At 39.6% G+C, this 141,752-nt stretch overlaps 1 protein-coding gene and 3 pseudogenes across 1 annotated transcript; all 4 read right to left on the bottom strand.

Annotated features, from left to right (window-relative positions):
• Positions 1 to 2,371: 2,371 nt before the first annotated feature.
• LOC107531333 (small ubiquitin-related modifier 2 pseudogene) lies at positions 2,372 to 2,965 on the bottom strand (annotated as a pseudogene).
• A 15,086-nt stretch (positions 2,966 to 18,051) lies between these two features.
• On the bottom strand, positions 18,052 to 98,074 carry EPSTI1 (epithelial stromal interaction 1). The gene is made up of 12 exons (XM_087813732.1): positions 97,988 to 98,074; positions 93,464 to 93,572; positions 90,989 to 91,072; positions 83,241 to 83,314; positions 82,502 to 82,585; positions 72,652 to 72,725; positions 54,538 to 54,631; positions 46,081 to 46,113; positions 43,684 to 43,767; positions 30,474 to 30,547; positions 25,259 to 25,358; positions 18,052 to 18,623 (listed from the first exon to the last, which is right to left on the bottom strand). Exons 1-12 carry the CDS (start codon positions 98,072 to 98,074, stop codon positions 18,615 to 18,617), a joined length of 906 nt encoding a protein of 301 aa, XP_087669858.1. The 3' UTR covers positions 18,052 to 18,614.
• Positions 98,075 to 98,689: 615 nt separating this feature from the next.
• Positions 98,690 to 98,942, bottom strand: LOC148093702 (COX assembly mitochondrial protein homolog pseudogene; annotated as a pseudogene).
• Positions 98,943 to 131,660: 32,718 nt separating this feature from the next.
• On the bottom strand, positions 131,661 to 132,298 carry LOC107531335 (large ribosomal subunit protein eL21 pseudogene; annotated as a pseudogene).
• Between the last annotated feature and the right edge of the window lie 9,454 nt (positions 132,299 to 141,752).

Here is a 141,752-nt window from a genome sequence, read left to right on the forward strand (position 1 = left end):
TAATCGTTTTAAACTTTTAGAGTATTACTAGGAGCTTTCTTTTTTATGCAGATACTGAGAAATTGATAGAGTTCATATAGTGTTTTGAATTTACAATGAACTAGAAAGTCCAGGTTATATATAGCATGGTGCATCTGGGGAACTTTGTAACCAGTCAGAAATGGTTATTGCTAGTCACAGAGCTGAAAGCTCTCCATAAATTTTGTTTCCTCTATTGCACACCATCTGATGATTGGCAAAGAAATAAAATATAGAATCAAGAAAGCTAGAATGCCCTCTGTGAGAATAAAATGTCCTGCCAATGTGGCACACAGCAGCAGCTGCACCTACATCCAGAGTTGTATGGAGCTGATGAGAGGTCCAAGCTGCTGCACGACTTGGAGAGCTTGTGTGCATCCATTTGCCAGAAGCACCATTAGAAAAAGCAAACAGAAAATATGTTTCCACTATGATCCCCAAGGGAGAGAAGAAAAATTGTTCTCCAACCAAGAGATGAAAGGAAGGAAGAATATCAGCTTTTTATTTGTTAGAAATCATCTCCAGGGAGCAGAGGAGAAATTGTCTCTCCATCTGAAGGAGTAGTAGTCTCCTTTCGTCCTCACATAATGCCCAAGAAGTGTTGGCTTATCAAAATTTATTTTAAGAATTCCAACTATCCTGGTTTTTAATCTTACAGTTTCTGCTAATGATACAAGGGCAACTTGGTGAACAATTTTCTCATATCTTCTATTATGGCTTTGCAAGTGAAAGGCAGAGTCTGCCAAAATTGGGAGCAAAGTGAATGCCAGCAATGGAGAATAGCTAAATATATCATGGAATTTCATAGAGTACCATACAGTCATAAAAAGATAATAAATTAACTTGCAGAATCAAGATTATGCTCTCCAAATATCAGTTCCCAATAAAAGGGACCATTCCTCCTTGGAGAAATGATTCAGCCTAGGTCTGGTGTAAAAAATGTACTGGATAAGTCTAGAATATCTTATTGTGCCAGAAAGCAGGTAAAACAGCATGAACTATTGCGGTTTTGTCAAAAGACGACAAAAGTCTAAGAGGTTTCCACTGGCCAAGGATGGGATAATTTGGGCATCAAATCAAATTATAACTTCAATAAACTAAAAACAGATAATAAAAATCTATGAGTCCAAAAATGTAATTGATCAGCTCTGGGTGCTGTTATAGCACCAATTCATTATTCAGAAAGTTGACAAATAAAAGAATTGAGCCTTTATTCTGCCTTTCCTATACAAACTGCTTTTCAGGGTTGCCAATGATGGGCAAGCGAGAGTTCTCCACAGAAGAATTCCAGCTAATAAATGCAGAACGATTAATAGATTGATAAATTTATCATTTTTCAACTCTGAGTGAAATAATCGATATAGATCATGTTGAATACTGAATGCTAAAACCATTAGGTGAGGGTTGATGGGGAAGTTTATATAGGGGAAGTGAAGGCGACCACACCTGAACCCACTGATCAATCTGAGCGTCACTAAAACGGGGCAAGCCAGCATCCTCTTTTCCCCAACATGATGCAAAATGAAATACACAGCAGCAGCTAGTAAGTATTCTTGCTAAAAGAATTGAACCTGAATCTAGTCAATCTTCTATATTCAACTAAGTATGTAAAGGAAACACAGAGTAGAAAATGTGTTAAATGACACTGTAAGGATACAATGAACCAAATCTAGAAGGTGGGAAATTCTGCAAGGAAAATAACCTGGTTTCTTCAATAAATAGAGGCATTAAAAAGGCATTAAAGTCTGTAAATTTAAAAGGGACTTTTAAGACTTATCAGGAAAATGCAATGTTTGGCATTTGAATCCTCATAAAACAAACCAACCATAAAAAAAGACATTTTGAGGCAATCAACAGGATGTGAATATGAACAAGATATTACATGATTTTAAAGAACTATTATAAATTTTGTTTGAACTGATAATGGTATTGTGGTTATGTTTTTAAAAATCTCTGTTACATACATACTGAAGTGTTTACTGGATAAAAATAACATGAAGTCTGGGATTTGCTTTAAAATATTCCAGCAAAATAACTTACTGGAAAATAAAGGTAAGAGCTGAATGAACGTGCCTCCAATGGAGAAAGCAGGTATTTTCACAGAACCAGTGTTTTTCCCCATCTCATCTCCATTCGATGTCCATCAAAACATACCACCGGCCATTTAGTTTAAAAAATTCAAATGCTTGTGCACATACATTACTTAATGTTCAATAAAGGAAAGGGGAAGGAGGAAATGAAAGAATAGAGAAAACTATGCTGTCAGGACGTGACGGAACCTAATGGCAGTTTTCTAACTGAGAATGTCGTCTTGGTCTGGAGGAACCGAGTTCTGGAGTAAGCAGGTTCCCTTTTAGTAGTCCCCTCCTGTTTGCTGCTGGAACTCATCAACTGTATCTCTTTTTTAAAAATGTTTTTATTGATTTCAGAGAGTTCAGGAAGGGAGAGGGAGAGAGAGATAGAAACATCAATGATGAGAAATATTGATCAGCTGCTTCTTGCAGGCCCCCTACTGGGGATCAAGCCTGAAACCCAGGCATGTGCCCTGACCAGGCATCTAAAGGTGACATCCTGGGTCATGCTCAACCACTGAGCCACACCGGCCATGCCATCACTGTATCTTCACCCTCCATTCCAACTGTGCAGGGGTGTCAGTTTCACTGGTTGGCTGCCCGTCAAACCAGAATCTGATCTGCCTCATCGACAAACCCTGCCGCTCACAAAAGGCTTTCATCAGTTTCCTAAGCGGTGTGCGCCTCTTAACCTCAAACTGCACCATGAAACCATCCTGCCCCACCTTCGAATTGATATGATTGCGGTTCTCAGTCTTGATTCTTTCCTTTGACTTTTCGAAGGCCACCGTGAGCACCGGAGTCTCCTCGGCTGTGGCTTCACAAGGGAAGTACCAGGTTCTCACCTTCCGATGGAGAATTTTAATGTTTTTCATCTATCATTGTAAAACCAAGGACAATTTTATAATTTTTTTGAACATAGCTGTTGCATGCAGGCAATCTGTCTTTAAGTAGAGATAAGTTACTCTAAAAGAAATGAATTCTAGGTAGTTTTTTCTTCAAGTCAAGTGTTCTGTTGTTTAAATAAACTTCTTAAAAAAAAAAAAATACTCCAGCCCTAGCTGGTTTTGCTCAGTGGTTAGAGCATCCCCCTGCAGACTGAAGGGTCCCGGGTTCGATTCCAGCCAAGGGCATGTACCTCGGTTGCAGGCTTGATCCCCAGCCCCGGCTGGGGCTCAGGCAGGACGAAACCAATCAATGTGTCTCTCCCACATCAATGTTCCTCTCTCTGTCTCTCTCTCTCCCACTCTCTCTGAAAAGCAATGGAAAAAATATCCTCCAGTGAGGATTGAAAAAAAAAAATTAAAAAAATACTCCAGCAAAAAATAGATGAAAATTTTTTAAAATCAGGTGTAATAGATGAAAGAAGATTGACAGAATGTCAACAGTTGTTAAAGCCATGTGATGGGTAATAGGGATTCATCGTATTATTTTCTTCATCTTTGTGTATGTTTTAAATTTTCCACTTTTAATTTGAAAATAATAAAAAATTAGAGTTCTGCCAGTTGACCTAGAGCAATTCCATTATTTCTTGTTGAGTGAAAAAAGCAAGATGAAGTAAAGTATATGCTGAATAATAATAATAACACGAACACATGAATCCAGGTCTGTAAAACAATTATCTGTTTTTGTAAAATACACACACACACACACACACACACACACACCCCTATACACATATAATATATACATATATAGCACAGATACACATATATGTATGTTTACATATGACTTTATGTGCACCGAGGATTACTTGGAAGGGCACATCCTAGGCTATAAACATGGACTAGCTTGGAGAGGAGAGTGATATGGTTGGAGAAAGAGTGGATAATTAAATAAAGAAAAAATATTTTATTTAAAAAAGACATTATGATATGACCCAATGTGTGGATTTACACGAAATAATATAAATACATATATTTCTACATGTATAAAGCAGATTGTTTTTAACTAAAAAACAAAAGCAAAATCTGCTCACATTTCTGAAACCCAGCTGTTTTCCTAGCAGTAGCCTTGGTAGCTGCAGTAAAACAATGCAAATCCTACATTAGCTGAGCCAGAACGAACAGGAGCATCGTGGGGTGAGCTGAAGTGAGGCAAATAGAAATAAGCCAGTCAGAGAAAGACAAGTACCACGTGATTTCACTCATATGTGAAATATAATAAACAAAATAAACTGTTGAACAAAATAGATCCAGAGACATAGAAGCATGGAACAGACTGAGGGATCTCAGAGTGGAGATGGGGAGGGGGAGAGAGTGGGGAGAGATTAACCAAAGAACTTATATGTTTATAAGCATAACCTGTGGTCATAGACATTGGGAAGGGGAAGGCCTGAGGGTGGGGTGGATACGGGGTGGAGGGGATCAATGGGGAAAAGGTGGGACATCTGTAATACTTTCAACAATAAAGATAAATTAAAAAAAGAAAGAAATGGATGTGTGGTTGCATTTGGAAGGAGGCTGGCTGGAGAAGAATGCTTCAGATGTGCACTGAAACACCACTGTGCTGTACTCACGGGTGGCAAGGAAACAAAATGAAATGTCAGCAGAGCATGCAACAGGGAGAGAGTATCTTTTTCAGAGACCAAGTGTCAGGCTGAATGTGCATTATTAGCATCAGGCAGTTGAAAAGCGCTAACCCAGGAAGCCTTACCTTCGCTTGGCCACATACCAATTGCCTGACCCTGGAGAAGAAACTTGACCTCTTGGCCTCAGTTTCTGCACATGTAAAAGTGAGAATAAAAATAGCACCTCATTTCTGATGATCAGGTAAGATAATATACATCTATTCTACCGAGTGCTTTTAAAAGTACTTTATGTTCAAAAGCGCTGCATATATAATGTCAAAAACGATTGCTGATCCATCCCCCAAACACACATGTGCACACCTCACCATTCACATATGCATTCATTGAGAGAAATATACACCATTCTCATCTAGCAATGCTGTATATATGTAAATATAACAGCAACACAACTCTCCTCCCAACTTATTGATGAGAAAAAAAAAAACTTAAAGGCCTTAAAAAGCTCATGGGCACATAAAAATCTGTTGGGATATAACAGAAGTATATATATATTTTTAAGTCTCATTCATAGTGATTAGATATTATTTCTGATCTAGCAGGGGTCTGTGATCCGTCACCTAGAAACTTCTAAAACCAGATGCTATAGACTGAACTATACCCACGCCCTCAGATTCATATGTTGAAGCCAAAACCTCCAATGTGATGTCATTTGGAGATGGGGCCTGTGGGAAGTAACTTGGTTTAAATGCGGTCATGAGGAGGGGCCCTTGTGATGAGGTTAGTGCCCTCGTTCAAAGAGACGCCAGGGGTCTTTCTCTCTCCCCACAGGAGAACACAGTGATAAGTCTATTGTTTGGGCCGCTCTATCTCTAGTATTTTGTTGTAGCAGCCCCAGCTGACTCGGACAGCAGATCAGGAGCCCCTGCTTCTTGTTTTCACAATATCCCGCATCATAACACTCACCGCCTGGAATTGCTGTACCACTACCTGGCTGTGTAATGCTGGGCAAGCTACTTCAAACTTCCCTGTGCCTCAGTTCCCTTTTCCATACAATGGGAACAATAACGTAATGGAGCCTATTTCATAAACCTCACATCTTATTGTAATGATTAAGTGATTTAATACATGACTTCACCTGGCAAATAGTAAACATTTAATAATAAGTATGAGAAGCTATTATTGTTGCTATTGTTTTTGTTGTTATCTGTCGATATGGCTAAATTATAAACTCCGTAAGGGCCTAGAGTATCTTGTTCATAGTAGTCAGTCTAAGGATGGACACAGAGACACAGCACATAAATATCTGCTGAATGAACAGCTAGATAAGAAAGGAGAGGATGATTCAGCGAGAGGGAAAATATTTTCAGGACATATAGACTGCACTATAAATAGGAACAAAAGTTATTTTCTCAGCTATTTTAAGCAGAAATTTGTAAGTTGCAATTTAATTGATTCAACACACAGCCAAAAAGATGAGGAAAAATAGTATAATATTCCTTGAACAACTGTCCTGTGCATAATAAAATATCCACGGAAGAATTGTCAGAGGTGTGCTCTATACTAAAGTCCATTAAAGCTGCTTGAACAACCATTGTGCCGGTTTTGGTTTTTCATTTAATTTTAATAAAATATTTTACTAGAGGAAAGTTTGGGGTGTAATAGCAATGAAGTGTGTCCACTGCTTTAGGTGACATTTCATTTCATTTCTGGATACCCATGGAGCGAATATACTAATCTCAATGCCTGGGAATTTGGGTTACTGCTTATCCAAAAATGAAATGTCATGTACAAAAACTTATTTTTTATTGTTTAATTTCCAACAACCTTCCCAGAAAATCATAACGACAGAGACAATAGCTATTTCAGGATGGGCACTACATGCATTATAGGAAATGCATCTCATTTGGAACTTCAGTCCTATTCTTGACAAAAGATCAATTAAAATGTGAAATTTAAAATATTCATCATTGCTTCCTGAACAAGGGTGATTATGAACCTTTAATTTCGTTTAGACTGAACTCACAAAGCAAAGGCATGGCTATATTGTACAGTCGCGGTCACGCCATCTGCACAAACAATTCATATCCTAGGCAAAACTTTTATAGCTTAAATAAGTGTAGAAGACAATAAGAACAGTGCACAAGTTAGATTTAAAAGTGAGATGGTGACCTGTAGCTCAAGGAAGCTGCAGAAGACAGAGAGCCTGTTCATTCTATCACCAGAACCACAGCTGATTATTTCTCAACCTCATCGCATCTCTCAATTATGCTCAAAACATCTGAGCATAATTCCCTCCTTGAACTAAATCATCTGAAGAAATTCAACAATATTGTCCTGCTCCTCCAAAGTAAAAATAAGTTGCTCAATTTTATAACTTCGTCTCCCCAAACTAAAGAGGGAAGAAAATCCTCTCCTGGACCTCCCCAGTAGCCTTCAGGGAGACTGCCGAGATAAAGCTTCCCGGAGATTTCCAACATAACTGTTTGTATTGGACAATACCCACGTGTCATCTCTGTCAGAATCCCTACACCCCTCCCTATGGAAAAGGAGGAAAGAATCAATATTCATGAAATCCGTGTGTACATTTGCTGGGGGAGATCAAGTCTTGTTGAAAAGTCAGGAAAGTTTGTTTCTCCTCCTCTGAAAATTCATCCCTGGGGATTCCAAGCAGCAAACCTCTGCCTGACAGGGGCAAGAGTTAAGCCAATTAAGTAAAGTATTGATCACGATGCTTAATTTCCTCAATGAAGAGGCCCTCCCTCATTTTGTATGTACTTATTCAATGGCATTACCTAGTAGCGCTGACAACACCACACTGGCAATTGCTTCAAAATATGTATTACCTTCTTTTTTCTAGCAACACTCACTATTCCCCTGGGTACTAGTAGCCACTCATATGGCTTTAAATATTACCTATACGCTAATGATGCTCAAACTTATATCTCCATCCCTAACTTGTGCTTGAGTTCCAGACTTTTATACCAACTTCTTGCTTGATTTAGCGATTAGAATGAAGACTAGGAATCTCAAACATAAGCATTTTCAACACAGAACTCTTGATTTTCTTCCCACACCTATTTCTCTCACAGGCATCTACTCACTTGCTAAAGCCCCAGATCTAGAATTCATCCTTAATTATTTCTCTCCTTCTCCATGGGCAATCTCTGTTAGACTGGCTTTCAAAATAAACAATAAAGAAATAAAAATGTAAATTAAAAATAGTAATTAACATACTGATAATTATCATGAAGACTATGAAACAAGGTGATAGGAGAGGGAAGGAGCAGTCAGGAAACCCGTTTTTTAAGGAAGGTGATAATTCTGCCATCTGGACAGAGATGTCTATGCAGAGTTCTAGGGACCAGCCATTCCAGGCAGAAGAAAGAGTTAGGACAATAACTGTAAGGCAAGAAAAAGACTGGTTTGAATGAAAGGGAATGTACCATGAGCTCTGGTTACAAAGGGAGATAGGAGTCAACTCATAGAGACTATTTTAAACCAAAACAAGTAGCTTGGAGTTTATTTATCTAAGTGCATTAGCAAATCATTGGCAGACTTTAACTTGAAGAGTGACAAGGTCTATTTCATTTTTAAAAGATCACTCAAGATCATTGGGCAATATGAACTGAATTCATTAGAATCCTTCTGCCACCATCACCACCTATTGAAAACACACATGAATACTGAGCAGAAGCATACAGCAATAATACAGACTACATAGTCAACTAGGAAGAAGGAAGGAGGAGAGGGAGGGAGGGAGGGAGGGAGGGAGGGAGGGAGGGAGGGAGGGAGGGAGGGAGGGAGGGAGGGAGGGAGGGAGGGAGGGAGGGAGAGAAAGAAGCAGAGAACAAAGAAGGGAGAAAAGCCATATGAAACCCAGATAAAGGAAAGAACTCAGAGAGTGGTAATTTTGAAAACTGATAAGAGAAGAGCCCAAAGGGTCATGAGTTTGGATATCAACCCTGAATGCTAAGGGCAGGGGCTTTAACTTGTAAGTAGGAAAAGGAGATAAGGCCCTGGGGCAGTGTGAGGCAGAAAGCTGAAAATATGAATCCTGCAAAGAGCCAAGTTCCTGAAAGGACTGCCCTGTCTGAATAGAGGACAAAAAAAACTCCACCCACAACTCAGAGGATGGAATAAATAGAATGTTTGCAGATTGCTGGGAATCCATGTGGAAAACAGCAAAATTTTTCATGAAATTGAAACCACACACAGATATGGTATCATAAGTTACAATGCCCAGTGAGTATAATGAATGCAAATTAAGAGATTACAAAAAATACTTTAGTACTAGTGAATCTCTGAAGCCCAAACAAATACATACAACACTGAGCTACAAAGGAATGCATGGCTTACATAGAAAAACCAAACCCAGTTAAACAGGAGCTTACAGTAAAAAATTACAAACCACACAAAAAATGAAACCATTTGAAGGAGAATCTGTAGAAACAATCATCAATAGGTTCAACACCACAAGTTCTAGAGTAGTTAATAGAAAAATCTGAAAGAGATATAAAATAAGAATAAAAACTAAAAGAGCTGTGCACTTAGAAAAAAAAGAGAAGAAAAATTGAAAACAAAAACAAAACATTTAAAAGTTAATTATTTCAAAACAGTCTTGAGAAAGAACAACACAGGAGGCTTCATACTCTCTTACTTTAAAACATATTACCAAAAAAACAAACCAAACATATTACAAAGCTCCAGTAATCAAAACAGTATGGCACTGATATAAAGACACATATATAGACCGAAGAAACAGAATAGAAAGCTCAGAAATAAACACATGCATATATGGCCATATGATCTTTGACAAAGGTTTCAAGATTACAATAAGGAAAGGAAAGTCTCCAACAAATGGTGCTGGGAAAATAGGGTATCTGCATGCAAAATAATTAAATTGGGTTCTTATCTTACACCACACACAAAAAAACCCAACTCAAAATGGATTACAGACTTGAAATGATAAAACTCCTAGAAGTAAACATAAAGAAAATCTTCATAACATTTGTGTTGGCAATGATTTCTTGGATTTGGCAACAAAAGGAAAAATAGACATGGGATTACATGAAACTAAAAATATGCACAGCAAAGGAAACAATCAACAGAGTAAAAAGGCAACCCACAGAATGGGAGAAACTATTTGTAAACCATGTATCTGAAGAGGATTTAATATCCAAAATATTAAGAAACACAACTCAATAGCAAAAAAACCAAATAATTTGATTTAAAGGTGGGCACAGGACTTAAATAGACATTTCTTCAAAGATAACATATAAATGCCAACAGGCATATGGAGAGATACTCAATATCATTAATCACTGAAAAAAAATGCAAATCAAAGCCACAACGAGGTATCACCTCACACCTGTAAGAATGGACATTCTCAAAAAAAACAAAACAACAGAAAATAAGAAGCATTGACTAGGATGTGGAGAAATTGAAACCTGTGCGCTATTGGAAGGAATGCAAATTGGTGCAGTTATTATGGAAAGCAGTATAGGGTCTCACCAAAACATTAAAAATAAAACTACCATATGAACCAGGTATCCAGAAATACCACTTCAGGGTATTTATTTTTAAAAGAAAAGAAATCAGGATCTCAAGATATTTGCACTCTCATGTTCATAGCAGTATTATTCACAATGACCAAGAGGTAGAAACACCCTAAGTGTCCTGACAACAGATGAATGGGTAGAAAATGTGGTATATATCTACAATGATATTTAAAGGGAAAGAAATCTTTCCATATACTACAAGATGGATGAACCTGGAGGTCATAATGCTAAGTGAAATAAGCCATCACAGAAGGAAAAATACTTCATGATTCCACTTACATGAGATATATAAAGCTGTCAAACTCAGAGAAGCGGAAAGTAGAATGGTGGTTGCTTCTCTGTGGAGAGGGAGAAATGAGGAGTTACTGTTCACAGGGAATAGATTTTCAGTTATGCAAGATGAAAAAGTTCTAGAGATCCGCTGTACAACACTGTGCCTGCAGTTAATACCGTACACTTAAACATTTGCCAATGTTTCATGTTATTTTTTTTAACAAAATTTAAAGTATTAGGGAAAAGTTTATATTTTAGTAAACTATTTCAAACAATTATTCATTAACATTTTTAAAAACTCAATGAGTAGGTTATAGCAGATGAGACCAGCTCGAGAGAAAAATAGTAAACTTCAAATATATTTGAGAAAATTACACAAAATGTGGCACAATCAACTACAAAGATATATAAATTATGCATGAGGAATGAAAAATAGAAGAATAGATTTGACATACATTAATAGGATTATAAGTAGAGGGTGGTGAAAAGGCAATAATTAGGTCTGTCTTACCACAGGACTCTATTTTTTTGGACATAAAATTTGGTCCAAGTATGAGCACTTGTCCAAACAAGTTTAGACAGAATATTCCCCTAGGGTAGATATATGATGTTGGGAGACATAAGATCTTGCCACTGGGTTGCAAGATACAATGTTAGAAAAAGGGTGTTTTGCTTTGGATGATGGGAATAGAGGAATGTGCGATGTGGGATGAAAAACATTTGTAACTCCTTAGCCTTTTTTCACACCTATTCTATTCTTTTACTATAGAAGCTGCAGCTGTTACCAGAAAGCTACACGAGTTGAAGGGGGCTCTCCCCTCCTCAGCTCTTGTCACACTCATGAGAAAGAATTCAGATGAGTGACAGAAAGCAGTGTTGAAGCAAAGTAAGCATATTTATTAAGAATACAGTTGGCATAAAGCACAAGTGGGCAACACAGCTAGTCTGTGTGTCCCGCCTGGTGGGGGGGGGGGTGGCCAAGGATTTTGTACTTTTCCCCTCTATAGGTTTCAAAGTTCCCCTGCCAGATAGACTAGATTTCAAGGTCCCCCTTTTACACTGTTGTGGCTTTTCCCAGAATTTATGAGAACATCTGGCGGTTTTGTCTTGGCACATCCCAAGACTGCTGACTTCTTTGTTCAGTGGGTGAAATAAACTCCCCCTTTTTACCCCTTTCCCCTCCTCCTTCCCTAGCAGCTATCTTTCCTGCCTAACATTCCCTCCCTCAAGTGATACCATCCAAATGCTTTTGGGGTTTTTGTTATTTGTCCTCCAAACTTGATCTGCCTTTGGGGTCAGCTGGCACAAATGGCACTGAGTTTTGTTCTCTGTTTTCCCAGGCCAGGGTCATTTACGCTGTGTATTCTCTAGTTAGGGAGGAGGGATGGAGTTATAAACTATGCTCTCAAGTGTCCTTGGTTGGGGAAGATAAGGTCTTGTGATTCATAAGCAGGCTGCAAGCTGCCCAAACTGTTCGGCCTTGTTTAATGTTCTTGTCTCAGTCTCCCCATCCCACTTGCCCAGGAATTTTCCTAGCTTCTTACTATCCTGCCACATAACCAGCAGGGGGAAATATCCCTAAAACAAAAGCACACACTTCTGAGCACCCACTATGAACCAGCCACTCTCCTGGGCAGAGGGGTGGTAAAACAAGTGAGCCCTGCTCCATGGAGAATCGGTGACGGGGGCTGAAAGGGGCAGTTGCCTGGTGCCAAGTGCCTTCTGCTATGACCTCCTGCTTCCCAATTCCAAAGCACTGTGAGCCAGCCCTGACAATGATTGAAAGCCAAATAAAGGTATTTTAACTTCCTCTCAACCCTGGTTGGAGTTCCCAATGAAACAAGGCACTGGCCGCCCTCTCGTAGCTACAGTAGCTTTCGCCGTGCTTTTTGGGCAGAAGCACCTTATTTGGAAGAGCTTGGGCTCCCTGGGCTCTGTGTAAGGATCGGTGCAGGTGAGTCTCTGTTTTATAATTGTTGTGAAAAATCCTCTGCTCACAGCTCAAGGGAGAGCACCGTTGTGTGCAGAGTGGGGACCAAATACTCAGGCATGGAGCATGCCAGAACCTGCAACCAGAGAGCCCTGGATGGCAGTGGGGTCTACTGAGGGATCAGGACAGGGCAGCAGGTGCCATGGTTAAATGGAGACTGCTGAAAATGAAAAAAGACCCTGCAAAATGAAACAGCACTGCCATACTATGCTCTAGGGAAAAAAATGGGTTAAAAAATCTGCTTAAATCCTTTGGCATTTGAGTGAAGCACAAGTGAAAATTCAAGGAAGTCAGCTTAAAAGATTAGTGAATCAGTGTCTTACCTTCAAGGCCATCAAATGTTAAGTTCTTTTTTCCTAGAAATCTTGCCTTGAATGCCACTATAGAGGGTGTGACTTTTTTCTTATTTGTTTAGACACAGTCTTAGTTTATACCTATTGTCTCAGCTCTTAATTCTTTTAGTATTTGTTCAGAATTTTTAATTACTATTATTGTTATTGGCATTAAAGTTAGTCAGGATGGACTCAGTAGACTTCTGCAGGAAGTAGAAATGTGATGCTGTGCTGTGCCCCCATCAGGACTGAAAAACTCAGAGCCCCCATCAGGACTGAAAAACTTTTCTCCCAGCTGCCAGAAGGGTTTCTGGCAGGAAGCCCCAGCTACCAGCCCTCATCAGAATTGCTTCAGATGAAGTGTCCTCTCAGCCATGGCCACACCCTCTTCCCAAGGTACCCATGTCCAGTGACGGGTTTATGTGGAGGTACAAAGGTCTGGCCCCCTTGCCCAGCATGAGAGTTCCCTGTGGAGTTGGCCTATGTTGAGGCTGCCTCACAGGCCAGCTTCTCCTGCACAATCCTCCTCTTTCTCCTTCCAGTACTGGTGATCCCAAGAGTACTTCCTAACAAGCTCCTGCAAACTAATCTTCATCTCAGCAGGCTATGGCCTCTGACACTCGCCACTTTCTACACTGGACTTGTCCAGTAGATATGAGACACGAATACTGCATTCTCACTCTGGTTAGGTCAGAGGATGCCCAGGGGTAACCTATCTCACTTTTTCCGATCTTATCTAAGACACATGTCATAGACAAGGTGATGCCCAGATACCTCCTCAAAGAAGGACTTGCTGCCCAGCCGTGGGCAAGACAGCCTTTGTCAGCTTCTTCAGGGTCTGCCTCAGCTACAGAGAGTGGCCCTACCAAATATCATGACCAAATGCCTGGTGACTGGGTGAGGTGTGGGTGTAAAGGTGCAGCCACTTGGGCCCAATGCCCTAAATGTTCCTGCTCCCAATCCCCCACCCACCATCACCATAGTTATATCTCTTTATCTATGAAAATTTTACTCCATAAAATCCATTCATTTATCAAATATTTATGGCATCACTGTTAGGCTCCATTCAAGGCACTGGGAATACAACATTGAACAAGATGAAGTCCCTGAACTCACTGAATTTATATCAATAGTCTTTGAAACTCTTTATTGACCACACCAGGGCTCCCCTTTCTTTGAAATACCACAAACTTCGGCTTCGTGGTCACATCACCATCAATACTCTCAGCCAGGCTAGAAATACGAAACTCATATCTCACTTGTCATTCTCCATCTCCATTCCATTGCTTATAAAAGTCCTGCTTCGTTATATCCTTAGAACTGCACACGCTCATGGTTCTCTCCATCTCTACTCAACACTCTATCTTAGAACTCTCATCCCAGGTCACTAGGACTGATGAATGACCTCTAACTAGTTCTTCCTCTGGTCCTGCTTCCACAGATTCATCTTCCATGAATCACTCATTATTTATTTAAAATAAAACTCTAATCAGGTCCATTCCCTGCTCATAACCCTCCAAAAGCCAAAGCTACCTGATAATGTCCCAAAACCCTCTACATGTAAGCCCTCTATCTTACATCTTTTGCCTTATTGCTGCTTTGTATAATTCCTATCTCATATTTTTCCTAGGTTATCTCCGTGTATGTCCCTAACTCAATGTAGAGTTCTTTCATGGCTGGTTTTTGCATTTTTGTAGTCTCCATGCATAGCACAGTCCCCTTAATAACTTTTGAACTGAACTAGCCTTCTACTATTGTTTGCATTTATATGTGTATCTTTAATCATAAGCTTTTATGTGGCTGTGTCTTTTTTTTTTAATATATCTTTATTGACCCCAGAGAGGGGAAGGGAGAGGAAGAAAGATAGAAACATCAATGATGAGAGAGTGGTCATTGATTGGCTGCCTCCTGCACACCCACAGCTGGGGTTAGAGCCCATAACCCAGGCATGTTCCCTGACCGGGAATTGAACTGGGATCTCCTGGATCCCAGGTGGATGCCCAACCACTGAGCCACGGTCGGCTGGGCATGTGCCTGTGTCTCGATTCTTCAACCTGTTAGTACATTCTTGAGGGCAGTCTTTAGGGCTATTTACAAATATTCCAGTTCTCTTCTGGGAACATTGTAGAATTCTATTTCCCATTTTCTTTAAAGTTAGGAATAGCTATGTGACTTGTTCTGGTCAATAAAATATAAACAGAAATAGCATGTGGCACTTCCTGAGTGAAAGTATTTAATTACCCAGTGCAAGATACTGCCACCATCTTCTCCCCTTGCTACAGGGGAAATACAAGAAGCAAGGGAGCCTCCATTGGCCCGGGTCCTTGAGGAAGTCCTGCTGACCTGTGCTGACATGTAGCATATGAAAGATACAAACATCACCATCCACTGAGATGTGGGGATTGCCTGTTGTGGCCACAGAACTTGGTGCTCTGTTTCCTGAGGACAGAAACTGTGCCACTTATCTTTGAGTCTCCATAGTGCATATTCAAAACAGACCAGAATACAAAAATTGTTTAAATTTTTTTGATTTTTTTCTAATTCATAATGTCCAATTTCAAATATTCCTCTCTTATCTGTTCTATCTCATTACTAAAGCACAATTTCTGCTCCATTTTGGCACTATTATGGTTTCTACAATATACAAATTAAAAATTCTAATCAGTTCATAATCCAGTGATGATCACTCATGTAGCATTTCGTGTAGAATGAAATGTCTGCCCTCTGATGACTGAACAAATCCTACAGCACAGCGACAGGCAGTGAGTGCTCTTCAGGGAAGGAGAGAGGAGGGGGGCGGTAGGCACTTGCATACAGCTCTGAGCAGCAAAGGGGTTGCAATAATCAGCTTCCTAGGGGATGTGAGTGTCACAGCACAGATCTCCGTGTGTCCTCTGCCCCAGCAGGTGGCACAATGGTATGGCAATAAATGTGATAAAATTTTCCTACATTTGCCTATAAAAACCCTCATTTGGGGGCATATAATTCTGTGAGAGAGAAAAAAAAATCCTCTATGATCCTTTTTAAACTCCATTGTTAAAAAATGAAATATTTAAAAAGGAAGGAGTTTTAACACAGAGCCTCTTCCTGAAAGAAATGCCTAACATACTTTTCCTCTCTGTAATCTTTACAGTAACTTGAAACGTGTATTTTTTCATCATTTAAACGTACTACAGATTACTCCAATCTTATTCATGCACATTGGCAAAGAGCTAGCTACTGTGTGTACTAGTTCATAGAGTTAAAAACAAACAAAAAACCCTCACAGCCCTAGTATTTTCTTATTCCTATTAACAGTTCTGACACAGTCCCTGCTACCTCCTCCAGCAGCCACACTTCCAAACACACTTTCACAGGAAAAGGTCCAGCTAATCATGACCTATCTGCTTTATATTATGGAAATTAAAATTACACTCATAGTCACTATCTCTATGGTTATGTATTTTCTACTTTCTCCAAATGACATTTTTCACTCAGCATATAAGCAAAGACTTAAAAGCCACTAATAGTATTGGGGAGAGTCTAGGGTATACTTCTGGTGGTAATAAATATTGGTGCCCACCTTTTGGGAAGTAATCTGACTACATATATCAAAACCCCTATAAATAGGTTTTCAATTAGAGCCACCCACTCTAATTCTAGGTCACTGTCCTCACCCAATTAGTAGGCAGTGTCTATAAGGATTTTTATTGCAGGGATTTTGACACACAGATAGAAAAATATCTGGAAAGATACACACCAAAATATTAACTATGATTATCGACAGAACGTGAAAAATCACTAGTTTTTTCCTTTTAATTAGTCATCATTATGTCTAAAGTTTCTATAACAAAACACCTATTGCTTTTGTGACAATATGCCTTGCTTACATTTTCTTTTTCAGAAAAAGAATGAACTTTGAAAGCATAGAGATAGATGGTGATTGGAATTTAGGATTCCTATCTAGTTGCTTACAAGTAAAATTTTATTTTAACTGATTCAACAGGGCAGATTAAATGTGGAAAAACAAAATGGCCCTCTCCCTTAACAAAACTCTCAGTTCTTCTCTGGTTACTTCCACCTACACAGAGAATTGTTCAAGGAAGATGTTTACAACCCATTCATATTCTAGAAAATTTTGGCCATGAAGTCATAATTCTCCATAGCAGCACAATGATTTTTTTTTTTAAACTTGAAAACAGACACCTGAACAAATATCTTTGTTTGAGAATGCAGGACACAGCAGGTAGTGGAAGAGAAATTGACTCCAACTTTCCAGAGAGCCACCAAAGTAAGAAAGCATCCCTTTCCCTTACATCAGTTCCCAGGGACACACTGGAAAACAACAGCAAGTGAGGGACTCTGAGGCCAAACACAGAAACCTGAACACTGCTGTGGACTGTGAGGTAGCCAGGCTGGCAGGTGGAGGGCTGGAGTGGCCGCATGCCACAGCAGTAAAATGCCCTCAGCAGTCACATATTTACAATCAGTTAGGCGGTGCTTCCAACCCAGGCGGAGGCAATGGCAAGGCTTTCAAATGGACCAAACATTTCCTATTAGTGTCCACAGCACTAATGCAGTTTCAGCTGGCAGAAGAGAGGGAAACCAAGGGTATCTGCATTATTTACTCCAGAGAAACTATCTGTGAACCATCTGTCCTCAGCCACCACCACTCCCACCAAATTCAATCCTTTCTATACTACACCCTCGCCCTGTTCCTGTGAGTCCCCCACCCCTTAGTCTTGGCCCAAGAACCTGAAGTCCAACGTTTCCCTGAATACAGAGATTTGGAAAGTTAATTTTAACAGAACAATTGGAAACACAAAAGATCTCTTAATGCTGCAAAGTATTATTAGTTGTCCAGCTGCAAAAATTATTCATTCCTCCAACCTTCATTCTAAGCCTGAATGCAATGTTTCCTCTATATAATATGTCAGGGGCCTGGAGCATACAGCATGGAAAACCAATATTCTTGCACTCTAGGATCTAAAAACTGGTTCAAGGTTGTAAAAGTAGAATGGAAAAGCTGACTGAATCAGCAATAGGAAATAGGTTGCATACAGCAAAAACGTATTTCCAAATCACCTCCAAACCGTATGTGGTGTCTACAGTTGTGTCTAGCTGATTTTTAGGGAAACACTGGCCTTTCAGGAAATTAATTGTCCCACTCTGAAAAACTAGAGGAACAGTATTAGCAAGTAAATCAAGACCAAAGCAGATCCCCTGGTGGTTACAGTACTACATTTGATCTATATGGATTGTAAAGGAGAATATAAAAATAAAAGCCCTCAAAAGAGAGAAAAATTCAAGATCTTTTTATTAAAAATAAAAGCAAACAATCTATGCAAAGGTAATTCAAAATTTATTTATAAATTTGCTTAAAAGAGATTAAAATTTTATTTTTTCTTTTGCTCATGTTTATATGCTGAATTGAGAAAGTAGGGACTAAAATCTAAAAAAGATGTCAAAGCTTCCCTAAACCTGGTCTGAGAATTAGCTGCTTAAAGAGACAAGCATGCAGCACCCATAACTCCCACTAACCTGAAAGCATCAAATGATTCTCTCATTTCTCTCTTATTAACATTTCTGTAATTATACTTCCAATAAGAGACAAAACCAATTAGAAAAATACTATAACATTTCACTGGCAGTAGAGATTAAATATGAGTTCAGTAACTGGCTCCTGCAAACACGCATAAACAATGACAGGGGGAACCCCTTCATCTCGGCTGCTCAGCTGTGTGGGTGGGCAATTGAAGTCAAGGTAAAAGCGCTGAAGGTAAACAAAATTGCATTTTCAAAAAGCATCTCATTGGGGTTTTCAAGGTCAGTTGATGAAGGCCAGATGTAAGTAAATATTTCTCATATATCCTGGGGAAAAAAGAAAACAAAATTACTACAAGCAGCAAAACAAAATCCAAAGCCTTTGTGAACCACAACAAAGTTCCTACAAAGAACACTCTTACTACATCAGGCTTAAGTGACTATTTGTTAATGATTTAAAGTCCCAATGAAATGATTTAATTTTTGAGTCCCATTGTATTCGATTCACAAAATAATCTCTGTCAGCAATGCAATGGCACGTTGAGTGATGGCTCATCAGCTGTGTTCTTAGAGATAGGCTAACCGAGGTCACAAACAGTAATATTCATAAATATTGCCACCCACCTCCATAATTACAGCAAGGACAGGACTAACACAGCGTGGAGCAGAGCAGTTTAAATGGAAATATATGGAGTAGAGTTGCATTGCATTAGGCAGTAGGAAGGTAACTTCTAAGGAGACTTTGAGAAAGGGAGATTGATTAAATGAGTCCCCTCCCCACCAACTATGTGCAAGTCAAGACACCCAGAAAGCTGGATTCAGACTAGTGCTGTTCTAACACTCCAGGAAACTAAAAGCTCAGTTGTCTCACAGGTCATGGCAAATACTTAACTGCCCTTGAAGACAAAGGGTTTACAGTTGCCATAGTATCCCAAAGGTTCTCACCGACTGGTATCAGAGAAAAGATCATTTGAAGTGATTCTTTAAATGTCATACTCTAGGTGCATCATGAAAACTAATAGAGGATTTCAGAAAACCAAAATTCACTTTTTAAATACAAAAGGAATTTTTAATTATCAAATAATGAATACAGGGTGTCCCCCCAAAAATGTATATATATTTTAACAGCTGATAGCTCAATTGATGTTTCTTTCTTTTCAGATTTAACCCACTGGAATTAATAATGGCAGCCAAAGTGTGTATACATTTTTGGGGGGACATCCTATATATTAAGTAATATTAAGTAATATGAGAAAACTGTGATTTAAATTTTAAAAGGTTTAAAAATAAAGATCAATCTAATTTGTCTACCAGCATACATTTATCAGAGGCCTACTGCTTAAGTATCTATATGATGTTTCCAGAAACTACTTTTTCTTTCCTTTTTCCTACTTTTTCATAGTTTTATCATATTTTCTGTCTTCTTCCTTTCCTTTTGTCTTTGGCTTTTTATTACTTCCATCATTTCCTTCTCTCATTCCTCAGGGGAGCTCAGTCATCAGCTATAAACTTCTAAGTAAATCTCCCATTTTTATATATTCTATATACTAACCTTTTATCAACTTTTTATTTATAAAACATATTCATTGCTGGGCCCTTATTTATTCTAAAAATTTGAATATGAGTTCTTTTGTACTTTAGGTAGATAACTTTATCATCTGCAGTTTGTTTATTTATTTATTTTAGTTTCCATGATTATTCACAGCAGCTTTATTTGCAATAGTCAACAACTGAGCCCAGCCAGGCGTGGCTCAGTGGTTGAGCATCGACCTGGAATCCAGGTGATCGGGGTTCAATTCCTGGTCAGGGCACATGCCCAGGTTGTGGGCTCGATCAATGACTCTCTCATCATTGATGTTCCTATCTCTCTGTCTCCCTCTCCTTTCTTCTCTCTCTGAAATCAATAAAGATATATTAAACAAACAAACAAAAAAGTAAAAAAAAAACAAAAACAAAAGAAAAACAACTGAAAAAACCTCAAATGGGTGAATTGTTAAACAAACTGTAGTATATCCATATTATGAAATACTACACAACAATAAAAAGCAATAAACTCTTTTATATATTTATTTACATATATATTTTTTAATTGATTTCAGAGAGAGGATGGGAGAGAGAGAGAGAGAGAAACATCAATAATGAGAGAATCATTGATCAGCCACCTCCAGCACACCCCCTACTGGGGATCAAACCCCAAACCCAGGCATGTGCCCTGACCAGGAACTGAATCGTGACCTCCTGGTTCATGGGTTGACACTCTACCACTGAGCTACACAGGCTGGGCAAAAGTAATAAACTCTTAACATATGCAAAAACTTTGATAGGTTTCCAAGAAATTATTTTTAAAAAGCCATTCCCCAAATTTGCATACTATATGATGCCATTTATATTAATACTTTTGAAATTATAAGTTTTAGAAATGGAGACAGTCTTGTAGTTAGTTCCCAGTAGTTATGTATGGGGACTCATTCTAAAAAGGGGATAAGTGTGGTTATAAAATGGTAACATTAGATTGTTGTATTGATGGAATTGTTTAGAATCTTCTCTGGTGGATACATGAACCTACGTATGTGATAAAACTGTATAGAACTCAGTACACACACAGACAAACACAGTGAAGTAAAACTGGGAAAATCTAAATAAGATCCATGCATATTATCAGTGTCAATATTCTGTATTATCTGTGATTTATAAACTTTTTTTCAATCCTTGTATCTGATGTAAAAAATGTTTTTGATATATTTTTATTATAGATTTTTGATGACTTTTTGGTTAAAAAAATTCCTTTCTATTCCTAGTTTGCTAGAAGTTTCTACCACAAATGAGTACTGAAATCTATCAAATGCTTTCTCTGTAACTATTGAAATGATCATATGGTGTTTGTCCTATAATTTATAAGGTAAATTTTTGTTGTTTGTTTCATTTTGTAGTTTTTTAAAATTTGTTTATATATTCATTTATGATAAGCTAAGCCTGCATTTTGGAATAAATTCAATTTGATAAGAACATAATATGCCTTTTTAAGAATTCATTATTGAGTCCATCAAAATTTTGTGAAAATTTCTGAATCCATGTTTATAAATGAGACTGGTCTATCATTTTTTTTCTGTATAGTCTTTGTGAAATTTTGATTGAAAGTTACATTTACCTGCTTAATCCTCTTTGGGAATAGTTCCTCCTTTTCATTTATCTGAAAAAATCTTTCCAGGCATTTAGAATCATCTGTTCCTAGAACACTTAGTATAACTTTTCTGGACCATGTCTAGTTTTTATTTTATGGGAAGACAGTAACAATTAACCTACATACTGTTGGCATCATTTTGAATTTGCACCAACAATGTGTGCAAGAACCTGTTCCTCCATAGTGTTGCCAACAGAGTATTTTGTCAATCTTTCCTTTTGGGGAGGAGGGAGTTGCCAAATAATAGATGAGAAATAGTATTTTGGTTTAGTTCTTAATTTGCATTCCCTTTATTATGATAAGTTCATTAAGTGCTTTAATTTCAAAGATTATGTTTTTTATTCCTAAAAGCTGTGCTGTTTTGTGTGTGTTTTTTCCAAATCTTCTTGGTTGGCATTGTCTCTCGTTTTTGCTCATTGTTTTAAATACAATATTTATTTCATCAAATGTTTTATGCATAGCTTTTTAAAATTCAATATCTAGTCATTTTAGTATATTACATAATTTCATTCTAAATCTTTGTTGTTTTGTTGACCCTCAATCACAGCCACCTGTTTCCTTGTGCATGTGGTGAGTTCTAGTCACTGTTTTATGCTTGGAATACAACCAAAGGGCCCAGCTCTGATGGCATATGGAACATAAATTACCACAGGGAGAGACCAAGAGTAAATAGTCAACAAAACATGTAAATTAATAAAGTTGGGAAATTATGTTAGAAGTTGCAGTGCTACAGGGGGAAAAAGTGGAGCCTGGAAAGAGGATGGCAAGAGCCAGGGGTAAAGACACAGGTGGCAGCAGTAAATAAATGGTCAAGGAGCCCTCATTGAGGTGGAATTCAAGAAAAATCTTGAAGGAGAACAGATAATATGGATATTTTAGAGAACAGTGGAGAGGTAGGAGCCAGTGCAAAGGCCATAAGGTGAGAGCAGTTAATTCCTCAAGTTTTCAAAGAACAGCAAGAAGCAAGAGTGGCTAGGACTGAGGAAGAGCGGCATGGGGGGGTACCAGAGGGGTACAGTGGAGCCCAGGCCGTGGGGCACCTGGTAGGTTACTGTAAGGACTTTGGTTTTTACTCCAAGTGACTTGGAGAGTCATGGGAGCCACTGGAGGGTTTTGAACAGAAGAGCGATGGGATCTGATCTGTTTCAAAGGGATCGTTCTCATCAGAGAACAGACTCTAGGTGGGGAAGTGTGGAGGCAATGAAACCACCTGAGAGGCTATTTCAAGAATCTAGATGAGCACTGATAGAGGCTGGAAGCAGGATGATAGTGGGGAAGGTGGTGAGAAGCTGTTGGGCTGGACAGATTTTGAAGGAAGAGTCAAGAATATTTTGTGGAGTTTCATCTGCGGAGGGATGTGAGAGATGGGTTGCACCATTACGCAAACAGGAAAAAAGTGCAGGTAGAGCATTAAGGTAAATGGATTAAAGGATACCCTTTAGATATGTTAAGGTTGAAATGTATTTTAGGTACGCAAGTAGAGATGAGTAGACAAATGGATATGGAAGCCTAGGGTATAGAGGAAGAAATCTAGGCTGGAAATTAAAATTTGGGAGTAATAAGCATGTGCTTTTTAATTTTATGAGAATAAATGAGGCCACCAAGATACTAAGTGAACATAAAGTTCAGAAGGTTGTCTAAGGTGGGTCCCTGGGGCACTCCGATGTCGAGAGGACAAAAAGATGCAGGGAATTCAGCAAAGGAAAATGAAAGGCTTGGCCAATGAAATGGGTAGAAACCCAGGAGAGTACAGTGTCCAAGAATCCAAGGAAAGAAAGTTTCAAAGAGGAGGAAGTGTTTCCCCATGATGAATGATGCTGATAGGTCAAAACTGAAGACTGAGAAATAACCATTGGATTTTGCAATGTGGATGTTGTTAGTGACCATGACAAGAGTATTTTTGTTACACTGGTAAAGTCTAAAACCTGATTAGAGTGACTTTAAGAGAAATGGGAGGAAGGAAGTTAGAGACAGCAAGAATAGACGCTTCTTGGTTTTGCTCTAAAGGGAACAAAGAAACAGCAAAAGGAAAGGTGGTAACAATATAATTTATAGTTATTAATATTTTATGCTGATGGGAATTTTCTAGTTGAGAAGGGACATCTGATGACTCAGGAGAAGGGAGAAGTATTAGTAGAACAAAGTCCCCAGTCAGTGGAGAAGACAGAAACTGGTCCACAAGGAAGGGCAGGCGTGCAGGTAGAGATGTCTGTAGGTAAGTAGATGTGGAGGCGAAGCCGGAGCCTGAGGAAGTTCTCACCTTTCTATCACATTTCTTTCAAGTAAGGGAAGAGTTAATAACCACTTTGGACTTCGATATGCCTGCCCCACTAAGAAAACTTCAATCACCCCCCACTCACAACACAACATGAGAAAACAATGTTCCTCTCTTTTTAATCGGTGAGGAACCTAAGCAAAGGTTTATAGCTCCTTTACATAAGGTGAGCCCAATCCTTAGTCTCTTAGCAGCAGCCCATTCAGTATTCATTTACTCTCTCATCATCTTCTCCTCAATCCCAGGTATTTTTCTAGGTTCTTTCTAAATGTGAAGAGTGGTTGAGTAGAAGAGAAAATGTGCAGCAAGTTTCCAAGCCCTGTCCAAAATCTGAGTTTCAATCATGTTTCATAACTCGGATAATGTCTTAAACTCACAGTGCCCCATTTTCCACATGACTCCTACTCACATATTTGCATGAATAAGTCAGTAATTTGTAACTTGTAACATATGATGCAAAAACAGTGTGCTTAGATTCTTTTCTCTCTTCCATGTTGTCTCTTCTGAATGCCACAGTGATACACAGGAGCATACACTATAGATAAACAGATACATGCACTATGCATTCTCTGCAAACTTGCTTAATTTCAATTCTCTTCACTTTTACACTTAACATTTGTGAAATCTATCAATTTTAACTACTTGATGCCTTTTAAGAAAACATGCATGTAAGATTCCTAACAGCTTATCTTCTCAAAAATGATCTTTTGTCCATCAAGTATTTATTAGAGAGTGATCTTCTCTAGACTTCCCAGGTCAGCAAGCACTTGATTATTTTGTTGTAGTTTAAAGATTTCTATGTGTTCCTTTTTTTAAGTAGATACATATATACCTGGGCTTCAATTAAATTGTAAAGCCTACTGCAGTTAGTTTGTGTATAGCCTACTATACACATTGCAAACCCCACAATCATATGCATTCCAAAATCCTGGTGCTGGTTCAATAATACATGGTGCATGCAAAACACATTAAACACATATTACAAGTTGCAAGGTTTTCTTCACAGAAATCTGTAAAGACATTTCATTTTCAAAAAGTGCTTTTTGCTGTAGGGTTTTTTACAAAAATAATTTTGCAGTGAAAAATTACATACTGGTTACTTTGATATGCTAGTTTCACACAAAAAAAGTATTACTAGAGAATGCTTACTATTTTTATAATCATATTTCACTTAAAATCTCCCTGAAGAAGAAAAAAAAGTTCATTTGTTTTAGCTGTGGGCCTGGGCCAAGGGTGATAAAAAGCCTCACAGTCCAGGCAATCACATTCAGAACAAAGGCAGGTGTCATTTTTTATTGTGATCGGCCAGAGCTGAAAGCAGGACTTTCTCCCTCTCAGAAGCTATTGAGGAATTTACAGTAATCTCCCTGGCTGACTGCCCATCACACAGCTGAACAGCACACCAAAAAATATCTGGGGAGAAGGCCACAGCATATTTTTTAAATTCTCATTGTTTTTATTCTTCAAATTTGAAAGATATTTTTTAAGAGAAAACGAAAAACTCACCCAGCTGTTACCACTATTCATATTCCAATAGCCGCCAGAGTGCTCCAGGCCACCTGGTTGACTTTTGCCTTGGAGTCGGTCCAGAAAAACATTATTTACCCTTTAAAACAATGAAAAATGTTTGTAAGTGAAAAGCTTGCTGCAGGGCTGAGAGATTTTTGAGAGCCTAATGTACTGTATGACTGCCTATGGGGATTGCTTCCTCCCTTCAGCTTAGAAGAAATCTACAGAAACTTCTTTTCACATTAACCACGACATGCTGTTAACAGCCCTTTGCTGGAGCTGGTGCCAGTTGTGACTCAGGCCAGAGGGACACAGTTCTTAACTTCAGCTTCACTGGCCCATCTTCTACCAGTTCAGCAAGAATTTTCTTCACCCAAGCAACCATATCCCTGATGGCTACAGCAGGCATGAACCCCAGAGGCTGAGGAAAGATAGAACTTCATAAGAACTAAAACATGAAGGGAAACCAGAAATAGCTCTGTGGCACTGCTGTTGGTAGATGTCCCTCCCATCTGCCCTGGACCCCACTGTCAGTCTTGCTAAAGTAAATCCCACAAGTGAAAAACAGAAGGAAAATGGGACAAGTGTGTGGGGAAAGGGGACAATCAACAGGGAAGCCTGAACTTTCAAAAAAGGGAACGGGTACATCTTTCACTGATGTTCATTCATACCTGCATCAACCAATTTCAGAAGTTAAATTTAACACATAAGAGGTAAAACCACGAAGAAAGGCAAGAAAGTGATTTTATCATAAAGGTCAGAATGTGGGTTACCTCTCGGGTGATAGTTATATTCTATTTCTGGAGCTGGCTACCTACTTGTTCACTTTATAATTAATCATTCTAAATATCTGTTTCATGGATTTGGATATGCCTGTCCTACTAAAAAAATTAAAATTTTAAATTAAAATTTTTAAGTTTAAAAAAGTAAATTAAAGGCAACAGCATGCTCTGAGTTGCCTTGGTATAAGTGAGCTGAGACAGGGAGGTGAAGTCTGAAGAAATAAATTGTGGTAGGTACCCTATGATGTTAACAAATTACTGAGGAATAGTGTCATTAAGACTATAAGCTTCTGTGGGAAACAGTGCCTGGTGCACAGCAGCAACTCAATACACGTTCATGGGAGGAAGGGTAGATTGGCCCCAGTTACATTAGCCTCCTTTTCGGTCTTGAAGATTAGGCGAGTGTGGACACGGTGGGTGGCTGTAAGTCCTTGATAAGCCAGTCAGAGAAAGACAAGTACCATATGATTTCATTCACATGTGGAATTTAATGAACAAACTGAACTACCAAGCAAAATAGAGACAGACTCATAGATAGAGGGCAGGGAGACAGCTGGGGGAATAGAGGTGAGGGAGGGGTTGGGGGGAAGAATTGAGCAAAAAAGAAATAAAAGAGAGAACCCATGGATGTGGACAACGGTGTGGTGATTGCAGGGGTGGAGGTTGATGAGGGCATAGAGGAGATGAATGGTGATGGAAAAAATTAAATTAAATTATATTAAATTTAAAAAAGAAAAGTCTATGACTATGGGAGGTTTGGGAACCTAGAGGATAACGAGTGCTGGGTGGTAAAGTCAGACACTGGGTTTGTTTTTGTTTTGCCTGTCTGTGCTTGCTCAGGGCTAGCTAAAATGCCAGCTGCGTGTTGACCCAGTTGGATCTCTGGCTTATTGGGTTGCTCTTTTCTCAACAACTTCAAGTCCCATCAAGCACTGGTTACATCTTAGTTATTAGAAAGCTTTTTTCCTCTCACCAAAACATCTACCCAAGAGCCATATTTGGGGCAGCCTGGCTGACTGCAGAGCTCAATGTTTAAGTCACCTTTTCAGAACCTCTCAGCACGCAGACTGAGCAGTAGCTTACTGAGCTGGAGACTCGCGTACTAAGGAAATGAAAGCTGACCCTGCTCCCCTTTAAGCAACATAACCAATGATATTCTGGAACTGCTCATACACCTAGGGCTGTTTTTATCCAGTGTGTCTGTCACTAACAAAGATGGGCTTTCCCTCAACACCCCCATCCCACCTCATATCCAAACCACTAGAAGTCCTGTTGGCTCTACCCACTAAACGCATCCCGAATTCACCTATGTCTTTCCATGGCCACCATTCTAGTCCAAATAGCTACCCTCTCTCACCTTGCTTCTGCTTCCACTCCTGCCCTCTGTGATCCATTCTCCACATAACCAGCTTACCAAACCATAAAAGGGATCATGTCTTCCTTTTGCTTAAAAACCCTCCCATGCCTTTCCATTAGTCTTAGAATAAAACCACTGGCTTACAAAATCTTGTATTTTCTAGTTCCCACCTACATTTTCTACCCTATTTCATATTATTCCCTTCCTTACCATCAATAATCCAGTCACTTGGGACTCAAGAAGTCCAAGCTCATTTCACCTTTAGGGCCCTTGCATTTGTTCCTATACCTGAAGAGGGGACATCTATATGTTTTGTCCCCCAATCTCCATGTGACTAGCTCTTGGTCCTGTGATGTCACTTCTCTTTTGAGGAATTATCACCTCCAGTCTCTCTGTCAACATTACACTGTGGTGTGATCCCCATGGGATTTCTAATTGTCTAAAACAATCTTGCTGTTAAATTGTTGGCTTCTATTTCCCCCCCCCCCCCCCCCCGATTGTAATTTCCATGCAGTCAGGGACTTCTCCGCCTTGCTTAGTCTATTCCCAGTGCTGAGAACAAAGACTTCACATGCCCTGATATGTAAAAGGTAAATGAATGAATTATCCAGTTGGATCTCTGGCTTATTGGGTTGCTATCTGCTCAACAACAGGTGGGGACCAAGCAGGCATGGTCTCTACCTATTCCTGCTCCTGTGACTGCAGCTGCATCGTGAAACCACCAATGGTGGTGAGGGCAGGCTACAAAACTGCTCACTGCTCTCCATTCACTCAAACACTGTGCAGACTGATGACTTGTCACACATGCAGAGTGATGCAATTCACTTTTGAGCATCAGCTACTAGGAGGACAGCAGAGTGGGTCAACCAGAGATCATGGGTGGTAAAGAGATTTTTTTCTCAATTCCTATTGAAAATTCAAATAGGAAAAAAAAGTACCAGTTTATATTTTTGTTTACTAGTGTTAGAAAGTACATACATTTTATTGCTGTCAAATTCAGGCTCTGGATTTTCTTCTCAGGGTTAATTTTGACAAAAAACTGTTATTCAAGGGTGGTTCAAGTTTCAGTAAATCAACTCAGTTCATACCAGCTTTCAGCTCACGGTCCAATTCCTTTCAAGTCCTTGACCTCCATGGTCTGTCTTTTCTCTCTTGAGTCTAAACTTTCCTCTCTTGCTCCAGAAGTTACACCGAGTCAGGTGCAGGTGCACTCGAGTTCAGTCATGACAGGACTCATTGAAAGCCCTGTGAGGAATCTCACAAGCTTTCTATTATAAAGCTCAGCATTGAGTTTTCAGCTGTGTGAACTTCTAAACAGCAGAAAGCACATTGTCTTTTTTACTGTAATAGAATTAAGGTCCCTAGAGAAAAGCTAAATTATGTCCCCTACATATAGAGCTTGTGTCGTTGCCCTCAGCAGGAATGAGCACAGCTATTTTATTCACTAAGTGGTTACTAAATGAGTATTTCCCTATAGCAGGGAAAAGCTCACTGTAAACCCTAAAAGACAAAATAAATATAAACCCTTTTCAAAAACTGACTCAGAATATAAAATACATGTTTAAAGACTTGATCAGTTATTTCAAAACTGATTATTAAGTTTATTATCCAGAGAGATTTCCTCATGGATTAAATTTGGATCTACATTTAACTAGAATCAATAGAAAGAGAAAATAAGGTATAGAAAATAAATACCCCACCAATATTTAAGTCTTCAGCAGTATTGAAATAAACCTAAAGAATGGGGGTCAAGGTTCCTAACAACAACAAAACAGTAATCCTTTCCACCTCTATCAAATAACTTTAATTTTTATTGGATGCCCATTGAAGATTAATTTCTTGGCAACAGTGCTCATTGATGTGATGTATCGCTATCTTTAAGATGCTTAAAGCTTTACAATCCAATTAATCCTCAAAAGTCCAGAGAAATAACTGGCCAGTACTAACAACTTGTTTTATAGAATATCAGGGGTTTTTAATAGAAAGATATTTAAAGAGAAATGAGCTAAACCTATAAAAGACTAAACTAATTTATGGCCTATTTTATAAAAATAGGTAGCAGTAATGGTGTCCCCTTACCCAGCAAAATAGCCTAATCATTGTGTCAGAATTTTGATGTTTTCTTATAATCACAGGAGAACACATAAATTCACATTCGACATTTTTAAATTATTTTGACTGTACCATAGTAGTGGAATAATCTAGTCAAAAGAGTATGAGCGCCACCCACATTTAGTGGCTGCAAGGGTATTGAGAGCTTCCATTAACAACGTCTAAAGTCACATTTACAAGATGAAACTGCCACAATTTAAAAATACACGTTAGTGACAGTGGGAATTTAAACATATAAAAGAAGCCAGAAAGTTTCCAAAGAAGAATTTGTTCCTTTAAATCATGAGCGCCTTTGCATTAAATTATTCTCCTTAGACACTCAAGCTCACCGCAATAAACTCAAATAACCCAGGTGTCTCTCAGGAAAATCCTAACATAATAATGACAGATATGGTGGCCGTTAGCGCTATCCCAACATATTTCACTGGGCCCTGAATGTCTGCTATTAGGAATAGGATACAGAGTACTTACACTATTAAAAAGTCCTTACTGGTTCTGTTTTAAGATTTTTTTCCTAATATGTTAGTCAATATAAAACAACTTTACGGTATTTTTTGTACGAACTTTTGAATTCAAGGATGGGTATCTCACCGTCTACACTAGTCCAATTATTCGAAAGTTGTCTCAAATGGCCATGCATCATCTCCAAAGATGAAGACGCTTTCTCCCATGGCAATCAAAGGAAATATAATCTAAACAAACATACAGCTTAGAGCACAATTCAGCTTTCGAGTGGAAATGTCGCCTATCCAGAAAAAATGGGTATTGTATGTCTACGTACACGTGTGTGTAGCAATTGTCATCCTCACACACATACCACACCCCAATAATATAAAGATTAAAAAGATAATCTGGATTTTAAAACTGTATTCAACGTTACTATAGTGTTTTCCTAAAGCATTGCAAGCAATTTATAGGCAGTCATTTTAACCAAGGGCGCTGTTTCATTAGCCATTCATACCTCCTGTGCTCATCGTGGTGGGTTCTGGCTCTTTCTTCCTCCTCCTGCTGTCGCTTAAATTCCAGTAATTCACTCTAGTAACAATAAAAGTTTTAAAATATGGTTTTCAATTCACTTGGTTATACAGAAGACACCCAAATCAATTACATATTTAACCTTAGCAGGTGCAATATTTCATTTTTGAAGCTTTTCCTTAAGTACCATTTCCAAATTATTTTCTTCTATAAGTGGGTAGCAAAAAATAATTATGCTTTAGTTAAATAATAGCTCTGTGAGTATAAAATTGTGAGATTAAAAACCCAATGTGAGTGTTCAAGATATTAGGCCAATTGGTATAACACACACAGAGGGAAGGGCGAGGTGAGTCGAACTTAACTGTGTCTCACAAAGTAAAAGAAATCAAATTTGTTCCGTAAGTGACCTCACACAGCAGTATTTCTGGGTCACTTAGCTAGCATTTCTTTCCCAACAGATTCATAGCCACTTACAAATAAATATTGGACTCGATTCTGTAGTGCAAGTCCATCAGTAAAACATTCTCCATTCTGGAAAATGATCACTCGACCTATGATTGACTAGTGACTCCTTATATTAGGAGAACTTTGAACTTTCTGGAGGGGATACTTTGCTTCAAATAAGAAATCACGTTACCACAACTACATTTCTAGCCTCTGACATTCTGATTATCCTCTTGGAAGAGGTAACAACTTCCAGCCTCAGTTACTATGTTTACAGTGTTAAGCCAGAGAACGAGGTGCCAGGATTTCTCTAATACTCAGCTCCCTCCCTTGAGGCCGACTGAGTTTTAACCTCATTTCAAAGACAGAAAAGGGCAAAGGGAGGAGTCATCAAGCTCCTGTCCTAAATGAGTGCCCAAGTCAGAGAGACTGTCTGGTACAGGAAATACTGTCACAGCTTAATAAACACATGTTTTTAACCCCCCAAATTCCTTGATAAAAAGAATGAAATAAATTAAAAGTTCAAATTGACGTTTTGTTTTTTAACTTTATTCAAAGGTCTTCTGACATTCTATAGTTCCCAAAACAAAAGGCTGGTCTCGTATATGGTGATATTCCAAATACATTACTCATCAATACTTAAAGTACATTATTTAATTCTAATTCCTATATAGCACCAACAAGGGGAAAAGTAGAGTTTTGTAAATAATTGAGTGATATTCATTCAACCATTCTACATGCATTTATTAAACACCAAATACCGAGTCTTGTGCTATACTCACTAAGAACTTTTTTCATTTAAATTTTTGTCACTATAATATATGTACATAGTTTAAAAAGTCTACCAAGTTACAGTACTACTTATTAGTACTACCAAGGCTTACACTAAAATCAAAGAAGCCCCAGGCCTCCCTGTGACTCCCACAATCACTTCCAATACTGTGTGTGGTTTCATCTTCAATCATCTCCTTAATAGCATGCATATTCTTCTATTTCTTAATTTTTTTAAAAAAGTTGTATTGTGTTTCTACTTCCTACTATGGAGGAAGACTTATGACTCTATTACTACCTCCACCCTAACCCCACTGTCCCTCGCAGTACACCACCATCCCCATTCCTCATCTTTACAACTCTCTTTTTTTTTTAACTTTCATTGTGGTAGCGGAGGGGCTCCTCTTGTAAATTTTCAATTCACCCTCCCCTTTTCATTGCTAGCCTTCGGAGGTACCAGGTGCCTCTAATTCCTGACTTGCCTCAGGGATTCTTGCAAATGAGTTCTGGCTTTTCTTTCTCTTCTTTCCAGCTTCCAAAATTTGCTGATATCTTTTCTTTATGTCAGTCTCCTAGACTGTCAGTCTCCTGGACTGTTTGTTCTTTCTGGCTTATGCTTTTTCTTTTATCCTCACTGGAGGATGTTTATTGATTTGAGAGATGGGGGAGAGGGGAGAAAGAGGGGGAGAGAGAGAGAAACATGGATCATTTGCCTCCTGTACACACCCCAAGCAGGTATCAAACCCACCACTTAGGTATGTGCCCTGACCAGGAATTGAACCCATGACCTTTCGCTATATGGGAAGACACTCCAAACAACTGAGCCATGTGAGGCTCAGTGGCTCAGTTACTTTTTTTTTTTTTTTTAATATATCTTTATTGATTTCAGAGAGAGGAAGGGAGAGGGAGAGAGACAGAAACATCAATGATGAGAGAGAGTCATTGATCGGCTGCCTCCTGCACACCCCCTGCTGGGGATCGAGCCTGCAACTTGGGTATGTGCCCTGACCGGGAATCAAATGGCGATCTCCTGGATCCTAGGTCGATGCTCAACTGCTGAGCCACGCCAGGCCATGCTCAGTTACTATTTTAGATAGAGGCTCAAGGAAGGTCTGAGGAGGTGGCTAAAGACCCCATATAAACCAATAAGGGAAAAGCCACCACCAGACAGAAAAAGGGCCAAAGGGTAGGAAGAAGCAGTTCACAGCCCTGGCTGGTGTGGCTCAGTTGGTTGGAGTGTGGACCTGGGCACCAGAAGGTTGTGGGTTTGATTCCTGGTCAGGGTACATACCTAGGTTATAGGTTTGATCTCCAGTTGGGGGATGTGAGGGAGGCAACAAATTGATGTATCTCCTCATGTCAATCTTTCTCTCTCTCTCCCCCCACCCCACTTCCTCCCTCTCTAAAATCAATTTTTTTAAAAAGAAGTAGTTCACAGATAAACTACAGATTGCCTATAAATTTAAATTGGTCACCATCTTTACACACAAAGAAATATAAACTGAAATAATGAGATAATTTTTTTCTCCTATCATGTTGACAAAAGTCAAAAAGTACATTCAAGGACTTTGGGGGAGTGTCTAAGTCAGTGAAAACTAATTTAGTTTTCGGAGGAATACCATCAACATGTAAAATGTGCACATGCCTTGAAGAAGTGTTCGAAGATGTCCATTCAAGGACCATCGCAGTTGTATTGCTGAAACAGTGAAAATCCAAGAGAAAGTCATAATGCCCATTAATAAGGAACTGGCACAATAACTTAGACCATCTGCACAATGGGATAACGTGCAACAGTTACAAAGAACAAGGTAGGTGGGGGAGGGGAGGCAGCAATGGAGACATATTTTAATATATATTAAATGATAACAGGTTCAGAGCAGCTTTCTTGGAACTGCACCATGTAAATAGAAAAGATACACGTAAACCCATTTCAATTTTTATATGTTGGTGTACATAGTATTTAAAACATTTTTATGGAAAAACACACACTAAAATGCTAACTGGAATTACCACCGGGGAGAGAACCATGGAGGATGGATGGGCAGGGCAGGAAGTTTAAACACCTTTGCTTTAGCTTTTTAACTTCTGCAACCATGTGAATGCAGTCCTTTCTCATGCCATCAACAGAGATTTATCTGTGTGGGACACCATTTCTGTTTCTTCATGCTTTCCTTTGTTTAAAAATCCCAATAAGAACTGTGTTTAATACTTGAAGATGTAAAAGAGCAAAACACATTATGATGCCAAGAACAGTCAGGCAGGAAAATAAGAGGACGGGAGAGAGAAACAAGCAGCCTCCCATGACCCAGGCAAAGGGCAGTGGGGAAGAGAAACCCAGAGGAGCAGAGAAACGGGGATGGGGCGCTGATGAGTCCCCATCACGCACGAACGTTGCTCCAGAAGCAGGAGAAGCTCGGGGTTCCTGAACTCAGGGTTATTTGTCTACAAGTAGCAAAGCATATTTACTAGGGAAAGGCTGGCTTTCATTTGGTACCATGAAGGATAATTTCAACTAATTAATGTGTTCATTCATTCACATGCCTTAGGAGCATATTTCTGGTTCATTTACTGGGTTCTCACATGGAAGTGCGCTCCCTGGTCGGACAGATACAAAATAAGTTGTTTCTGTTCCAAGGACTGAGCTTTGGACATTAGGAAAATCAAAACCCTTGAAGCAGGAGGGACATGACGCAGAGCATCTGAGACGCTGTCAAGTCCTTTTCCACTCAACACACATTTGTTAAGTCCTTTTTCAGACACCTGGATTCACGCTAAAGGGACGGATGCGAACAGATGCAGCTCCGTGCTGAAGGAAGTCACAATTTAGTGAGGGAGACAGACCCAGGAACCACCACGATACAAGGCAGAAAGAAATGCACTGCTCAACCCAATTTCAAGCCACATGACACGGGAATGTGAAGGAAGGACGGCAAACAAGAGACACAAGGAGCAGATGTTTCTGGGTGTTGCTTGATATTTTAAGTGTGCCCATGAAGGCTCCCCGAAGAAAGAGAGAGTGTCTTCTCACTGCTCTACACAGCTCCCTACATTCAGACAGAGTTCCACTCAAAGGGAGCACTTAATATGATAAACAGAATAACATCTTGAAGATGCCAAAAGCAGACCTTCCCGTCATCGTGGCCAGTGGTTTGTGGTAAATGAGGACGGCACTGCTGGGGCTGCTCCTGCCAGAGGAAAGGCTGCTGTGCCGGGAGCCGCAGGCGAGAGCCGGCAGTCAGGCTGGGGAAGAAGTGACTCTTTCCCGCTTACTCTAGCAGGTCACCATTTCCTGCTGGAAGTTGTGGATATTGCTTCTGTGTTACCATTGACCCAAATTAAATATACAACAGACGGGTGTATGCAAGGCTGGCCACTTGAGAAGCCCGGTGAGGCTGGAGTGAAAGGCATGCCCCAGGGCAAGGCTGTGGTGCAGTAACTGAGGGCTGGGATCGGGCCTTTTACAGTCGTGTCTGAATCCCAGCGAGGCATGTTCTGACGTGGTTCCGCTTGGCTCTCTATGGAGCACTAAAGGGCCATCTCTGGGAAGGACAAACTTCTCCCAGGAGAGGATGGCCTCTCAACTCAACAAGGGGAAAAGGGCAGTGAGGCAGGGAGTTAAAGAACCCCTTCCTTGAATGTTATTTTTTAATACAGGACAGCCTTGAGGGGAGAGGAGGCAGTTTAGAGGAATCCAGGTCCTGCTGCTCCCCACAGCAAGGCCTTCTTCCAGAAGGACAAAAATGGCCTTGGCTATGAGAAAAATTAGAAACTACCCCCCAAAATTGAGAAGATCAACCAAATCAAAAGAAGTATATACTAATGGGGAAAGTAAGGGAGTCAAAAATAGTGTTAATAATATATATTTCCCTCTTATTATTGTTAGTTCTGTCATTATAATATAAAGGGAAGTGGAGTTCCAGCTACAATTATCATTGAATCACACAGCTCTATAAATACCACTCCAAAATATTCCCTATCAACTTTCTTCTCTTAAACATTTTTTTTTTTTTCATAAAAATTATTCATCCTATTCCTTCATGGGCACACTTAAAATATCGTGGAAAATGTAATAAAGTACAGGAACTATAAAAGAAAACATAATAATCATTCCTTAAAAACTCTCTACCTAGATATAAGCTCTTGAACATGTCCGTATAATTCCTTCATTTCTTAATTTATACACATAGATTATAACTTATCATCATGTCGGGTCACATTTACAGACCTACCACTTGCCAGGTGTTAGGAGAAACTCCATACGTGCTTTCTCACATAATCCTAGGAGTGAGGTCATGAGGTAAATAACATCACTATCATACATAACAAGAGGAGGCTTGGAAAGATGAAGTAATTTGCACAAAGTATAGCAAGAAGAGGTAGATTTCCAGACTCCCCCAGACTATTTTATAATCTTTACTTTTTCATTTTCATAGAGGTGAGCATGTTCCCATGTTGTTAAAACATGGCAGTAATTGCTGCACAATATTCCAAACATCGAAATCTTCAAATCCTCTATTGCTGACCAAATGGCTTCAAACTTTCCATTTCATGTCATTTTAAAAATAAACCACCTTGTACATACATCTTGTGTGCATCCCTGATTATTTCTCAGAATAAACATACATCTTTAAGATATTAACACTGTTAGGAAACTCTTCAGAATTTGATGTTGTCGAAATGCCCTGTGGTTTACCTCTCGCCAGCAGCAGCACCAGGAGTTTAAAGTACGTTTTAATAGCTAATCGTGTAAGGTCTCCTCGCCCCAGCAAGCACACAAATTATTATCCATATTTTTCAAAAGCCTCTTGTTTAATCTCATGATTCTTCTCCCAGCTGAAATGTAGGAAGAGTTTTTCAAACTGCCTCAAATTTCATTGAAATTTTTATTGGATTTGCATTCAACTCACAAATTAATTTGGATAGAACTATAGTTATTACAATATTGAATTTTACCACTCAGGTGCATCATCCATCTCTGCTCTTATTCAAATTGACAGTCATGGATCACAGGAGGCTTCAGAGGTTTTTTGTTTGTTTTTTTAGGAACTGAGAAATTTTTACATAGTTGCTTTTTCATGAGATCTTTTTATCCCATTATATTTTCTAATTAATTTTTGCTGATATGAGAGAAAGTTGTTGATTCTTGTATATATGTTTTATAACCAGCTCTTGCTTACTTAACTCCATTTGTACTAATCATTTTTCAGTTGATCCTCTTGGATTGTACAGGCAAATTGCTCTCATCCATAGATAACTTTACTTATTTCCAGTAACTAGAAAAGCTCCTTTTTAATTTTTCTCTTATCAAGCTGGCTAAAACAATTCCCAAACCTTGTTCCATTTTATATTAAGAGATTTTTTTTTTTTTAACTGAAAAGAGGTTTTCATCCAATAAGTTTGAGAGGCACTAGGTTAGAGTTTCCAGAATAGTACTTGCTGGTGGGTAGGGTTTGCAGATTGCCTCGTATTGTCCACTGGGCTAGTATTTCACCACTGAGTACAATGTTGGTTATTGGTTTCGAAGGCTATATGTATACTAAGAAAAGTTTTTTATTTCTAATTCACTAGTTTTTCTAATTGATAGTAGAGGTTAAAATTTATCAAAACCTTTTTTTTTACAGCTTTTTTTTCTCATGACCTATCTTATTGCAGTGATAAGACATAAAAAATTATAGTTAGCAATCTTTGCATTACTAGAATAAACCTTACTTTGCCATAGTAAATTATTTAAGAGAAAAATAACCATTAATTAGAATTTTCTATTAGATGTTAATCTCTATATGTTTCTGTGTGCATGTGTGTGCTCCTTTTATCAGGTTGCAACATCATTGGGATGATAGTTAAATAGTATTAATTCAAAATTATTACATCTTTTCCTCACCATAAAACAATTTGTAAAGCATAGGGAAAAAATCTGTTCTTCTTAAATTCCAATGAACTTGACTATAAAATGACCCAAGTTTAGCTTATGAGGGAAAAATAATTCTCAGAAAATTTTAGAAATCACTTGCGTTATGTATTTATATTTTTTTATTATTTGAATTATTTTAGAGATTTATATTTTCCTCTAAAATCATTCAGTTAATCTACATATTCAATTTATTAGCACAGTATTATCTATAGTAATATAAACTTAAATTTTTTCTAAATCTTTAGTTTCAGTCCATTTATAATATTGTGCATTTGCATTTTTACTAATCTCTTATTAATTAGAATTGCCAGTGACTTGTTCATTTTGTTGACCTTATCAAAAAACAAGCTGTTGGATTTTTATAACAGCTGTATCTTGAAGTTTTGTTATTAATTTCTGTCCTTATCTTAATTACTTCCTTCAGTAACTCTTTATTATTTCTGTTCTAAATTCTTGGACTGGATATTTAATTCATTTCTTTTTTTAGTACTGATTGGATTTAAAATTATGATCTTTCTGAGCATAGCGTCTCAGAATACAGCTTTGCATGCATTCTTCATAAAGTGCTCTCACAATAAATTTTAAGTATTCTATAATAATTTTCTCTCACCCAATAATTTAAGGATTTTTTAAAAAAATTTTTGTTTGTTTTTACTTTCCAAATGACTATATAAAATCAATAACCATGCAAAAATCAGTAAGTGCAATCAGCCTATCAGAAGTTGTTGTTTTTTAATTCCGGAAAGGTACAAAGGAGACAGGGTAAGTTATACAGACAAACAAATATGTGGGCTAAGCTGGTGCTGTGTTAGCAGCGCTTCCCAATGAGCTCCAGGAGGCAATACTAACATGGTCTTTAAGATGATCGATAGCTGGAGAACTGCATTGAAAGCAGTTTGGCAGTGGGCTCTCTTCCCCCCACACTGCACACTGGATAGCATGGCATGGCCCCACAGGGTGAACAGTGAATGGAGAAGGGGTGTCTGGGCTCAGAAAAACAGGACAATGTCCCAGGAACCTAGTGACTATGGGAAAACGAGAGGCTACCACATACAGAAGACAAGCTCTTGCACACCTCAGCAGAATGCCCAAAGAAATATGACAATAGCCAAGAATCATCAAACATTTGAGAAAGAAAACAATGGGAGATAAAACTTACAATGGAAAGGGTAAAAGATACTGTTAAAATAGTAAATGGAAAATTTAATGTCTGTATAATTACCATGAATAAAGAAATCAGGAAGAATATTGCACTTATAAAGCGGAACATTGCTATGAAAACGTAAATCAGCAATCGTGGTAAATAAACAAATTCAATACATGTGCCAGATAAGAGGAATGAAAACTTATGAAATAACTCAGTAAGCAGGATGATCTAGCTGCAGGTTTCTCCCAGAATGCAATGAAAAAAGGCCAAGGAGACAAAAAGTATAAGAAAAACAATTAAGAGATACAGAGAACAGATCTATAATTTCCAAAATCTATTTGATACCTATCCCAGAAATGGAGATCAGAGACAATACAGAGGAAGGAATGTAAAAATAAAATAGAAATTTTCTGGAGCTAGAAACATATATTTTAAGATTAAATGGGCCAAGTAAAGGTCATACAAGATTAAAAACAAAAACACTGAAATTTCTTATCATGGGGAGGAGAGGAGAGAGAAAATAGCAAAAGAAACTAAATGGAACAGAGGAAATTCAAGGAGTCGAGAAAATAAAAAACAAAATATATAATTAAAAAGTAAATTATGTAGCAAGGATATGTGCAAATTCATTGATAATCACAATAAATGAGACTACATTAAATTTACCTATTAAAAGAAATTGTAATATGAGGTTAAAAAAAAAAAATCAGTCCTTTTTGGCACCAGAAATCTAATTTAAACCAAGTGACACAGAGAGGTTAAAATTAAGTGATAGAAAAAGAAATTATCACATACATTCTAACAAAAAAGTTGGTAGAGAAAAACCTGGAATCAGACAAAGGAGAAAGATAAAAAAAAATCCAGCTCAAAATTTTTAAATGGGAAGAGTAGCCTAGTTCATGTTGATGAAAATTTGTACTGAAAGGGCAGGCTTCCCATGACTCTCATTGGTTGGAACTACTTCTCATATCATGGCTAAACCAATCACAGTCAAGGATGGGAATTCCCATGGAAGGTTAAACCACTTGGGATTGGATCCCTGAGACTTGGGTGGTTTCTATCTTCTCTGAAACACAAGCCATGCTAAGTAGAATAGATATCTGAAGAAAAAATGAGGGTTTTAGGAGAGAGGTAAGGAACCAACAATATTTTATACACTATTCTGAAGCTATCACAACATACGATTTGTTTCTTTTGCAGATTACTACAAAGTGATTCACTGTTATAAAATAAAAAATGCAATGTTTTATTTCATCTCCTTTTAATCGTCTATCTCTTCCATTAAAAAGTAAACTTCAGGAGGGCAGGAACCTTTCTATGCTGTTTTTTATTTTTTATAATTAAATTCATTGGAGTGACATTGGTTAATAAGATCATATGGGTTTCAAGTGTACATTTCTATGATACAGGATCTGTATATTGCATTGTGTGCCGGCCACCCAAAGTCAAATCATCTTCACCATATATTTGACCCCCTTTACTCTTTAATACCCCCCACATCCCTCTGGTAACCACCATGCTGTTGTCTGTGTCTATGAGTTTTGTTTTCCTTGTTTGTTCATTTGTTGCTTTCAGTTTTATATCCCACATGAGTGAAATCTATCGTTTTTAACTTTTTCTGTCTGACTTCTTTCGCTTAGCATGGTATTCTCAAGGTCCATCCCTGTTGTCACAAATGGCAGTAGCTCATCTTTTCTTATGGCTGAGTAGTATTTCATTGTGTGGATGTACCACATCTTCTTTATCCAATCATCTAGTGAAGGACACTTTGGTTGTTTCCATGTGTTGCCCACCATGACTAATGCTGCAAAGAACATAGTGGTGCATATATCTTTGCTAACAAATGTTTTCAAATTTTTCGGGTAGATGCCCGGAAAAGGGGTTGCTAAGGTATCTTAAATTTTTAAGGAACCTCCATACTGTTTTCCACTGTAGCTGTACCAGTTTACATTCCCACCAGCAGTGAATGAGGGTTGTCTTTTCTCCACAACTTCTCTAACACTTGTTATTTCTTGTCTTGTTGATAACAGCCATTCTAACAGGTGTGAGGTGGTATCTCACTGTAGTTTTGATTTGCATTTCCCTAATAGCTAGTGAAATTGAGCATGTTTTCATGTGCCTGTTGGCCATTTGTATGTCTTCTTGGGAGAAGTGTCTGTTCAGGTCCTCTGCCCATCTGTTTGTTTGGTGTTGAATTGTATGAGTTCTTTATATACAGGGTGTAGGTTTACAATTTTGAGTTCTTCTGGAAAAGAAGAACTTTTCATGGTTTTCACGTTCCAAAAATATACACTAAACTTTATAAAAGTAGGTTTACAATTTTGAGTTCTTGAAACAGAGTTTATTCTTGTATTATTTGTTATTGTATTAATTTTCATACAGTTATAAATCTGCTTTTGCCCCACTCTATATTTTGAATATTAACCCCTTGTCAGAGCTGTTGTTTGCAAATATCTCCTCCCATTCAGTTGGTTGCCTTTTTGTTTTGTTGTTTGTTTCTTTTGCTCTGCAGAAGCTTTTTAGTTTGATATATTCCCATTCACTTATTTTTGCCTTTATTTCCCTTGCCTTTGGGGTCAAATTCATAAAATCTTCTCTAAGACCAAGGTTTATTAGTTTAGTAACTATCATTTCCTTTATGTAATTTATTGTTTCATGTCTTCCATTTAGGTCTTTGATCCATTTTGAGTTAATTTTTGTATATGGGGACTATCCTGCTCTTAATTGAAGCTCTAGCATCTTGCTCAAGGCTGAACACGTAATAGGAGCTCAATACATATTTGTTGGTAGAATGAATGAATGGAGAGGTAAATGAATACAGTAATAGATTATTCTGAGACAATTCAACCGAAATAATGCAGTAAAAAGGCCAGAAAAGGAAAACTTTAAAGTGGTGTTAAATACTGTTAAAGAGTTACAGGGAGATAGGAATTCCAAAAAGCCCACTGAATTGAATGTTCAGAAGGGATTTTACCTTCCCTGGTTGGGCATGGCTCAGTGGTTGAGCACCAATCTAAGATCCAGGAGGTCACAGTTCGATTCCCGGTCAGGGCACATGCCTGTGTTGCTGGCTCGATCCCCAGTCAGGGGCGCACAGGAGGCAGCCGATCAATGACTCTCTCATCATTGATGTTTCTGTCTCTCTCTCTCTCCCTCTCCCTTCCTCTCTCTGAAATCAATAAAGATAGATTTTTTTTTAAAGGGGAGGGGATTTTACCTTTAAAGAGTTGTTTCAGTAAGAGCATTTGTGAATATAAACCAGAACATAAAGAATTATGGATGAAGTAGGTAATGAAAATGTGATTACAGTAAGGTTATATTTGTCCTTCTTTTTATTAATTTGGTGGAAGCAGAAAAGGTGATATATCTGAGGACAGCACAATCAAGGAAGGGGTTAGTCAGTGTGTTCATTTTAGAATGGCAAGAGTGAGCATATTAGTTGACAAAATACAAGTATCCGTCAATGGTGGAAAATATATTGAAGGTATAGAGGGGAAAAGGGAATTATAAATAAATTTCTAGAAGAGGGAACTTAATCACATGTAAACTTAAGGAAGGACCTACTGTCCCCAGAGGCCAGAGTAATGGAAGAATATGAAAGTCAGAGGCACAGAGAAACAAATAAATGTGCTGTCACCTCAACCTGCCCTAGATGATCTACTTACAAGTTACTCCAGAGCAGGTACTCAGGAAATACTTGTTAAATGAATGGAATGAACAGGCACATGAATAGATGCAGTGATATAAATGTGTAGTTTTCTGTATCTTCTTACCATAGACATTATCTTTCTTATTTACTTAAGTCTAAATCATTGATGTGATAAGGAATGACTGATTTTACCAATCAGAGAATACCTTCAGTGGACATTTTCTAACAACAGATTAAACAAAAATATGATAAATACTTTTATGTATTCCACCTCTATTGAAATCCCTAATGATGGACTTATCTGTGTGCTTAGTCATTTTACAGAAAGCTACAGCAAGTAAAGGGAAGCAGTTCATGTAAAAGAAAAATACGTTCAGTCAATAACCAGAAAATATGTATGTATCAATATTTGTCTAACTCCAGAAGAAAAACAAGATTAAGAAATAAAAAGCTTAATTTTCACTGTTTAAAATAACTGTTCAACCCGAAAATTAAATCCCAGATCTAATTTTCTAATCTGTCAAGCATTCTCTTTGTAAAATCTTCTACTTTTCATGGTTTTCATGTTCCAAAAATATACACCAAACTTTATAAAACACTATTTAAAATTCACTAGAAGTTACTTTAAAATAAATCACAAGTACACTGACTTCATAAAACTCTCCTCTGTACCCACCTCAGGACTTGATGCTAAGTTAAAAGATCACAGAAACAGATTAACACTGTCATATCATTTGACAGACATTAAAACTAATAGTTAGCTTCTACTTGCCAACTACTGGAATATTACTATAATGTTGCTTACTTAATTGTGGCTTTCAATATGGCCTTTGTCAAAAGAAAAATATGAGTGTGTGTGTGTGTGTGTGTGTGTGTGTATGAGAATGTTTAATGGTTTCTTCATAGCTTATATAGTAGCTTAATAACTATATTTACAAGTTACATTATTCTTATCCTTTCAATGACTTGAATACTACCTACCATGCACAAAACAGGAAAAATTCCATATTCTCATCTCTATGAGCTGCAGGTGCCTATTTCAGCAGACACACTATGGCCCTCTGAGATAAAGTACCATAATAGTTTTGACTAGAATTAGCCACCTCACCACCATGCGTTAAAACATATCCACATCTCACCTTTTAGTGTTAACGCTTGTGGGGTTTTTTTAGGATTTGTATGTATATAAATGTTTCTGTTCAGAAGCCCCTTGAAATGATCTATTGTCAGAAGTAAATAATAATTAGCAGTGACTAACAGGGTCTTGTGAGTACCTTCTGTCGTTGTTCTTCCTTTATCTTCTGTAACTTTCGATTTTCTTCCTCCTTTAGAGAATCCTTATAAGCCTGGCTTCTGGCCTGTCAAGATATAGGGGGGAAATCATAGAAAAAAGCATCACCACAATATACTAGGCTGTTTACCATGGATCTGGTTTTAACAACTCAACCTCCGTACTAAGCATACAGCAAGCTCTCCATACATACTTGCCTATTGAATGATTTATGCATGTGTCTGAAGATGTCCCTTGGTATATATGAGAAAGAAGTCTAGTATAAGCATATTTTAAAAGATGATCTAAATACTTGTTTAATTAAGCTTTAAAAATATCCGCTCAAATCTGACTTTGGGTGGTGGGCACACAATGCAATATACAGATCATGTATCATAGAAATGTACACTCAAAACCTACGTAACCTTTTTAAACAGTGTCACCCCAATAAGTTTAATAAAAAAAAGAAAAAGAAAAAAGAAAGTTGCAAGGGTGAAAGGGAGATAGAAAAAGAATGTGAAAAAAGTAATTTATTTAACTGAAGTTTCAAAATGAACAGCTGGGAAACTCAGCTAAGGAGTCATTGAGAACACTTTTGTGACAGTGAAGGATGCTAACACTTTCCTGGTAGGAAGCTGGGGGAGAAGCTGTTGCAGAAACAAGAACTCTGTATTGCTTCTTTAGAACTGCCTGCCAAGAACTGTGTTGAGCCACTTTTCCTGAACAATGCTACTAATAAGGGAATAAAAGAGAGAGAAATTGTCCTCCATAAAACTAGATGCAAACATAAGGGACCATTTTTCTTTTTGAACAACAGAGGTTAAGGGCATAGCCTTCTTGTTGAACTCATAGTCATGGCCAAAAGTAAATACTGTTCCTTTAAGAGACTCATAACTCAACAGTGTCTAACTTCTTTGACCTGACATTCATGTTACGATTAGATGGTTCCAAATTATCCTCTTTTATTCCCTGTAACTTTCCTCAGCTCAAACTAAACTGCTATTTCTCAAAATTATCCCATGCAAAACAAACAAATAATAAATAAATAAATCCCCTCAGAGATAGTCAACATAGTGTATTCTTTCTAATGGGAAGGCTCTGAAATAGGGAAAAGTTAAATATTTTTCAAGAATATTCCAACCAGCTGATATTAGTCAATATCAGAGACAAGCAATAGTGACACTGACTTTAGAAGCACTGACATGTCTACTGCTCATTAATGGGTCCTATTAAACAGCTTGTCAACTGGTGATTGATACCACATGATTCCAGATATGCATTTCTTTCTAAGTCTTTGCATCCCCAGTCTGTACCTGAAGCTTATTTCTATTTCTGGGCAGAAAAACAAGGCCTGTTAAGAAGCACAGGAATCATCATTCTGGCTGAATTATGACCCCAGGGGGAGCCTTAGGAGAGCCAGCACACACAACAGGACGGCTTTAGTCCCACTGACCCACTACCTCAGGGTTTCATACCCTGTCATAGTGACCATATATTCTGGAATTTATGAGATATCAAATATGCTGTCTGTTCATTTGTCATATACATTCTCTCTCTCTCACTGATTTGTAGCCCAGCCTCTGTAAGGAAGAGGCCAGCCTGGTAAGCTAACGTGCCGGAAATTCCATTTTTCTCATAAAACTACCAGCAGCAGCATGCCAGTAGGCTGCATATTTCAGGCCTAGTTCTTTGGACTAACAATCCACAAAGCTTATGTAGGTTAGTCCCCCTTTTTCTCTTACTATAATTTTTCTCAAGCACTTCTTAATTCATTCCCCCATTTCTGTCACTATAAAACCCATATTCCATCAAATAATAAAAAGCACTTCCCAGAAAGGGGTTGTATCATCTATAACATTAATAATTAGAATAGAAGAGCTCTGAGTGTGTTCAGAAAGCCCTTGTATATCCAAACCCTGCTACATTAAGCAAACATCCTATGACTTTCTCTTGTCTATATCCTAAACACAGGGGACTGTGATAAGACAGAAGGTGGGAACGGTTCTCCAATGACCCCTTATTTTTAGAGGAAGCTAGTCTTCATCTCAAATATTCCATATAAAACCTAAAAGGGGGAAAAGGGATAAGGGAGCACATCTTCTAGTCAAGAAATTAAAAGGAGTAAAATATTTAGTTAAATCAGATATGATGATTTGAGTGGGGAACCTAAATTCTGTTTGTATACCTTCCTTTTAAACTTAACCACTTGTTCATTTGTCACAATATGGGTGCTAGCTTTTAAGTCAGGAAAAAGAAAATGATTAGACACTCCTGAATCAAAAACTAGGACCCAAAACTAGACACATAAAGTGTCATTTAAAAGGCCACAGAAATTGGGAAGTCACATGGCACCTTAACTATGAAGACTTCACAGCTACTTGCAATCCTAACGCGTGCTTACCCAGCTGTGATCCATAGGCAGAGCAGGAAGTTTCTGTTCAAAAATAAGGGAGAAAAAAACTTTTTGATCACTATTTTTCTTGGTTTTAAACCCCAGAAATTTCTATATCATTGTATTCACATATTTTTCTATCATTAAATATGAATTTAACATATAATTAAAACTTAAATTTTTGCTATTCAACTAAAATACAGAGTATTACTCATCCTCTCCCAAAGCTATGCTTATAACATAAGTATTCAATAAGTAATACTTAACCCTCCTATGTGCAAGCACTGTGGTAAGACTTGATCCCAGACCTCAAGTGCCCTGGCCGGTATGGCTCAGTTGGTAGGACCATCATCCCTACACCAAAACGATCTATGTTCAATTCCCAGTCAAGGCACATACCCAGTCTGTGTGTTTGATCCTCAGTCAGGGAGCATGCAGATAAATGTTTCTCACATCAATGTTTCTCTCTCTCTCCCCCTTCCTCTCTCTTTAAATCAATTTTTAAAATCAAAATGGGAATTCAAGTTAATTGTATGATTGAAGAAATAGATTTGAGAGATATCCTGGAAGACATGACAGGACATACCAATCACCAATATGGTAAGAAAAAAAGTTGGAAAATAAGAATTATAGGGAAGATAATGGTCTCCAACCAGTTGAATTATCTATTTTGCTTTTTTTTTTTAAAGGATCTGGAATGCAGTGGCACCTTGGAGGTAACCATTGGCAGCCTAATGTGGAAGTCAGATATGATTAATCATTACAGTACATCATGACAGGTATTAGGAAAGAGGAAGTCACAAAGAAGGGCATTTAACTAAACTGGATCAAGGACACCTCAAAGCGGGTGACATTAAGCTGTGTTTTAAAGAGTGAGTATGAATCAGACTACGTAGGGGGAAGTGCATTTGAACAAATGAAAAATAGCATTGTGTTGGTTTTCTAGGGCTGCCACAACAAAGTATCACAGTATGGGTGGCTTAAACCACAGAAATTTGCTGTCTCACAGCTTTGGAAGCTGGAAGTCCAAAATCAAGGCATCTGCAAGGTTGGTTCCTTCTGAGGACCATGAGGTAAGGATCTCCCCTTGGCTTGTAGATGGACATCTTCTCCCTGTGTCTCTTCACATCGCCTTCCCTCTGTAAGTGTCTGTCTCTGTGTCCAAATTTCCCCCTTCTATAAGGACACCTCTCCTATTGAATTAGAACCCACCCTCATGACCTCACTTTTACTTGATTACTGCTGTAAGGTCCAATATCCAAATGAGGTCACATTCTGAGGTACCGGAGGTTAGGACTTCAACATATAAACTTGGGGGGTGGAGGGGACATAATTCAACCATGACAAGCATTAAGTTCCTATTGCAAGATGGTGGAATAAAAATGTTCCTGTTCCATTCTTCTCTCAAAAATTATCCTAAACAGAAGAGGAAATGAAACAAACTCTGTCTTCAAAAACCAAGAGATAGCTGTTTTCCCAGACAAAAATCTATAAATACTGAGTAGATGAAGAATGACAAGCAACTAAGAGAGGAAGAGCAAACCTGAAGACTTGCTGGCAAGGGGATGGAGGACACCCATAAGAAGCCAATCTTCTCCAGATCCATGTGAGGGCCCAAAATTTGTACCAGTTAGTAGGGAAGGCTGATAGATGACGGGCAGAGGCCTATGCCTGCTCCCACCCTGAAAATTCAGCTGCTAATTCTCCCAATCCTGACAGGAAATCAAAAGTGTATTCTCCAGCCTGGCCAGTGTGGCTCAGTGGTTGAATGGTGGCCTATCAAGTGGGAAGTCAGTTTGATATTTGGTCAGGGCACATGCCTGGGTTGCGAGAGTGAGCCTCAGTGGGGGTGCGCAGGAGGTAGCCGATCAATGACTCTCATCATTGACGCTTCTATCTCTCTCTCCCTCTCCCTTCCTCTCTCTGAAATCAGTAAAAACATATTTTTTAAAATGCTGCAATGAACATAGGGGTGCATATAAATATGTATATGTGTGTGTGTGTATATATATACATATATATATCCATATATATACATGTGTGTATATATCCATATATATACACACACATATGTATTATATGTACATATACACACACACACACACACACACATATATATATATTTAAAGTGTGTTCTCTGCATAAACTAAATAAGGCATGCCTGGTACAGAGGGAGCAGTGGTCAGATATCCTGTTGAGAATGAAAGGATTCTGTAAAATCCTGCATATTGAGCAGTGAACCTCTGGGCCCCCTTCCTTAAAGTTTTCTTATGCTCTCTGCACTTTGCTCTGAGAGGCAGAAGGTGATATTTTATCCATGAAACAAGAAAAGATTGTTACGCTCTGGCCAGTGTGGCTCAGTTGGTTGAGCAGCACCTCATGCACCAAAAGGCTGCTGATTCCATTGCCAGTCAGGGCATGTGCCTGGGTTGTGGGCACAATCCCCAGTGGGGGGCATGCAGGGGGCAGCAGCTGATCGATTTTTCTGCCACATAGATGTTTCTCTCTCACTTTAATGTTTTTCTCTCTTTCTCTCCCTCTCCCTTCCTCTCTCTAAAATCAATCAAAACATATTTTTAAAAAGTTATTTTTTAAAAAGAAAATATTGTTATTTTTAAATAGCAACCAAGTAAAAAGAAGCTCTAGGCAATTAAAAATATCACTTCTCCCTCCACAAAAGACAAACGAGTAAAATATTTAGAAGATAATACATATAAGTGTTTTTCCTATCATATATATATTTTCTTGACATTATGTATCTGCTCCCAGTTTCTTGAACAGAGCTCCTAAAATCATTATAATTTTCTAAGTGATATGAGTACTAGGAGCATCTTTTGTTCTAATGAGGCAACTCTGGGTGGGCTCCTGGATGGAGGCTGGTCACCAGAAAGACCAAACCATCATTAGAAACTTGGGATTTTCTGTTCCACTCCACCCTGTCTTCCAGAGAGGGCAGAGGATCTGGAGATGGAATTACTAATTGGGCATGCCTATGTGGGGAAGCATCGAGAAAAATCTCAAAAGCACAGGGATTCAGGGAACTTCTAGGTAGGTGAACACACCCATATTCCAAGAGGGTGGCCACACCCCTATTCCATGGGGACAGAGCTCCTGTGCTTAGGACCCTCCCAGACCTTCCCTATGTATCTCTTCATCTGGATGTTTATCTTCATCTTTTATTACATCCTTAATAAACCGGTAAACATGTTACCCTGTGTTCTGCACACTGCAGTAGCAAATTAATTAAGCCCAAGGAACCTCCACTTTGTAGTCACGTTGGACCAAGGTTGTGAGTAACCTGTGGACCTACTAGTTTTACAACTGGCACTTGAAGTGGAGGCAGTCTTGTGGGACTGAGCCCTTCACCTGTAGGAACTGACACTATCTCCAGGTAGGTAGTGACACAGTTGAGTTTAACTGTAGGGCACCTAGCTGGGGTCTCAGAATTTCTTGGGGTGAGAAAAAAACACACATCTGGTGTCAGAAGTGTCGAGAGTGTGGTGGTTGTGTGAGAGTAAATGAGAGGCTCGGGAGGGAAAGCACTGGGTTTCTTTTCTAACTCAATATGTCAGGAAAGGGGGTGGGGAGTAGTCAAAGATAAATTAGGGAGAAAGATAATTTTTACAAAAAAGTTAGAAGATAAATCCAAGAGGCCTAGGATTTGAGTAACAAGAATTCCATTAAGAGAAAATGAAGATAAATAAATCAAAGAAATAATACAAGAAAATCATCTAGAACTAGAGATGAGTTTCCTTTACTCTGGAAAAGGAATAAAAATGATCCCACACTAAAGCATAGCACTCTAAAATTGCAGAATACCAGAAAGAAAAAAAAGAAGTTATTAAAGTATTTCCAGGAAAAGCAGAGGAAAGCCCTCACGTAAGGACTGATATTCAGATGGTCTTAAATTTCCCAGGAACTAATTCTCAAGTTTAGAAGAGCAATGCCTTCAAAATTCTGAAGGAAAATTATTTCCAATCTGGAATACTTAGCAGAAAATTACAAGCTAAGAATGAGGGATGAATAGAGATCATTTAAGACATGCAAGGACCTGAACATGCGTCTTCTCTTGAGAAGTTATTAAATAACATGCTCCACCAAAACAAAAAAATAAAGCAAGAATCTAGATGAGACCCAGAAATCAGGGGACCCAACATAGGAAAGCAATAGCAGCAATTCCCCAGATGACTAAAGCAGCGATGCTTGTCATTGGCTGCACATTAGAATCACCTGGGGAGCTCTAAAAGCCCTGAAGCCCAGGCCACAAAACAGTCTCGGAGGGTCTGACCCACCCATCAGTGGATTTTAAAGCCCCCCAGGGGATTCCAATGAGCAGACAAGGCTGAGAGCAGTCTGTGAAAGAAAAGTTTCAGGACAAGAACTGTGTAGGAGGCCTAAAGAACAACCAGCCCAAGTTAAGGTGGGAGGTGAGAGGGATGCAGAAGGGGCATTTCCAAGAGGGAAAGAAACCTGGCACTGACAAGCTAACAGGCACAGAATAGAAAACCGTATGGAAATTTATATGAAGAGTCTTCGTAAATGGTCACAAACACTGAAAAAAAGCAGTCAAATGTTCAAAGAAAACTAAAAAAAATGCAAAAATAAAATGACATTTTAAAAAAGTTGTGAACAAAAGAAAATGTAACTGGTTTGGAAGAAAATATTTACATTGTCATAATAAAGAAACACATGAAATACTAATAGTTATAATAGGAGAACAGGGGAAAGAAATTATTAAGAGCTAAAATTGATGAATCACGAGATAAACAATATAAATGTTAACAGATATGTGGAGTCAAATAACAAAAGAAACAGCTAGGGGGGTCTGGTGGGATAAATAAGCCCCCTAAAGATGTCCATGTCCCAAACCCTGGAAGCTGTGAATGCCACCCTATATGGCAAAAGGGAATTTGCAGAAATTAAGAATCTCGAGATGAAGAGATGAGCTGGATGACCCATGTGGGCCCAATATAATCACAAGGGTCCTTTAGGAGGAAGGCAGAGTCCGAGTGCAGAGAGGTGATGTGAGAATCAAGCAGGAATCAGAGTGATGTAGCCACATGCCAGGGAGCCAAGGATGATGGTGGCCAAGAGGCACGGGACAGATTCCCCGCTGCAGCCTCCAGAAGGAACCCGCCCTGCTGACGCCGAATTTTAGCCCCTTCATTCTCATTTCTGACTTCTGATTCCAGAATTGTCACGAGAACACATTTGTGTTATTTTCAGCCACTGAGTTTACAGTAATTTGTTACAGCAGCAATGGGAAATTTTTTTATCGAGGTATAATTGACATATATCATCATATCAGTTTCAGGTCTACAACATAATTCAATATTTGTATATATTGTGAAATGATCACCACAGTAATTAACATCCATCCATCACCTTATGTTGTTATAAAGCCTCTATTTGTGATGTGAACTTTTAATATCTATTCTTTAGTAACTTTCAAATATATAATTTTATAATATATATATAAATATATAATACAGAATTCAAATATATAATACAGAATTAACTATAGCCACCATGCTGTACATTAAATCCCCATGACTTATTTTATAAGCAATTGGAAATTAATGCAAGGAGTTTAAAGTGTTGGGGTGAAAGTGGGATTGAAGGGACATATGGCCTAAGTGTTGACTTTTTAAAGAACATGTGACACATAGATAAAAATTGAAGTAATCAAGCTTCAATTTTAAATTTAAATTTTAAACACCAGTGTTTAGAGTAGTGGAAGTTTGAAAGGATATGGCCATAAAGGTGTGATTGAGAAGTGCTCCTCAAACATTAATGTGCACACAGCTCCCCCATAGACAGTGTTAAAACGTAGGTTCTGATTTAGGTCTGTAGTGGGGCTTGAGATTTGTCTGCACTTCTCTAAGCTCCAGGTGTGGCCATGCCTTTGGTCCATGGACCATACCAGGAATGGCAATGACCTAGACTATAGGATTACACAGAGAGGGGAGTTGAGGGGAGGGAGCAGAAAGCAGACAGGGCTTTTTGCTTAAGCTAAGGCATTTTGACTTTATCCTATAGGGCCCACTGGGCAGTAGAACAACAGGATGAGAATTTTAACACTTAGTATTGTCTTTAGACGAGAAGGAAGCAGGGGTAGTAAACCAGAGACTGGAAACCATTTAGTGTGCAATCTTTTGTCTGAAGTTCTCTTGTCTAATTTCTAAAGGAATTTTCTTGTAGTCTTTTTCACTGACATAATTATATAATATTTATTAAATTCCTATCTGCCTGTGCCAGATCCACATATAAATAGCATAAGAAAAACAATTTTCTCAGGAAAGTTGCATTATGTAGTAAAATTAAAATTGTTTGTTAAAAAAACTCAAAACCCTGCAGCTCATCACACCCCATATCACACAGTATTCATATCCTGTACACTGGCCACAGTTAGGGCAAACCACAGGCATCATAACTGCACAGAAGTGCAAGGTACGTCTTGACTTTCCTAAAGCATTCTCAGGGGGATTCTATGCACATGGATTAGACAGAATGAGAAGAATATAATTTGGGCAAAAAGTCAGTTAAATATATTGAACAGCAACAAATTGTTAATAGTTTGGTGTCAAAATCAGAGTAGCTATTAAATGCAGTTCATAAGGAACCATCCTGGGTCCAATCTGCTCCATACTTTCTGTTAATAACAGGACTGTGTGACTAATGCACTCATCAACCCACAAAACATGCAGCTCTGGGAGACATTACTACTGCTTTCGACGATAGTATTAAAATTCAGGATGATCTTGTTAAATTGAAGAATCGAGCCAAAATCAACAGAACAAGCGCGCAGTTCTGCCAGGTGTTTCAAACCATAGGCGTCAGGAAGCTCTGAAATCAAGACCATCCTGGCAGCCAAACACCCAGTTGGTAAGGCTATCCAACTCCTGTTTTCCCTCCCCTCCCTCACTGCCACAGCATGTCTGGACAGATATCAAAGACTGTCCCAACACCTGATTTAACTCTACTACCTACAGCTTCTTAACCCTTTCCTCCAGAGCCCTGCAATGAGGGGAGAAAGATGACAGATTTGACATCACTTGAGGAACCCACACGAGCAGATCTGGACTTTGGAACATCACATTAGCAGCAGGAAAAAAATAAACAAACACTTAAAGGCTTGTAAGTAAGAGTAAAAGGACCTTTTCCCAAGGAGTGTCATAATGTCTTCCTGACATTTTTAACATGTGGTCACTAAGGAGAAGGGGGTGGGGGAAGAAGATGAAGATCAGGTTTCTCTACCAATTTATTGTTTACCTGCTCAAATCTTGGAACACTGACTTTTTAAAACTCAAACCCATCTTTTCTTTGAACTACAACCCCTTCCCAGGCTCATCCTTAATTACACTTACTTTATTGTCCCCAATTAGCCAGTCAATAAGCAAGCCCTGCCAATTTCACCTGCTAAGCAATTGTCTGACCTGTCCTCTCACCCACCACCCGATTTCGAGTCCTCATCACCCCTCACCTGGACTAACAGAAAAGGGCCTCAGAGGCCTATCTGCCTCGCTATTCCCTCAGATCCACCTTCACATGGTTCAGTGGGATCCAGCTAAAGTACAAATCTGACCTTGAACCTTCCCTGTTTAAAGCTTTTCATGACCTTCAGTCCTCACAGAATGAGGTCCAAGTTCTCCAATGTGACATACAGATTTCTGCAGTGGTGGTCCACCAGGAATGCCACCAGCTTCCTGTGTGGGGCATTTCTGGGTGTCTCAATGTCTGGGGGATGCTACTAGCATGTTGTTCCTTGGGATCAGGAATGCTGAACATTCTGCAGTATCCAAGACAGCCCACGCAATGACCTATCCCACCCAGGTTGACCCTGCTGAGAAACTCTCCTCAGGGCTCCTGCCTACCTCTCCAGCTTCCTAGACTGCACTCTTGGGAACGTGCACTCTTGGAGAATGCAGCCACACACAACACTTCTTCCCTAGCATAGCCTTGCTTTTTCTTGACACTATACCTTAATTCTTGCTTCTGTGTTTTGATTCATTTCATTTGACACCTAAAGTGACTCCCTTCACTGTATTGACTCATCTTTTAAACTGCAGCTTTCCAATTGCTATATTTTCTGCACTAACTACTTTGCCTTATAACTATGGTTTCGTCCTTTACTTGACTAAGGTCCTTCTAGGCAGAAACCGTATGCCCTCAGTAGACCTATAAATAAAAAATAAATTGAGGGATGGGCAGATGGTTGGATGACTGGCTGAGATCAAAGGCTTTTCTGAGGCTGATGTGTATTTAGTCCAGGTGTCCATTATATAGGTAATAAGCGCAAGTATTGTTTCACAGCTAAGGCAACAACTGAAGTTTCAGGTTAGGCCATCTGCCTTTGGTTCTGATTTTCTATGTTGTGCAGGTCACTCTATGTCCTTAATCTTCACTCAATAAGCACCTCTTTTTAAAATGCCACACAGCACTCTGCCTGGTATTCCACTTACTTACCCAAGTTGAAGACTGTGGGTCATGGCAAGCAATTTGACGGGTACTTCTATGTGGCAGATTTGTCTCCAGTCTGCTCAAGAACTCGGCAGTTTTGCTAGCAGGAACACAAATTGGTGTTAGTGCCTTCATAAAAACAGAAATGTCATTATTTATTGTGCCTGTGGAAACTAGCCCAGGCTTGTATTGGGTGATGCCTAAAAGTGTCACAGGTAGAACAAAAGGTTAGTTTGAGTGGAGTAGAAAATCAAAACAAAATGCTGTTATAAAACTGCATTCCTGAAGAATATCAGTTTGAAAAGTATGTCTAGGTTTGTGGAATGTGAACCTATGATTTTATTTTTCTACTTCATGTACTTTGACATGGAAATAAGTGCTCTCTCAGCTTCTACAATATGGGGCCCTAATTTCATATTTGAACATTTTAAGCTTGACACTCAGACTTCACTATAGAATGAAACAGTAGTCCCCCACAACATCTCATTCCACACTGGTTTTGCATTAGGCCCTTCACCTTCTTTCTCCTGGTCATCTCATTTCCTTCATGGTTTTGACTACTTTCAGGATACACTGACCCTCTAATCCAGTAACTCTTGGCCATTTATGGATCATGGACCTCTTTGGGATTCTGAAAGCAGAAAGGATGCTCTGCTTCCAGACACAGGCACACATACACACACTTGCATTTGATTGTAAGAAGTACTGTGGTTCAGGTCTGCATTTCTGACATGAAAGACTGGCCTAGACATGTCCTCAGAGTTAGTAAGAGGTCTTTTGACAGCATGGATGGACCTGGAGCACACTACAGGAAGTGAATATAGCCAGTCAGAGAAAGACAAGTACCATATGTGGAATTTAATAAACAAACTTAACTACCAAGAAAATAGAGACAGACTCAGAGATAGAGAGCAGGGAGACAACTTGGGGGGGTGCAGATTGAGCAAAAAAGAAAAGAAAACTCATAGACATGGACAACGGAGTGGTGATTACAGGGGTGGCGGGGGATGGGTGGAGGTAGAAGAGGGCGTAGAGAGGATAAATGGTGATGGAAAAAAGAAACATCACTCTGATTTCGCCTCTCGTGTGTCAAGCCTGGAACGCTGGAATTGTTTCCTGGCCCTTACTTCTATAACTGCCCCATTCTGCCTACCATCGATTTACTTATATTCCTTTGTCCTTTCCCCACGTTTTCTGTGGGATTGGTTACCCTTCTGTTCCCCATTAACAACCAAATGCCTCCTTGAGGCTCGATTTATGTTGCACTGGGCCCTTGCAGCCTGCTCCCCATCGGCTTCCTTCCTCCTGGCATCCCTCTGCCTTCCCCTAATATTTTAGGTCTAACGCTAAGATCCAATTCATCAAGCACTTAGGGCATGGGCATCAAGGGAAACACAAGTGGCCTGGTAAAAATAAATGATATCCAGTGGGGTGAAAATCAAAACAAGGAATTAGAAATTAAACAGAGATGCCAACATCACTTCAAATAATTACTTAAGGAGAACATGGCATTTGAACAAGGTCAGAAGCTTGAGCTGGGAAAGGAAGAGCTAAAAGTTCAATGATGTACATAACCCAGAGAAACATAAGGCTTCAGCAGTTGAGACAAGCAGCCTTTCCATTTGTCTAGGATTGCTTATCTTGCCAAGAATAGACAAGGAGACTAATGAAGTCTCAGAGTCTGGAGGCTGCCCCAGTGTCTCGGGCTTTATGAAGTCATCAGTCAAAAGTATAAAGAGAAGAGAGTTGCCAGAAGTTTGGGTGAGCTTCCTGAATATCCTTAGCTGAGTGCAAACCATAAGACAAAGCAGCGGAAAAGAAATACCATGACAAGCAAGGGTGAAACATCAAGTCAAGTTGACTGGCAGTCCTGCACTGTGTTCTGATGGTTCCTTCTTACCTGCCAATTCCAGCACAAAGCTGGCTGAGTAGCTAACCGCCAGCATGGCCCCTGTGCCAATGTCACTGCTCCACTTGTGCCACAAGATTAAATTATAATGACAGGGCCACAGGACTGTCACAGCAATGCGAGTGGCAGCCTATGGAGAATGTGGATTACTCCCAAGTTATTAACTATACAAACAAGACAAGTTCCAAGTTACCAAGCGAACTGATATTTTTCTACTATTAGTACAATGTTGTCAGGTGGTGGAGTCTTGACCAATGGAATGTAAAGGAAGTGATGTACGCCACCACTTCCAGGATCAGCTAATTATAAACTTCCCATTCATGCAGCTCCATACATTTTTCTCCTTCTGGCTGCCTGGCAAAGGGACAATCCCCAGCACAAACTTTAAAGTCATATATTGAAGATGGGAGAGCCTATATTGGTTTTGCTGCCTGAATATCTGAGCAGTGGGGCCTCCTCTCAAACCTGTTCACCCATGTCTTAAATGAGCAAGAAAAAAGTATAGTACCCAAGCTATTCTATATTTTGAGGTCTGTTTATTACAGCTACTACCCTACTTGAATAATTCAACATAAAATAATCTACACAAGAGAATCATTTCTTAATTTAGGTGATTACAAAAGTATACAAGAAGAGGCTAAGGTTTGTTGAGGACAAATAGAAAAAAAAATTCTCAAGAATTTATCTGGGCATCTTTGCTGTTTCAGAACCTCAGTGGGGAGGGGGGGAAGTAGGAAAGAGCCTAGTCATCCTTGCACTGTCCTCTTGTCAGATCTAGGACTAGGTTCAAAGCATAAAATGTATCCCAAAACCACTAACTGTATTACTCTCAATTAATAATAATATTAATCTTGTCTAATTTGAGAACAGGTGGGGGTTTGGGAAGAAAAGCTGCATTGTGAGAAAGTCAAGGGAGAAAAGGAACATGGCTTGTTATAATCGACATGATGGCATATTTAAAATCTCTTAATGAAGATTTGTCAATAAAAATCAAAAACTGACCTCTTTGAAAAGGCAAAAAATACAGAAAAGGGCACAGAGAGTGAAATGTGTGCTTGTTGGCTCATTTGAATAGCACAGAATTACAAAAGACATTTCCTATAAGGCTATCTTTTTTATAGTTAGAAAAGAACACTAGGGTTTTAGTATTCAAGAAAGGACCAAAACATTAACTTAGACCTTTAGGAGCTTATGAGTCAGGCACCTGCCACTCATCACACTTAGGGCTAAACACGCTTCTCTACCTAGTCTGTTTATCTACCAACTTTGCATCATGACTGGGCACATAAAAACATTCTAATAAAAATGTTAAGCTACATATTTTAAAGTTAAACAGTCATAATTAGGAAAAAATACCAGTTACAAACCCTGGTACTTTTTGTCTTGCTGGGAGTACATGGGGTAGTTTTACCTTCTCTGGTCTCAAATGAGTCAGATGTCTGCAGGGTGCAGCCGGGTAATATGAATGAGTGAAGTGGGCCTGGACTGAGGGCACAGGAGCTCAGACTCAAGGATAAATGACAACTGCCACTCAGGTTAGTGTTGAAGAGATCAGACAGAGTAGAGAGGATTCTGACAAACAAACATCTGATCTTCCCTACAAAGGGGTCATCTGCTACTCAGCTCCAGGCCGTCACTGCCCCATGGGGACACAGGCCAGCATTGACAGATGTACTAGTTTGTGTAGGTATAATAAAAATGCTAACAACCTTTAATGTGAAATAGGTTGCCAACTAATTCAAAAATTTTTGAAACACTGGGCCAACACTGTGCTGGCAAACAACAACAACAACAAACCTCTGTAGGTCAAATGTGGCCCCAAAGGCCACCTGTTTGTGACCAGATGATTTTATTTCTGCCTTTCCAGGCTTGTGTATTTCTTAATTACATATTCTTTATAGTCATTTTAAAAAAGGAAAAGAGAAGCAAGGTTGGTTTCTAGTATTGAAGAGGGGCCTCAGAAACAGCTGCTATACTGGTTGATGTATATCAGCTAATAGTAAGAGATAGAAGGTATATCATATTTCATATTTATTTCAAACACTAAAGAATATCATTTCATTTATAGTTTATAACTGTGTGTGTGTGTATATATATACACACATAATATATGTGTGTGTGTTAATACACAAAAAAATGGTGAGACACTATAAGATGAAAAGATAACCCAAAAATATATTTATAACCAAAGAAAAATAAAATGATTAATGTGAAAAATATATTAAGTTCTAATAAATCAATTAGAAAAAGACAATCCAGCAGAAAAGTGGGCAAAAGGTAGAAACACACTTCACAGAGGAAGAAGCCCAATTACTACTAATAACAAAAACAACAACAATAATAGCTTAGGACTTACATAGTGCTTATTATGTGTCAAGCCCTGTTGTAATCACATTATATATATTAACTTCATGACAACCTTGTGAGGGTACTATTATTATGCTCAAAATCATACAATACAGCTAGTAAATTAAATGTCAAGGCCAGGCCCTGGCCAGTGTGGCTCAGTTGGTTGAGCATCATCCCATGTACTGAAAGGTCGCTGGTGTGATCCCTGGTCAGGGCACATAACCAGGTTGTGGGTTCAATTCCTGGTTGGGGTGCATAGAGGAGGCAACTGTTCGATGTTTCTCTCTCACATCGATGTTTCTCCCTCTGTCTCCCTCTCCCTTCCTCTCTCTCTAAAATCAGGATGCACCACCCTCTTCCCCTCTCTGTCACTGTCATCTCCCAGCCTTCTGGAAGATGACAGCCCCCTTTCATTGGTTGAAGACCCTCCTCCCCATCTTGACCACAGCCCTCAAGAGGGATGCGCTCCGTCTCCTCCCGCCTTCCAGCCCCAGGCTATTTCCTCACCTCCAAAGCTCTTCACTTTGCCTGGGCCACACGCCTAGGGTCATAACATAGTTTTTACAAACGTCCTCCCTGCAAACTATGAAATGACAAATCCTTCTCTTGGACAGAACTTTCTATCATTCCATGTTCTTTGCACAAACACCTCACTACCACAATTTTCCAAACCATTATTTCCTCCTCTTTTTTGCCATTAGCTCCCACCTTTTTTGACTCATTGTACAGCTTAGATACTGTGGTCCATTCTCACCATCTTTCCTTTACCAATGCCTTCAGTTCTCTCCCTCAATCATATTTGCCTGGAAAAACCCAAACCAGATAAAGTCAGCCATCTGCCTTCTCTGGGTCTGCACCAGAGCAAATAAATCAGACTTAGGGGAAATAACATAACAGATGTTTGGCATGGTAGGTATGAAGGTGGGTGGAGGAGTACTGGGGTAGATTGTTATCACATAAAATTCATGAACTCCAGCTTCACCCGGTAATTCTATTCCATTTCACTTATGAATTCTACTCAATATCTTATCTGTTCCATCTGACAGCTTACTCTCAGCTGACAATCTCCTCATACTTCAGTGAGAACAGAGAAAGCGTAAGTCTTTTATCTTCCCCCAAACCAAGTCTTCAAGTCTCCCTATACCTGCATCCATTCTCTTTTAAAAACACAAATAAAAAGTAGTACTTCCTCACTTATAACAGGGGAAGTAAACTCTTTTTAATCATTAGCTAATCCATTGATTGTATATACTCAGTAACCTATCCACATACAGGGGGTCCCAAAAAAAGTATACACACTTTAACAGCTGATAGCTCGATTTTGAAAATGAAATATAATTTAGTGAACACTGCCTTTATAATTATTCAAAGTGTATGTACACATCTGGGGGGGACACCCTATATATATTTTCAAGGACTTTATTTTTTCTGTCATTCCCATTCTGTTCAGCCACCTCCTTTACTGAATTATTTCTATCAGCATCAGGCATGCCCAGTTTAAGAAAACTCTCCCTTCTTGACTTTGGGTGGTGGACACACAATACAATATACAGATAATGTATTATAGAATTATAAACCTGAGATCTATGTAATTTTATTAACCAGTTTCACCCCAATCGAGTCAATAAAAAAGAAAAGGAAAAGAAAACTCTCCCTTGATCCCACAGCCCCACCCAGTCATTGCCTCATTTCATTGCTCACCTCTTCAGGTTACTTAAGAGATGTTGATAAATGCCTTCTCTATCTCCATATCTCCATATACTCCTGAGTCTGTTCTAATCAGGCTCCATCCCCACCATCATACCCAAGTTATTCCTGTCAGGATCACAAATGACATCCTGAGAGCCATATCCACTGGTCTTCCTCTCACTTGACCTTTCAGCAGCCACTGACTCTCTCTCCTTTTGGAAACACATTTGTCTTGATTTCCAGGACACCACACCCTTACCCCACCCCTCAGTTGCTCATGCCTATCTAAACTCTAACTGAAAAAGCTCCTATGCACTTGGTGGGCCTCTCAAATCCACAACTCTTTTCTTTTTAAAATATTTTTAAAATTTTTTCAATTATAGCTGATATACAATATTATATTAGTTTCATGTATACAATATAGTGATGTAGCACCCATCTGGCACCATACATAGTATTTATAATATTATTGACTATATTCCCTATAGTCAATAATATTGTAAATACTATACAATATGTACTTTACATCCCCATGACCGGGAATCGAACCAACAACCTTCTGGTGCACAGGATGACACCCAACCAACTGAGCCACACCAGCCAGGGCAAACTTTTGATATTTTTCTTCCTAAACCTTGAACCTCTTCTAAGAGTCCTCATCTCAGCACATGGCACCATTATACATCAAGTCCGAAGCTCAGAAACTTGGGAGCATCCATGATTCTCCCTTCTTCCTGAGCCCCCAAAATGTCTTTGTGACTTTCCATACAACATACACAGTAGCCCCCCTTGTCCACAGGGGATATTCCAAGATCCCCAGTGGAAGCCTGAAAGCATGGATGGTATCAGCTTCACACACACCATGTTTTTTCCTACACATACATACCTACGATAGAGTTTAACTCAGAAATTGGGCAAAGTAAAAGATTAACAATAACTAATAATAAAATAGAACGATTATAACATATACTGTAATACCAGTTATGTGAATGTGGTCTCTCTCTGATAGCCTAAGCAGCTCTGAGTGACTAACGGGCAGGCGGCACAATCAGCCTGAGCGCAACTGGACGAGGGGATGAGTCACGCCCGAGGCAGAGCTGAGCAGGACCGTGCCAGATTCCATCATGCTACTCAGATCCGTGAGCAATTTAAAACGTACGAATTGTTTATTTCTGGAATTTTGGTTCACCACCGGTAACTGAAACTGCAGAAAGCAAGAGCTCAGATAAGGAGAGACTGCTGGATTTCTCCTCTCTGCATTGACATTACTCTAACCTGCACTACCCCCCCCCACCTGACTTCTGCAGCAACGTTCCGCAGGCGTACCTCAGAGATAGTATGGGTTTGGTTCCAGACCACCGCAATCAAGTGAGTGACACAAACGTTTTTGGTTTATCAGTGCTTATAAACGTTATGTTTACACTATACTGCAGTATATTAAGTGTGCAATAACATTGTGTCTAAAAAAAGGTGCAGCCCTGGCCCAGGGCTCAGTTGGTTGGAGCATCGTCCCATGCACCAAAGGCTGTGGCTTTGATTCCTGGTCAGGGCACATACCTAGGTTGTGGGTTAGATCCCAGACAGGGGCGAGTATGGGGGCCAATCGATGATGTTTCTCTCGCACATCGATGTTTGTTTGTCTTTCTCTCCCTCTCTCCCCCTTCCTCTCTCTCTAAAAATCCATAAAACATATCTTAGAGTGAGGATTAAAAAAATTAAAACTGTGCATACCTGGATTAAAAAATATTTTATCCCTGCCCAGCTGATGTAGCTCAGCAGTTGAGCATCAACCTATGATCCAGGAGATCGCAGTTGGATTCCCGGTCAGGACACACGCCCGGGTTGCAGGCACCATCCCCAGCAGGGGGTGTGCAGGAGGCAGCCGATCAGTGACTCTCATCATTGATGTTTCTGTCTCTCTCCCTCTCCCTTTCTCTGTCTGAAATGAATATAAAGGCTTTTTTTTTTAATTTTAAAAAAACTTTATTCCTAAAAAATGCTGACCATCATCTGATCCTTCAGCAAGTTGTAATCTTTTTGCTGGTGGAGGATCTGCCTGGATGTTGATGAAAATGCAATATATGTGAAGTGCAATACAGCGAAGCACAGTAAAACAAGTTGTGCCTGTACATGTCTGTCCCCTCAAACCTATTCTCAGCACAGCAAGACAGGGCAGTCACTTCTTTAAAAAGAATGAAAAGCTTCTGAAGGCTCATGCTGGTGGCTTGAATAAAACCCAGGTTCACCCCGTGCCACGGCCTGAATAATGTCTGACTCCTGCCTATCTTGTCACCTTCATGGTTTCTCTTTTCACTTCAACCCACATACACCAGCTTTCTTTGAGCTTATGAAACACACTGTGTGCCAGTCCCTCCGCCTGGCGCTCTCTGCCCCGGCTCTCAGCAGGGCTGGTTCCTTCCCTTCCTCTATCTTTAGTTCAAATGCCACTGTCGGAGTTGACTGGCCTGCCACGCTAAGGAGGTCCTCCCTCCCAGGCCCGTTATTCTTGATCACGGGTGGAGATCACTGTCTCTACCACATGCTTTGTCATAGGGATTATTACAGTCTGTTATGCCATATATTTCTTTGTCAGCTTGTTTATTATCGGAATTTCCACATTTGATCATGGAGCCATATTTTCTCTATTTACAACACATGCCTAGAACCCACTAAGCTAATGCAGTGCTAACCACATGCCAGCTGCTCATTGTTGAATAAATGAAAGCGCATTTCCTAATGCTAAATATTATCAATACATGTGTATTTTGACAGGGTAAAAAAATTAAAAATTTGTGTTTCTCTGATAATTAGGCTATTTTTATTGATTTATATTTCCTCTCTCTTAACTGCTTGTGTAAGCCCTTTGCCAATTTTTCTAGAGTTGTTTTTTTCCTGTTAATTTGTAACAGTTCTCTGAAATTGAGCCTTTGTCCATTACTTTTGAGGTGAATATTTTCTCCTAACCTATCACTTACTTGTAACCTTGTTCACTGTAACATCTAACATACATTTTTTTCTGTAGTCAAATCTGTATTTTTCCTTATGGTTTCTGAGTTATATATAAGGCTTAGAAAGAAGTTTCTTTGCCTTCTTCATTACATTTAATTGTGTTGACTCAATAGGATTTGTCAAATTGCCAGTCCTTTTGAAACTGATCTGAAAAAAATACTTTTATCAATAGCTAAAGTCCTAAATACTAAATTCCCGTATATTCACAGGTCTATTTGTAGACTCTCTCCCATTCAATAGATCTATTTATTTATTACAATGCCAACAACACTTTATCATATCTTTATATTGTACGTAATACCTAGCCAAACAAGCCTCTCTCATGTATCTTCAATATTTCATTTTCAAGTTTGTCTATTTTTGAATATTTTCTCTGTAAAATTGGTTTATCAAATTCCACAAGAAGTCCTGTTTAATTTATATAGGGTGTCCCCAAAAAACGTATACAAACTTTGAATAATTATAAAGGCAGTGTTTGTACTTCAACTGTGTTTTCAAACTTCCAGTAGCATTTTAGGATGAATTTCCTATATTCTAAGCTTAGTCTGGTTGAAAAGAAAGAAACATCAATTGAGCTATCTGCTGTTAGAGTGTGTATACATGTTTTTGGGACACCATGTATATTAACAAGAGGCGAGATATCATCCTTGATTTGATTTTTCCCCCCTTTATAGTAAATAGATGGTCTACATTTATTTTCATCTTTTAGGTATTTTACTTTTTATGTACATCTATGTATCAGTCTTACAGTGTGGATGATTATTGCAAATAAAATTTTTCTTTCAATTATATTTCATAATGGACTTTTGATGGTGTATAGGAAAGACAGAAATGTGTTAATACAATTTGAGATTCATTCATGTTAGTTGAATTATTTGTATTAGGTTTAATATTTTTTTAGTTGATCCCCTTGGGATGGTTTTAGATAGACAACCAGAGGCACTTATTTCTTCTTTTCTAATATGCAGTTCTTCATTTCTTTGTTAGAAATAGAAACTGTCTCTAATTATCTAAAACTCAGGGTCAGTAAGAGCGAGCACTCGTTTCATCCTGTTCCAGACTTCACTGGAAAAGCTGCCTTATCTATCATTTCAAACAAAATCTATTACCTTCCTTGAAGGTTTGGTGAAACTCACTGATAAAATCAACTGGGCCTACTAAATTTCTTAGGTAAGATCAAATTACACATTCTCTTCCATTTATAGTTTTTATTCTAATCAGACTTCAAGTCTAGTTGCATGTATTTTCCCAGGAAAAAAATTTTTTCACTCATATTTCCTAGTTAAACAGTTAGAAATGAAGATAGTATTTTTTTTCTTCCAGAATCTTGGTTATACTTCCTTTTTGCCCTTGGAATTTTTCTTTATTCCTTCCTCAGACAAATCAAAATTTGTCTATTTTATCAGAATTTTCAAAACAAACAAACAAAAAGCCCTGGTTTAATTTATAGATAAATTTTTCTTTTCTATTTCATCATCTTAAAATTTGTTCTGTATTTATTCCTTCCTTCTCTTTATTTGTATTTATTTTATGGTTATAATTCTATCTTAGTGAAATGTTTAGTTCTTTTATTTCCACTTATACTAAATGCTTTTAAATATCTACATTTTCTAAATCATTTTATAGCCACATTCTATCATTTTAACATGAGATATTTTTAATTTTATATTCTTTTATATCAAAGTAATTTGTAATTTAATTTTTGGTTTCAACTTTTTTACCCTAATGTTCATTTTAAAAGATAATTCAAAAAATATTTTAAGTGGATAGACTTTAAAATTTCTTATTGCTTAATATCTAATTTTATTACATTTTTCTTAGGAATGGTGACTTTCTAGGACTTGGGGTTATTTCTGGAATTTAATGAGAGCCTGAAGATTTAGTCATGGCCAATGGTAGTTAAGTCAGTATTTGTAAAGAATACGTATTTTCACATACTGATCACCACACTTTATAACTACGCCTACATAATCATGCCAAGTCATTGTTATTCAAATAATCGAGTCCTTATGTAGTCTTTTGATTCACTCCATCTATTAATTTCTATGGAGAATTAGTTAAATAAAAGAAAAATCTAGCCAATCTATAATCTATCTTACAGACTTAGCAGTTTTGTTTTATATATTTCAAATCCATATTGATAAACATTTAAAATTCACATAACCTTTTGGATTATATATTTTATCTGCATAAAATATTCTTTATCCTGTTGAATGCTTTCATCTTGATTTTGTCTTATTAATATTGCTACATCTGCCTCCTTTTGTTAGTACTTATGGATATATTTTCCATACCTTTATTTTCAACTATTTTGTTTTACAGATATCTCCTGTAACAGCATATATCCAGATTTTTATTTTCTATGCACATAGCTAGATTTTTTTTTTTTTTTTATGCACTCTAAGAGCTTTCTTTTAACAAGGAAATCTGGCCTATATACCTTTTATGTGATTGCTGACTGTTGCTTATAAAGCATCCACCCCTTTTCCACCATTGTTGTAATGACCAAATTTCCATTTGTTGTATTTTTTTCTCCTAAGGATTTTATTTTAGATATCCTATTTGTACATATATAATTTGACCTTAATGTTGATTGTTACTTTTTTTAAAAAGAAAAAATAAAACAATCATATATTTGACCATAATTGTCACTGTCATTTTTGTCACTGTCATTGTTCTGGTATGTTATCTTCTCCTCTTTCTTGGATTCATTATTTGTTTGACCAGAGTTCCTTTTGTGCTACTTTTTTTCAGTAAAGATCTTAGAGCTCACACAGAAGAGATAAACATAGCTTGTGTTCGTGGGGGGGGGCACATATTCCTCAGGTATAGTATGCTTACCAAGAGCACTCTTTGGGCCCCAGGGCCTACTTAATAAATGGTCATGTGTCAGAAGTTCTTGGGCTCTATCCTTGGAAGCAAGGGCCCAAGGGCCCGAGTCAGCTGATCTCTCTCTCACTTCTTCCTCTGCTAGCCTGCTTGGAGTTCCTTCACACTTTGTTTCCCTTCACTCTCCAAGCACTATACTAGATTTCTAACATGGGTTATATTGATCAATCTTCTTTTGAACTAGCAACAATTTCTAGCCTCACCCCATGCTAAACATGAGGAAACAGAGGCTCACAGAGGTTACATAATGTTCTTCAACTAGTAAGGAGAGAGGTTAAAGTTTGAACCCAGACAGGCAGGCTAATCCCAGACCTGCCCTCCCAAAAGGATAGAAATGATGACATCAGGGTCTAGTGCTGAGATAATTAAATAAGACTATTTTAAAAATAAGGCATTAGTCAACTTTTCTCTTTTACCATTTATTCACTACACACTGAGAAAGACAGAAGCTGTCCCTGACAACCAGGCACTCCGAGCTAAGCCCTGGTGTTCTCCTGCTGAAAGTAATTTTACACAATATCAACACCCGAAGAGGGTACTCTATGCCTGTGATGGATCATGACAAAAATAAGACTACTCCATCACATGTCTGAACAAAGAAAAATACATGAACCTTTCTTAATCACAATAGTGACCAAACACCCTCAAATTATGCTAATTATAGAATAACCTCACTCTTGTCTTCCCCCTCCTTTTAGGTAAAATTGATTAAGATACTGAAACAGAAGTACCCCTACTGCTAGAGCAAAGCCCTACTGCCTCAAACCTTCCCCCCAAACCATCTGACATAGGGCCAACTCTTTCTTATCAGTCATTTCTTACACCTTCTTACTACAGTGGCCATGACATCTTCTTACTAAGGCGGTCCACGTGTGGCTAAGGCGTTGAGAATTCATTTTATGAGCAATGGGAAATGACCGAGGCTTCTAGAGTAGAGTAGCAACATGAACAAAGCTGTGCTTTAGAAGATGAAACCTGACAAAACCTTTAAGACATCCAATAGAAAAGGGGGCTCTTGGCAAAGACAGTTAGGAAGCGGTTCCGGTAGTCCAGAGGATGACAAGGAGGCAGAAGCCACAATGCAGGTGGCATCTGATGAATACCTAAGTGAAGGTGGTGGCAGTGGAATGAAAATGACTTAGCCTGCAGTAGGACATCTGCAAGAAGAACTGAGAGTGGGTGAAAATTGATACCATCAACATGATTTAACATTCAGTAGGCAAAAACTCTCTCAGATCAAATTTCTCATAAAATGTTTAGTCTTATACTGAGCAAAAGAGATAAGAGGGTTTTTGTATCTATAAGTTCACTTCATTAGCATAAGATAGACAGTTATGAAAAGATGACTTTTGATTCACCTTACTTGGATTATAAAATGTGAGGTTGGATTTAAGCCTACCATATGGATAAGGGATCAATTTAGCCCCGAAGTGTCTTTTGGAAGCTCCCATGAAAGGCATTAGAAGTTTTGTGAGCATATTAGAAGGCAAACTTGAGGCCTAAGTATGCATATTCAGCAGACCTGTCTAGATCCTCAGCTCTAAGAAACTAAAATAGATGAAGATGTGCCTCCTAGGAACTAACCGCACTATTATTCAAATGGAAATAAAAGAGATGCACGACTCCAATGGCAGAAATGCAGCAAACTTCCCACATTACAATCCACAGGCTGAGCACGAGGTGGCACTTGACAGTTTAGAAATAGGAATGTCCTCGTTTGAAATGAACTTGATTCCAAGAGTTTTTCAAACTGGGATTTTAAGAACTGAGCCCCTTCTCCCCTTGAAATATTGGAAACTGTTCCTAGGAATAGAGTACAGCAGGGAGCTCACAAAAGCCCACACACCCTAGAAGTAAGTTTAATCATGATACTAACCTAGTGTTGGACCTGGAAGAGGAGGTCATTCACATATGATGAAAATCAGAGAAGACATGCTTCCTCGGTTTTTCTTTTGCTAGACCAAATTTAGATCTTGATAGGAAGAAACAGAAGTCAACTTTGCCCAAGTCTTTCTCCCTGTACTGACCTATCCTATAGTCTTCTCCACAGGTCCCTCATGTCACTACAGTGCTTGTCACCCCCACCCTGGACAGATATTCCTTCCTGACCTTCAAAGTACACCACATTTCCAAATTACCTATCTTTCCTAACCCTTCAAATCTCTACACCAAGATATAGCTACATCTCTTACTATCTTTGTGACTTTGGGTAATTTAAATTATCCAACCCTCTACCTGTCAAATAAGGGTGACATGGCACTAACAGAGCTAATCTAAAAATCAAGTGAAAAAATGTATACATTACGCATAACACACCCAACACTCCACAGGTTCTCAATAATACAATAGCAGCTTATTATTACATTGGTTATTTAAATTAAGTAAACCAAGCACTTTGTATTTTTTAATTTATTTTTATTTATTTATTTTTATTGTTGAATTTTTTAATCCCCACCCAAGGATATGTTTATTGATTTTAGAGAGAGAGAGAAACATTAATGTGAGAAAGAAACACTGTTTGGTTGCCTCTCGCACACGCCCCAACTGGGGATGGAACCCACAACCTACATATATGCTCTGACTAGGAATTGAACCCACAACCTTTTGGTGTACGGGACGATGCTCCAACTCACTGAGGCACCTGGCCAGAGCAGTACTTTGTACTTTTCAAAAAACTATACAAATGTATAACCTATTACATTAAATGGTTATTAGATATGAATTAACATTTTAAATGTTTAAAAGATAGCCAATTCTCATCTCTCTTCATCAAATCCCTAAAAAAAAATTATTTTTCCTAACACACTCAAAATGCATCTGACTACCCCCTACAAATCCTACCTGAGACCCCCACCATTGGTTAAATAGTCTCAAAATTTAAACCTGTCTCTACATGCATTAAAAAAAAAAAAGATTAGAAAGATGACTATAACCCTCAAAATAAATTACCATTTAAAAATTTTAATGCTGCAGTTTTACTCAATGTTTTAAATAACCTAAATCACAATATACTCTTTTTTATATTAAGAACAACAACAACACACAACAGGGTTTATTAACTGTTACTTCAAATCCTCAAATCTACCAGTAATATTGATTAACAGAAAAGGTCATCCTGAAAAGTACCACATTTGACTTTTTATAAGTAGAAATACTTACAGAGAGTAAAAATAATAGTGAAAACTACACCAAGGTTAGATGTCAATTTCTACCCTTCAGTTTCATGCTCAAAAATCCTCGAACGAACACTAAATTGTGAAATCTGAGTCTGTCCCCAGCCAAAGTAGCAGACTTAATGCACCATTAATCTGGTCTGCTCTCAGCTGCCAATTGAAATTGTCACAGTCATTCGATTTTTAAGGAAAAGACAGTACTGCAGAAGTACATTCCAGAGGTCTTTTCATAAAAACCATCCTGTGTGCTCCATCTGCACGTGCAATCTGCTGGGGTATTTTCAGCCAGCTTGCCTGGGCAGATTAATGCATACAATTAGAAAGCAACCTCACAGGCATTCAATAAACTGCCTTCATTATTACACTCAGGAGAGTCCCTTTGGATGTCAATAAAAGCCTAGTTTTCTGCCTGTTAGCTAAATAATTGACAACACTAAAAATAATCAGAAGCAAATGAACGAAGCCAGGAACGAGGTGTTAAGAAAGAGCACATTAAGATTCTCGTGGTGGTGCCCCAGGATGCTATCATGAGCTTTCTCTCTAGCAACTTGGATTTACAGTCTGCTCAAGTCCATGGTTACCCTTCTCTACAGAGAAAAACAACAACAGACGTTCCTGGCCTGCTACTTGAACCACATATCACAGCACGCTGGAAATGGCAAGGACATGAGGTATTGACTAGGTTGAAAGAATTCCTTACTTGTGTTTCTATTGTGTGTTTCTTGGTCTGACAGCTTTATGAGAATCTAATTTGGGGGTGGGGAGAATGAAGAACAACCTGTTTGGTCTGGTGAAATCTTGATGCTATTAAAAGTCCAACAGCTCTCCTAGACAATTTTCCCCCCATAAAGTGAGCCTAAAAAGAGATGACCAAGGCTTGTTATACAGACAGTCCATGTTTTCTAAGAAGCCCCTTTCATAATTTCAGCTACATAATCATCATTCATTTCATGAACTATTGGTCTTTTAATTTCAAAAGTAGTTAAAAATACTCTTTTAAAAAACTCATATATATACTTCTTATGTTTCTCAATAGGCTTTAAAAATCAATTTGAGATACTTCTCACTTCTAGCCAACTTCTCTTCTCCCTGGTTAACTGGGACTTTCATGATAAGCAGAAGAAAGACCAAGAGTGAAATGTGCATGTAATTGAATTCAGCTCCACTGATGGTTGTGAGGTGGCTGTGGGTAAAACTTTTTCTTCTTCAGAGAAAAAGAATGAATTGATCTCTGGCATTTAGTAAAACACAAATTCAAAAAGCTGGAAGACTATGAAAGAAAGGAGGTTGGGTGGCGGAACCTCCATGTCCTTTAAAACTGTCTCCCAGCCTTCGCCTTACCATGTTTAAAACTCTCCACAAAATGGACTCATCCAACTTCCCAGTTCTCTACCCAAAACCCCGCATTGGTAAGCAGGTCTTCCCCTCCTCCAGTGTAAAACTAGGATGCCACAGGAGAAATACATTTGTTCTTGTTGTATCTCTAGGCTACAACTGCCCCAAGGCACCCCCTTATCTCCTTCACCTGCTCTGGCTGGCCTAGAAGTGAACCCTCACCCACTCTCTACCCATGGATGGGACTCAGGAATATAGTAACAGTCTTCATTTATCACCTCCTTCCTGCCATTCTCTAAGACAGAATTTCTGGAAGTTAGATTCCCACCAGCTTCCCCACCACCCCCACCCCATGCCTGCCTTGGAAGAAGAGTAGGGAAAGACAGGGTCCAAATTCTATGACTCAGATGAGGGTAGTGCCTATTTTAACTTAGAGAACATAGTGTCACTGATTAGCACTTCCACCCAGCCCCATCTCATCTCCCACTCATTTTCTAGCCTGGGTAGCAGAGACCAAGGTCCTAACTTGCTTTGGGGTGAAGCGAAGCACTGAGAAACTTCTGTGCAGTTCCCACCTCTGAGTCTTAAAGCAGGCAGGAGCTGCCTATGGTAGAGGCAGGCTAATTTCAGTGGAACGAGAAAACACGAACACGCTGTGCCTGCAGGAGAATGATTTAGGGTGTCATATATGCTCACCCCAACATCAGATTAACCTTAAATTCTGCAAAGGAGGTACAATGGTGGGAAGAGAAAAGAGGAAGGAGTCAGAGAACAATCCATCTGAGAATGGTAGGTCAATGACTAGGTCTTGTGGGCTGGAAATGTCTATGCAGTCCCAGCAAAATGAGAGTTGTCTGGTCCCATTCAACAAGGACCTCTATGAAAAGTTTCATTTCAAGGCCTTATAATATTCAGGCACTTGTATGCCCTTTGCAGAAGATATTTTATTTAATCCTTACAGATGGCCTATGTAGGAAGATTATCATCCCTATTTAAATTTTTTTTTAAATGAAGTTCGAAGCAGTTTAGTAGTTTGTCGAGGGTGTCACATCTGGGAAACGGAGCTAGGTCTTTGAACTCAGATACGCTTGGCTTTAATTCTACCACATTTGGAATTAACCTAGGGCCAGAAATATGTTCCTTTGGTTGCATGTATTCTTTTAAGCAGTATGTAGGTAACCTAACTACATAAGGTTAGCACACAAGCTTATCTTTAAAGCCTATAAAACAGAGTAGATTATCTCCACTACAAAGCACAGAGTAGTTATCCGGTACATATTAGCTGCTGTTATTCACAAATCACACCAGAGAAGTACCTTGGTGTATAACGACCAATTGGCAGTTTTGCCAATAATTGCTAAATAATTTCTCAATTTTTGTCTACAAAAATGTGCCTGTGTAAGAGTCCTCAATCCATTAGACAAATCCCTAGTTAGCTTAGATTCTGCATGGGTACTTCTTTTCAAACGCCCTCTTCCTTATGTCAGTGCCTTGGAAATCAATATAACCAGAAGTACCCTAAGCCACCAAAGAATCAAGCCCTCCAAGTTATTTATAATGAAGAATTCCTCAAGTTTAGCAGTATTATTTCTAATCAATTGACTACTAAAAGTACTTTGGTGAGTACAGGTGGAGTTCAACTACATAATTAATATAGCGGCCAATAATCCAATATCAGTTGTTTTGAAAAGCTACTATCACCTAGAATTAAAAAGCAAAATGAATAATATGCCCATAAAGGTACAAAGTTCTGAAACATAAACTTACTATTGCTGATGCTCTCTAAATGCTTCTCTTCTGAGGTTTTCTTGAAGTCTTTTTTTCTCTTCTAGTTTTTCGCTCTGAAATTGCAAATATAAAAATGTAACCTATTAGAGAAACTTAAACAGAATCATGATGTTAAAGTTACCCAAGCGCCAAAATCTTTAGGCTTAAGTGGCCTCAGGAGTCCAATACGGTACCTACCAGGGCTTCAAAGATGGTATCCCTCTCACAGCCCATGGGCACTACACTGAAAGCCAGGGGCCCAGTTCTTGCATTGGCTCTCCTCTTGCAACTTGATTGGTATAATCACATAATCAGTATTTCACATTTTTATTCCTTAGTTCAAATGATAGCAACATTTATATTTTAAGCAGTGTTTTCAAATGTTCTAAGGGAAACATGAAATTTCCACACCAAGTATGTTAAATTAAAATTATAATAAATGGTTAAATAGTTCATAAAAATTTATATATACTAAAGCATTCAGGAAAAGATTTTCAGTAAGCCAACCCAACTCCCTTCTGACTTAGAATCAGACACTTAAAGCTGTTGAGAGACTGGAAACAAAATGTCATTAAAAAGCCATCACTTGAATAGAAAAGAGTTCTCTTTTTTTAAATTAGTTGTTTGGAGAGTCTAGAGACAAAGAGCTTCATATTTGATATTACTGTCACCGTGGCTCTGGCATATTTTAATCCAACTTAAATAACTCAGAACAGTTGCTTTTGATTCACTGCGACACAACTGTCTCTTTTTTTTTTTTTTAAACTTGCCTATGAACAAGTAAAATCCTACACAACAAAGTTAATGGGGAGTTGAAACAAGTTCTACAACATAGGAGAGACTTGAAGTTTTAAATGAATCCAAGGGAGACGTGAGCAGCTGGCTTTGCTTTAATAAAAAGCACTGTGTTTGCCCAGGGGGAGGACCTGTGAAAAGCGACTAATGGAAACCATCACTTCCAAACCCTGATGTCAATTTTGCTTCACTTTTCAAAGTGGGGCAGAAATATTCATATTGTTCATGTCCATAAAATTCTTCATTCACACAGACCTATTTACTAGTCCCATTTTGATGATTTTAGTTTTAGAAAAAAAGAAAGGAAATTCTCCACAACCAGAACAAATCACTTATAATACAAAACAGTTGGATTACTAATAAAACACAGCTCTAGGAGGTAAACTAATAGAGAATTACAAAACTGAATAAATATGATCCCAATCTAGAAAAAAATTCCTGACTCGTGAAACCAAAAGTGGTCCGTTGTGATGAGCTCCCTAAATCCCTGAGGGGGAAAAGGTAAAAGACAGCAAGCGAGCAGTGGGCGTTGATTAAACCAGTATTAAGAATGCTCCTTTGAGGACAGTTAAGAAAAACCACACAAGCATCTAGAGACCAAGGCTGGGTTCCTTTAGCAAGGTCAGAAATTTAAAAATGGTTTTAACCTCTTCATAATAGATCACTGAATTCTTCTCACACAAAAACAGTCACTCAATTCCATACAACAAAGGTCTGTTTATCCCTCAGAATTTTATGGAGAAGTATTTTTCAAAATACTGAAGTATTTGAAAAATTGTATCCAATACCTACCAATGCACAGGTACCCAGATACTTGGATCTAATCAGACTGTTTCTTTCTTTCCATTTAACGGTGAGTGAAGGAGTCACCCAAACATACTTAAACATATTTACATAAATGCAGAATGTAAAATATCTAAGAACATGAGATCCAGAAGAAAAATTTATGGGATCAGCTTTAGTTTAATCATCACTGAAGGAGTGACCTTAAGTGACTAAATGTCACTGAATCTCAACAAACACTTAGCAAACGCCTATTATATTCTTGTACTGTGCTAGACGCTGGGGATGCAGATATGAACAGAGAAGTGCCTACTCTGAACATTTTCAGAAGCTAGCTGGGGACATAGACCAGAAAGCAATAATGGCAACGTGTAAAATATGTTAGAAGATAAAGGTTTACAAATACTGTAATACGAAGACACAGAAAAAGCACAGAAATGGGTCATCGGGAAATGCTCTCGGCAGTTCCACAAACGTTCCTTCGGTGCCTGCTAAATGGCAGACCCCGTCCTGGGCGCGGGAGCCAAGCAGCTGAGGAACACTTGGAATGTGCCTTCTAACCTCAAGTTCATGGCTCATCTGTGGGTTGGGACTATGCTCATTTTTACAGAGAGTGGCCTCATAGCTTTCTTCAGATCCCCCAAGGGACTGATGATCACATGAGAGGATGAGAAGCATGTGTCTAATGAGAGTTAGATACTCCAGATAGAGACCAATCTTAGACAATCGAGAGCTTTCCGGGGAGAGGAGGGGCTGGTGGGAGTAGGGCTACTGGACTCCATCCTATGGGTTACTCACTGCCCAAGGAGGCCAAGTGGAGAGGGTTGGAAAGGCTGAGAAACAGGCAGCTTTCAGCTCACCACGCCTTGCTTCCCAGCAAAGGTGTCTTTTTCTATTTCTCACAAAGGTACCATTTATCACCAACCTGAGCACCTGCAGAACTAACTGCCTGGATGGAGAATTGTTTCTAATTTGTACAAAAGCAATAATGGGCTTGGAGTGGCCCTGAACAGGAAAAGGACATTCCCACAGCTTATAGTATTTTCAATGTATAAAGTCACGAGAGAATATTCCAGTTCAGGGAACCCCTGGAAGCTCCTGGACAAATTTAAAGGTGTTTGTACTGAGATGGGTGGAAGATAAGGTTGTGAAAGTAAAAAGGGGCAATATAAAGGAATTTGTATGCCAAGTACAAAAGTCTGGACTTCGCCCCAGGTGGTTTTGCTCAGTAGTTAGAGCCTCAGACTGAAGGGTCCCGAGTTCGATTCCAGCCAAGGGCATGTTCCTCGCTTGCAGGTTCGATCCCTGGCACCTGTTGGGGCGTGTGCAGGAGGCAATCAATCAATGTGTCTCTCTCACATAGATGTCTCTCTCTCTCTCTTTCTCTCTCTCTCTCTCTCTCTCTCTCTCTCTCTCTCTCCCCTCCCCTCCCTCCCTCCCTCCCTCACTCCCTTCCACTCTCTCTGAAAAGCAATGGAAAAATATCCTCGGGTGAGGATTTAAAAAAAAACTGTTTGGACTTCATTAAAGGCAATGATAAGCCATTATATTATTTTAAGCAGGAAAGTAAGCAGCTCACTCTGAAAGCATCACAGAGAATGGACCACAAATATAAAAACCAATGGAGTGATTCTCACAGTAATCCAGGCCATAAATTATGAGTCCCAGATTAAAGCAGCAGGGACAGAGAAGCACAAACTAGAAAAATACAGGAGACAGAAATAACAGGAGTGAAAAAACAAAATAATAGAAAGTATGACTATATCAATGTAGGATGAGTAAGAAAAGAGGGAAGTACAAGATAATGTCATTTAAGAGCATCAGAATGAATATATGAGGTCAGCTTTGAATCTATTGGACTTGAGATATACCTGTAGAATATCTAGAGAGAAATATCAAGCATCCAATAAAATATCTGGTCCTGGGATTCAGAAATATGGTCTGGACTAAAGATGCGGATTTTAGAAATCATCAGCACAAGCAATAACTAAATCCTTAAACGTGGAAATGTGGGGGCTTCCACTTAAGGTTAGGGTGCCATAGGCACAGGGACATTGAAGAAGACCAGGGGATGGGACCTGGTGGAACATCAATAGTAGAAAAACAAGTGGAAGAAAAGTATCCAGAAGCATTTCAGAAGGATGGCATTTAAAGGACAGAGTACTTCATAGTTACAATATTACTAAGAGTCCTTTAAATAAGTTAGGAAATTAAAGAGTCTCCATTGGGTTTTTAATTAAGAGCACCACTGGTGATCTTGGCTAGATCAATACCAGTGAAGTACTAGAGACAGAAGGCAAATTCAGCCCGCCAAGGAAGGAGTAAAGGCGAGGACTCAAAGAGGGTAAGTTCCTGAGCCAGCTGAGCTCAGCATCACCTGGGGAACACTTTCTAAAACAGATTCTGTCATTCTGGTGATTGTCAGAGTCAGCCTCCAGGCGGGCGTGGAAACCACATGTGGTAGGGAAGCTTTCAGGAGCTGAGCCTTGCTGCTTGGGATGGAGGAGTTGAAAGTAAACCAGAATAGAGAGAGAATCTTTGTTTTAAAGATGAGAGACTTGAGTATGATTATATTCCACGATTGAAAATATAAAAAACAAGAAAGTGACAGGAAAAAAGGGGCTTACCTGAGGGAGCAGCAAGGTTCCTGAGGAAATGGAGGGGCGGATGCGATGGGAAGCAGCCGTCAGGGGAACTCATGAGAGCAACAGGAAAAGCAGTCTTACTCCTCCAGAGATAAGGCGGGGGCAGGGGGAGAAACAGCAGAGGAAGGGCAAGGAAACAGAAAAAGAAAGGTACTTAGGGCCTGATGGCTTTACTTCCTAGAAGGTAAGAGATGAGACGAAAATGAAAGCAGAGGATTTTTAAAAAGTGAAGGGAGGAAAGTCTTGGTCATGAGAGATGGGCCTCGACTGCAAAGGAAAAATGTCTGTTAAAGACCCAGCCGAGAGGAAGACCACCCAGGCATCTGGTGTGGCCAAAAAACCCATGAGCCATTTGTTTGTTTGTTTTCTCCAGCAACCTCATTCATGTGAGTTCGGTGGAAATGAAATAACTGACCCAATTAATTCACATGTAAAATAAGAATAATCCCTTCTGCCTGTTTTCAACACCAGAGGTTGATATAGTGGGTCAACTGAGGTAGTGTCAAGGCGCTTCTGTACGTGCATCATTATTTCGGTTAGGGCACCCTCGTTGAGTGTTTCCTGTGTGCTCCTCACTGCATCCTTTAAGCCTACCAGTCCCATTATTATATTTTTAGTATACCCATTTTACAGATAAGGAAAGAGAAGCATAGAGAAGTTAACAGTTTTCCCTCTTAGTGTTACATCTGCATTTCAGAGAGTATCATTAATATCCCAACATTGTGAGATTAATTAATGGGGTCCTACAGCATTTCAACAACCAGAGATCTAATCCCCTCACCAGTGCACCACAAAGGAATGCCTGATGGAGGAACCATATTTCTGGGAAATACCGATGTTCCTTGAAAGTTTTCAGAAATAGACATTTTCCCTAGTTTATAAAAACAATATTGAAATAATTTTCCCAATGTTGAGTTTTACCCCTAAAATTGTTCTTAAACCTCTAGCCCTTGCTGCTACCAGTTTCCTAGACGTAAGTAGCAAATGTGACTCCTTAAAAATATGTATATGTATGCATCTCTGCATCTAATATGTGTGCCTTATTTCCTAAAGGTGAGTTCCTGCTTCACTTCATAGCATTAAAAATAACACTTCCCAGTGTCTGCACAAAACGCCGTGACCTCCAGTGCTCCAAATAACTTTATCGGCTTTACAGCTTTATGGTTTATTGGAAAGAGCAAGGAAAGGCTTTGGATGCCACTCAGATCTCTCGCTGGTTTCCTGCCCTTTCTGAGGTTATGATACCCTAGAGGTTGGGAAAATTAAATGAAAGTATTTGTAAACTATATAGCACTGTATAATATTATTTCAAGCACAAGTAGCTCAAAGGCAGAATAAGATGAACCCAGGAGGTAGGGAGGGTCTTTGATATAGAACTGGGAGGTTTTCATTTTTTAAGTTTGTAGGCATTATGAAAGTTGAAAAAAATCAGTGTGATCACGAGGGGAAAGCATGGTGGAGTTTCGCTCCCACAGCACTAAACTCCAGTGCAACATTGCTGTAAGGATTTATGAAAACTTGTCTCCTTGTGCTGTAAAATCCAGTGCAAAGAAAGCACTTGCATCTGGTATGCTGCCATTTTATTATTTTTAATAACTTGCTTCCACTCTGATGCTCTAAATATTTTAGAGATATTTTCTCTGCTGTACAGATTTCCAGGAAGAGACGTTAATACATCATTATAAAACCACACGAGTTGTATTAACTTCCTGTTGCTGCTCTAAGAATTTACCACAAACTCACTGGCTTAAAATAACAGAAATTTATTAATAATCATACAGTTCTAGAGGTCAGAAGTCCAAAATGAGTCTCACTGGGCTAAAATCAAGTTGTCAGCAGGTCTGCGTTCCTTCTGGAGGCTCCAGGGGAGCATCTGTTTCCTCGCCTTTCCCACCTCCTAGAGACCCTGCCTTCATCTTCAAAGCCAGCAATGAATGGCAGGCGAAATCTTTCCCCTGCTACTATCTCTTCAAGCTCTCAATCTTCCGCCTCCCTTTTCCAATTTAAGGACCCCTGTGATTACATCGGACTCACCTGGATAATGCAAGGTACTCTTTCCCTATTTGAAGGTAAGTCAATGGGCAATCTTAATTCCACCTGCAAACTTAATTCCCTTTTACCATGTAACATAACACAGTCCTAAATTCCAGGGATGAGAATGTGGATGGGCAGGGAGGGGGCCCACCACATGGGTTAAATCTATTTTTAAATCAATAAGTATCAGACACCTAGTGTGGCAGATCCTTTGAAGAATCCTTGCCCTCCTTAGCCAGCTGAGGCTTGGCTTTGGAACGTGGATGGTAGGGAGGGGGAGGGAGACCCTGTTTCCTTAGGGCTAAGCAGTGGTGTGCTGATAAACTTAGCAGGGAGGAGGAGGAGAGGTGGACTTGTGGGCATTATAAAAGTCTGAGAAAAATTATTTACTGATTTCTGTGGTTAATATACTCCCACATGGTAAGTTTCAAGCTCCCAACATAAAGCCAACTAGTTCAAAAAATCCTGAAATGTAACAATCTATTCTTTTGAAATAGCACACGCCTGGGGGAGACTACACAGCCCCAAGTACTCTAGTATAGGGAATACAAACTTGACCGAAGCATACCAGTGCCTCTGCACATCAGCCCTTCACCCTTAGAATTAACTCCTCCTGGACCCCACCGACTGACTGGGTGCTAAGGAGCTGGCTGCCATTCACACCCCTGTGCTTACTGAGGACCAAAGAGCAGCCCCACGTGCTCTCTTACTGCTAGAAGAGAGAGCATGCAGGAGGCAGCCGATCGATGACTCTCTCATCATTGATGCTTCCCTCTCTGTCTCCCCCTCTCCCTTCCTCTCTCTGAAATCAATAAAGATATATTAAAAACAACAACCTACTACAGCTTCTTAGGACTCTGTGGGGAAGGACAGTAGGAAGAGGGGGGAGGGGAACCACACTACACTCTTTCTTCTCTGGCAGATGAACATTTTTAGGAGGTTTATTTCCCCCAGACCCCATACTAAGTATCAAAACTAAAAACACTTTGAGGTTTAGAACAGATCCTATCCCTAATACTCAGGGAGAGCTGAAGTGGGGTGAACACCAGAGGCCACGCTAGAGGCTCTGGGTGGCAGTGGGCTGCTTGGGTTCCACCTGGCTCAGATTCCTGGACAGCAGCCACTTCCAGGGAAGGAGGATGGTGTTTTGCAGGCTGGTGTCCATGAGCGTGTTCACTGTGCATTTTAAAGAATAAATGCTCCATAAGCACAGCCATTATCGCTTCTCTTGGCCATTTTCACACAGCAATGTGAAATATGCCATTTCTAGATGGCTAATGTCCATTTTTCTTTTATCTGACGCAAGCTGCTGAATAGGCTCACATTTAGTATGAAAGCTACAGATTTATATACAACAGGAAGAGCTAGGTCATGGTGGCCGTGGAGGCCAATTACCGGAGAAATCAAGTCTGTGCAAGGACCAGGTCGTTTAGGTAGTTTAGATTAATGCTCCCCAAATGTTTATGTGCACAAGGATCAGCTGGAGAGCCTGTTAAAATGCAGATTCTGGGTCAGAGGGTCTGGGGTGGGGTCAAGATTCTGCATTTCTCACAAGTGATGCCAGTGTAGCTGGTCCAAGGACCACATTTTGAATGGAAAAGATCTACATATCAATTCTGTCTTCCCATCTCTCACTTTCAGACAAATTTGTACCAATAATTATTATATTTATCATATTAGAAAAGCCAACCCAATTAAGATTTCTATAGTTAGTGATTGCTGGACAGCTAGTGTTATGGTATAACTTGGAAGGGGGAAAAGGCTGCTTTAACTCAACATTAAAACCATTTAGGGCCCGGCTGGGCGTGGCTCAGTGGTTAAGCGTCGACCTAGGATCCAGGCAATCAGTGTTCGATTCCCGGTCAGGGCACATGCCCGGGTTGCAGGCTGCAGCCGATCAATGACTCTCTAATCATTGATGTTTCTCTCTCTCTCTCTCCCTCTCCTTTCCTCTCTCTGAAATCAATAAAGATGTATTTAAAAAAAAAAAAAAAAAAACCATTTAGGCCACTAACATTTCTAAATCATATACATTACTTGACCCGTGAAGAAATTAGCTATAAATGACCCACAAGCCAGCCAGTTCCAGGTATTAAATGACAACTAATAAATGAGTTTTAGGTTAAGAAGTTGCAACACAGTAATTCCTCAGAATCTGTGCCTCTTCATTCAGTTCTTGGTGATGATTTAATGATATTCTTAATCCTGCCGGCAATGCGCACAGACTACCTTCTATGTGAAGGGAAACAGGGAGGGGAAGAGAAGTTGAATGAAAAAAGAGTGGAGAATAGAGAAATAGAAAGAGAGAGAAAGATAGGTTAAAAGTTATTATAATAAAAATGTTTTCAGTGAGGGTGTGTGTGATAGCAGGTCAGTTGGAAAAGGATTGCTGAATCAAATTTTGTAAACAAAGTTCCTATACTCTTTTTTTTATATACCTCCAGCATTTCACTACAGTTCCACATGTGTAAGTCCAGTCTCATCTCCTCCCCAGAGCCTACATCTCTATAGACATAGCATCTAAATCTACAGATCTTACTGGGCCTTGGGAGAAGAGGAGGTGGGACTTATAGACTCATTTTACAGGAATAGTTCAGGGAGGGGTATGGTCTGCTCAAGGTCACACAGCACAACAGGATGCCTTCCAAGAAGAATTTCATCTGATCCCCAGCAGGTAGAGAGCTCCTCAAGGGGAGAAAAGACTCATATACTCTCATACATTCTATAAGTCTTCAGCTTTTGGCTTCATTAACTCTAACTTGTAAAATCATTCATTGTTTAGGAACCAGGCTTAGATCTTGACCAACATTCAATCTTTAAAAGTAAAAAGAAGGGGGGAAGAGAGCAAGAGCAGGAATAGGAATTGTTTCCATGACTTATATCTGCAGCATGTGTCATACTGGGTGCTCAGTATTATGAGTCAACCCCTTGCCCCTAAACCTTCCGCACTAAAACCTACTACAGCTTAGGACTCTGTGGGGAAGGACAGTAGGAGGAGTGGGGAGGGGGAACCACACTACAGTCTTCCTTCTTCTTTAGCAGATGAACATTTTTAGGAGGTTTATTTCCCCAAGCTCCAGAATAAGTATCAAAACTAAAAACACTTAAGGTTTAGAATAGATCATATCCCTAATACTGAAGGGCAAATGCACTCTCTCTCTTCTGTCAGTAAGAGAGCATGTTCACCTATTTCACACTCAGCCTGGAAAAGTCAACATGTGGATATGAACATGGTGCACCACTGATTTCCATTGTTACTAACTGCCCTGCTTATAGCCAAATGCACAGTGACTCCTTTGATCACTCGCCTGAGGGTCAAGGTAGTGTGGTGACAGAGAACTCTAGCTCCGAGGCCCGTCAGCCTGGATTTGAATCCTACTTCTGTTTACCAGCTGTGAGCCCTGGGCAAGTTATCTACCTCTCTGTGGCAGTTTCCTCATTTGTGAACTTGGGTAATAAGAGTAAGATATAGTTCGTAGGGTTATTGCGAGGATTAAATGAGTTTGTTTGTACATGGACCGTGTCTAGAAGAGATCCAGGCACATGAAACACTTTCAGTCAATACTAACTAACCATCCTTCCCACCATCTTACCTTCTTTCTCTGAATTGCCTTCATTTGTTGGATTTCAGCTTCTTCAGCTTCCTTCTTGATTCTTATAGCCTCTTCTCTTTTTAGCTAAATTATGTTGAGATTACAGAAGACAAAAAACAGTTACTGTTTTTCAGTCTAAACCTCTGGAACATAAAATTATGATGAAAAGTAAATTACAGTATTGTTTGTGCTGTACCTTGCCATGATTATAAGTTGGTATTTCAAGCTACTTAGAGCACAGAGACGAGCCAGGCTAATTCTGCCTATGAAATTTCTCTTTGTATTTCTTCCTTGGTCTCTGTCTCTCTGTCTCTCCCCCACCCACCTCGCCACCCTCTGGGTTGGGGAGGAAAAAAGCTGGGCAGATAACTGTTCCTGATTATAAAATTCATAGAGTTCATTGTAAAAAAAAATCACTAAGCACCTTAAATCTTTTCCTTTTTTACTACTTTCATGACTGTTATTGGGTAAACAAATCCCTGTTGTTGGAATCAAAGTATTCAAAACATAGTACAGCTAACTTAAACAAACAAAAAAAGACATTAATCAGAGGTCCTACGGACTAATAAATGGCTTGGATGAAAATTCTAGATATTTATCTCTTCACTTCTCAGTTCCTGATTTCTTTGCTTTTGAGGGTTTCCTTTTGCAATTGGTTGAAAGGTTTTATACTTCTGACTAGAAACTGCTAGTGCTCAAATTCCTTGCCAAACTTAAACTAAGAGAGATGGATTCTGACCTTTTGCTGGTATTTAGATTGCATCAGCTGAAGTTGTTGTTTCTGCCTCACTTCAGCCTCTGATTGGCTTCCACCTAAGGAAAAAAAAGTCACGAAGTTGAAACATGAATGCTAAGCTGAAATGTCAGCCGTCAGAAACTAATTAATACATGATAAGACTACACCATGAGTTTCTTTAACATTTTCATACCTCTAGAAATAAGGATATAACCAGTTTTCATAGTAAGACATTAAAGAATAGTAATCGCTTAAACGAGAAACAGAGCTAGTCAGAAAGACCATATTCCTGAAGGAACAGGACAATTCTACTAGAGTTTTCAGTCATGTCAGTATTCAAGTTTTCATTTAGATTGAAATCATACCTGAAGGTCCATACTAAATAGTAAGAAATAGTGGCTGTCTTGGAAATTCTAGAACATTCCTCCTGCTTGAATATAACCATTTCTTAACCTAATAAAGATTATGATCAATGATGCTTCAATTGCTTTTCTTCTTCTGACCTTATTGCCCTGTATTCAGGTAGCAAAACTCAGGAAACCCTCAGGGCTCTTGCCATTAAACGAATATGTAGTCTTTATAACCCAGTTTTTAAAAATACAATGGAGCCCAGCTGGTGTGGTTCAGTGGCTGAGCCTCGACCCATGCACCAATTTGGTGACCCTGGTGTAGGTTTGCTCTCTGGTGGAGGCATGCAGGATGCAGCCAATCAATGTTTCTCTCTCGCCCTCTCTCTTCTCTCTCTAAAAAATAAAAACACATTTAAAAAAAAAATACAATGGAAAAATTCTAGTTAGTAATTGATTATCAATCTATACTATTGATTGTTCTTTCTTTAGGTATTCAAGAGAAAAATATGAATGTTAGATTACTTGCCTGCTCCTTCTTAAACTTAAAATAATTTGGGGCCAGAATGCAGCTTGATAATCATCTAAGAACTGCTGTTTAGGGATTTCTCAGTGTTTATTCAACCTTGCTGTGTATATTTTAAAAATCCCTTTGAAATAATTCTCTGGTGTTTTGGTCACTAAAAGTGTCAGTTCTCTGAAAGATTCACTCTCACAGAAGATGCATTAAAACAATTTGCATTCATCATAGTTTTTATAATTGAACTGAAAAAGACACCATAGAGACTTCTCATCTGAGCCCCAGAAGAAATATAAAGTTCTGTTTGCTTTTGGCCTTTTCATCTTTGTTGTGGGAGATGGAGGACAGGGAAAGAAAAAGTGAGGTCTATTGAAGCTTTATCTAATGTTACAGCCACTTTCAATATCTCTTCAAACTATTCCAATATTTTAAGGGGTAGAGGAATAGGGGGAAAGCTGAGGATAAAAATAAATTAAGAAAGTCAGAAGTCTAAGCATTTACAGATTCTGTTCAAAAATCATCAAAAAGTTTAATACATTCTAGAACTTTTTTTCTACCCCCTAGCCTCTTCCCACACAGATATCTTGATATGTGAAAAATGAGATTTGAAGACAATAGGCACCAACCATTCCAAATTCCAAAGCCAGGTACTCGAGTCCCTAAGCAGCATCTTCAAGGGGGTAGCTGAGCCAGTTTGGGGAACCCTGACTAGCAACTACCTTCAGCCTATCAAAGAAGTTGGGTAGGTCAAAGGGAGGTAGAAATCAGAGGAAAGATGTCTTTGTGGATTCCATCTGCTCTGTGTGTTTGGGGAAGGAGGAATCTTCACATAAAGATGAGCAAGAGAGGTTGAATGAAAATTACTTGGAGATCTCAATCTGTATCCCCAAGAGACTGAGGGACATAGTGGACCCATGCCTAGAAAAGTCAGAGCCTAAAGGCTGTTGTCAGTTGGCTACTCAGATAGATCATAAAGAAGTGGTGGCTGCGTGGCAAATGGCCTATGTTCCCAGAGTTTGTAAGGATAAACAAGTGCCTCCTGTACTCCCAATCTGGGTTGTCATGAAGGAGAATGTTAATCTAAAGCTCTGCTGAAGGGACTTGCCCAAGTGGGCCGCCTAGAGGAATAATGCAACCCTACAGAGAGGCTACCTACCAAGAGCCAATGGTGAAGCCACGTGTGTCAGCAGGGGAATATTTCATCTCTATCAGGGGAATCCAGGTCAAAGATGGAAGGCAGGAAAGGAAGAACTCTGAAGAACTCTGAGAACCCCAAGGGGGAGGATGCATATACCAAGAATGAGAAACCATGATTAGTGCACTACAGACCCCTATCTCCCTTCTCTCCCCTTCTCCCTTTGACCCTGGAAGGAAAGCAGAACAGTCAAGAGAGAAAAATTCCGGAGATTAAAGATGGAGGTAGACTGAGTGGAAGCTACATTGACTCTCCCCTGGGACCAAACTGAAATTACAACTAAAGTACAGAAAAACTACCCTGAATAATCAACTGCAACTGAAGATGAGATGGAGAGCACCCTCATAACCAAGAAGGAAAAGTGGAGACTGCATAGAGACTGGTAGGAAGTGTGGAGGCACGAGAGGGCTGGTTGGGCACCCACAGGCAGCAGCTCAAGGTCCAGAGGGATATCTCAGCTGTAGGGGGTTCCCACTGAGGAATCTGGGGTCTAAACCCCAGGCTGGGCTTCTCAGCCAAGAGTAGCAGAACTGAGAAGGGTGCCCACATAATATACGGCTTTAAAAAGTAGCCAGTCTTCTGTCTGCCAGGGAGAAATCGCTGGAAAGGCAGGCACCCTCGTAAAGAGCCAATGCACAAAGTTTCGTGTGCAGCCACTCACCTTGGGCTCCAGCAGAGGGAGAATAAAGTGAACTGGAGCTGTGTGAGGAGAATCTAGGGTTGTGGGTTCTGGAGACTGAGATAAGAAGGCACCCCTCTGGATACCTGTGCCAAGTCATTCCCCCATACTACAGAAGACATCTTTCTTAGGCAGGCAATTGGCTGCTTTTGCCTGGGGGAAAAGCAATTGCCCCACCCTGCTGGAAAACCTTTCACCCTACCCAGAGGAGTTTCTACAGCCTGAGGCTCATTAAGAGAATCAGATTAATCAACTTTCAGGTAGAGGCAGATCTCAGAGTGCTTTGAGTCTTTGCCTGATTTGCTTCTGGACCTGGGCCTTGGAAAAGCAGACTTTGGTGTACATCTTGGTCCTCTCCAACTGCACCCAGCCTCAGCAGAGGGGACCTTAAGCTGAGGATTGTTGATAACTCCAAACAGGGTACTCAGCACCAGTCACAAACTGCGTCTGACATTGGCCTGCACCAGAGACTCTCCAAAAAGACTGAGTCCTAGCAGATCTACCTAATACTTAGAAACAAACCCAAACAGGCAGCCAAAATAGAGAGACAAAAAAACAAGCCGCAAATGAAAGAACAAGAGAAGTCTCCAGAAAAAGAGTTAAATGAAATGAAAATAAGCAATCTATCAGATATAGAGTTCAGAATACTGATTGTAAGGATGCTCAACAGCATGAGAAAAGATATGGAAACTATAAGGAAATTAAGAATGATATAGCAGAAATAAAGAATACATTGGAAGGAATAAACAGCAGATTAGAGGAAGATCGGATCAGTGAATTAGAAGACAAGGTAGAAAAAAATCACTTAGAGATCCAAAAAGAAAAAACAATAGAAAAACAGGAGGACAACCTAAGGGAGCTGTGGGACAACATAAAACATAACAATATTTGCATTATAGGAATACTAGAAGAGTTTGAAAGTAAGCAAGGGTTAGAGGACCTGTTTGAAGAAATAATGGCAGAAAACTTCCCTAACCTGGTGAAGGAAAAAGTCACACAAATTCAGGAAGCACAGAGAGTCCCAAGCAAGAAGAATCCAAAGAGGCCCACGCCCAGACACATCATAATTAAAATGCCAAGAATTCAAGACAAAGAGAGAATCTTAAAGGCAGCAAGAGAAAAGCAATCTGTTACCTACAAAGGTGCTCCCATAAGGCTGTCAACTCACTTTTCATCAGAAATTCTACAGGCCAGAAGGGAATGGCATGAAGTATTCAAGGTAATGCAAAACAAGGACCTGAAACCAAGACTATTCTATCCAGTGAGGCTATCATTTAAGGTAGATGATGAACTAAAGAGCTTCCCAGACACAAAAAGGCTAAAGTAATTTATCACCACCAAACTAGCATTGCAGAAATTGTTAAAGGAACTGCTGTAATTAGAAGTAGAAATAAAGAGAAACATAGGCATAAAGAAATAAAATGGCAATAGATAAGTATCTATCAATAATAACCTTAAATGTAAATGGAGTAAATGCTCCAATAAAAAGACCTAGGGTGGCTGAACAGATAAAAAACATGACCCAAATATATGCTGTCTACAAGAGACCCATCTCAGAACAAAAGACTCACACAGGATGAGAGTGAAGGGATGGAAAAAAAACTTTCCATGCAAATGAAAAAAAAAAAAAAAAGCTGCAGTAGCAATACTCATATCGGACAAAATAGACTTCAAAATGAAGACCATAATGAGAGACAAGAAAGGTCACTACATAATACTAAAGGGATCAATCCAAGAAGAGGCTATAACCCTAATAAACATATGCACCCAATAAAGGAGCACTTAAATTTATAAAAAAACTTCTAAGTCAACAAGATGGCAGCATAGGTAACCATTGTACCTGTCACCTCCCACAGCCACATCAAAATTACAACTAAAATACAGAACAACCAACACTCAGAATATCCTGAAATCTAGCTTAACAGAAGTCCTACAACCAGGGAACTGAAGAAGCATTGAGACCGGTAGGAGGGGCGGAGACGTGGGTGGGTAGGGGCTAAATCACAGAGACTCAGCCATAGTCCCATACCCAGGTGCTTCAGTTTAAAACCCAGAGGGTTATCTCAGCAATGGAGGTTTCCATCAGACCCCAGCCCAGGGTTCCAGGGCCGGGAAGAGAAGTCTGCACAACTTTGGGCTGTAAAATCCAGCAGGGACAGTCACTGAGGAACGCAGAGGCTGTTGGGAGTCCCAGGCAGCTCCTCTTAAAAGGCCCATGCATGAACTCTCTCAGACACGCTCCCTCTCAGCTCCAGTGCTAGGCAGCAGCTTGAAAGGAACATGAGACATTTGGGGAGGAACTAACTTGCCTGAAATTGGGGCGAGAGGTGAAGGGGCAGCTTTCTCCCAGACACAAGAGCTGGCAGAGGCCATTGCTCCTTTGGCGAGTCCTCCCCCTACACCTGGGGAAAGAAATAGACTTACAAGTCCAGGGAGCAGAGTCCTAAACAAGAGGAACCCAAAGAGGCCGACACCAAGACACACCATAATTAAAATGCCAAAGGTTAAAAAAAATGAAAGAATCTTAAAAGCAGCAAGAGAAAAGCAATTAGTTACCTACAAGGGAGCACCCACACAACTGTCAGCTGATTTCTCAACAGAAACCTTGTAGGCCAGAAGGGAGTGGCAAGAAATATTCAAAATGATGAAAAACTAGAACCTACAACCAAGATTACTCTAACCAGCAATGCTATCATTTAGAACTGAAGGTCAGATAAAGAGCTTCACAGATAAGAAAAAGCTGAAGGAGTTCAGGGGAAAGAGAAAACTCCCAAACCAGTACTACATGAAATGTTGAAAGGTCTTCTTTAAGAAGAAGCCAATGAACAAAATAATCTGACAAACTATATAGATCCAGAGACATTGATGCATGCAACAGACGATCATATTTCAGAAGGAAGAGGGAAGGGGGGTGGAGGGTAGGAAGAGATTAACCAAAGAAGTTATATTCATATATGTGTAACCCATGGACACAGACAATAAGGGGGCAAAGGTCTGGGGAGGGGGTGGGAGTGAGATGGAGAGGGTCAATTGGGGGGGGGGGGGAATGGGACACCTGTAATACTTTCAACAATAAAGAAAATTTTTTTTTAAAAAAGAAATAAAAGACAAAAAATAATAACTAAAAAATAAATGATAAAAAATAAATAAAATAAAAATATAAATTTCCATTTTCAAAAAACAAAACCAAAAAACTTCTAGAAGACTTTAAAGGAGAAATTGACAGCAAGACAATCATAGTAGGGAACTTTAACACCCCACTGATTTCACTGGATAGGTCTTCCAGATAAAAAATCAACAAGGAAATAGTGTTTGTAAATGACACACTAGATCAGATGGATTTAACTGACATTTACAGAACATTCTACCCCAAGGCTGCAGTATATACATTCTTCTCAAGTGCACATCAGTAGATGAGTGGATAAAAAGTTGTGGTACATTTACACCATGGAATACTATACAGCTGTAAAAGAAACAAAAGGGTCACTTACCCTTTGGGACAGCATGGAGGGAACTGGAGAGTATTATGCTTAGTGAAATAGCCAGTCAGAGAAAGACAAGCACCACATGATCTCACTTATATGTGGAATGTAATAAACAAAATAAACTGATGAACAAAGTGGATCCAGAGACATAGAAGCATGGAACAGACTGAGGGATCTCAGAGGGAAGGTGCGGAGGGGGGAGTGGGTGGGGAGAGAGTAATCAAAGAACTTACACAGACACAGACCTCGTTATGGGGAAGGCCTGGAGGTGAGTTGGATGCCGGTGGAGGGGATCAATGGGGGTAAAAAGGGGGCATCTGTAATACTTTCAACAATAAAGATAAATTTTTAAAAGAAAAGAGAAAAATTCAGCTGTTCCCCATTTCCTTTGCTAGCTTTCTACCCCAAATAGACCTGGGCTGGAGCATGGAGGAAGTTTTAATCTTCATTACTAACAGTTTTGCCTAGTAGCTATGACTGAAGATTAATTACTGGAATGACACTGTTTTATGCCTAGAATTGGCTGAACAACTTTATTAGTTGAGAAAGACCAAAAATATCTAGTTTAATCCAAATAGTAAAGGGAAAAACTAGTCCCACAGAGCCAGTTTGAGGGGGCAACTTAGGAAGGACAAAGCTGTTTCCTGGTCACGCCTCTCAAATCTGGTTTATTCAGTGTAAAGGTGACACTGAAATTAACCCATTTCATAAATACAGTGGGGAGATGGTGATATTGCTATTACTTTCACCCATTAAATGATTTCCAGCTTATTTTTACTTATATCCTGGAAAAATAATATTTTTCTAAAACGATTGCAACAGTAAGCCCTTGACTCTTGACCCATTTGTATTAATGAAACCTGTGGAAACTGTGCACCCAGCCCTTTAAGTTCTTAGCTGCTGCTAGAAAAGAAAAGGGAAGGAAGGACTGAATGATTCCCATTAGGTGGCCTCCCCACTGGAAGATTCAAGCACCCGGCTAAGGCAGCCCAGGCAATTCATCACACTGGCAGCATGCGCATCAGAGGCCCAAAGGTCTCTATCTGTAGAATGAAAACAGGGGTGACGTTTCTCTTTATACCCACCACTGGGTCCCCAGCTCACTCCCATCATAGTTTTGGAGTTGAGTCTCCATTCATTTTTTCCTGTTTGCATTTAAATGCCATGATTAATATGCCTGTGATAGCTTTTACTCCCACCCTGACTAGTGCTCTGACGGGGCGTATGCAGCAACCCACGTAAGATTTCTTCAGAGCTGATCATCTAAGAGGCTCTAAATTATCTGGCAATTAAGTCATCACTTTATTCCCACATAACTGTGGCATCATATCTTTGCTACTTGCAAAAAATTAGAAACAATATACCTGCATACTTAAGTGTTTTAATTTTAAATGCATTCCATTCCAAGAAGTACAGTGACCCAACAACCTGTAAGATATATTCAAAGACGCACCTAGGCGAGGTGCAAACAGGATCCATGCATGCCCTGCCCTGCCCCATTCAGGCGATCACTTTGCTCTCTTACCTAGCCGCCTTGGTACCAGGTTAACTGGCTTCGCTCTATGTTGCTCCTTCCATTTCTCCAGGTTCTCCAGCTCTTTCTCAGCAACTAAGCCAAGTGAGAAATATAAAACCATCCATTATTAGAATATTGAAAGGAAACTGGTCCCTTTAAGGCATTAAAAACAACCTTCAGAGGGTAATTAAATACATGGGAGCATGCGTGGATGAAATATCCAGGAAGGAAAGACACCATTCAGTCCCAACCTCTCAGAGTCACCCTGGGCCCACCCCTGTGACACTCTCTCTGCATTGGAAGTTCAAATCTGGAAAAAAACCTGAACTCCTACTAAAATAAAGGAGTTTTGTTTTTCTTTCCATTCTAGAGAATGTATGCAAAACTAGAATTTCATGTCAATAAGACCTTTTCACACACAGGCAAATATACATCCCCAGGTAATTCTGATGCCCATATTCTTTATTTTAAATGTTCCCCAAGCTTACTGCTACTACAGGCGTGAGGGCTCTGCACTGCAAGTGGGCAACCCTGCTCTGGTTTCTGGCACTTGGAGCAGCAGTGCTCAGTCCCCACATATACACTCCCGGTGACAGCAGGGGATGCCAGACATATTAGTCTGTAGTTCTAAGGCATGCCGGAATCTCCCCCATTAGACCTGATTGTTCCAAATGTCAATTTATAATATTTTTTAATTATTAGAGGAAAAAAACTTCCGAAACACCTCAAAACTCCAGACCACAATGAAGCTTAAATATTTAAGTCAAAAGCTTGTGAAATGCCAAAACGTTTGTGATTCTGTTGGTCAACTGTTGGCAGTGCACAGTCACTGCATAGCAGTTTTTGTCATGCCCGGCACTGACCCACTTTACCACCAGGAGGACCCTGTCTGGTGGAGACCCTTTCCATAGTTGCTTTCCTGCTGTGCCCTTATGTCTATCATTAGTCATGAAATTAAATTTCGGCCCTGGTTTGTGTGGCTCAGTGGTAGAGCGTCAGCCCATGCACTGAAGGGTCACAAGTTCAGTTCCCAGTCAAGGGCACACACTTGGGTTGCAGGTTCAATCCCCAGTCCCAGTCGGAGTGTGTGGGAGGCAACCAATCAATATCGATGTGTCTGTCTGTCTCTCTCTCTCTCTTTGTGTATATATATATATATATATATATATATATATAAAATATCCTTGGGTGAGGATGAGCAACACCAATAACAAAATTACATTTCCTACCAAGATCTAATAGAGGAGAATACAGAATCCCAGCACTAGCCCCACAACGTGACTTGAACAAGCTTCCTAACTTCTTTGTGCACTAAATTAATTTTAGTTCTCCTTCCAGCTCTAACGTATGATGCTATAACTTTAAATGACAGCATTTATATTACTGTACAATTTCAATTAGATATCTTATACACCCACTAGGCATAAATATGAAATGAGCACAGTGTGGTCCCTGTCCTCAAAGAGGCTGTAATCTAGAGAAGAAAACTGAAGTGCAGCAGGTCCTCCAATAATGTTGTTTCGTTATATAATGTTGATAAGATGCCATAGAAAATTAGCTCTTCTTTATATCAAGCAGCCTAAGGTAAAATTGGTTTTATTCTACATTGTTTCATTTGAAGTTGCAGAACCTATCAATAATGTGAAGTGTATTTACTTACTGTACACAAATAAAAATAATAGAGCAGACTGTGATAGTTACAAAATTCTGGGAGCACAGAACCTTAAAAATAATTCCATTAAGAAGGGATAAAACATATCAAGAAAGAGACAAGTTATATTAAGTACTTAATTATTTCAAGTATATAACTTGTCTATTTGAAAAGTAGTCATAGTCCTATAAAAATATCTGCAGTCAGCCCATCTTTATGGGAACGAGGCAGGTCTACTGGGAAAGTGTTTAAGCCCAAGAGAAATCTGAGATTTACAATTGTGCTATGAGTTCTGTTATTAACCTAGAGAAACAAGTTTAGAAGCATTAACAATATAATAATTTTAAAAGGTAGAATTAAAAAATTAAATAAAGAAAAAGAACTTGATGAGATCTGGTGAGCATATTCAAATCAGAAAATAAAAATACTGCCCGGCTGGGTATGGTTCAGCGGTTGAGCGTCAACCTAGGATCCAGGCGATCGGGGTTCGATTCCCGGTCAGGGCACAGGCCCGGGTTGCGGGCTCCATCCCTAGTCGAGGGGCGTGCGGGAGGCAGCCGATCAATGACTCTCTCATCACTGATGTTTCTATCTCTCTCCCTCTCCTTTCCTCTCTCTGAAATCAATAAAGATATGTTAAAAAAAAAAAAGAAAAGAAAAGAAAAGAAAAGAAAAGAAAAGAAAAGAAAAGAAAAGAAAAGAAAAGAAAAGAAAAGAAAAGAAAAGAAAAGAAAAGAAAAGAAAAGAAAAGAAAAATACTTCAGACCAAAGCAAACCAATTGTATTCTGTAAGACAATGAGAAGCTTTCTGAATGTTAAATCCATGTACATACTTCTTTGCAGCTGACTTCTTCGATTTTCATTTGGTGCTATCAAGGTGTATGCACCTATGCTAGAAGGAAGACAAAAAAATTGCTTATTATCATGAGAAACTACTAATGCCTATAAACCACCAAGCATTTTTCCTGCTAATATGCCCTATTTACCATCATTGCCATCAAATATGTACTATGGAAAGCACTCTTCTCATTAAGACCCACGTCTGTTCTCCAGAAGCTTCACAATCTAGTTGTCAAGGTAAAACAAATGCACATGGCCAAATATGGAAAATAAAGCAGTTGATGAAGCGTGACAAGTGACTGCTTCACTACTGGCTCTGGTAAACTCTGCAGGGGTCGATAGTTCCTCTAGGTGATGGGCAAGTCCCTTTGAGGTGGCTTTAGACCTGCATTCGCTTCCACGCACCCCATATTGAGAGTACAAGAAATACTCATGCATTCTTTGTCCCCACAAACTGGGAATATGGGCCATTTGCAATGTAGCCATCTCATCTTACATTATTTTTTACTGAATTTATTGGGGAGACATTGGTTAATAAAATTATATAGGTTCCAAGTGTATATTTCTATCATTCATCATCTGTACATTGTATTGTGTCTTCACCACCCCAAGTCAAGTCTCCTTCCATCACCATTTATCCCCCCTTTACCCTTTCTACCTACCTCCACCCCCCTTTCCCTCTGGCAATCACCATACTTTTGTCTGGGCCTATAAGGTGTGTTTTTTTGTGGGCATTTGTTTTCTTAATCTCTTTACTTCTTTCACCCAGCCCCTCAACCCTCCCCTCCGGCAGCTGTCAGTCTATTCTCTGTATCTGGACCCTGTTTCCAGTTGGTTTGTTAGTGCGTTTTGTTCATTAGATTTCATATATGAGTGAAATCACATGGTACTTGTCTTTCTCTGACTGGCCTTATTTCCCTTAGCATAATAATCTCCAGGTCCATCCATGCTGTCCCAAAGGGTAAGAGATCTTTTTTATAGCTGAGCAGTATTCCATGGTGTGAATGTCCCGCAGCTTTTTTATCCACTCATCGACTGTTGGGCACTTGGGCTGTTTCCAGATCTTAGCTGTTGTAAATTGTGCTGCTCTGAACATAGGGGTGCAGGTTAGTGCAGCCATCTCTTCTTGATGACCCATCTGAGTGGCCACCTGACCACAGTCTTGTCCTTTTGAGTTCTGACTCTTCCAGGCATGGATCCCTCATTCTCCTTGGGACACTGGTTGAGCATAATCAGGAGCTCAAAGAAGCAAGCAGTCACTTCAATTCATGGGATTATCAGAGAAGACTTCGTTTATGCAAAAATATTCAACTCTGTTAAAATATTGTGAGGCTCTGAGGGCAGAAACTGTGATTGATTGATCTGTTTATGCCAAGCCCCTGGCACAGCACCGGGTACAATGTAGCTACTTGACGAATGTGGGCTGAATTAAAATGAAAGGATGCCAACACCCAGTGTGTGAGTTTGTGCTGGGTGTGAGTTTGTGCTGGGTGATCCATGTGGTCCCACAAGAGCATGAATAGTTCATAGAGCAAAAATATAGCACAGCAACAGACTGCAGCATACATGTGGTTACAGTGCTAGGGGACATGTTATGTATAAACACGATCAGCTTATAAATGTAAGTTTCCCTTAAAACAAAAAAAAATAAATAACGGGTACTCTTAGAAGTCTCTCTCTTCAACACAGAATGAACAATTTCAAAGGACAAATTAGCAAAGACTGAACTGCAGAGGCCAAAAGTGCTGATTAACAGAAGCCATTTCTTCCTTAACTATTTATGTTCCTAGCAGTGAGCCCTCGGCCAGCTTCAAACTGGGCTTTAATTTTAGACTTGTAAATGGGAGGTGGACGACCATCTTTGCATACAAATAGGGCTGCTGGATGCCCAATTACCTAATGTATATCAGTAGATGTTGCATGTGTAGCCTAGCATACGTGCAACGTTATGAATACAAAATTAGGAGGCTGCTGCTAGAAATTAACCCCTTGTCCACTGCATAGTCTTTGTTCACCCTAAGAAAGATTTTTCACTTCTCAATTGCCAGCACTTTCTAGGGGCTTGAGAGCTGCAATCCTGTGGATAGTACCTTGCAGGCTTGAATATGGTACAAAAGTGAGCCATTCTGCTGAGCCTTAAAGATGATACATGAGATAATGGATATACACGCTAACCATGAAATGACGGGCACAGTCCTCAGTGTTCACTAAGATTGTGGTATGGAGCTTCTCACCTTCCAGGGATTTGACTATACTGCAGATCAGTCATTGTTAAATTTTAGTGTGCAGCAGAATCACCTGTAAGATTTGCATTTTTAACAGTTCCAGGTAATGCTGGTCTCACGATCTGGGGACCACACTTTGAGAACCACTGCTCTAGGTCAATCAAGCTGACTTCAAACATCTGAACTAAAGGGGAATTGATAAAGACACATATGCCAAAGATCATGAGATTAATTAAGCAATAGCGCTAAGATGCAAACCTAGGACTTTTGACTCAGACCAGTCAGGTATCTGCAGCTAACTCCAGCTCAATGTAGAAAGCATGAAATATGATTGTCCTTAACTTCAGCCTCTTGATAGACTTCCAAAGTAATGTACTTAATTTAACTGAGCACCTATATACACTTGTGTGAGGGACACCACCACAAACAGACACCAACCACTTTCACAGAGCTTATGCTTTAGTTATGAACCATTCATGAAACCACCGGACACACCATAAGGGTACACAAACAAAAGTCAAAGTGAGATGCAAGTAGTGAGAGATCCAAGGTGGAGGAGAGTCAGAGACCCCAGAGGGTAGAAAACTTTAGAGAAGACTAGCAAGTTGAGGCTTAAAAGATAGGATCTAAAAATGGCAAAACGTGTTTGTTTGCTCAGACTTTGTTAAGAGCAGCTTCATAGAGAATTTTCCACGTTCCACACGTCTCTCTTATAAAAATTTTGCAAAAGTAGGATTAATATGTTTGTAGAAGACTTCATTCTATAATATCTCATCTGATTAAGTTCAAGTCTGATAATATCACGCTAGAATCTTTAGTCTCAGGAATCAGGTTGTGGTCAACCTGTGGCCAATGTGTGTAGGTTACAGGTACCCAGACACAGTCCAGGGCTGTGAAAAGAGGAAACAAATCGTCTAGTCCTGAAATCAGAGGTTTCTAATTGAAAGCGTTTAAGCAGAATCCCAGGCTCAAGGACAACGGTCCAGTAATAAATGTTTTATGTTAGAGAATTTCTTAGCAACCCTCTGAGCAATATTTTATTGGCTGAGAGTGCCAAATCTAAAACAGAATACTCAGAGGAAAGCATTGCCAAGGAACAGAGCTTCTGTTCCTCTTATTTGCTATAGGAAGAAGAGCTTACGTCTAAGGACCTGCCCTTTATTTTCTATATCATGTGGCAGAACGTTATGCCTTGGTAGATACAAATATTCATCCCTGTTCTCATAGTTTTTCCTCGACTTGAATAACAAATATAACTTATTCAAGCTTTCAGTCAGCCAATTAGCTCCCCCCCACGGCAAAGGCCTCTGCTGTTCTAACCTCCACCTCATGCCTTTCAACAGCCTGACTCTCAAAGCTGCTGATCTACACAAGCTCAACCTACCTTTCAGTATTTAGTATTCTGGTCATTTCCTGATCAACCAACATTCAAGCTACTGAAATAAATGTATATCTTTGAAAATGAGTTTCCTTAATTACCTCACTGAAACTTTATGAAATATCTCAATTCGTCATATTGTTTTCACTCTCCAACAGCACATATCAGTGAGATACACGAAGGGAAGACATACAAAAGAATAGCACGAAGAGAAAAAATCTTCCCTGCACCATAAAAAAAATAAATACATTCAAGAAATGTTTTCCCTGTGAGGCCTCTCCTGAGCTACACCACTCCTCCTCTTGCATACATTCTGGCACAATTTTTATGAAGTCTCATCAATAAGCCCTCTGTGAAAAAATGATATGTTGAAGTTATAAAAAATATCTTGGCTGGCTAAAAGTATTACATAAATATATCCCCTGGTGTGTACAAACTGCAGATGTAATTTAAATTTCTAATTAAGAACAACATTGGTTGACTGAAGGAAAACACACAGTCAAAAGCAAATCTTCAGAAAGGGCTAGAAGATTATGTTACAAACATAATTTCAAGCAGAATAGTAAATGTAGTCTACCGTCCTAGAAAACATTTGTTTGAGGTTTTCATAGTCTCATAGCTTGAGATTTTCTAGAAAATCTTATCCTTGGGTGAAATTGTAAAAAAGAAGGACTTTTGGTTAACCAGAGGCACTGGATAGAGGTTTATTTTCTAGGTAAGGCTTTCCATATTGGTTTTTGCTAAATGATCTTCAGTGCAAGAATCCGAAGCTTACTGTTTCTAGTCAACGTGAGTCAAAACTTTTGAGGCACTCAGGCTTTAAGAGACCTTTTATAAACACACTGTATTTCCAAGAGAAACATAAAATGACAAGATCAGACTGAGTAAATCATCCTTAACCCCTAAGCCGTTACATCAGCCCTGATCCAGCACTCCACACCTCCAGTGTGGACGGGCTCATGAATTCTCTTTGGTTTTAGAATGTGCAGAGCCCAAAACATCGTCTGCACACCCGAGAGGCTGATGTGCAGCTGCTTAGTTCTATAATTCACAGCATCTCTTAGAGAGATGAATAGATACCCAGAGGGAAAAGATAAACAAGAGATCAGGTGGTCAGAGCCTTTGTTCACGGGATACCTTTATGGAAACTAGAAAGAAGTGCACACGCACACACACGTCCATACAAGGGTTCCCATGCAGGCCATGGCTTAGTGAGGCATGGCAAACTTAGGCAAATTAGGAAAAAGTGCCTCTTCTCTCAGATGGATATAACCCCACACTAAGACAAAGGGTTTGGTATTTACAGTTGAAACTTGAACAACACGGGTTTGAACTGCACCAGTCCTCTTATACTAGGGGTTTTTCAATAAAAACAGCCCTTCATATCCAAGGATTCAACCAATTGCAGATCAAAAATAGTCTTTTCCCATTCCCAAGCACGGATTCCCACCTCTAACTGAAAATACTGGGGGGGGGAGGTAACTAGAAAATCTTTATTTCAGATAAAATTATATTTCCATAATTTAGGATAAAGCAAACATATTTCCTTGAGTCCATTATCTTAGGTAATTGTGATTTCCATGAATAGAGTTACTCAGTATCATTTGAAAACTTGCCTACATGCTTGTTGAAAGCTTCTGTAGCCTTTTCTTGGTAGGAATCCAGTTTTTCTGAATTCTTCCCTTTCCTTCAGGAATTCCATTTTGCATTCTTTATAAAAGGCAGGATCATTATAGTAAGCCATTAGACATTCTTTCAATGCAGAATTCCTTTCCAGCATTTTACTACCATAAGGATTTCAGACTCCTTGCAACATTTGGTCAATTCTTGAACTTCTTCAGAGTGTCTCTCTTGGGCCTTCTCTCTCATTATTTTAGGGATCAAAATAATGTCTTTTTGACATGTCTGAGTGCTGCTCATATAGCCCAGCAAGCACACTTCTCAGGATTTATCCTTCTGGGTCAAGTGCCATCTCGGTGAGAGAGGAAGACTGAAAATACTGGCTTTGATCCACAATTGGTTGAATCCATGAATTTCACAGGGCCAACTGTAGAGTCAAAAGTTATATGTGGATTTTTGACTGCTTGGGGGGCTGGAGCTCCTAAACCCCATTTTTTTTCAAGGGTCAACTGTACTTCAGCTCCAAATTACCACCTTAGCCAGGCATGTTTGTGCAGTTACCAACCTGCACAACCTTACAGGATGGACCTGAACAATGTCAAATTTCTTCACTTAAAACACACACATAAATGATAAAAGTTATGAAAAAAGAAAGCAAGAAAGATTCACTCTAAAGATACAAAGAATATGTATGAAATATAATATTATAAAGATTCATCATCTTTAAGACATCAAAAGCCAATGATGGAAGTAGAGATGGGGACTGACTAGTAGGCATACTTGCAAAATGCATAAACTTGCTTCTCAGTAAAAATCAATGCAAGATACTCATATTTTTAGAATATAGAGGTGTTAGGCCTGGGATTTGATTTAACATTACTGACAAGCTAACCTTAATCCAACAAACTCACCTTAGCCTGTTACTATTTCATGGATGCTGGCAGAAGTCATGAGACTCCTGGGTCAGAAACAAAGGACTTTATTACTCATGGCACAGCAGACAGGGTGAACATCAGCATATTTACGACTGTTCTCTCTGGCCCCAAGTCTTATGGGGGCAACACTGCACACTGAGGTCGCACTGCAGCTGAGGAACAGAGCTGGGGGATCTACCATATTTATAGCAGGAAGTAAACAAGACTGGTCTTTGTCCTGGGGGAGAGTGTACCTCATCTTTCAAAGTTCCCAGCTACATAACAACTCTGAGAAATTGTCCAGATTAAAAAGTGGCCAGGTATGCAGTTCTGGCACACCCAGCAAGACATATAAGAGTGAAAGAGGCCCAAGGAAAACTGTCTTTTCCAACAATAGAACATTTAGGATTAACATTCTTTTTAAGACTGGCTAAATGATAATGAAATTGGCATTTGCATAAAAACCTGGGCTATACATTTTATTATTATAAATAAGCTATGATCTAATTATGTACACGTCTTAAGCAAAATTCCTCAAGGTTATCTGTAACAAAGGAAAAAAATCCAAAATGCAAGACATAGGAAATTATATTTAAATCTTGGCATAGAACATTTTAAAATGATATTCATCATTTATTTCTGATTTTAAAAGAAATATATACTCATAGAAAAAATACATACAATTATTTTTAAAACATGTAAAAGTCACTCAAAATCCCACCCCTCAGAGATAGCAATTACAGTTTTATTTGGGTACATTTCAGCCCAATCTATATTCTGTGCATATTATGGCACAGTTGCAATCATATCTTAAGTCTGGTTTTATATCCAACTTTCATCTATAAGTGGTTTCCCACCTGAAACACCCATCAGAAAGAACTTATGAACCCCTATGTTCATAGCAACGCAATTTACAATAGCTGAGATCTGGAAACAACCCAAGTGCCCATCAGTAGATGAGTGGATAAAAAAGCTATGGTACTTATATGCATGTATGCATTATCCACGGACACAGATGACAGTGTGGTGAAGGCCTGGGGTGGGGAGCGGATGCGGGGTGGACGGGGTGAATAGGATAAAGAGGGGACATCTATAATATTTTTAACAATAGAGACAAATTTTAAAAAAAGAAGCTGTGGTACATTTACACCATGGAATACTATGCAGCTATAAAAAAAGAAAGATCTCTTACCCTTTGAGACAGCATGGATGGACCTGGAGAGTATTATGCTAAGAAAAATAAGCCAGTCAGAGAAAGGTAAGTATCTCTTGATCCCACTCATATGTGGAATCTAATGAACAAAATAAAGTGATGGCCCGGCCGGGCGTGGCTCAGCGGTTGAGCGTCGACCTTGGATCCAGGCGATCGGGGTTCGATTCCCGGTCAGGGCACATGCCTGGGTTGCGGGCTTGATCAATGACTCTCATTGATGTTTCTATCTCTCTCTCTCCCTCTCCCTTCCTCTCTCTGAAATCAATAAAGATATATTTTAAATAAATAAATAAATAAAGTGATGAACAAAATAGATCCAAAGACACAGAAGCATGGAACAGACTGAGGAATCTCAGAAAGAAGGCAGGGGTGGGGGAGTGGGTGGGGAGAGATTAATCAAAGAATTTATATGCATAAATGCATAATCCATGCACAAAAACAATAGTATGAGGAAGGCCTGGGGTGTGGTGAATGAGGGGTGGAGGGGATCAATGTGGGGGGAAGGGGAGACAGATAATACTTTCAACAATAAAGATAAATTTTTTTTAAAAATCATGCCTTATGATTTATGGCTTGACATTCCTCTATAGACTCCTATAATCTAATCAGTTTCCTTGACTTTTTTCTTCCTTTCATTAGTGACATTTTTGGAGAGTCGGGTGTGATGATTAATTTTATGTGTCAACTTAACTGGGCCACCAGATGCCAGGATACCTGGTTAATGTTATTTCTGGATGTGTCTGTGAGGGTATTTCTGGAAAATATTACCATTTAAATCAATAAACTGAGTAAAGCAGGTGCCCCTCTTAAATGGTGTGGGCATTATCCAAAACCACTGAGGGCCTGCATGAATAAAAATTTAAAAAAATTAAAAAGGCAGAGGAGGATTGAAACCACTCTGCCTGACTATAAAGCTGGGACAGCAATCTTCCCTGGCCCTCAGTGCTCCAGCTTGCTCGGCCTTGAGACTTGGAGAGGAATCTACACTCTGGCTTTCAGGCCTTCAAGCTACACCACCCGCCTTCCTGGGTCTTCCTCTTGCAGATGGCACATTGTGGGATGTCTCAGTCTCCAAAATCGCATGAGCCAACACCTTACAAATATATACACTGTTGGTTCCATTTCGCTGAAGAACACTGACTAATGCACCAGGTAAATTGTCTTACAGAATTTGTAGAATGCCTCACAGTCTGAATCTGAGAAATTTTGATATCCCTCACAATTAAATATTTAGGTTAAACATTTTTGGAAATTGTACCACATAGGAGATGTTATCCAAGATTCCATTGTTAGAACTAGAGCTGTTTCCTTGTATAAATAAATAATAAACCAATGTGTAAAAAACACTATCTGCCTAAATATTAGAGCAATCACATTTTAAAATAAAGATTAGAAAGAGAATATATCTTCTACTTGTCACCTCTTATTGTCAGTAGAAATCAAAAGGTATAATGGCCCTAAGACTTTCTGCTTGGCATAAAGAGTCAAAGGGCACAACCTACACATTAAAAATAAAAATGTCTTTGTATCAAAATGTTTGAAGTGTTTATTTCTAAGGATTGGAATTGCAGGGGATTTTATATTATTTTTGCAGTGTTGGTGTGTTTATAACAGGCATATATGACTTCACTTCTATAATCAAGGAAATATATTCCAAACATTTTTAAATGAAAAAATATTTTAACTAAAGATTTAGGGGCTCACATTTTCTTACAAAATTAGGTAGCACAGGATTTCTGCTCTCATTTTCATTCCATAGTAAAACAATCACTGGGCAATACTAATCCTTGAGTTTCAATGATGGTAAACGTCTTCAGTTTTTCTACAAGACTTTAATGGATTGCCTTTTAAGTGTTCATATTTTGGGGCAAAATTATAAACATTACAGAACAAAGGAACCATCATCAGTTGATTCTCTGATACAGCACAGACCCTTCAAATGCAGTCTTCTCCCTTTGATTTTTTTTCCTGTTAAGCTTTTGGTTCAGATTCAAATACATTCTGAATAGATGCAATTAACCTTAACAATATGTATAACCTTACAGCACTGTACTGACTTTGAAGTAAGTAGCCTTATTGTGTAATTGAACTAAGTTTCTTTTTTCTCGTTTCTGCTAGGCGTCTACTGATTGTTACAGGTATTGTGTGTTTTCGAGCTTTCATCATCCTGTTGATTTATTGTTTCACTGTTTCAGCTGTCAAAGGCTTTTTGAGAAATGCCCGCTCGTTTTTGATGATATTGTATTTGAACAAAAATGATTACTCCCCAAGACTTGGCAGGCTGCAAATTCATACCACACTGAGGAGTGGAATCTGGTGCAAAAGAGTTGGAAATTCATCTAAGCAGGACCATAATTTCTACTCTCCTGCATAAACAGGAGGGTAAATTTGATCTAATCAAACCAAAATGTCTTTTCTTTTCGTTCACTCCAATAATCTCTTCTGCCATGCATAGAACTGTGCTTTTCAAACTGTAGGTGGTAAGCCACGAGAGGAAAATTTATTTTTAATGAATAAGAAAAAAAATGTCAAGAATTTCTCACATTCCCATAGAAAATTTGCCCTTATAAACTACTCCTCTTATCCAAATCATTTTAGAGCTGTAAAGAAATGTCACATTACTGTTTCTATAGCACCATTTGCCCATAGAACTTCTATTTTTTTATGTGAAAATATGGCGATTGATAGGAAATTAACTAGTTGCACTTCACTCCTTCTTCCAGCTCTACATCATGTTCAGGATCCAGACTGTGGCAGATAGACTCGGTCCTGGTTCTGAGACCTAAGAAAATCATTCAACCTCTCAAGACTCAGTTTTTTTACTTATAAAGTAACAATGTCTTTACTGTGAAGAGAAAATTTAACAAAGTATGTAATATGCTTAGCACAAGGTCTAGCGCACAGGTTAAGAGTTCCAGACATAAAAGTTCAAGTTATTGATTGCTATTTTGGTTCTAGTCTCTTGGTTTAACTACTTCAGGTTGCAACTAATTTCAGGGTACTGTTTAACTATTATTTCAGGTCACAACTAATTCACTCTATGCTACCATAGTATTGCAATGCTTCATCATTTTCTCATTTCAAAAATAAACCAAATAGGCAGAGCTCTGCTAGTCTGGTAGTAGAATCTGGTAATCACTGAGGCACCTACCCAGCTCATTGAGCCATATCACTATCATAAAGTTAGAAATTCATTAAATAGTATCCATTAAATACTACCTGTCTTACAAACTTCCTGAATGCTTATGAGTCGTGCCTGGAGATTGGGTTAAATAGTCCCCTAATGAATAGCCACCTATACTGAGCCATCAAGAAGAACACTCATCAGCCTGGCCAGGTGGCTCAGCTGGTCGGAGTGGTATCCCCTACACCAAAGGGTTGTGACAGTCCCAACCCCAGGTGGGGCGCATATGGGAGACAACCAGTCAATGTTTCTTTCTCTCTCTCCCTTCCTCTCTCTCTAAAAATCCATGAAATCATAACCACAGATGAAGATTTTTTTAAAAAGGAAGAGTACTCATCAGAATCAGTCACAGATTTCTCTCCCCCTGTGTATTATTGTTTCATAGCCCCTCGGGGAGCTTTGGCCAGTATTCAGCTCTCCATTCCCAGGGAGGAGTAATAGCCTGATCCTTTCAGGCCGTGTGGTGTCTATAGGCCAAGCTTATTTTCTCACAGTCACATGAAGAGGCTGAAGAGAAACCTGGAGCACTGCAGTGAAGAAGAAATAGTAAAAGCAGTTCTTATCGGCTCTCATAAGTTTATAGAAACTGGCACTCTGTTTAAGACCATTTTATGTGACTACTTTGGACTCAAACAACACCTTGCTTGACTCACCGTCAAGAATGACTTAAATTTTTGATCATCTGTCTTAGACATAAGAAATTATACTGCAGGGTTCAGAATATACACATCAATTATTAAACTGTGATGTTTATAAAAACTGAACTGATACTGTAACTTAATGACTATGTTATCATATATCTCACCTTCCATCCCAATTTATATTTACAAAATGTTTAATACTTATGTACCACAGTGCTCTTTAAGGGGAAAAGAGAGAGAAATCAGAGCTTGGCTGTCAATAAGTAGTCTTACCAAACCCTCCTTTACTCTCCCTTCACTCTCCTTTGAGAGTTGGAGGGTGAAGGGAAGGAAAAATATTAGTTACCAGGGTTATTTTCTTTCCAGTAGCACAACAGGCTGTGAAAAGTACTGAAGTTAGAGTGAGAAAGCTAGGGAATGTCCCCCGAGCCCCAAGGGAGGAAATGAGAAAAAGAAGCGTGTTCCCCCAGAGCACACACAAAGCACTCGGTCAGACACCGTGTCTAAGCTGCGTGCTGGGGGACAGGCGCACCTTCAGGGCTGTGTCGGTTTGGGCTCTCCAAGCAGCACACAGCAAGATGCATCCGGGTGGGATTAGACCCGGGAGAGGTTTACTGGGGGAATGCCTGTGACGGAGAAAAGGGGAACGAGCAGGAGTCGGCAGGGACAGCCTTGAGAACCAGAGCAGGTCCAACACCTATGGAAGGGGAGAGCCTCAGGCTGCTGCTGTCCAGTCCTGAGGAAGCCTTGGCTAGGGCAATGGGAGTCTTCTGGCAGCAGCTGGCCAACAGAGGAGCTCCACATGGGCGGGGACGGCTGGCCCGAGCGGCCTGGGACGCTCAGACGCTGCCGGGAAGGGTGCAGAGCAACTGTGCTGTCAGGGCCAACGAGCTAGTGGATCCAAAAGGGTGGCAGCTGAGGCTGTCAGTTGGCTGTGCCCCTTGCAGGGCGTTCTTTGGAAGGAGCCCTGAATAGCAAGCTTCCCTGGCTGCCACAGGAGCTACTTAAACTCCTGTGTATAATAAAAAAAATACAGATATTTAGTTTTGGTCCCTGATTTCTGGCACAGAGCTCCTAAAATCATTGGAATTGTGAGTAATAAAAGCCTGGATGATATGCTAATGAAACAGATGACTCCTGGTGGGGGGGCCTCTAGATAACTTCAGGGTGGGAGCTGTTTGCCAGAAAAACCAGCCACGAGATTAGAGGGTTAGAGCTCTCAGGTCCACTCCGCCCCCCACCTCTGGGACATTGAGTTCAGTCACCACCGGCCAGTGATGTAATCAATTATGCTTATGCAGTGGAGCCTGAATAAAATCTCTTGAACAATGAGGTTGGGGAGCTTACAAATTAGTGAACACATCAAGGTGCTGGGAAGGCTACCCACCCAGAGAAGGTATGGGAGCTATATTTTGCCCTATGAATCTCTTCCATTTGACTGTTCCTGAGTTATATACTTTATAATAAAACTGTAATCATAAATACAGTGGTTTCCATGACTTCTGTAATTCATTCTAGTGAATTATTGAACCTGGAGGTAGACAGAAGTCATGGGAACCCCAAATTTGTAGTCAGCTGAGCAGAAATGTAGGTAGCTGGGGACTTCACTTGTAGCTTAGGGGAATAAACCCTTAACTTGTGGCATCTGTGCTAACTCTGAGCACTTAGAGTCAGAATGGAATTGAACTGCAGTTATTTGGTGTTGGAATGACATATTTGTAAGAAAAAAACACACACAACTCCTATTTATCCTGTGGACTTGCAGCTGAAACATCACCTCTTAGGGTTCCTTCTGCTCCCAAGACTAGCCCTGGATTTCCTTAACAATGCATAAAATGAATTATTTGTGTAGTTATCTGATAAGTGTCCATCCCATCAATTAGACTGTAAGCTTCATAAGGACTTGTCTTTTGCTGAGTAGTTATTTGTCCCCATATTTTTAATTAAATATACAGAGCTAGAGGGCTGTCGTGAGGACTGAAAGAGTTAATACATGTCATGCACTTCCACATACTAAGCACAACAAATGTTTGCTACTATTACATCTTTAAGTCTCTACAGTTCTCAGTATAAAGTAGGCCACAAATATTTAAGGTAAACTGAATTTGTACATACATTTTATTAAAGTTAACTGTTTAGTAAAATTCCACAGTATGGGTTCATTTTCAGAACATCTTTATATCCTTCAAACAGCATCAAAAGGACCACTTGCAGGTATGATTATAGACAAGTATCTGAATGAAGAGAACCCTGCCTGTGTTACTATCACAGGCAAGGGCCTATTGCCGAGAATTCAATAAAGCAAGGTAACAATCCCTTCCAGAAAAACCTGTGCCTTAGTCTTACAGTATCTAGCTATGAGTAAGTGAGCAAGATGTTTACAAACAAGCAAACTATTGAAATGAAGGGTAAAAGATTATTTTGGATTAGAAGTTTGTGGGAGCTTTTTTCTCTTTAAGTCTATGTAGACAGTTTATGATATTTAAAGACAAGATAAAACCACCAACTAAAAATAAGTGGGAAAGCCAATATGAATTAGTAAATACTTGTAATTATTTAAATCCAAATACAGTCAAGACCTCAGCCTTGCCTTGGAGTCTACTATATAACGGCCCTCAGGATTCATTTTAAGAGACTGTCATAAAATCTCTTTATTTATACATTTATATGTAAGTAGTGTTTTATGTTTTTACAAGGCACAAACAACCCAGGGTAACAGCATAACACTTGGTCAACAAACATATTCAATGAATATAAAGCCATCAGCACCCAATATTTTACTGGATATTTATTTGCTTTTTATGCATAAATGTATAAAGCAAATATACAGTAAAACATTGCAAATATCCAGCAGAATATCCATGCATAACACAAACATGCACACACATACTAAAAAAGGAACCCTGAGACGTTGATATCAACTCATTTTAAGTAGCTAAGCACCTCGTTGAAGTTCAGACAGCAAGCAATGGCACAATCAGAACTTAAACCCAAGTCTGCCTGGCATCAAAGCCGACGCCCCTCTGCCACACAGAGGCTTTCCTAATGAGCCCCGTGGAAGGATGCCCACAAAACAAAGTCAAATCCCAACCCTTTATCATATAATTAAGCTCATACTGAGAGTGAACAAACTAAGCCTGACTATTAAGTACTTAATTTTACCCTTCCCTTTTCTTAATTTTCCATCAGAAAATGCTCCCAATTTCTCTCCAAAAGAATAATTCAAACCTTAATGGCTTTTTGTTGTTGTTGTTGATTTTACTGAGATGTTATTTTTTCCATTTAGCCATTTCCTTGATTTCCCACTTCCATTAAAGGAGATAAGTGAGAAAAAATGGCAGATATAAGTGATTAATGCAGACATAAGAGGCCTTTAGAGTGGTCCAAAAGGATTTTGATGTTAAACACCTAAAAGGGGATATATCTTTTAATGCTCTACCTTTTGCAACTAGTTCACATGAAAGTAGAAAAACAGGAGAATTCTGTGAAAGATAACTGAACTCCCCCATGAATTCTCTAATGGTCTACTGGCAAACCCTAGAAATCACAAAATAGTATGCAGTGAAGAACTGCCCCTTTCTGAGCAAGTTGGTCCAGCAAGATTCTAGGGCAATTTACAATCAAATAAGAAAATAGATGCAACTACTAATGTTTATGAGATGATATGAGCTTGCAAATAAATGATTATACCTCAGTAGATGCTTTTTTATAGAAAACAAAGCAGGTAGAGGGTGTTTATCATCAACCCGAAACTAAGTGTCCATGACCTCTGATACATTAAATGCTGCTGCTTATGGAGATATAGGTTACTCAAAATTAATGTGCTTCTAGAGAGGGGGAGAGAAATGCAGCAATCTCACACTGAAACCACCAAGATCATCCACCTCAACTAAGATTAACCCTAAACTGAATAATATTAAAAGACTGGTACTTATGAATTCTCCCAAAACTTAAGGGATGAAAGAAAATCTGTTTATTGGTCACAAGGTTATATATTGTTCCTTAGCAATCCGCATTTGTCTTCCAAGTGACTAGAAGCTGAAGGAAAGGGGGAACTAAAAATGAAACCATTTGGACCATTCCAGTTCACAGAGGCAGCACTTCAAACGCAACAATGTCTTCACACTGTTGAGTTACAGCAGCTCATTCCATTGGGCAGAAAGCCAGAACCACTGACACTTTGCATAATAAATGTATCCCAGACACAAACTGGGTTCCCTGAACTGAAGATCAAGAGTAAATAGTACCTGTCTGTTCCATTGAGGAGCACTTACAAGGTAAGGGACAGGAAACTGCAGTGACTCCCCCCCTCGCAGTCTACCCCTGGGGTCCCAAGTGCCTGCTTTGCCTGGGAGCTGTGCCGGGAGGCAGCATTTGGACCTACCCTGCCCCAGGCCCTCCTCACCCTTCCCATGCAGCTGGTGTGGAGACACCATTTAGGGCACCAATTTTTAATACAGGAAGGACTTTTTTTTTCACACTTGTTAGAGTGTGAGTTCTGAAGACACCTGGAAAATTAGTAAGAAGCCAAGGCGGTTTGTCTACACCCAATCCTGCAGCCAGTCACCAGAATCAGGAGGCCGGTGGCCTTGAAAGGAATGGGGCTCAGGTGAGCATGCAAAGAACCGCAGACTGGCATTCATTTTGTGTTTAGGCAAGTGAACCTTCATTCTCTCAATAACCGTTACTGGGCCCCTGTGGTGTCGAACTGTAATGATCAAGAAGGTGTCGGTGAGTATGTCTGGGGTCCAGGCTCCTGCCCTCGCCCCCCGCCCCAAGACCTGCTGTGAAATAACTTACTGGCTCTCGCCCGTCTGCCCCGGTCTCTCCCGCGAGGGGTTCTCGGGAGTTGCCTCCAAAGCCGGTCCCGGGCCTTGCAGCGGGTCAGGCTCCCGACGCCGCACGGAGGGGTCGCGGGCCTGGCGGGGGGCGGCGGCCGAGGTTCTGATCCCGGAGCCCACACTGCGGGGGTACATGGTTCAGAGCCCGCGGGCCGGGCGCCGCGGAGGGAGCGACGCGGGCTGGGACCCCGCGAGTCTCGGGATGCGATTCCGAAGGGCAGCGCCCGCGGGTTTAACAGCTAAGTTTCGATTCCTTACCAGCGGCTGCGGATCGCGCCCGCCCCGGGACTCCCTTCCCCCTTCGCGCCGCCGCGGGGCACCCCGGCCTCACCGCGGGGCGCAGCTCTGGCCGCGCCCGCCCCCCACCCCCGGGCGCCGAGAGGAGCTGACTTGGCCGCTGCAGGTGAGTCTGTTTCAAGTCTCACAACCAATCGTAGAGGGTGACAAAGGTGACTCTTCTGTGGTCAGCAGGAGCATCTGAGAGAGAGTAGCTGCGAGGTGGCTAGAATCCTGAAAGGCGCTTTAGGGGCTGATTGGCAGGTAACCCTAATTTGAGGTTACTGCTCCGTGCTGGAGACTACCGGCGTTCAGGCGCCGGAGATCAGGTCAGTGCTTAAAAGCATCTAAACAAACTTTCGCCTTCATCACTGCTCACTGCTCTTTGGTTGTTGTGCAAGTTAAAGGAAATGGAAAGTGAAATCAAAAGTACAAAAAGCACAAAACTGAGAAGCTGAGGGGTAGGCAGAGGGGCTGCTGCAGGCGGCCTCGCTGAGTAATTGATCAGACATGGAAGAAATATTGATGAAATACCTGCCCTGTGCAAGACACTGTGCAGCGACTCGACTACAGTGTGTGGATTTTTTAAAAATACGGATTTGCAGGATTCTGCATCTATAGGCATAGAGGCATTTTCTAAAAGCTCCCAGATGATCCTGATGTGTGCTGGATTGATCACCAGGCTCACAGAGCTGGCTCGACAGAGATGAGAGGAGGCTCTTCCCTCACATAACCTGTATTCTAGGGGACAGGTAAAGGGCCGCTAAAGCCACCGGGGGGATAAATGAAATAACAAGAGGATGTGGTAAAGCTAGTAAGTGCTCAGGGAAACTGGGAGTTATCCTGAGTGATTCAAGGAAAAGGGACGTTTGACAATGAGCCACAGAAGACATAGGAGTTTACCAGGAAGGAGATGCCATAGCAGAGGCTTGGGGCTTAAAATGGCAAGATGTGGACCTCACTCCAGGTGGGGTGGGGAGCTGAGCACCCCCGCCCCAGGCCAGTGATCCATTTAGGAGCAGAATTGTCTTGCTATAGTATGGTGCTTAGAACAGAGATACTTGTTTGATAGCTGATGAAAGAATGAAGTTGAAGCACAGGCAGGACAAATCTGTAGGGTAGGACAGGAGGGGAGAAGGTAGTGTGGCAAGGAGCAGGGAGAAAGGAAGTCAGGGTTTCCATGGCACCTACAGCATTACTAGAGCTCTTCAAGTAGGCCAGAGATTCTCAAACTCTAACAAGCATCAGAGCCACCTGGAGGGTGTATTATAACAGACTGCTAGGCCCTAACCCTGGAGTTTTTTATGCAATAGGTTTGGGATGAGGCCGGAGGAGCTGCATTTCTTACAAGATTCCAGGAGATGCTGCTCGTACCAGGACCACCTTTCAGACCACTGCCCTAGGCAATGTGGGTCACAGGGACGGTTGCCAATAGGGCAGTTATGTCATAATATCTGTTTGAGAAGACTAGCTCTGCTAGCAGTGGAAAAGGGAAACTGAAAATAAAACTGAAATCTGGGAGATAAATTAAGAGCCCAGTTTTTATTACCTAGGCAAGGAGTGCAGGTCTGAGCTAAGGGAAATAGAAAGCAGGAGGCAAAGTCAAGATATTCCAAGTGAAAAATTAACACAATTAGATTAAAAAAAGAGAAAAAGAACAACAAAAACAAACAAACAAAAAAAAAAAAACTAGATGCAAAGAACTGAGCACCAGAGGCCCAGAGAGAAAGGGAGACAATTTATATAGAACTTTGACCAAGTCTCTTCATTTCCCAGAGGCCCAGTTTCCACATCTTTACAATGTGAAATGAAGTTACAACCCTTTGTTGGATATTGTGAGGAATAAAGATATAATCCACATCAGTAGTTATCAAAGTGAGTTGATTTTTGTCTCCAGCAGACATTTGGCAATGCCTGGAAGCATTTTCCATTGTGAAGCCTAGAAGGGGCTGGGGTCAGGCTACCGGCATATAGTGGGTAGAGGCCAGGGATGCTGCGAAACACCTGCAACGCACAGGGCAGCCCCCACAACAGAGAATCATCCTGCCCCAGATATCAACAGTGCTGAAGTCAAAAAGTCCTGATCGACACATAATATGCCTAGATTAGAGCCCCAGTAATTTAATGGTGCTGTTTTATGGCAACTCTAAGGTTTTAGCTTTGTGAATGGATAGATGGCAGAACCATTAACCATTAACCAGGAGGAGGGACAGGTTTGGGGGAAAGGCAAGATAGTTTGATTTGGAAACTGTTAGGTTAGAGGTGCCTGCAGGGTGAGAAATGTAAGCGTGGATCTGGGTGGTCTTTCTGGAGGCCACCTTCCTCAAAATCTTCACTGCTGCAAAAATACCACTGGAAGTTTTGTTTCAGAGGAGAAAGCAATTGTTCTGGTGGTTGGATTAAATTCAAAGTACGAGTAAGGGAAAACCCAAATTAGGGCAAAACCATTTACATTAAAGGAGCTAGCAGTAGTACGACTGACTTAGTAGTACTTAGTTGGCCATATTTATTTTACAACACAACCATGTAACGCACCAACATTTCAAACATAAGATAGAAACAGAATAATAGACAAAATCGAAATGGCTTATTCTGTTCTCTTCTCATTTCACTACATTCTCAAAGTGTTAAAAAATGGGAACGTGATTGATTATTGCAGCAGATGAGGCTCTTTAGGCTGCTGGACTGTGAGTTAGCTACGTGTGTATCACTCACCCATCCTCTCGCATGGCGTGTGCATTTGTGAGAACACAGGCAATGGCTGGTGGAGAGACGCCGGGTGAATGGGGAAGGTTCTGGATCCCATCCCTGCTCCCACCAGAGCACCTTCATCCGCATCTCCTCTGTCCACTGGACTGCTGCCTGACTGTGTTTGAAGCGAGTCCCATGGCTTCACAAGTTTGAAGAACCACAGCACCATTACCTATGTTATGTGGGATAAGGGAAACACCTGTAATATAGTGAGATTGTTAACTTGCCTGACATTTTGCTAATTAGAGATTTGTTTAGGAAATGCTGTTCTTTTCAAATGTAGCTGCCTCCAGGAAATCATCATTTTTTCATTCCTTTAGGTAATGGAGTTTAATCTGAGCAAAAGTCATTTTGGTTAAGGAAGAGGGAAGCTGACAGGAAAGGATTCTAAAAGAGGTGCAAAGGCCCTGGCTGGTTTGGCTCAGTGGTTAGAGTGTTGGCCTGTGGCCTGAAGGGTCCAGGGTTCAATTTCAGCCAAGGGCATGTACCTCGGTTGCAGGCTCGATCTCTGGCCCCTGTCAGGGCGTGTGCAGGAGGCAACCAACTGGTGTGTCGCTCTCACATGGGTGTTTCTCTCTGTCTCTCTCTTTCCCTCTTTCTCTCCCTTCCACTCTCTCTCTCTGAAAAGCAATGGAAAAAGCATCCTCAGGTGAGAATTAAAAAAAAAAAAAAAAATGTTCAAAGGAAAACGCAAATTGAGACATTGATGGAAAGTGGCCATTCAGGACCTCAATGACCAATTTTAGCTAGCCCAGTGAGCTAAGATAAAATTCAGTCAAAAAGAACCTTTATCAGTTTTGTCTAAGATTAACACATCCAAGTGTGTCTTATCTTCCAAGGAAGTAAATGGAAATATATATCTAAATTGTAAATCAGTTGCCTTAGATTACTCCTTCATTAGTGTGAATAAATATGTATAGAGAGGGATACATAGACTCAGCTTTTTTTCTTGTCATAAAGTATCTCAATCAAAACAGTGTCTGAAAATTCTCTAAAAGTCATGCTTCTTTAAATTCTATTCCGCAGTGAAAATTAGATAAATCCAATAGATTAAGGATAGCAGTTATTTTAAAGCTCTTTTTTTCTCTTCTAACAAAGGAGTGATGTAAAACTCCCCTAATTACTTGGCATTGTCTCATTTTAAGTGTGTGTGTGTGTGTGTGTGTGTGTGTGTGCATATTTGTATCTTGACAATTTTATATATTTTTTTAAATGTTTTTATTGATTTCAGAGAGAGGAAGGGAGAAAGAGAGAGATAGAAACATCAATGATGAGAATTACTGATTGGCTGCCTCCTGCACACCCCCTACTGGGGATTGAGCCCACAACCCGGGCATGTGCCCTGACTGAGAATCGAACCGTGACCTCCTGGTTCATAGGTCAAAGTTCAACGACTGATTCAAGCCAGCTGAGTGGCAGTTTTATATTCTTTAAAAATTCTTCAAATTTATATCATAAAATCATGAAATGCTACAATTATAAGTCACCTTAAGTTCATGCAAGAAATGAACTTTCCCAATGAACAGCTGTGTATTATTTTCCAAAACAAAATGTTGAAGTTTCTAAACTTATCAGAATCAACATTAAATAAAAGCCTTAACACTCTAATATTCATTTCTATAATTATATGATCAAATGCTCTATACAATGACAGTGCTTTTTAAGACTTGTCAGTTTCATAAGTAGCAAATACACTAATTTTGGTTAGATTTTCTTTTCTTTAATAGTGTTAATATAGTGAGAGTTATAGAATTCTACTTAAAATGTATTTTTAGCACAAAGAATTCTACTTAAAATGTATTTTTGTTCCGTTTATTTTTCTGATGATAATGTGTGCTGTCACTTGGGGACATGTGGAATGTAGAAATGTGCTTTTAATGATATTTCCTATCCTCTGGAAGGTGACTGAATTTCTTTTGTTTGTAAATTCACATCTGAGAAATAGATAGTGGCTTCCATCCCTGGGTTCTAGCACTGTGGAGTTGCAGTCACAGACCTCTGCTGGCTGCAGGGATGAAAGAAATTTCCCTGAACTTTGGAAAAACTTCTGAGGACTCTGTAAGATTCCCCTGAATGGTTTCTTTACCTGTGATAAATGAATCAAACAGAAACTGCCCACAGTGCTGCCCATTTTTTACCCAACCACTGTGCCTTTTCCAAAAGTGCCCCCTCTTAGGGAATTCCTAATTGTTCTGATGTTTTAACTCTAAGCCAACTCTTCTGTGAGTATTCACAGTCCTTTCTACATGTCACTGGGCATGTAAGAAAATATGTGGTGCAGGGAAAAGGTAGAAGATCTGATATGGAGACCTGGAAGAGCCATTGAAGAGTTTTGTGACCTCGGGCAACCACTGAAACTCTCTGAGCTTTGGTGGTTTCATTTGTAAGATGGAAATATTAATCATAATAAAACCACCTGTCCAATCTCCCTTTAGGGGTCTGTGAGCACCAAATGAGATAACATATGTGAAGTGAATCATAAATTGCACCTTGATGCCAAAAAAATGGAAGAGCTTTATATATGCTTTTGAATAATACTTAAATTTGTCCTCGAAGAGTTTTTAACTTCAGTTCCAGCAGCTCTTGGCTTTCAATTGCTAAAATACTACAGAGTTATATCCTTAGTGTGTTTTATCTTGAAATCCCCTTCAGAATAGAAAAAAAGCAGTATATATAGTTTCACCTACCAACATATAAGTACCTGGCACAGGAGTTACAGTTTCCAGTGAAGCTGAGACTCTTTTGGCATAACTGGAAGGCACTGAGCACTCCATGGACATTTTGTGACACTGTTTTATCCCTAATATCTTCTGGAAGCTGACAAGAGTTTCATTTCTATGGCCAAAACCTAGGGTTCTATTTGACTTGACTTGGGGAAGAAGTTATATTAGAAATTTCCATGGCCTTTGAATACTTCTAACCATGTGATTAGGGTTGTAATTCCCCATAGACACCACACAGGTTAGTGTTAGAGACTCTTATGAGTAGTCCTCAGAAGCCCACCAACTCTCTGGCTACTTTTCTTGAGGTGCCAGTAAGACAATCCGTGGTTAAGATAATGAAGCTATATGCAGTCTGAGGAAAGGGAGTGAGTCCTATGTTATCTACCAAGAGTTTGCCTTTCAAACTCCAGGCTATCATGTAGACCTGTATTTAGACCTTAGCTCCACCACTTATGACTGCGAATCTGGGTGAATTACTAAACATTTCAGGGGCTCGGTCTTCAACTGCAAAATGGAAATAAGTCGTAAGATCAACGGAATAGTGTTGTCCTTCTATATAGCCCCCCTCACTCATGTAATTTATATTAGTTAAACTATAGGTTCATCTACAATGGCAGAGACTCAAAGTGACTGTGGTTTAAACTGCTTGGAAATGTTCTTTTAGTTACCAGTCCTGGCATATGCAGGCCATGGGTAGCATAGTGACTCTGTGATGTCAAAGGCCCAGGCTTCCATTTGTTATTCTGACTTCTCTAGGACGTTTCCCTCATTTGCACCTAATGTATAAATAATCTACCCAGTGTGGAGGGAGTAAAGGAAACTGCAAGATAAGCCCATTTCCTTTAAGTGCACAACATAAAGATTGCACTCATCACTTTTGATCCCATTTCACTGGTCAAAATTTATATAGCCCAACCTAGTTACAAAGAAGGCCAAGAAATATGATCTTAATTTAGTCATTCAAAGCATATTCATTGAATGCCTAGAATAAACTAGGTACTGTCCTGGGCACTGGAGGTATAGTGGTGAATAAACCCATGAAAAAGCTCTAACACGATGAAGCTTTCATTCTAGATGGGCAGCGGGCAAAGTAGTAAGTGCAATATGTAGTGTGTTAGATACTGTCAAATACTGTAGTAGTCACATTTCAAGGTGGCCTCTAGTGATTCTTGCTTCCTACCCCAAATTTTGAGTAAACTCTAATGGAGCAGTAGACAACTAATACAGCTTTTAGTACCTGGAAGTGTGGCTCAGTCTAACAAAAATAGAAACATGGGCTTGGCTTCGGAACTGCTTAGAGGGCAGAAGGTGGAAGGACTTTGAGGAGAATGTTAGCACGATTTTAAGAATACTAAGAGACTGTTAGTAGACACCTGTTAGCCTTTGAGGAGGCTGCCCATGAAAGATTAGAGAAAATATTATCAGGAACTGAAGAAAAAGGGATCTGTGGTATGTAGTGGTAGATAGGTTAGCAACGCTACCTCTGATAGTGTAGAAAGTAGAAAATGTACCTACTAATGTGAAATAATATTTAATATAAACTGTAATTAAAAAATAAACTTTTTTTAAAGTAACTTTTTTTAAATCACACAAAAAATAAAATAAAGTATATCTTGAAACAAGAAAAAAAAGTACCTAATGAACTGAGTGAGCTAACTAGAGATTTCCAGGCAGAATGTTGAAGATCCTGCCTAATTTGTGCTTGCTGCTTGTAAGAAAACGTGAAAGGAGAGGGATAAGCTAAATGAAAGATTATTTTTTAAAAAAACGGAGCCAGGACTTGCTCATTTTGGAAGTCCCCAACCTCTCTAAGTGGTAAACTATGCTAAAATGAGGAAATGGTTCCTGGGAGAGACCAAGTCAGAGTACCATCAAGAAAGCGTGATCTAAAGAAGCTAGAAAGTGCTTTGTTAAGACCTCAGAATGATCTAAGGTAATAAATACCTCAGGGAATCATTCAGTTAAAGAATAAAATTTTCAGAAGCTTAAGAGTGTTGTCCTTTGCCTGGCCGGTGTGGCTCAGAGGCTGAGCATTGACCTACGAGCCAGGAGATCTTGGTTTGATTCCCAGTCAGGGCACATGACCGGGTTGTGGGCTCGATCCCCAGTAGGGGGCGTGCAGGAGGCAGCCGATCGATGACTCTCTCATCATTGATGTTTCTATCTCTGTCTCTCTTTCTCTCCCTTCCTCTCTCTAAAAACAATAAAGATATTTTTTTAAAAAAAAGGAGTGTTATCCTTTAACAGTATCAGCAGAAGCCCAAAGTAGGCAAAAGTCCAGGTGTGTTTTTGTTCAATAGAAAAACTCAGTTGAGGTTAATAAAACACACACAGACACACACAAACTGCCTCAGACTTTTTAAGAGAATTCCATTTGCAGAAACACCATCAGTTTGTAATAAAAGAGACAGGTTCATTACAAAATGAATAGAAGTCTTGCACTGACAGGAATCAGACTGGGAAAACTGTACAACTCTACCTTTAATGAAAGAGGAAAGATAACTCAAAGGGCAGAACTTAAAGACCAGAGCAGGTAACCAAATGCCACAAATCATTATTCCCATGTCTTGAGTAGTAATCAAGGGAGTGCCAATCTGTACCTTGCTGGATTTCAGAATTCCTATATCCCAGTGACACCTATGTGCCTCCCATTTTTCCCCTTTGAATACAGTATCTATACTGGTTATCCTATGCATGTCTCACATTTTATGTTGTATAAATTGGGGGAACTACATGTGAGGAGCCTCAATGATGCTCTAATAGGATGAGAGTCGTGCAGCCTTGGGAGGAGGTTAGTATATTTGCACGTGGGAGAGATAAGAATCTTTGAGGACCAGGAGTCATACTATGTTAGCTAGCTTCCAAGGTAGCCTCCAATGACTCTTTAGAATAGACTGAGGAAAGTTCTGGTCAAGATGACAGTATAGGTAAATGTGGTACTCGAATCCTCCCACAACCACATCAAAATCACCACTAAACTACAGAACAGCCATCATTCAGAGCTACCTGAAATGTAGCTGAACAGAAGTCCTATAACGAATGTATACGAAGAACCCATATCAAGACTGGTAGGAGGGGCAGAGACTTGGAAGGGGCAGGTCCCACACCCACAGGCAGCGATTAAAAATCAGGAGAGATATCTCAACTGTAGAGGTTCCCCCTGAGGAACAAAGGGTCCCAGCCCCACACCAGGCACCCCAGCACGGGGTTCCAGTGCCAGAAAGAGAAGTTGCCATAACTTCTGGCTGTAAAAACCAGCGGGGACTGTGGCTGAGTGAGATGAAGCACAGCTCACTCAGGCATTCCTCTTAAAGGTCCCATGCATGGATTACTGGGACTCACTTGCTCTCAGCTCCAGTGCTGGAACAGCAGCTCAAATGGCACACTGTTTGCCCCACCATGGTGATTCCTTGAGACTTGCCCCACCCAAATTGCGAGCCCACCCAAGCTTTTCCATACAAATGGCCTGTCTTGCTTGGCTCATGCTTTGGACTTTCCTAAAATCTCTCAAACAAGCAGCCAGTCCAGTCAGAGAAAAACAAATACCCTATGATTTTACTTATATGTGGAATCTAATGAACAAAATAAACAAAATAGTAACAGACTCATAGATACAGAGAACAGACTGACAGCAGTCAGAGGGGAGAGGGAGTTGGGGACCGGCTAAAAAAAGTGAAGGGATTAAGCAGTACAAATTGGTAGTTGCAGAATAGCCACAGAGATTTGGACTGTAGCATGGAGAATATAGTCAATAATGTCAAGAAAATTGGGTATGGGGACAGGTGAGAACTTGGAGCAGCTGGGGACCGCTCCATAGAGTTCATGGTCTTCTGACCAATTTGCTGTACATCTGAAACAGGTGCAGAACGGTATTGAATGAAAACTGGTTGAAAAATAAAAACAAACAGAACAAAACAAAAAGAACAAGCAGCATCTGGCCTCTGCATGCCCCATACTTCTTGTTACGTGGCTCCAGGCCCAGCACTAGTGGCAGCTGACCTTGATTCACAGCTTGGCCTCTCCTCGGCACCTCCAAGCCCAGCACAAATAGGAGCCATCTGCAGATTTCTTTGTAGCTCATGCCGGGCACCAGAGCGCCACTAAAGTAAGTCCTGTGCTGTAATGTTAGCCCCTACACAGCTGAACCTCCATGCTGGTCACAGGCAGTCCTCGAAGCCTGGAGGGTAAATCCCTCCCTATAAGGTGCTAACAGCAATCAAGGCTCAACTACAACAGAAGGGTAGACACCCAACATGGGGAGCACATCTGGAGTGACCAGCTGGGGTGATTAGAGAGGCTTTGCCACTGGGCCTTACAAGACACCTACTACGTAAGGTCACTCTAAGCCCAGGAGGCATAGCAGTTCAACCTAATACATAGAAACAAACACAGGGAGGCTGATGAAATGAGGAGACAAAGAAGCATGTCCTAAATGAAAAAGCAGAACAAAATTCCAGGAAAAGAATTAAACAAAATGGAGACAAGCAATCTGCCAGATGCAGAGTTCAAAACACTGGTTATAAGGATGCTCAATCATTTTAGGGGAAGAGTAAACTTAGTGAAAACTTCAACAAAGAGATAGGAAACATAATTGTACAAAAAAAACAACTTAATGTACAAATCTTAGTGCTGGTGCTGAAATCTCTTCGGAACAGTCATCCTGATTTCAAAGTTAGTTTTGAACTTTGAAAGCATCAAGTGTCAATCAAAACTGAAAATGAAACACTAATGAATGTCAAATTCTCACGCTTTAGGTGTACTGCCTTTTTAGAGTTTTCAGTTCTCTGCTATTTTTACTATACTGTTTCATTTAAATTTCCTGCATGCTAACTTTATTTGTGCAATTGAAATAAAATTGCGGCAAAGATAGAAAACATAAAAAAGAACCAGTTGAAAATGAAGAATACATTAACTGTAATAAAGAATACATTACAGGGAATCAATGGTTGAATAGATGAAGCAGAGGATCATATTAGAGATTTGGAAGATAAGGGAGCAGAAAATATCCAATCAGTATAGCAAAAAGAAAAAAATAATTCCAAAAAAATGAGGATAGTATAAGGGACCTCTGGCACAACTTTGAGGGCACAAGCATTCACATCAAGGGAGTACTAGAAGGAGAAGGGAGAGAGCAAGTATTGAAACCCTATTTGAAAAATAATGATGGAAAATATCCCTAACCTGTGAGGAAAGACATACAAGTCCAGGAAGTACAGAGAGTCCCAAACAAGATGAACTCAAAGAGGCCTGCACCAAGACACATCATAATTAAAATGCCAAAGGTTAAAGACAAAGAGAGAATCTTAAAAGTAGCGAGAGAAAAGCAGTTAGTTGCCTACAAGAGAGCTCCCATAAGACTGTCAGATGATTTCTCAGCAGAAACTTTGAAGGCCATACGGGATTAGTACAAGATATTCAAAATGGTGAAAAGCAGAGAACTACAACCAATATTACTTTACCCAGCAAAACTATCGTTTAGAATCAAAGGACATATAAAAAGCTTCCCAGACAAGAAAAAGCTAAAGGAGTTCATCACCACCAAACCAGTAACACAAGAAATGTTAAAGGATCTTCTTTAAGAATAAGAAAAAAAGATAAAAAATAATAACAATAAAATGGCAATAAATACATATTTATCAACAACTGGATCTAAAAAACAAAATAAATGAACAACAGAACAGAAACAAATTCATAGATACAGAGAACATTGTGATGGTTGCCAGATGGGAGCAGATTTGGGGGATGGGTGGAAAAGATGAAGGCATTAAGAAGCAGAAATTGGTAGTTACAGAAAAGTCACAGGGATATAAAGTATAGCATAGGGAATATGGTCAATAATATTGTAATAAGTATGTATGGTATAAGGTGTGAGTTATTGGGATGTTATATAATGTCTAATCTCTGGGTGGTACACCTGAGACTAATATAATATTGTAAGTCCACTGTGATTTAAAAATAAAATAAAGCCCAGCCAGGCATGGCTCAGCGGTTGAGCATCGACCTAGGATCCAGGCGATCGGGGTTCAATTCCCGGTCAGGACACATGCCCGGGTTGTGGGCTCAATCAATGACTCTCTCATCATTGATGTTTCTATCTCTCTCTCTCCCTCTCCTTTCCTCTCTCTGAAATCAATAAAGATATATTTTATTAAAAAAATAAATAAATAAAATAAAATAAAAACTATTTAAAGTCCAAAAAAAGAACAGACTGAGGAGAGCAAGGGTAGAAGCAAGAAAATAAGTTGAGAGTCTATTGCAATAATCCACATGAGAAATAACGGTGGTTTGTGAAAGCATGATGGGAATAGAAGTAGTGAGAAATAGTAGATTCTTGATATGTTTTGAAAGTATAATGGACAGGACTTTGAAAGAATAAACAAGAACTGATTGGATGTGAGTTATGGAGTCAAGGATGTTATCAAGGTTTTTGGCATCAGTAGCTGGGATGATGGAATTGCTATCAACAAACTTGGGGAAGACTGTGAAGGGGGGGTTTCTGGGAGTGGTGGTGAGGAGGGAGAATTGTCATGAGCTCACTTGTGGACATGGTAAGTTTTAAACGTCTACTAGACATCCAAGTAGAATGTTTTTGAAGTACAAGTATAGATTCAGGAAAGATATTCAGACTGAAGTTATAAATTTGGAACTCAGCAGCATAGAGAGTGTATTTAAAACCAAGTGATTGGATGAGATTTCTAGGGAAGTAAATTTAGACAGAAAAGAGTCTGGGTGTCCCTGATCCTAACTTTAAATTATAGAAGCAATTTTATTACTACAGTAGAAGAGAAGAAAATATATTGAAAAATAACTAGAATTCTCTCACTGCCCACTCCAGGGCCAAGCTGAGGCTGGTTAGTTAGTAAGAATGCATGGGTAATAGCAAGCCCAGCCAATGTTCCAGTGGGGTCAACACTGAGAGCGTAAGAACAGACTCATCTGAACCTCCAAATCTCAAGTCCGATCAGGAATATAGTCCTAGACATGATAGAAAACCTGTTGACCAGCTGCTAGTATCCAGCTCTTCATATTCTACCTCAATGGTTCTCAATATTGTCTATATTTTGTAATCACTTGGGGAGCTTTAGAATTACTGAGGCTTAGGTCCCACCCCAGAATTCTGATTTAATTGGTCGGGGTGCAGCCTGGACACTGGGAGTTTTAAATGCTTGCCAGGGATTGCAATGTCCAGCCAAGGTTGAGAACCAGCACTGTAGATGCAGAACACTACAATTAGTAAGTTATCACTATTAGCACCTTTAGGAGCAGCTCTTTGCTTTGTGTCCAGGAAAATTTTAGAGAGAAGTTACTATACTATAACAGAATGATAACTTAGAAGGCTGAAAAATAGACAGAGTATAAAGAGAAGTCTTGAACATGTTTTTAATTAATTCATTTTTAATTAAGTAACATTGGTTAACATACAAATTTTATGTGTACAACATAATTTGACATCTGTATACTTTCTATATATTGTAAACTGCTTCTAGTATGTCATCTGTCAGAACATTAGACTAAGACCATAAGGCTGAATGCAAGTAGGACAATTGGGCTTTTTTGTAGTTTGTGACAGAGTAAAACAGCAGGAGACTCATCAGCTAGCCTGTGAGCAAAGAATGACAAAATATGCACACAGGATGTACTAAAACCTAGGCTATTGGAGTGAATTTAATACCTGACACTTTTCAGGAGTATGTGGAAAAAGTAAGGATATAAAATTTGTTTCTGGATGTAAGGAATTTCTGTTTAGACAGCGCTTTCAGAACTCCTTCCAAACACGTTTCTGGTCTGTCGCTTTGCTGGAGTATTGTTCCGCTTGGACCCCGTGCAGCTCACCCTGAAGAGATCACACAGTTCTTGTGGCTGGAGTGCAGGGATGTCACATCCACAAGATGGGTTTTGTGGCACAGTCTGGAGAAAAATGAAAGCATTTTTAAGAGCAAACCCACATCACCATTTTGCTCTTCATAAAGTAATGTGACTATAATGTAGGAAGAATAAGTACAGTGCTAGAAAGTAGTACAGTTTGTACTCTCAGCATTAGAGGTTTGGGGTTTCGATTTAGGTAAAGCAATCTAACATATTTTGTCTCAAAACTTCACATATTCACAGAAAATCTGACCACAAAAACAAAACGGAAGCCCAAATAAAAACACAATGTTTCCCACTTCCTAGTTGTGTTTTCCTGCAATACTTTTTCTGAGGTGAAAGGCCTTGGGTCATCATGCTGTTATTTCCTTCTAAGGTGCATTTAATTCAAGAAAAATGTGTTTCTGGACTATGAAATGCCAAGGTTGAGTTTTAAACCACTGGGAAAATAAATTAAGCAATCAAATGTATCATGTTATAAATAGTAATAGGTGGATTAGTTCTCAGGCACCAACAACAACCTGTGCTTCAAACCAGATGTTTAATTCTGGTCAGAATGCTAAACTGTGTGCTAAAGAGATGACTGACACTGGTATTGTACAGATTTTAAACAGGAAAGTTACTCATATTGTCTCTTCTTAAAAGCTACATGACCTTCAGCAAATTACTGGACTCCTCTAAACCTCAGGTTCCTTCTTTTTAATTCCTGTCCTACCCATTTGCTTTTACATGATTTCTGGGCCAAATGTGATCATTTTACACTAGAAATTATAAAGTTTTTATAGTTATTATTTAACAAGTTAACAATGGCATACTCCACAATCTGGATCTGTAAATAGCATTGTAGCATGTATTAGTGAGACGGTGACATTTTTATAGGTAATGTAACTGTTCTCTATAGAAAGGTTGAGAGGTTAAAAAGAAATTTTACATTTGGTATCTCATTATTTATCCTGATAAAATCTATGAATTTTAAAGGTAAAGTAAGCCACTCAGAATTAATGCCACACACACACACACACACAGTTACTGGGCTACTACTATGTGTCTCATATTATTAGGCACTTTTACCTGTTCTGTTAGTTCCAAAGTCAGGCTTCAAATTTAATTCATGTAACTCTCTACTGCTCTCCCCACAATTCAGCTCTGTTTAGTCATATTGGGCATTTTAGAGGAAATACTTATTTAGCAAGGAAGTAAGGATTAAAAGGTATCATCTTAGTCTATTTGGAATGCTATAACAACAACAACAAAACATATAGACTGGGTGACTTATAAACAGCAGAAATTTATTGCTCATGGTTTTGGAGACTTGAAAGTCCATGATCAGGGCACCGGTATGGTTTGGTGAAGGCCCTCTTCCGAGTCACAGACTTCTTGTGTGTCCTCACGTGGCAGACTGGGCTAAAGGAGTTCTGTGGGCTCTTTTATTAAAGGGCACTAATCCCATTAATAAGGCCTCCACCCTCAAGACCTAAGCACCTCCCAAAGGCCCCACCTACTAATACCATCATCACTGGGGTTAGAATTTCAACCTGCGAATTGATGGAGGGTGGGCGATGGGGGGCCACAAAAATTCAGACTATAGCAAATGTAGTGAAATCACATTCAAGTCTGTGGATGACAGATATGTACATAGCAAAATGACACATTTTTCTTACATGTGCATAGCAATACATTCTTGTATATCTCTTTTAACTGCTCTTTTAGAATATTATGTCCAAAAATGATATACATGATACACTGATATTAATAGCAAGCAAACAAAGGGTTTGTACTAGTTTCCTAGGGCTGACATAACAAAGTACCACAAACTGGGTGGCTTAAAACACCAGAAATGTATGCTTCACAATCTGGAGGCAAGAAGTTCAAGTCAGCAGAGTTGGCTCCTTCTGGGGGTCTCTGAGAGAGAATCTGTTCCATGCTTGTCAGCCATCTCCTGGTATTTGTGGGAAATTCTTGGCTTTCTTTGGCTTATAACTGCATCTCTCCAATCTCTGCCTCTGCCATCACATGGCCTTCTTCCTTGTGTGCTTATGTGTCTCCAAATCCCTCTTTTTTATAAGGACATGATATTTAAGGCCCACCCTAATCCAATATGGCCTCATCTTAACTTGATTACATCTGCAAAGGCTCCATTTCCAAATCCCACCACATTCACGGGTACAGGGTTAGATCTTCAACAAATCTCTTTAGGGGACACAATTTGACTCGCAACATGGTTTATAAAACTTTTTTGTGGAAACATTTGAGTGTGAGTTGTAGGCACATAATCCCCTTACTCCTAAATACTTTAGTGTGCATGTCCTAAAAATAGACACTCTTCCCCATGACCCTGGCATACCATAATAATCAAGCAATTAACATGCCTACTACCATCTAAGCAACAAGAGTTCATTCAAATTTTGCCAACTGTTCCAAAAAATCCTTCATAACAAAGCAAAGAAAAAAGCAAACTTCTCCCCTTTCCCCTTTTTTTCTTCATGATCAAGGACCATTTAGTTGTTGTGTCTTTGATCTCATTCAAGCTGGAACTGTTTCCAGTTTGTCTTGTCTATAATGACCTTGACACTTTTTAAAAAATATATATCTTTTATTGATTTCAGAGAGAGGAAAGGGGAGGGAGAGAGAAAGATAGATAGAAACATCAATGATGAGAGAGTCATTGATCGGCTGCCTCCTGCACCCCCCAACTGGGGATCGAGCCCGAAACCCGGGCATGTGCCCTGTCTGGGAATTGAACCCCTGTCACCTGGGTCCTAGGTCGACGCTCAACCGCTGAGCCATGCCTGGCCGGGCGACCTTGACACTTTTTTAAGAGTACAGGCCAGTACTTTTGCAGAGTGTCCTTTATAAAGATTTGTTGGATGTTGCTTCAAGATTCAACTTAGGCTATGCGTTTTGGCAGAAATACCACAGCAGAGAGATGCTCAGCTTTTCTCAATGCATTATATTGGGAAACATATGATAGCAGTTTGTCCCATTTCTATTAGCATTTGGTTAAGTTGGTACATGGTAGGTTTCTCCACTGTATAGTTAATGAATAATTAATAAGCCACTGATATGCAATTTGTAGGGAAATACTTTGAGGCTATGTAAATACCCTATTTCTCATCAAACTTTTACCTACTGGTTTTAGCATCAATTGATGTTCTTTGCCTGAATCATTTATGATTGCAAAATAGTCATTTCTAACTCCATTTTTCCTTTAACATTTATTAACTGACATTCTGCTTTAAGGAAGACGTTTCCCTTTTCCCTTTATGTATTCAGTTATATAAATAAGACTCATGGATATTTATTTTACTCTGTGGGTTGTAATCCATTACTGTCATTATTTATTTTGATTTTCACATTTGGCCAGTGAGAGCCCTGTAACCTTTTATGGGGTGTGTTGTTGTTTTTGTTGTTTTTGTTGCTAATGCTCACCCAAGGATGCTTTTTCCATCGATTTTTAGAGAGAATGGGAGGAGGGCGGGAGAGAGAGAGAGAGAGAGAGAGAGAGGGAAACATCCATATGAAAGACACACATCAACTGGTTGCCTCCTGCATGTGCCTGACTGGGCCTAGAGATAGAACCTGCAACCCAGGTATGTGCCCTTGACCAGAACTGAAACCAAGACCCTCTGGAGGGGCAGGCCAACACTCTAACCACTGAGCCACACCAACCAGGAGAGCCCCTGTAATCTTTTGACATGTCTTCATCATTCTTTGAGCACTTCCTTACTTTCTGGTATAACAAGATGTTCCAGGCTTATCTTGTACTTTTCCTGCTTCAGCCAAGGAATTGTTTATTTCTCTGAGGAGCCCTGTTTCATTTTAGTGGGGTCTGGTATTTAGAAACCAACATTTGGGTGCAAAATATGCTCTTTTTTAATGGAACATCATTGCTTCTAAGCTTTCAAAAGACATATATAGGAAATGTATATATATTTACATATATACACACACATACATACATTTCTATCTCTTCATATAGATATCTATTGATCCACTGATAAATAGTATAGTAGATAGAATTATGAATGTAGCTTCCCTAAGATTCCTGGTGCTCCTTTAATCAATCAAGCATTAGTATAGGTACTGCTGTGAAGGAATTTTGCAGATATAATTCAAGTTCTAAGTTATTTGCCTCAAAATAAGATTATTCGGGTAAGCCTGGCCTATACAGGTGAGTCGTTTAAAAGCAGAGAGTTTTATCCAGCTGAAAGCAGGAGTGACATGAAGCACAAGGTTTGACATGTTGTTACTGGCTTGAAGATGGAAGGACAACATGTTGAAAAATGTAGGCGGTCTCAAGTAGCTACGGATGGACCTGGCTGGCAGCCGGAAAGACAATAGGGACCTCAGTCCTGCAATTGCAAACAACCTGAATTAAGCCAGTTCTTTCCCAGGGTCTCCAGACAAAAACCCCAGCCTGACCAACACCTAGATTTGTGAGACCCTGAGGATAGAACCCAGACCAGCCCCCCTTGGATTTCTAATGTCAATGTAAGAAACATTCAAACCTGTAGAGAATTTTTATGAGTTTATTTGAGCCAAACTGACAATTGTCGGAAGCAAAACCTCAATGAATTGAGATTATGCTCCAGAGTGGCAGTTATGCATCTAATTTTATACCTTACAATCAAAAGAGAAAACATAGTGGGTTACATGAAACCCATTGGTGATAGATTTGGGGGGAGGGCAGAATCTCTGGGATTGGATAACAAGTAAAATGATAAACACATACTTCTTTTACACAGGTGAATACAGGATAGATAGTTAACAGTCAATAATTAACATGGTAACAATAACAATGAGGGAATTTGTGGCCTCCACTCTGGTGCTGTGCCTGTGCTTTGAGGGGTCTTGAAAAAGGGAAATTACTCTAACATTCCAAAGGCATGCTATGCAGATACAAAAAGACAATAGGCTCATTTAAGGTAAAAATGGACTTTTGTTAGGGAAAAATACTGACTTAGGACATAAATACCTGCCATGAACTGCTTTTACTTAAAAAGTTTTAATTTTAGACCATCTTACGTGGTTACTTTAGGTCTCTGAGTTTGTAAGGCCTCCATGCAGGCCTCCTCTGAGCTTGTCAGGTTTAGTATGTGACTCCTTTTCATCTACATTAACCCACAGAACTGTGAGCTCATAAATGGGTATCATATTTTTTTAAACATTTTTTTTTTAATACATCTTTATTGATTTCAGAGAGAGGAAAGGCAAGGGAGAGAGAGAGATAGAAACATCAATGATGAGAGAGTCATTGATCGGCTGCCTCCTGCAAGCCCCCAACTGAGGATCGAGCCCACAACCGGGGCATGTGCCCTGACCAGGAATCGAACCCCAATCGCCTGGATCCTCGGTTGACGCTCAACTGCTGAGCCACGCCCGGCCAGGCAAGGGGTATCATTTTAAGTCACTAAGTTTGCAGTAATTTCTCACAATAGAAAACTATACAAATAGACATTGATATAAATATAAAATGAATTCTGATCAAATAGCACAAAATTTTTCTAATCTTCCTTTTTTTATATCTTACCTTCAAAAATTAATAACCCGATTCCTTATCTTCAGGATATTTACTTATTTGCTCAGTCCCCTCATATGTAACCAATCTATTCAGCATGTGGATCATCTCTCCTCAGCCCTGGCCCCACGGAGAATTCACTGGTTGAGTTTCCACCTGCCCAGACCCTATCACACACTAAACCCAGACCTCATCATCCATGGTGGCCTGACCAGCTAGTTATCCCTGCACTTGTCAAGTGTGTCACATTGCCCCCTTTTCATTCACAATTCGCCCATTTGGTCATAAATCAATCTGAAGAATTCATTGATGATCAACCTTTGGGTTAGATAACGTGGTCCCATGGTGGTAGGAAAGCTCATTCTAGGAAGTCACAGTATCAGTGTTGTTTTGTAGAAATGATTGACCATTGGGGATGGGGCAAGACTATGACCATGGTATGTGAACTAAGCCCAAATTCTCCCCGAAGGGAAAGGGTAAATAAACGGGAGGCAGTCAGGTCCTATTGGCCTTCATTATTAAAAACATTCTGGATCATTTCTAACCTGTGAGCTATCATGATCCAAGTTTATTTTTTACTTTATGCATCCACATTAATTTTTACTTTATGCATCTAGTATAACATTTACATAACAAAAGAGGCATAATAACAGTGGTTCAATAACATAAATTCTAAAAATTGTATGACTTATATTAACTAAGGCTGAGCTTGAGGGGAGTAAACATCCCAGCCAGCCAAGAACCCTTCACATATGTCATCATATTTTTTTTTATCAAACTAATAATGTGTTTTCCCCCTTCATCTATTGACATCTGTACTTTATGATAGGTTCTGCGCTATGAACAAAAGAATTTTAGTTATTTCATGATCTAAAAGTTATAATTTTTCTTCTGGCCAGTTTCCATAGAAATAACTTCATGGGCAGGATTGAGTTCAATCTGTCAGTATATTTGATCTCAGTATTAATATTGTTTTAAGTTTTATTAGCCTCAGGCAAAGTTATTTTACCTATAACCTCAGTATAATAAGACATTCCTATAGAATTTAATATAAATTTAGTGTCATTATGTTACAAGATAGGAGACGGGCTTATCTCCCCCTGTTGCTTATGGAAGTGGGGTCCTTGGGGTACTACTGGGCTAGGCATTTCCAGAGGTCCCCACGGGAGGGTGAGATATGGTAGAAAGCTTTATTTCCATGCAATTACACCCCTGGGTTTACAAAGTCCCATTTCCCTTAATCCAGTCATTGAAAAAGTGTAGCTGGGGCTTGGGTAGAGCTAAAATCAGAGCCAGTGTCCAGAGCTTCCTTTCCATGTTGGAGCCTGGTCCAGGCCAGCATCAAGCTAGTTTAATTTGTTTCCCCGCTGAAGTCCATTAGTCCATTGTATGTGAGGTCTACATGGCCATGGGCCATAGGTCAAATGCAAGGAAGCAGGAGCAAAAAAGCCCCACAAGCCAAGAGTGAAGCACAACTAGAGCAACAAGAGAGAGGATTCCTTTGTTTAGGGGATTGTGTATTCCCAAATTTTTGCCTGCTTGCAGTGGCCATGCCCATTCTAGCCAACCATCTCTGTTCCTAAGTGTGATAGACAGACAAGTACCTTTCCTATGTCACCCCATCTTTACTGGCCATGTGTCTATCTTCTCTTTGTTGGATCCCTTCCCCCAGCATTTCTGCAGGGAATAAATAGGCCAGCAGTTCCCTAGGGAGTGCAAAGCTTCAGCTTTCTGGTGAAGCTGCCCAAGTGACATGCCTATAATATCTGGCCTTCCCTTTGCTCCTTTTATTAGTAACTAGCTAATTACAACAATATCAATTACAATAGGAGTTACTTAGAATAACAGAAGGATTCTTAATCCTTCCCAACAAAAATGTCTCTTTCCCGTGTATCATATGTTATTGTTTGTTGGGGTAGATAAAATAGATCAGGTTTTAGTGAATTCAGAATTTCATATAGTGAGGGCATAACCATTTACCTCTTTGATTTTCATGACCTCACAATGAGATGAGTTTCCCATGTACTGTTATATTTTAATGTAGCCCATATACTTCCCTTTGAAAGTACTTGAGTGTTATTAAGAATGGTTCCTATACCAGCCAGTTAAAATATTGAGAGTTTTAGTTTAGGATTTAGCGGGGGTGCCTGAGCTATTAAAATATAGTGCCGCCCTGGCCGGTGTGGCTCAGTTGGTTGAGCGTCATCCCATGCACCAAAAGGTCACAGGTTTGATTCCGTCGGGGCACATGCACATGCTCCGGTTGTGGGCTCCATCCCCAGCAAGGAGCGTGCAGGAAGCAGCCAACCAATGTTTTTCATATCTATGTTTCTCTTTCTCTCCCTCTCCATCTGTCTCTAAAAAATCAACAAAAACATATAATTTTTTTAAAAGTGCCTGAACAAAAGGCTCAATCAATTTAAAAAATAAGTAAAATACAGTGTCATAACTTATGTTTTCCATCTAAAAGTTTCCAAGGCCCAGGAGGCCAATAAGAGTCCTATGGGTGTTTAGCTTGGGCTTCTGCATCCATGATAGTTGGCCATTGTTTTATAGCCATTTCAGGTTCCATTTGTATTAACATGGATAACAGACCTTGTTCAGTTAAAGTGCAGGCATCAATTAATAAATCAAGTGTAGTTGGCAAGAGGCAATCAGAATTAAGGGCCTAGTTAGTCTATATCTTCTTGATCCAAATGGATATGCAAACAATTTATGTATAGCAGAAAACATTCAAATCATTCTGAATTAAAAGGAGGTAGGGCTTGACAGATCATTTCTATTCTTTGTGCCACCATAATTTTAGTATGAGCAGATGAATTCAAGCAGTGGGAAAGACAATACACTATGAGTTAGAGTGCTACAAAAAGAATCAACAAACCTACCAATATCTTGATAATTATCTGTAAGAGAAATCAAACCAAATTTCCTAACTCTGAAGGTAGCCAGGTAAACAAGTCATGTAGTGGGTCATCTTTTATTTCTTGTGGCCATTTAGCTTGTTGAGTCTCTACTCCTAAGGTGTTTTTGTGTGTGTGTGTTTTTTTTCAGGGCACAAAGTTTTCTTTAATTATTTTTTGGGGGGAAGGGATACCACACTTCTACCCAATTAAGAGAAACATTTTTATCAGTATAGAGGTCTTTTTTTTTTTTAACACTTATCATGCCATGAATTCATAGGGAATGGGTTCCAGCAGCTCAGGCTCCTTTCCATTGGTTCTCACAAAGTGTGCTTCTCTGGGTGGAGCAGGCTGACGCTTCAGTTGAACCCAGGTACCTTTCTCTTTGGCTTCCTTCTTTTTCTGATCATTTTCCTTCACACGTTTCAGGAAGCTATCTCGGCTCTTAGAGTGCTTAATATGCTCGATACGTACATTAATTCTCTTGGCAAGAATCTTGCCCTTGACTTGTTTGTTCACAACAATGCCCACCGCATGCTGGGTGACATTGTAGACTCTTCCAGTTTTGCCATGGTAACATTTGTGGGGCATTTCTTTTTGAACAGTGCCCATTCCCTTGATGTCTACAATATCACCTTTCTTGTAGATGGGCATGTATGTGGCCAAAGGAACAACTCCATGTTTTTTAAAAGGTCTAGAGAACATATAGCGGGTGCCTCTCCTCTTTCCCTTTGTGTTGGTCATTTTGGCTAATTACTGGCAGATGGCGGTTCCGGCCGAAAGGCCTAAGGTGTTTAAATATGTGCAACAGTAATGTGAGCAAAGCACAAACTCCACCTTGTTCCAACCTTCTAATCACTTAGTCTTTCTGGCCACCCTGGGATCCAGAGACTAGGAACCCCACCCTCGGGCACCATTAGCATAAACTCAAGACTGTGGTAAAAAGGAGCTTCTTATGAATAACAAAAGACACTCATAACACTGGAAATTCCAAGGGTTTTAGGAACTTTGTGCCAGGAACCAGGGACAAAGACCAAATATATTTACTGTTATACTACTGCTAGCTTTGGAAAAAACGGCACCAAGTGTTGTTAGACCAGACCATGGTTCAGCAAGCTCGGTACCTGAGTTCTGGCTAAGAAAGAATTCAGAGCCAGGACTCAAAATATAAGAGAAAGTTTATTTAGAAAGTCACAGAGGTAGAAGTGACCTGTAGAAGAAATAGGCTCAGGAAACAAGTTACAGAGGCAATAGAAGGGCCCTCAGAGCTTAGAAGAAAGAGATGAAGGAAAACATGCCTGGGGGAAGGAGGTGGAGAAAGGCTCAGCCAGCTCCACAGAAAGAGCCTCACTGGGTACCCAGGGCTTTTATCTGGAGGCCTCAGGGGAGAATCCCAATGGAACATTCATTAACTTTCCAGATGTTCCCCCCCCCCCCCCCCCCAGCCTTGGTCGCCACTGATTGGTCTTGATATCGGTCATGGCATCACTCCATCGGATTTTGCTGCTTCTCTGGGCCTAGAACTGAAACACAGCTGAATCCTAGATGTCACCTTCCAGGGGCTAATGCTTAAAGGAGTGGCCATGCCAGGGCTTACAGTTTTTCCCGTTGCTGGGCACCCAGGGCTCTCCACCCTGGAAACCCTCTGCACCTGGTCTGTCATTCCTACTCTGTTCATGCCTAGGTAACTGCCTACTACACTGTAATGAGGAATAAATCTTTGACACATTTTTCCTCCTTTTGGGGCAGAGAGAGAAAGGGAAGGACTGGATTTGGTTAAATGTGAAACATAAATTTTCATTAAAATAGGTGGGTAATATACAAAACTTGTTTTGCTGTCTAGTGAAAAAGACCCCTCTCAACTATAAATCTGGCTGGAAAACAAGGACAAAATAATTGTATATTCACCTCAGTCTTTCAGTAAAGGCAGAAAGAGCTTTCCATTTCAAATTTGTTTTGTTTTGTACCACATGTGGGTTAATTAGATAAAACCATGTCATGTGCCAGATTCAATCAGCCTGGAAATAATCAGAAAACTGGGTTTGGCGTTGTTTATGCTGTTTTGGCTCAGATGGACAAAAGCACAAAATGTAAATTGGCTCCAGAAAATTACACGTGTGTACTGGTGCCAGCTTTTCTTTCGTGGGATTATCTCTAGCTGGCACCTGAGCAGCAGATGCTGCTCTGGATGACCATTAGACAAATCTACATAATGTCGTTACCCATTTTCCGTCACCACCCCGTGAATGACACTTATTTTACTGCCTTTGACATAGGCCAAAGCCAGCTTGCCAGCTATTGGCAGTCAGGCGACTGCAACTGAAAATGCATGTTGAAGTTAAACATGAAAACACTTTTTTTTTTTGGCTTATCCTCTAGTGACTTCCTTAAATTCTTTTCTTTGTCTTTTAAATATCCTGTAAGATTAGAAATAAAGCCCTGCCTGAAAACACTCCTCAGCTGTGTTTCCTAATGTAGGTAGTTTAGTGAAATATTAAGGGGAAGAAGCAGAGCATTTCATTGTCTTCCTATTCTATGTTCCAAGGGATGAATATTTTAATGAATATCCAAGAGTGAGAAATAGTTATTTTCAAAACCTAATCATCTGATTGATAATAAAATCCAAATTAGCTAGTTTTTCTTTCTCTTCCTGCTGTGTAAATTCTCTGATATCTATACATGGAGAAATAGGATTACATATTGCTCTCCTTATACGTTTTCTAAAAAGAATATATTCTAGAATATTCTAGAATGTGGGGTGGGTGATAATCACTATCTCCCTAGTATGGATGAAACCCCTTTTGCTCAGGTTACCAGTGGCCACCTACTGGCCAAATTTGGTGGGCATATTTTATCCTTACCTTACTCGATTTATCTGTATGTATCTGGCCTTTTTCACTGTTCCATTCTTCTTGAAATTTCCTTGGTTTTCATGACTCCACTCTCCTGACTTGTATCTCTTCTCTGTCTCTAGCATGCTTTGTTTGCAAATACAGAAAACCCAACTAAAACCTAGCTTAAATATAGGGTGACAGTTTCTTCAACAAGTTAAGGGCACTAAACAATGTGGAGAAAAGAATTTTTGTGATTAAATTAGGCTGATATGACATAAACATCAACTAGTATTTGTGGACTTTGGATCCTTATGTGAACAAACCAGCTATTTAAGCTTTTTTTGTAACAAATTCTGGAAATCTGGATAAGAAATGGATATTAGATAAAATGTTATTAATAATTTTTGTGTATTAAAAAGAAAAGCCACAGGCCCCAAATGGCATCACTTGTCCTGAGATATCAACCCTGATTGCAGTTTCTGCTTCTCTGGGGAGTGGAATTTTAAACCAACCAGTCTGGAATTTCCTGATCCTTGAAAACGAAGTAATTTGCCTGATAAAAACCCCATGCCTTCCCTAAGGCAGGGTGGGGAAACTTTTTTCTGCCAAGGCCATTTGGATATTTATAACATCATTCCTAGGCCAAACAAAAGTATCAACTTAAAAATTAGCTATGGTCCTAGCCCCTTCAGCTCAGTGGTTAGAGCATCAGCCCAAGGACTGAAAGGTCATGGGTTCAATTCTGGCCAACGGCATGTACCTCTATTACAGGATCGATCCCTGTCCCCAGGCCTGGTCAGGGTACATTCAGGAGGCAACCAATAGATGTGTCTCTCCCTTCCACTCTTTCTGAAAGTGATGGAAAAATACCCTCGGTGAGAATTAAAAAAAAAAAAATTAGCTGTGGAAAAAGCCCTAGATTTATTGAATTTCAAGTCCCACCTAAGGGCCAGAACAAATGATTCATACGACCTAAGGGCTGGACATTCCCCACCTTTGCCCTAATGGAAGGTGTCCTTACCAGAAATAATCCACTTTTAACTTCTTAGTCCCACCCTCTTTCTGCCTATGAAAACCTTCCATTTTGTACAATTCCTCAGAAGGCCCCTTCTAGATGCTAGATGAGATGCTGCCCAATTCATTAGTCACTTAATAAAGCCAATTATGTCTGTCTTCAAAGTTACTCAGCTGAATGTATTTTGTTGTTGTTGTTGTTGTTGTTGTTGTTCCAGCACTGAAAGGTTGCCAGTTTGATTCCAGTCAAGCACATGCCTGGGTTATGGGCTCAGTCCCTGGCAGGGGGTGTGCAGGAGGCAGCTAATCCATGTTTGCTCTCACATTGATGTTTTTTTCTCTTCCTCTCCCTTCCTCTCTCTCTAAAAAAACAAACAAACAAAAAACACAATGCAAAAAATCTTTAAAAAGAAAAAATTTTAAATTTATCTTTTTTGTTGAAAGTATTACAGATATCCTCCCTTCTCCCCCCACTGACCCCCTCCACCTCCTTCCACCCCCTCCATTCACAAACTATTTTCTGAATGTTGTTTTTTAATAGGTATTACAGTGGTGTGATATGTTAGAAAATGTCCATGTTTAGCAGGAACACATACTGAAATATTCAGAGTGAAATGCCATGATATCTTGATTTGCTTTAAAATACTCATAAAAAAAAAAAGAATTGCGACAGAATCTTGACAATTGTTTGTGGACGAAAAAGGACCACATGCTAACCTGACTAGCTCAGGGAGGCCTGTGTTGCAAACTCGGAGACCTAAAGTAACCACAAAAGATGGTATGAAAATAAAACTTTTTTAAAATACATATATATCTCTATTGATTTCAGAGAGGAAGGGAGAGGGAGAGAGAGAGAGAGAAACATCAATGATGAGAGAGTTATTGATCAGCTGCCTCCTGCAAGCCTCCTGCTGGGGATTGAGCCTGACTGGGAACCCAACCCTGATCTTCTGGATCATAGGTTGATGCTCAACTGCTGAGCTATGCCAGCCAGGCCATAAACTGCTTTTAGTTTAAAAAGTTTTAATTTCAGCCCAGCCAGTGTGGCTCAATGGCAGGAGGCAGCTGATCAATGACTCTCTCATCATTGATGTTTCTATCTGTCTCCCTCTCCCTGAAACTGAACAAATAAAAATAAGGGGAATTTTTACTTCATAATTTCTTTTTATAATCTCTTTGTGGCTTTCAATGGTGTTTGCTTCATCTAGGGCCACTTCTTCTAACAGTGGGGCACCATATATTTTGGTTTGCCAGGGCAGTTCCAGTTACATCCATTGCCCTAACGTAATTATTTATGGCACTATATTTCATTTAAATGTCACCTAGTTTTGGATGATAAGTTACAGAGTCACCTTAGCCCATGACTGTCAAATGATTGCCAACCACAATTAAGGCTTCATACTTATCTGTTCATGTGCAGCTGAAGAGGGATGAAGCTGCTTTCCCAGAAACACCCAGCAAACCTTCCTATAAACCCAATATTCCGGAGCACGTATATGCCCATCCATAAAACAAACACCATGGCTAGAATGATGGGATGCATTAGTTGGCTTATGTCAATCAGGGCTCACCCTGAGAGTAGGAGACAAAGTCAGTCCTTGGTTCCTTGTAGGATGAGGCCGAGAGAAACTGAATGTGGGAAGGAAACCAATAAAGGTTACTACACCTCTCCTTGTCATGTCCCTGCCACTGCCCTAGTTTAAGCCTCAACAGCTCTTACTCAGATGTAACTTTGCAGAAACCTTGTTTTCTTTAATCTGGCTTTTTATTTTGATTTTTTTCCCCTTTGACTCAAACTGGCCTCACCCAGCCCCCTGACTCACCCACCTCCCTCTCCCTTGCTTAATCATTAAACCCTCAAGGACAGTGAGATTCTGGTCAGCATCTAGGAGCCTTAAGATCAAGGTCTTGGGTCTGTTGACTACAGAGATAGGTTTCAATCAAACTAAAGATAACATCTTGGCCTTAGTTGTGCTTTAGCTCCAGACTCAGGAAAGCAGAATGATTCCATCCAACAAATCCTTGAGAAATCAGACAGAAAGACTCCATGGCGGACATAAGGACCATATGCAATGATCAATTATCCCCTACCTTAGCACCAACCAATCAGTAGAGACCATGACCCTAACTCCTTTAGCCAGCATGACAAATGATTTTTTCCCCTATATAATCCATCCCCTAGAAGCCATTGGGGGAGCCAGGTCTTTGAGCATTAGCTCATCTTTGAGTCTAGGCATGGTGCCATCTCCTCAATTAATAAACCCTTACTTTTTTGGCTGCAAACTCCTGTTTGTGTCTTACTGGGCTTTGATACACATAGGTAAATGGACCCCTTCAGTCTGGTAACACAGAGACTTGCAATAACTCTTACTGATCCTCCTTCAGTTTAGGCCCATCTCTCCCATTTCGCTACCAGAATGACCTTCCTAGCATGTAGATCTGATCATGTCACTACCACACTCGACATGTTTCAATGTTTTACTGTTATCTATAAAATAAATTCTAAATGTTTTACTGTTATCTATAAAATAAATTCTAAATGCCTTTGCTTATTCAATAAAGCTGTTCAATATCTGACTTTTGTCTGGTTATCTGTCTACCCTTATCCATCTTCATTGTCTTCTTTATACGTGAAGCTTTAGCAACACTGAATTACTTGTAGTACTGCTTATATAAAATGATTTCTCATAGCTTGTTCCCCCAAGTCTACCTCATTCTTTCCAATCCAGCAAGTTTGTATTTATCCTCTCACGGTCAGCTTGGGTATGATCTCTCCTTCCTCGGTCTTTTTGGGCTCCTTCTCCTTTGTGCCCTCTGCACTTTGTCACACAGTAGAGCTCTCTTCTCTGACCCTACCAAGACAGTGGTGGATTAATTGAAAAACCAATTAAAATCTGGGATCATAATAATGAGACATACTTTAAACATTATTTTTTAAAACATCACATAAACTTCTGTTTTTCAATCTATTTTTTTTATTATTTCCCCTAAAGAGCTTTGTTAGACTTTTTTCTAATGACACCATCTCCTTCGCCCCCTATGAAGTTTTAATATCACAACAGAAATACATGAGAGCTGTTCATGGACTCTATGTATATTTGCAGGGCCAAGGGCCTTTTATTTGGGTATGGGTCCTCCGATTCTTTCTAGCTCAGATTTTTTCAACAATGATAATCTTTCCTCTAAGTGTTTGTTTAAAATAAAGGGGGAAAAAGACATTTTTAAAAGCAAACAATGTACAACCACACTCAATTTTTATGATTCTTTTCCCATGCCCACCATTTGACAGCTTTCTAAAAAAAGAAGAAAAAAAACCCTTGCTTTTATCAAGTCATTCCAAAGCATTTAATTTCATTTTTGTAAAAACAACTCTTTGTCCCCCATACTTATATTTTATCACTATGTAATGTTTAATTGAATTTTATCATTTTGAAGACAAGACAACCACACAACTTTGGGGGGGGGGGGGCAGTAAGAAGCAAATATACATGGAAACAAACAGGTAAAAGAGGTAATATAAAGAAGATAGTAACTAACACTGTTATAGAATTTACTAGTGTTATGTCCGAGAATCAGATCCCCTATGCGGAAAGACAATCACTCCAGAGCTGATAATGTAACAGCAAAAGGGACTTTTATTCCAGCTAGCTGGGGTTCGGTCGTATCCAACGCAGTGGAATTCTGACTCGAACCCTGATCTAAATTTACAACAAGCTTATATAGGGCTACAGTGAGCAAGCAATCATTGTCCTTAGAAGGGTTATAAATTCTTCAGGAAGGGTGGGCTCAGGATGTTCCTCAACCACAGGCGCCTGAAGCTTGAGTGCACCTGGTATTTGTCAAACCCACCGATTTAAGTTAATTCCTGGAACTGCCTCCACCCTCTGCAGTTTACTGAGTCACTCATGTATGCCTTTTGTCCTGCCCCGGGGCCTAGGGGCCTGCCTCGGTCTTGGTGGGTCCTCACACTAGGTATCTAGCACTGTTCTAACTGCTCTACAAAAGTTAACTCATTTAATTTTTGAAAGGGAAGTGCTATTATTATCTCCAACTTTACTGATGAGGAAACGGAGGCACACAGAAGTCAATTTTTGAATTTTTGTCAAAAGTCCTTTTTTTTTTTTTTTTTGTAAAGCCAGAATTTATTTCTATTTAAAAGTGCTCAAGAGACTTTAAAAAGGCCCAAAGGTGTCCAGGTGTAGTTTAAGATCATTCTGAGGTGGTGTCTTGTCAGTTCCTTCATTACTGAGTCATTAATTTGATCCTTGTTAATAAAATGCTCTGATAACGTAGTTGGATCATGGCGATTTCCTCTGACTCCCAGTATCTTTCAGAAATGGCCATCAGTTTGCGAATGATGAAAAACGTAATACGAGAAACAATCCTGAAACATCTGTAGATTCTACTTGAATATCCTTTCTGCATCATTCTTCGAAGCCAGGTCCAATGGTTATCAATCTGAGTAGCAGGAATCATGATGCGTGTCAACTGCAAAGACTGGCATTAAAAGCAGCTCTTTCAGAACAGACACCAGCAAAGGCCCTTCAAGATGAAACACTCGCCAAGTCTTTTTAAAAAACAAATGTTGAAAACATGTTTTTACTGAGATGTTTCAGGATGTCTTTACCAATGACAGCTTTTCTTTCAAACTCTATTGAACATAAATAATGTAATCTGTCTTTGCAGTGGTATAACTAAGAAAAATAGGCCGGTGAAAATTTAATGTGGCCTCCCTTTCGGGTTTCTCAAAAAGCATTTCTGCTCCTTCTCAGGGAAGCAAGGGAAGTGAGTTTAGCTAAGTTGGGAAGAGATCCTGTGGGGAGACAGAAGATTTTATTGCTCTTGTTTCTTTCTTTCCAGGTAAGGTTTACCTTAGCAAAGAACCAAAGGCTGAGAACTGAATAGTCTTTGTGGAAGATTTTTCTTTAAAACTGACTAACAAGTGAATGACTTGTGGGCCCCAGTTGAATTCATTTGCTTAGTTCACCAGTGCCCTTGATAGTTGTACATCAGTCTAATGAAAATTACTTTCTGTAATATGACCATGTCTTTGGTCTTTTTAAAAAATAATAATTTGTTTTAGTTTTCAGTTACAGTTGACATACAATATTATATCAGTTTCAGGTGTACAATATAGTGATTAGACATTTACTTCACTTATGAAGTGATCATCCTGTTAAGTCACCATACATACACTTGACACCATACGTAGTTATTACAATATTATTAACTGTGTCCCCTGTGACTGTTTTATAACTGGCAATTTGCACATCCCAATTCCTTCCCTCTGAAGAGTCTTGTGTTTTTTATCCAGTCCTACATACCATCTTTTAAATTTCTTTGCATTTGTTTCCAGCTGCAATTTCCATCTAAAGAAGTCTTACCCCTTCTTTATTGACCATCTCAATGGCCAAGCCTCTGGCAAACCTTCTCAGATGACTCTGGTTAAAAGAAGCAATTCCCTCCCATAAACGCCGATAGCACTGTAGTAGTGATGCTTTTCATAAGTGCATTGTACAGTCACACAAATTACTTCCATATCTTTTTCCATTTTATCCTTACTACTTCCCTGAGTCAAACTATTGAACAAATGTTACTCTCTTTCCACAGATAAGGGGAAATTTGGAGAGGTTAATAGGCATGCTCAGGGACAGAACCCTAGAAAAAAATAGAATATACACTAGACTCAGATCTCGTCCATCCTAGTCCAGTTCTCTGTGTACTCTGCACACTGCACGTGCTCTGGCACGGATTGTTATCACTCTGTGTCAGCGTTATCTTCCCTAGGAGACTAAATTCTTATAGGCCCTAATTTCTTGGGCTTGCTAATAATAGTAGCTAAATGAATAAGTTAATAGACCCTCAAAACGTTAAATTCAAGAATAGGAAAAAATAAAGATTTCTTTTCTTGTAAGCTGCTTTTGCAACGGGTATAAAGGGCAAAAATTCTGCCAAGTTGGCACAGGAGTTGGAAACCACGATACAGGCTTTATGTGTTGGTTCATTTTTGCTCAAAAAAGCTTGCATTAAAAATTAATGATAAAGTGGGTCTTTCTATATCCAAGTCAGTACATAATAACCATTTGTGGGGAGTGAGATTTATTCTTTGCAATTTCATCGTTAAAATAGTCTTTCCTATGGGGGAGGGGTAAGCAAATCCCATCTAATACTGCTTGCATGGACGGGAGTATTGTACTAAACAGAAGGATGACCAGCAGCCGGGGGTAGCCAGGACTGGCAGGCTGGGCCAGGAGCCTTCAGGCACTGCGGTCCGAGGAGACCCGCACAGTCCGCAGGCTGCGCCCGGCCCTCGGTGCTCCCCGGGGAGCGGCCAGGCCCCGCCCCGCCCCGCCCCGCCCCGCGCCCGGAGGCCTAGGGCTGGCT

This window comes from Miniopterus natalensis, chromosome 2, assembly GCF_054644295.1.
Source record: "Miniopterus natalensis isolate mMinNat1 chromosome 2, mMinNat1.hap1, whole genome shotgun sequence".
NCBI classification, from domain to species: domain Eukaryota; kingdom Metazoa; phylum Chordata; class Mammalia; order Chiroptera; family Miniopteridae; genus Miniopterus; species Miniopterus natalensis.

Excerpts from the sequence above, each read along its gene's own strand:
- EPSTI1 (XM_087813732.1), bottom strand. The coding sequence starts at position 98,074 with ATGTTTTGGGCTCTGCACATTCTAAAACCAAAGAGAATTCATGAGCCC. Across the intron at positions 72,726-82,501 it reads AGGCAATTCAGAGAAAGAAG|AGCGAAAAACTAGAAGAGAA; the intron begins GTAAGATGGTGG and ends TTGCAATTTCAG. Across the intron at positions 46,114-54,537 it reads ACCCACAGTCTTCAACTTGG|AAACTTCCTGCTCTGCCTAT; the intron begins GTAAGTAAGTGG and ends ATTTTTGAACAG.